At 38.6% G+C, this 121,896-nt stretch overlaps 7 protein-coding genes across 12 annotated transcripts; 4 read left to right on the forward strand and 3 right to left on the reverse strand.

Annotated features, from left to right (window-relative positions):
• Positions 1-67,981: 67,981 nt before the first annotated feature.
• On the reverse strand, positions 67,982-72,724 carry LOC131663563 (uncharacterized). Its single transcript, XM_058934033.1, has 4 exons — positions 72,671-72,724; positions 69,506-70,205; positions 69,064-69,424; positions 67,982-68,552 (listed from the first exon to the last, which is right to left on the reverse strand). The coding sequence occupies exons 1-4, from the start codon at positions 72,676-72,678 to the stop codon at positions 68,224-68,226; spliced, it is 1,398 nt and encodes a 465-aa protein (XP_058790016.1). The 5' UTR covers positions 72,679-72,724; the 3' UTR covers positions 67,982-68,223.
• A 726-nt stretch (positions 72,725-73,450) lies between these two features.
• LOC131663461 (G-patch domain and KOW motifs-containing protein) lies at positions 73,451-76,062 on the forward strand. 2 transcript variants are annotated; one of them, XM_058933887.1, is made up of 5 exons: positions 73,451-73,692; positions 73,900-74,299; positions 74,375-74,478; positions 74,586-74,896; positions 75,321-76,062. In XM_058933887.1, exons 1-5 carry the CDS (start codon positions 73,523-73,525, stop codon positions 75,800-75,802), a joined length of 1,467 nt encoding a protein of 488 aa, XP_058789870.1. In that variant the 5' UTR covers positions 73,451-73,522; the 3' UTR covers positions 75,803-76,062. The 2 variants fall into 2 exon arrangements, with proteins under 2 accessions (XP_058789870.1, XP_058789871.1); XM_058933888.1 differs by having other exon boundaries at positions 75,292-75,461.
• A 63-nt stretch (positions 76,063-76,125) lies between these two features.
• On the forward strand, positions 76,126-79,342 carry LOC131663462 (omega-amidase NIT2). Its single transcript, XM_058933889.1, has 5 exons — positions 76,126-76,307; positions 76,382-76,528; positions 76,677-76,861; positions 78,026-78,428; positions 78,511-79,342. Exons 1-5 carry the CDS (start codon positions 76,259-76,261, stop codon positions 78,603-78,605), a joined length of 879 nt encoding a protein of 292 aa, XP_058789872.1. The 5' UTR covers positions 76,126-76,258; the 3' UTR covers positions 78,606-79,342.
• Positions 79,343-79,558: 216 nt separating this feature from the next.
• Positions 79,559-94,645, reverse strand: LOC131663463 (uncharacterized). Its single transcript, XM_058933891.1, has 5 exons — positions 94,359-94,645; positions 92,306-92,591; positions 91,134-91,294; positions 83,470-83,707; positions 79,559-83,031 (listed from the first exon to the last, which is right to left on the reverse strand). The coding sequence occupies exons 2-4, from the start codon at positions 92,358-92,360 to the stop codon at positions 83,519-83,521; spliced, it is 405 nt and encodes a 134-aa protein (XP_058789874.1). The 5' UTR covers positions 92,361-92,591; positions 94,359-94,645; the 3' UTR covers positions 79,559-83,031; positions 83,470-83,518.
• Positions 94,646-96,396: 1,751 nt separating this feature from the next.
• LOC131663522 (katanin p60 ATPase-containing subunit A-like 2) lies at positions 96,397-98,894 on the forward strand. The gene is made up of 8 exons (XM_058933976.1): positions 96,397-96,563; positions 96,773-96,843; positions 97,048-97,224; positions 97,292-97,598; positions 97,683-97,851; positions 97,940-98,052; positions 98,121-98,329; positions 98,443-98,894. Exons 1-8 carry the CDS (start codon positions 96,453-96,455, stop codon positions 98,891-98,893), a joined length of 1,608 nt encoding a protein of 535 aa, XP_058789959.1. The 5' UTR covers positions 96,397-96,452; the 3' UTR covers position 98,894.
• A 152-nt stretch (positions 98,895-99,046) lies between these two features.
• Positions 99,047-101,259, reverse strand: LOC131663523 (survival motor neuron protein). 2 transcript variants are annotated; one of them, XM_058933978.1, is made up of 6 exons: positions 100,738-101,259; positions 100,387-100,568; positions 100,210-100,324; positions 99,714-99,993; positions 99,560-99,630; positions 99,047-99,182 (listed from the first exon to the last, which is right to left on the reverse strand). In XM_058933978.1, the coding sequence occupies exons 1-6, from the start codon at positions 100,784-100,786 to the stop codon at positions 99,127-99,129; spliced, it is 753 nt and encodes a 250-aa protein (XP_058789961.1). In that variant the 5' UTR covers positions 100,787-101,259; the 3' UTR covers positions 99,047-99,126. The 2 variants fall into 2 exon arrangements, with proteins under 2 accessions (XP_058789961.1, XP_058789960.1); XM_058933977.1 differs by having other exon boundaries at positions 100,387-100,586; positions 100,738-101,257.
• Positions 101,260-101,832: 573 nt separating this feature from the next.
• Positions 101,833-111,442, forward strand: LOC131663434 (uncharacterized). 4 transcript variants are annotated; one of them, XM_058933843.1, is made up of 8 exons: positions 101,833-102,350; positions 105,100-105,314; positions 105,397-105,540; positions 105,615-105,752; positions 105,837-106,061; positions 106,133-106,396; positions 106,496-106,568; positions 106,710-111,442. In XM_058933843.1, the coding sequence occupies exons 1-8, from the start codon at positions 102,314-102,316 to the stop codon at positions 110,546-110,548; spliced, it is 4,935 nt and encodes a 1,644-aa protein (XP_058789826.1). In that variant the 5' UTR covers positions 101,833-102,313; the 3' UTR covers positions 110,549-111,442. The 4 variants fall into 4 exon arrangements, with proteins under 4 accessions (XP_058789826.1, XP_058789823.1, XP_058789824.1 ...); XM_058933840.1 differs by having other exon boundaries at positions 106,496-111,442; XM_058933841.1 differs by having other exon boundaries at positions 106,136-106,396; positions 106,496-111,442.
• Positions 111,443-121,896: the final 10,454 nt, after the last annotated feature.

Here is a 121,896-nt window from a genome sequence, read left to right on the forward strand (position 1 = left end):
TCAATTTATTTTCAATATATACATGAAATAGTCAGAATGCCTGCTAGTTCTTAGTTATGTATGCGCACCACATCTTACGAAGCTTGTACCGTTGTTTTCGATATGACAACAAACCTACAGTATCGTAAATCTGTTAGGTTCTGTAATGCTTAAGGGCAGTCATAATAATTGTTTTTATTAGCGAGAGATGGTGAAGTAATTACGTTTTTACTTTCATATTTATATCATTATATTTGTGTGTTCAGCGCCGAAGCGGTTGAAACAATCATTTTCAATCATTCTACCAGTTGGAAAGAAAGTTAGCTTCTTAGATGCTCTCAAACGTTGATTCTCTGATAAATTAACATTTTATCACATATTCTTATGATTCTTACTTTTTCCAACATTATATTACCGAAGTCCAACTAAGACAATAATCTGTCACTGTTTTAATTTATCAATGAAGACTATATCAATCTAAATTTTGCTTGCACCCAATGCAAATGACCTACCTCCATAAAAACTGTTATCTGCCCCTAGTAAAAAAAAAACTAGCATGGCAGGGAAGCCAATCGAACTGTGTGACCCGCTTGGCATGTTGTAATAAAGTATAAAAGCTACTTTGGTTGTGCGACTGCGCGCGATCGAAAGGAGCATCAGATCGCGCGTATGGGTACATATGTGTGTGTGTGTGACGCAACGTTATACGGCTACCAATATCTCCCGCGGCGCGCGCGTTACATGCATCTCGGCGCATGCTACTCAACTCTCTCGGTGCGGGGCGTGTGAACGCTGTGACACACGCGCCCGCGCTTTCTTCGATCGCTGCACACTCGCACACACATACACACACACATACACTGCCTTTCTACTATACATACGCGAGATAGAGTGAATGCTTATGAGCTTGCACTATACGTAATGTGTCGCGTTCTCGCTCGTCTCCATTGTTACTTCAGAGAGCGGGACAGGCTCATTACGAGCCGCGTGTGTGTGTGATGTGTGGGCGTCGGGCATGCGAGTAAAAATCTCGTTGCTGCCGATATCGTAGCAAAGTCTATGGGAATATGGGCGCTTGATCGATCGTTTTATGCTGATGAGGAGAAGCTGCCGCGCACTGCTATTATCCTACCTGCGCCTGATTGTTCGTCGATTGGTTCTATCGCATTTGCTTGCACTTGCGCGATCGTGGGCCACCATGCCGCGCAGTAAATAGACAAGGTCGTTTGATTCCACCGCATTCCTTTTGCACTTTGATTGTTACGTTAACGTCGCGGCCAACACTCGTCGCCCTGGGAAGCTTACATATTTGCATAAACGATTAAGTGATTGCCACTTTAATCCGACACCCGTGAAATAAATTAGCCGCGGCTCGGTGGCAACGTTCGTGCTGCACTGTAATTCTATTAAAATTGTTAACGATCGCCGCGCGATTCGAAGCAGAGGAGATTAAGAGAAAGAGAGACAGAGAAAAAAAATCGAGGTACGTTATTAGCCATTTTATTAGCTTCAACCCACCGCTTCGCCACTGCTTCCGCATATTAATGGCTAATATCATAGTCGAGTGCTATTACAGCATAATATCTGTTCTGCTAACAGCAGCGCGGAACCGGGTCAATTTAGAAAAGTTTGGAAAGAAGTAGCATCGAGCGAGCGACGGAAAGAATTATGAGAAGCTCGCAGTTACTAATGAATAAATAACTGACCGGCTTGAAGATCTCACTTGTGGTGAATGGCTAATTAATCAGGACGACTTATTCCGCCTGTGCGCGCGCGGCTTTTGGAAAGCTTCCTTCGGACGCGTGTTCTTTTCAACGCATTAATTGCTCCAAAAATTATAAGCCGTGCTCGCCTCCGTGTGCGTGACGACCGATCCCCTCGTAGCATTTCCGTAGCTTTCTTGTCCCGCTCACTATCTATACAGCTACGTCCTAGTGACACCGGCCCGTTAATCAGTCAATCCTTTCGAAGCACTCCCAGTGCAATACGATCGTTTAACGAGGATCGCGGAAAACGCGGAAGTTGTCCGAAGCCCGCCGCCGCCGCCGCCGCCGCTGCCGCCGCGTGTCGATCGACGGCTCTACTTAGCGCGAGCGAGAGACGCTCACTCCTCGCTCGCTCGCTCGCGCCCGTTGTGCGGATGGAAAGTTTAGGCGGCTTTTTAGCAACCGAATCGGTCGAACGCTTTGGAATTCAAATCGAGGGGGAAATTGGCTGCTCCTTTCATTCTGTTGTGCGACTCTGATCTTTCATGTAGATTATTTTCGTTGATGCGAAAACCGGCATGGCAAATATTGTTCCATTCTTTTTGTTATTCAACGTTGGTTCATCGAAGACGGCATTCCTTTATTAATAATCGAAATACCTTAAAAAATTCGTTTGTTAGTTTTTTTCCGTTTCGCATCGAAACTCTACGGCGATTACAAATATCATCTGTTACGTAAATAACGAACTTAAAAAAATGATGATGTACCGAAGCGACGGATATCTCAGTCGTATATGCCGCATTCGCGTATAACTTTGGATAAACCGTGAGCGCAGCGTAGAGATGGGGCATACCGCGGGTACCGTTATAAGCGCGCGCGAAGAGTGCGCAGAGTCGATTCGCTTGCTCGTTCGCTTGCGCGTGCGGAGGTGAGAGGGCACCTGACGCTCCGTTCGAATTATGGTAATAGGCCGAGCGGCACTAATTATGCCGGAATAAAATTCGCCGGAGATGCGCTCGCTCTTGGCTTTTGTGCAGCGTGGTGAATTTTCCCTTGACGGTTATGAGCAGGTAAAAAGAGAGGCACGCGCACCGAGATTACGTTATTGGACCGTCGTTATCGACTTATAAAACTCAGACTTTCGAGCATTATACATTTGTTTACGCGTTTGTGAAATGAATGGATAAAAATTATTTTTATAAGTTAATTATTATTGGTCTGTATGTAATTCTATTTTAGTCGACTTTATTGTATCGGACTAAGAACATACGGTGTTTAGAAAAAGTGATATAGACACACTTTTCTACGACTGTTATGTACATGAATTGTTCACAAGTATTAGAAATGAAAACTCTTTCAAGCAGTTCGTTCAAGTTGTATTCAACTATCACGCAATATTAAAATTAATAAAAAATCAAACTAATATGATTTTTCTAGAAACGAAAAATTCATGTAAGTAATGCGTAAGTAACTGTTGATAACTGTTTCAACTCAATAATGCTTCTGTAGGTGATTTCAATGTGTTTCAACACACTATGCTTAACAATGAAAAATAATCGGCAAATGTCTTACTTCACTCGAGATCGCACCGGCAAATCATCGCCAGCCTCGTTGATGAACTACAAAAGGTTTTACGAAACATCGAATGAAAAAGTAAGGCGAAGGCATCGTCGCGCTTGCACTGAACTCGCTGGGGCAAGAGCGCACGTACTAATGAGAGCGATTCCATTGAAAAAACCTCGGCAAGCAGTAATTAAGTGTCATTTTTGTCGTCTCACGATTATAAATTAGAATTAAGCACACCAAATAAATCGCGCTAAGTACACACTGGCACTTAAAATTACAGCCATTATTAACGAGCACTCGCAATCTCTCAAGCGCAAGCAAAAATCCCATAATTCTTCGCAAACTCACTCTCCAACTCCATACTCGCGCGAGCGCTCGCAGCAAGTGAAATTATTATGACAATTTCGATTCGCGCGCGATTGAAAAGCGTTTAAGAGACAACATTTGAATTCTGAGCGACGCGGCACGTGATTTATACTCCCCGACGTCAATTCCTTAATGGCAAGAGAGAGAGAGAGAGAGAGAGAGAGAGACTCGTCGTCGTCGGCGAAAGTGTCGTAACGTATAGATACTTTGCGCCGCGGCGAAAATGTGCTCTTTCTCCGTAGGCGTGTGTTGGCCGCGTTTGGGACTGCAACGTGTCGCAACGGAACCGCTTATAAACATCGTGTAAATCTAGCCATGAGCGGCTATCGGCCACGACGGCGCTATGTGGATTAATAACGCGATAAATTTCACACCGAGCTATGACAGTCGCGCCCTCGCCAAATGGTTTAGTAGGTGGGCACGTACTAAGTGGAGAAGAAGATTGGATAGTACGCGCTCTGTGGGAACTGCCCGCGATGCATGAGATTAGACGTCTATTTTTCGCCAACTTTGTGATTTTACATTCGCATTTGATTATGGGCTGTAAAGAGATTCGGCTCATTTTATCGACGCGTTAAGCTGAATTGACGACTGTTTGCAATTTCCGCCAGTGATTTGCTGCTATCTCGCTGTATATTCTCGCTTTCGTTCGAGAAAACTTGTGATACTTTCTGATATACCTTATATACTTTTATCGTAATTACTCGAAGCATTTTTTCTTTGTTTTTTCTTTTCCGTAAGACGATATCACCCGGAGATTTTAACGTGTTTCTTATATAAAATTATCAGTAATTGTACGAGGTAATGGTAAAACATTAAAATTTTGCAACAAGTTATACTACCCTGCGTAGGCGCGATGTTGTAAAGACGATGGAGCCCGATATATAATGCGCACACGTGTCAATAGCCTAAGCTGACATGTGCTTATGGTACAGTGTCATAACGAGGGGCCACTTATGGATAGTGAGAGGCAACACCGTTTCGAGTCTCGCTTTTGTCAAACAAAAAAAATGTCTTGCGCTTTTCCTGGACGTAAGTCTTTACATTTCTCAAAATAGCCATTTGTCAGAAGCTACAAGTGTAATATGCAAGAAAAACTGTTGCGATAAAATCCAAAGTATGTTTTGCTCGCATATTTTTTGTAATATCCATCAATGATTTGAATATTTATGTCTACCTATAGACTTCGATTGATTCACTTCTGTATTTTATCGCAGAATTTAGTTATACATCACACTAAATGAGGTACTTAGTATTCAGCGTCTTCATGAAGTTTCGATTAAATCTTTCAAAGACTTGATGCAAAAATAATTGAATAAAAGCAGCCCTCGCCAATCATTTGAATAACTAAACACTGAAGGAAAAAAAATTGTAATCGCGACGTCGATCGTCAAGAGGTTATAAAAAGATGCGGTGCTTAAATCGACTCAATGCACGCTCCTCTCGTTTCCTCGTCAAAATTCTTTTCACGGGGCGTCAGTGAGATTCACGAGAGCCGAGCGATCGAGCTGCTTGGTTTACTCGCGAGTTATGGGCCCTCGTATTATGTCAACTCGTTAGACGGACAACCGTTTATTATCGCGCGAAGCCCACGACTGAGGGCTTATGGTGACGATAAAAGTGCAGTTTGCATGATGCAAGCTAATCAAACAAAATAAGCTCCTTTTTCGACAGGTGCTGCGGTGGTAATATCGCATCACCGTTTACCACTATCAATTCTATACGCGTATTATCAGTTGAATTACGCTGAAGGTGCTATTTAAGCTTAGATTATAGTCGGTCCTCTAATCCAAGTCATTAAATGACCGCATAGTTTCATCAAGTTTAATGATTGCGTATTCGAAAATCGAATTTCATTTTGACAGCAGAATCAAGTGAAAATTGTCAGCGACGCAGCGAGAATACTTTAAAGCGAAACGGTTAAGCAATCTACCGAGGATCATCAATGAAAAGCTCAAAAGTAATAGATAACAGTAATTTATTTATTTATTTTTTCTAATTTAATTGTCCGAAATCAAATGCGATATTTGAACCGCGGTAGGCAGCGTCGAAACCAATCGATATGAGAGTTTCATCTCGCTGAAAAAAGAATAAAATATAAACAAAGTACGCAAGAACTTGAGCAAACGCAGACGGATCTGCGCGTTAAACGCTCATAGGCGACGTAACTCGATCGCTCGTGATCATTTCGCTGGCACTTGCGGCGCGCGGCCACCAAGCGCGCACGAACTCCTACATTGCAAGTCGCGCGCAGTAGCCGTTACACACATATAATGCGAAGTGTACAGGCGTTTGCGCAACTCTTTTGCCAGAAGGGAGAGAGGGAATTATCGTTTTCCCAATTGTTTTTCGTAATCGTAAGAGAGCCGTTTAATGCACAGGTGTCTCGGCGATAATTTAAACGAGTCGAGCTTGTCGACAGTATAAAGCTTGAGCAATTGGAACTGATTATTATTGATTTCGGATACGCAGACCAATTGAATGCTCTCTCGTCTCTTTCGCCGCTGTGCAACAACAACTATTATCGATCTTGATCACTCGGAGCTCGCTTTTAATGAAAGCTCGATGAGTTAAAAATAACGTTCTTGGCGATTTCATTAGTACACCAGTCGGAGCTGTGTATTTACACGGTTCGTTACACCGAGATTTTCATATCGAATTATAATTTTGTGAGGTTTACCTTTGGCGACGGTGGGAAAATTTTGGCACACATTTTCTCAGAAAGTAAAATTTGCGTCTCATAAGTGAACTCGTAAAGAGTCAACAAGGAAACTCGTAACGCATGCAAAGCTAAATTACCAACAAATTAGCCGGCAGAAGCAATCAATTAGAGAAAAGAAAAGTGTTATACCAGCATTTTTAAAAAAATCTACAACGTTGATTGATACTTGAACAGCTTGCTCTGAATATAGACAAATGACGCTTGGCGCTCGCAGACGTATGCAAGTTTCACCTCTCTCTCTCTCTCTCTCTCTCTCTCTCTCTCTCTCTCTCTCTGACTTATCAATTAAAGTTTTTGTGCCGCACGACGTCGAAGCTCTCTCTCTCTCTCTCTCTCTCGCTCGCTCGCTCGGTACTTTCGAGCGAGACGTAGAAATATGGCCACGGCTGGAACATAGGGCGCAGATATATATCTCAGCTTCCACGCGCGAGCAAAGCTTAAAAATAGTCTGATTGAAAGCTAACACGTTCGAGAGAGCCGCATGCCATACGAGTGTTCAGCTACAATTAGCAAATGAGGGGCTCCTTTCTCGCGTTCCCAGGATGATCAATGATAATGATTATGAGCCGCGTGCGGGGTGCTAACCCCCGCTTTCGATTTGCATGATGGAGCACGCGCACGCGACTCTTTGCGCAGTCTTCCTTTCCGGGTACGGGATATCATGCCGCAACAGACTTCAAATTATCCATCGGTCAAGCAGCGCGCGCGCGCGTACTCATCGCGCATCCACGCCGGATGCATGCGCGTGTGCACGGCGATTTGGAAACTGTCGGTGGCGTGATTGCACGCACGCGTAACCCCGTCCTGGCGTTTAAGACGATGAACCTGACGATCAAGCGTTTACAACTGCGCTGGCGGTTGCTAATAAGTGTAATTGCACTATTTTTTGGCCGATTGCGCGCTCCAAGTACGAATCGAGAGTGAAGAAAACTTAAGTAACTCCACAATTTTATTTTCAAATTACACTTTTGTGCGAGTTTGTTTCGTCCGGCTCTGACTCACATCAATATCATTTTTTTTTTTTTTTTTTTTCGTCAATTATTCCACAGCTCAGAAACAAGCAGATTCGTTCTGCAACTCGAAAACAGCATGAAAAAGGCAGCAGCCAGCAGCGCGGCCTTCTAATTAAAATAAATGAGCGTGTCGAGGAAGTATTTGTGCTGGAGAATTTAATAATCCTAACGAAATGAGAAAGTGCAAGCACATATACCACGGGAGCGCAAGAGGACGCACCTATAAGCGATGCATCGGCATATCGCGCTCGAAAATTCCCATGGAAATAATAACGACTGCGGGACCACAGTTTGATAAAACTCTTTTTTTCAGCCCTCCTCTTTTCACGCTCGCGAAATCTATTCCACGCGATGCGCGTGTCTGCGTGTAACGACACACATCGATCCTTTCTTTTCAGCGACGTATACAGCAGCTCTCATTACGCGCACGCACGCAGAGCCCGTTCTCACGCACGCGTACGGATTTTCCACAATGCGCGCGTCGGGTCTTTCCTCCTGACATCTCGCGCGCATTTATACGTCGATCCAACGCGCAGCGCGGCAAAACAAAGAGCAATAAACCTATCAGCGCTCGATATTTTCGCGATCGAGCTTTTCGATCGCAGCACCAAGATAACGCATTAGCTGCTGGCGTTCGTATATATAGCATCGGCGTTGCGTGTGTCCGTCTACCGCAGTGTGCTGTGATTATTCAAACGTTATTGAAGAGAGAGAGAGAGAGAGAGAGAGAGAGAGAGAGTCTTGATAAATTATGTGTATCGACTAATAAATTCGTTCTCGCCGAGTTATCGCGAGAGCCCATCGAACTGTCTATAATTATAACGAATCGAAGCATATATAGACTGTGTAAATATGTTCATTGTACGATATAAGCTTGCTCTCTCTCTCTCTCTCTCTCTCTCTCTCTCTCTCTCTCTCTCTCTGCCTTGACTAACGATTCGGAATTCCAGCTATAGGTGTTTGAAGATAATAATGCGTTCAGCGTAACACGTGTTGCTCAGGCGCCATCCGTTCAAGTTATGCCGTCGAGACTGCCACTGCAATGCCGACGGCTTGCTACTGACTTTGAGATAGTGCGGCATTTGTTTTATTGCTCACGATCGATTCGCGCGCTCGCGAACTGTAATTGATACTATTATGCGACGATTAGCCGATTAGGCTATTTCACTCTTGTTTTCCTACGGCTGAGATATCGATTGCACGTGGCTTATGAAAAAAAAAAAAAAAAGTTCTTGTAGCACCTTTCGATTTGACATTGTAGGTTTCTCTATACGCAGGTTAATGAACGTGTGAGAAAGTCGGCACATCTAAAAAATTTACTAAAATTGATTGGAGGTAATATACTTTAACGAGTTTTTATTCGCATCGTCATGTACGGTATATTTTTTCATTTCAATTAAATACATACATACACATACTTATTTTTCGTTTAAGCATGTATTTACATTTATGAACAATTAAGCTACGAGCGTAATTTACAATCATGTCGAAACTGGATTAACGGGCAAATTTCATAGCATTTACAATTTCGATCTGACTACTGAAGTACACAATACCTTACACTTGTTATTCTAAAAATTACCTGAAAATGAAAAAAAAGTACTGTCATACCCAATCGCAAGTTGTCAAAGTAATGTCATACGTAATCGCATACGGTTCCCCATCGAAATTACGTTTATTGGTTACCAAATAAATTAACATTCGTGGTACATACACGCCCACTCTCATTGCAAGCAGTGCTCTACATGCCTCTTGCGAAGTGCGGAAATTCTGATAACTCGGAGCGTGGATAGTTGATCGCGGAGCAAAAAAAATTTTTGAAACCGAAAAAGCATAATTAAAGATCGTTATCGCGAGGCAATGGCGGCGGCAAGAAATCGGCCTAATAAACGGGGAGTCGCAAGCAGCAGTAATTTTGCAAAACTCTTTGGCTCTCTCTCTCTCTCAATAAAAAAATAAGCGAAGCATAGAGACGAAGAAGGGGAACGAGATTATTGCTGGGACTAGGAGTGCCCGTGCCACCCAAGCTATGACTCATCGTTGCATTAGCCAGCGGAGCGCGAGCGCGCAGCGTTAATTTATGTGCGTGTGTATCTGCGGCAAATGTATTTGCAGCCGGAGAAAGTTGCCTCCTATAAAGCGTCCGTGCGCATTTTATTCTTCGGCGATTCGAATATTTTTTCAGCCGATAAATCACAATTAACATTTCTCTCGGGATCGTTGGCTGCCGTGGCCGCAGACTAGCGGCCAGTCGATCCGCTAACGGCCATCATATGCGCTGCTCTCGCATCCCATGAAATCGTTCGCAGGCTAATTGTCCGGTGAGCGCGCGCGCGCGCGCGTCTCGATACTTTTATTTTTTGAAAACGGTAACGGTATACAGGAGCGCGCTGATGGCGGTGATCGAAGCCCGAATCGCCGACGCGCAAGATTCGCGCCTACTTTGCCGAGCGCGGAGAACTGGCCAATGGTTTGGCTTTTAAATCACGGCCTGGTAGATTAGAGCTTCTTGCACAGCGAGGTGTGTGTTTAGAGGTCAACGAACGTCGTGCCTCCCAAGCGGATTATTACTTCGAGCGGCTTTTCTAAGAAATGCATACTCGATGAAATCTAACCATCTTCTGCCGCAGATACTCCGCGCTTTACAATCGTTCCCCCGATGACGTAACGTTCGTTCGTGCACGCCGCCGATCTAATCAAGCCAATGGGAACGCGCAAAACGAGCAGTCAATGGACCATTCGCAGAAAATTGAATAAGACATCATCACTCGCTACCAAAATGCAAACGTCTCCGCGCAACTCGCCGACGTGCAATACGCAAGTCTGTAATGGAAAATCCGAATCTTCGAAATTGCCAGCTGCGTTATCGAGGAAAGCAGCAGCAACAACGACGATCGCGAGCGGCAAACAAAAGCGCGGCATGGCGAAAGCGATCGATCAATAAAAGCAGCGCTAATCGAATATATATCGACGGTGCGGGGAGGAGGAGAAGCGAAAAAAAAGCAGCCGAACGGGATGACTTTCTCCTTTCGCAAGAGTTTTCCCATGCGCTGGCTGGCCGCTGCCGCGGCAGGGAGAACCAAAGAAAAGCAGATTATCGACTGGGCGCGTCTAAAACGGCACACGGCGCCGCCGGGCTCTCTGTACATATAGTATATCGCGCGTGCACCTGTGTAGCTATACAGACGCACCCACGCGCGTCTCTCTCAGCTGCACGCATTGGGTGCTGGTGTGTACGATGACCGATGCACATGTGCATGCACACAGCGTTTCGCCGAAACGCGTCTCTATGTCTGACCGTCGCTTTGTGCTGTGCGTTTATCTGCTATGGCGCCCCCAGGCTGACATCTCGCTCTCTGCTTCGCTGTGGTGTGGTGGGTTACATGCGCGGGGAACATAGTCGAAAAGTACCGGCGCAGCAGCTTGTCATGCCGCGTAGCAAGAGATATAGTCTGCGCTCGGCATTTTTTCCACGAAATTGAAAAACATCCGATACGTAGCGTTGAATGATTTATACAAGATTTGATTGATTTTAGTGCCATTGTATTAGCTTCTGAAAGCCTCTTCCGTAGAATAATTGTGAGAGTTGTGTCAAAGATTTAATTGCTAATAAGTGGAGATTAGAATCTTTAGTTATATATGGCTGTGGAAGTGCTGAGGGAAACGTTCATAAGGTTTGTAAATCTTTCGACGATCGATACAAAACTGCAAACAACATGAGAACTTAGTTACTGCTTATGTCGATCCTAGCGATACCATGACAAAAAACAAAGAAAATGCAAATTCAGTCGCATTTCTCCAAGACCGCTGAAAACAATATTTGGTCTACATTCTTGGTTGCAAAAAGAGATTTTGCCTATCGACTCACACATGCTCAATGCTACCTTAACAATGATTAAAATATGCGCGCGTCGTTGTGTACGATTTCTCCTCGCCTCGTGTGCTTCTATGTCGCTGTCTCTTTATCCGAGACTGGAGATGCATCGGAACGTGCTTGAATTAAACGGAAAAAAAAAGAAAATTGGCAGCGATGCCACCGTTACGACCAGATTCTTATATTTTAAATCTCACGCTTTCATTCGGTGTGAATTGCCCGGGGGATGAGATATTTCTTCTTAATACCTTTTATTGTTACGAAAATAATCGTTGCGTTTTGAACAACAATTGATTAGATAAAATGTATGCAATGATCGATTTTAATTGCAGCATTTACGAATATTTCGATTTTTATTCTTTTCGGAATGTGTTTTACAAAGTAAGCACGTATGAGTACATTATTAAAAAAACAAAGCCGTACGTGCGAACGTTCGTACAACACATCTCTCGCATTGTATTCTAGAAATAAATAGACCGGCCCGAGTGCGCGGCGCGGTTAATAATAGCGTACAATATATTTCAGCACCTTTTCAATTCCCCGATCGTATGTAAATCGGCGAGCGATTGAACTGACAGTCCATAAGTCAGAGAGCAGAGGTAACATGTATGCACTCTATGGCATATAACAACGGCGATGTTTCTAATCCGTCCAATCATTGTTATGACGAGCCGTTAGCGCGGCAAGAGAGAGCGAGAGAGAGAGAGAGAGAGAGAGAGAGAAAACCCGTTGTGCGTGGCTTCTAAATGCTTGGTCTCTACAATGCGATTTGTTCTATAATTGACACCGCGATATTGCCTCTATCATGACAATTATAAACTCCCCGAATGATTTCCAATGCGGGCGCGTAATTGGCCGGGAATGCGCTTATACGTGTACACGTATAGCCTACTTTTCAAAGCCCTTGCAGCGATTATAAACACACACCGACAAAGTGCACGCACGTATGTACAACTAGCCCTCGCAGAAGCTGAAAAAGACTTTGCCGACAATGGACCATCGCCCGCGTGCAAAACAAAAGAGGCATTGCATAATAAATTTTCTCAGCTTTGAGAAATGATATAGTTTTTCGTTGAGCTCCTTTCAGCAGCTCATAAATATCGACGTTTTGTTTAGACTTCTTGCAATACGCTTGTTTATCCTTCTCATTTATACTCTACCTTGTGAAACTTGTCGACCAAACAGACTTGTGAATTTTCATGTTGAAAATTCGTAACATAAATTAAAGTAAACCGAAGAAAAATGTTGCAGAGTATGATGACCTTGGTGCAATGTGTAATCTAGGATAATTGTCAGCTGACACCATAAATTCATCCGTCCTCATTGTCGTGAAAAAGAAAAAGAAAAATTAGAGCGTTCGCGTATAAAATCGACGACAGCGCCCGTTCAATGTCAAGAAAATTGAATCTCATCATCCGGTTTCCCTCGCACCGCTGCTGTGAAAATAATTACAATTTTAATTAGCCCCACTTGCCTCTTATTCGCGTGCGCTCGCCTGCAATTACTATGCTGCCAATATATATATATATACTCGTATATACACATCGTGGCCTTTGTTTTTCACCGTCGTTGACTTCGTCGCGGATGATTTACTTGAAAGAGCTAACAACATCACTCTCTCTCTCTCTCTCTCTTACGCGTTTATAATTTCATTCATATACGGGATGTGTGAGTTATTGAATCGCGTGACCGATGTATCAGCCTGTGTATAACGATAACAGTGAAAATAACGATTATAATGAAAGCGATAATGTGAACACGATGAATATGGATTCGCTTACTCGTGTGTATGTACGTTTTATAACGCCAGCATGTGTGTGCAGATTTGCAATTTATCCGATGTGTCCGCGTCGTCACCAGGTCTGCGAGAGACGACTGACGTGCGACCGTTAATTGCACCTCCGCGCCACGTGTCTCTCTTCCTTGACTAATTTATCGGCCTCCTACGTGCCTGAGACATTAAATGCCATTAATGACTTATTAATCGCACACTGTGGATTTGCATGCGAGATTTCCCATAAGGCTGCTGTGACCCAGAAACTGCACAACACTTTGTTAACAGTAGTATAATGTGCGCGCGCGCGATCGCCTTTGTCTCGCCAAATCTGAACGCGATATGTGCCTAATTAGAGGCAGTTCTGCGATCAGTTGATTTATGAGGTCACTTTGTCATGGCAGCTCTGCAACGCGGCTGTTTAGAAGGCTAATTACATGCGCGAGCGCGCGAGGGAGGGAAAATCGAGCGCGGTCTTTTTAATTAGTTCGCGCCTTGCGCGCCGCAGCCGTGATTTCTGTCGGGTGGCGGGGAATCAATCAACTTGCTCTATCGCGTAAGTGATTGCCCGGTATTCATACAAGTCTTACCGCGTTTAGTTGGCTTTAATTGCCATGAACTTTGAGAATGACTACGTTGGATGTGATTCGAGAGAAAATCGCGGCGATTTCTTCGACGACTTGCTAATCTCAATTCTTATCTATTTTCGCAGACACCGACATGAGCTCTGAATATTAATGTATCACGTCGTTCACCTGCTGTGATATAGGATCTGCAACCTGGTAAAAACCTCGAGACAAACGCACAGGTTGATTTATAACGTGTAGCCGACACTAACAGTCTAATAAAGCTGAAAAAAACGATATTCACACAACAGATCTCGCTGAAGCTTGCATCCAACAAATCCATAAGGATAGCGCGCGCTCGCGAGAGCCTTTCATTTCCATAAATTTTCACACGATCGACTCCTCTCTTGTGTGCACGTGTGGCGTCCGCGTCCACTTATATATACTCCGAAACGTGTTTACATTCGCATACCATATAACGATGCCTCGGAGCGTCTTACAATACTGCAAAAGAAGCTGGCGCCTCATCGCGCGTATAAGTTCGCTTCTTTTTCTTCTCTCGTAATAACGAGCCGCACCAATTTCAGTGTCTCCTGCGGCGGATTTTCACGCCTCCCTCCTCCTCTTTCCCTTGCAAGAAGCTTAACTTACCAACTTACGCGCCGAAAATAATTTACTGCTCGTAAAAGGGAAAGGGTAAATACAAATGTACACTGCTCGAGGAAATAATTTTCGTTGATCGAATATATAATGTGTATTGCCGTAATTTCTCGACGGCGGCGCGCGTCGAGTCGTATTATGTAATAATCCACGCTCGCGTGTAGCCCATAAACTTAGCACGAGCTGTCATTTATATCACTCAATTGAATATCATTGAGAGGACTGCACCCACGCTTAAACTTGACTTTTTCAATTGTTCGTGAGATAGTGAGCATTTTGCTTAAAATAACAAGTATTTATGTACTGTGATGTATACACAATGAGGTGATGCCAATTTTTCCACTTGAATTTTTCTCTCAAATGTACAAAACGATTTTCATTGACGAGGACGTGTAATGAGTCAACTTTAAACTCTTCTACAGCTATTGCACTAATGATATGGAAAATATTTCCAGTCTAATCTAGATAAAAACAGCAGTAGCTATTAAATCTTTGTAAATTCATTGGTAATGGATTAAACTCGTTAATACCCAGTGACTTTGCAATATTTACAACGTTGCTACATTGCGAAAAGTTGTATCTTTACAATCTTATTCGTGCAAGAAATTGTGGCACACATTGTGCAATTGGAAAACTCCAGAAATCTATTTTTTGATACGCAATTTAATAAAATTATGTGTCATTTTTAATATTTAAATTCCATGTGTAGAACTGTATGCTCGACTTTCATATTATATTGGAAAATAATAACGAATACAACTGATCACGTCCGAAAGACTAACCGCGAAGGTTAATTAAACTGAAAAGATATCATAAAGCGATATAACGATCACAAGTAAATGAAAAATAGAAAGTTTCAGTCTTTAGATATGGATAATTGAGACAAACTTTCTCGAAGGTAGTCAGTCCTACAAAGTCTTAATTAAAGCAAATCACAACGCGCCGATCAGCATTTGTATCGCAGCCTCGTTCCGTCCACTATGTCTTTTTAGTTGTCACGAGGCCTTAAACCTACCAGCTAGGAGAAAGACGACTGATGTCGACGTCCGTCATTGGCTACCTCGCGCAAGCATCTTCGTGACACTTTCTTGATAAACCGGTGGCGAACGAGTCACATATCAATACTAATTGGGCCTAAGATTTTCATTTATTACAACGTCGTCTTATTCTGTAAAATTCAAGAAATAAATTGGCTCTACAAATCAAAAGATATTTATGAGCAAAGAAAGAAAAATGCTGAATATAGGAATATGATCCATGACGCGACATCCTCTTTATTAAATGTCCTGCATCTGGCCAAGTACTTGGAACTCGACTGAACAGTAGATAAAATAAGTGCGTCAAGTGATTCACAGGTAAGGGCGGTTAATTGGCGCCAACTTCGGTAACTTGAAGTAAATTATTGTGCTGCAAGGTCCGCTTTTATAAAAGTCTTGTTTGTAGATTAACGTATAGCCTGTAAGTATATATCTATACATACGTGTGTCCCGCTGTGGTGTACGTCAGTGTCGCGCCGCTCGAGATTCCGCGTGACGAGCGACAAAGGAGGCCGCGATTTTATCGGCGAGTTAAGAGGGTCGAGCACCTGTACCGTTTCCTCGAGCTTTCTTTCTAAGCTTTAATTTATTATCTGCAGCGCGGATGATCAATTCTTTTATGTAAAAATCGATTATTTATGATCACATTCAAGCACAAAAAAATAAATAAATAAATAAAAATAACAACAGTAGTCAATCAACTTTATCCCGATCGAAAGCCTTCAGTCATGTTCAGTCTTGTACTTTTAACTTTCCATTAATGATGCTTTAACATTTTTCCGAAGCAGTCGCGCAAGTGTTTTAATAGTAATAAATCAATTAAACCTAATTAATCAAGCTATTGCTCCGTGTAGCATCAGACTACGATATGTATATATATATATATATTTTTTAGCTAATACATCATCGACGCATCTAATTAAAACTTAATGAAACAGCACAGACTGAGACGAGACACACAAACTGCAGCCAAGCTTTCAATCAAGCGCGGCGTTTGTGCCGCTATAAATAAATCGTCTGAAAATGCTAAATACACATTAGCATAACGGTAAATCGCGCTCTCTCTCTCTCTCTCTCTCTTTCGATATTGCGCAACACAACACACACGTCGATTCCCGTATTTCTCGCCAACGCGCGTCCACCAAGTGATTTTCGAATGCAAAATGAAGAAATCACTTTCCCGGGCGTACAAGGAAGTCGTTGTCGTCGTCACATGTCGAAGCCGAGAAGAGAGTGAACTGGGTCGTCGTCGTCGTTGCTGCTTTGCATGCTCCGCTCCGCGAGATAGACGTCAACCGCGACGCCACTTTATACTCGTACTATACGTGCCTCGAGTTGCCAAGTGGATGTATATATTTTAAGCACACTTTGCATCTTTGTAACATTTTGTTTGTTTACGGCGGTTTTGAAAGTAAAGTTTCGCTTATATGTTTGTAGGTATATTTACGTGCTCGTCGCAATAAGACTTTCTCCTTCGATTGATTCGATAATTTATTGACTTTTTAACCTAATAATCGAATGACATTTTAGGTTTCAGATCGACAAGGAATAAGATGTTACTTTGCGAGAGTGGTGCGCTCACTCTGTTCAAATTCAAATTCAAATTCTGGAAAACAACTTTATATTCACGCTTTAACGACAATTTTTAATTTTTAATCAGCTCAAATAATTTTCTTACGTGTTATGCTCATACCAATCTCTAATATTTATTACATAGTTTGAAAATGTCTAAAATACCGAGACCTTTTGGAAATGATAGTCCCGCTCGGAATCCGCATAATTGTGGGAAAATCCGATTGGTTTGCAAATAACCCAAAAGAAAATCTCACAGGCGTATCGCGTAAAATTAACATACTACATAGGTGGAACCGGGAAATCGTTGCAATCACATGAAAAGAAAACTTGGACAGGGAGCTTCGGACAAACTACTAATGCAAAATATCTTTCTCTCGTGTAAAAGACGATAGAGTTGAAATCGCACGAGATGGAAAAGGGAGAAAGTGCGAGAGCGAGCTCGGGCGCTCCCACACTAATTCAGCGCGGGCGCGTCGAGCTTCAACGCGGCTGTCTGTGTATGCACGTACGCCTACTGCAGCCGATCCCTCTCTCCTCTCACTTACGGGCCAAAACGTCGCGGGTGGCCAGTACTGCGTTTTTCGTGAAAAAAAAAAACACACGTGCGGCATTCGAGAATCGTGCGCAAATAAATATTGGCTCCGGGACGATTTTGATGATCGGTCTGTTCGCGCGAAATTTCGTCCTTTATTTTTTCTTGGCAGGTGTTTGGTGTGCGTTGTAATTATAACGAGGCAGACCGATTGTTCAAGTTGTGCACTTTTTGGCGATTGCGCGTACGCTTTCGCTAATTGCAGGGTACGATATAAGGATGATTGAGTGTAGATCGTTCTTTATACGAAAAAGGTGTTGATTTCACACGTTAACAGCTCAAAAGTCTTCTCGCGATTCTTCATTTTTAATAACATGTGCTTCATTTGAGCGGTTTGTTTGAGTGCTTGAGAGAAACGTTATAATCATATTGTCGGAGGCATGCGCTGATACTTGGTTTACCTACTTTACGTACAAAAAAATTTTAATTACAAAGAAAATTTAAATTTAAAATGTACAATTCAATAAATATCTTATTCTATCTTGAATAACTGATTGAAGATGTTTGCCGTCTACTGTCGAGAAAACGTAACGAATAAAATTCAATCCATCGGATAATTGCTAACTATGCACGCGTATCTTCGATTATACGCATGCTCGATCTCATACTTGCCAGCAGAATGCAACAACAATCAATGAAACTATAAAGAGAAATAAGCGATCGGCAATGGTACCGTTTTTACAATACAAGCGCATCGAAAGGTATACAAGCGCATGTTGCTATGCGTCGTATAGATACACAACAAGTGGAATCCGGAGACAAGATTCCTCGGATCCCTAGTGGCTTTTCAATAGCGATCAGAGGAGAGAACACAGAGAGTCGTATGCTAACATTATTTGTATTTAATTTTCCAGTACAACTTTGTCCTTTCTCTTTTTATTTGCGAATAAATTGATATAAGTTGATAGTCAATGAGTAATTAAAGTGATAAACCATCGGAAGAAGTGATTCTGACTGAGAAAATGACTGACGTAATAAGCATGAGATCTCGGCTAACAGCTCGCTCTCCATTCGCACTTGTACATTTCAGTGGCAGGAAGAACGAATGAAAGGGAAATAATCCAAGCCAGCAATAAGACATTGTACAGAGAGGAGAACTCCGCAAAAGAAATGCACAATGCACCTTGCCAGGAGTGAGAGAGGAAACAAGCTACGCGCATAAGAACAAGCGAAGAGAGCGAGAATGCGAAAAAGCGATAGAGCAAAAAAAGTAAGAAGAGGAGTTAGAGGCGCAAGACCGAGGACAGGCGCGAAAGATAAATGTGGGCGAAAGTAATGTCCGCCGCCAGTCTAAGCGGCGGGAAAGAGGAAGCGTCATATTTGTTTGCGCGCGCAGAAGAAGAAGAACAAGAGGCGACGTACTGATTTATAACAGCAGGACGTCTTTATTGCATTGTGTTTGTGCGATCGCTAGGAACGATGTATAAAAAAAAGAAGCGCATACGTACACCAATCAAGCACATACATTTTTTTATTATGCGCTTTGAAAGTGAGACTCGATGGAATGCCGTTTCCCACGCGGATTCACTTTTACCTGGCTGCATGAAAGTGAAAATGTAGGAATGAGCATTGGCCGCGAGATTGTTATCGAATTGTCTGAAAATTGGGAGTTGTTGTAAAGGGAAATGTGCGAATATGTTTTCGCGTTTTCGCGACCAATTTTTTATCCTTCAATGTCCGAGGATAAAGAATTGAGAAAAAAAGCTCGCACGAAATTTCAATGTGACGAGATGGAAAGGGCAGTTATTAAAAATGAGCGATACGTGCTTGCGCGGCAATCGCTTGGCAATGTTCAATTACCCGCAAAATCACTGTCGGGTGTCAGAGGATCGGTTCTCTCTCACGGCCTCTTCTCGAAAGGGCCAGAGCGCGACACTTTGCTGCCGCTGCTGCAGCCGCAGTCTTTTCCCTCCTGTCGCGCAATAACCATTAAAGGCCGGCGATCCTCGCAATTTCCCCCGATAATAACTTGATAAAAGCGAACGGGTCGAAGCGCCCAAGAAGATAGCATGAGTGTGTGTGTATGTAAACGGATCCCTTTGTGCAAGAGCCGAGGAACGCGCGTCGTACATGCACGCGTTTTTGCTTCCTTTTCCCATAGAACGCAAACGCGTGAGTGCAAGACGCTCGATAATTACCAACGACGGATACATGCGGATACATATAGTCGAGTGCACTTGCCGATCGGAGAGTAGTTTTACCACGGATAAGATGGCATTTTTTTTAGTGATCGAAAATTATTAGACAATCAATTTTTGGGTCCCGTGCGGTAGTGTGAAGATAAAAATGAATTTTGTTTTTTTGTTCTTTTTGATAATGGATGTTTTATCGTCAACTATACTTATATTTTCATTTATATTTCGTTTGAAACTCATTTTATGAAACTTAGTCAAGCTGAGTAATCGTCTGTTATTGTAATTGAATAAATATCAATATCATTGTGTAAACCTCGCTGTTTGTATATCTATAAGGTATGCGCGCGCGAAATGAGCTAATTATTTACAAGTAACAAATCGACCATCGATTAATATCATCACAATATACACCAATAAAGAAGTCAATGTAAAAGCAAATGAAAGAGCAAGCCGTGACGTCGAGCTGGGTGACTTATTAAATGCCATACATAAGTCAAGTACACACGATGCCGCACGCATCAATCTTAAGGAAAAATAGGAAAGCGATGTATACACTATTGCGTGAAATATATCGTAGACGCGCAGCTCTCACAACCTAAACAAGAGCAAAGTAATCTGGAATTAAAGCGTACGATTTAATATCCCCAGAGAGACCAGGTAATATATTGTAACTCATTACGAATATAATTATCATCGTGCACATATGTACTCGAGCATCATGCAGTGGCGGCAATGCGCCTTACCCGTTTGGACTTACATCCCCCCCCCCCCTCTCTCTCTCTCTCTGTCTCGTGTGAGAGCGATGGCACGCAGAGAACGATTATAATAAAGAAAAGTCGTATATCCGAAGACATCTCATTACAGCCGGCGGAGGTCGCGCGCTATTGCAGGTGCATATGCTCCTTACATGACTTATCCGCAATGTATCCGCTCTCGGGCTCCTGGCTATCGTTCCCGTGGCTATTTGCAATATTTTAGTCGCGCTTTTCAAAAAGCCGCTGCCGCTTCCTGCATAGCTCATCCGAATGGCTTTTCGATTCGGTGTCTCGTGTCCGTAATAGACCGGTTACGAGAGTATAAACTTCAAGTCGCGCCGTAAATTCGGAATGTATAGGAAGCTGTAAGCTCTTGTAATGAGACTGAGTAAATCAGATTTTTTGTTGACACATATTTCGTCCGCTGTCGATCCTCCTGTATAAATAGGCCTAGTACAAAATGAACGGTACACCGTTCTAAAAATTAAGTGCTAAGCTCGTGCCTGTAGATTAATGATTTAGAAAAAGCACGTAGAGCGAACTAACAGGCGCGTAAGCGTAAAACGATCTCGGCCGTACACCATTACCTCAAACGCGTAACCACTGTCGATCCACAGTCGCGCGAATTGTCAAGATCACTTCCCACACACGTGCGAGAATTTGCGAGAAAAGATACGCGAAAATAAAAGCGTGTGTTATTGGTGCAATCGTGTAGCGCAATGCAGAAATAAGGTTTTTAGCGATAAACATCATCACGGCGTCCGTCGACAAATCACCAAAGTAATCCATTCAAAGGAGAATCGAATCCCGCGGAAAATTGAATTGAGCGCATAGAGGGCTGCTGCATCGTGGGCTGCTATACTTATACGATAGACCAAGCAGATAACCCCGCCTCGATAGATCGGATTACCATTGCTTATAGTACAATAAAAAGCTCGTGCCGTAGGCGGAAGGCAAAAATTCTAATTACACCAACACACAGAAACAGAGAGAAGGAGTATTTTCAATAATTTCAAGAAAAGCAAGGAATTAAGTAGAAGTCTTACAGTGCACTGTGTGAGTGTGTGTGTGTGTGTGTGTGTGTGTGTGTGTGTGTGTGTGTGTGTGTGTGTGTGTGTGTGTATTGGTGGAGCCGATTGTCCGCAATCGAGTAGCGGTTCTATCGTGCAGTCGCTTCGTTAATAGCGATTTATCGGGCGTGCGCGCTCGCTCTCTCGGGGAGCCGATTTTCATTCGGGCTGTGCCGATTAACGAAGCGATGCACGAGAGGGAGAGAGAGAGACAGACAGACAGACAGACAGAGAACCGCACAACAAAGGCCGATTCCTATCGTCTAAATTATTCGGGCGAGAAATCGAAAACTCTTGGTTGCTACTGCTGCTGCTGCTGCTGCTGCTGCTGCTACGTGTGTAGACAGGTAGTCGCTTATAACTCTCCAAAGCTTTCTTTCTGCAAGTCTCTCTCTCTCTCTCTCTCTTTCTCCGTTCCTCGCTCTCTCAACTCCTTCTCTTGCGAGAACGTCACGACATGGACGAATAGACCACCCAGATAATTAGACTTTCGGCTCGTGATCAGTTGGGCTTCGGCCCCGCGCGCGCGACGATGACTGCACGAACTATAACCGAGAGAGCAGCTGTCTGCTTGATTGCTGTTCTGCAAACAATAATGATTTGTTTTCGATAACGCTGCTCCGAGAAATATACTTTGCGCAAGATGACTAATTGTGCAGCTCACTTCGAGATGTTGTTCTACTGTGCTATATTCATACTAACTGTAAATATCGGACGCGCAGTCTAATTCAACATAGATTTATTTCATTGTTTGACGATTAACAAATTTTTCAATATTCACATTTCCACATCACTATTTATGAATGATGTAACAGTGCAAGCACGACAACCACGCAAGGACGAGAAAAAGCAAATATAATCATCGCACTGGTATTTGAATTATAAAAACTGCAGCCTGCATATCTGCGCTTCTACAAAGCAACCAAAGTTAAGACAATTAAGCGAAACGCGCACCTTTATAGATTCGGCACGGCCGAGAGACATACAAGCTCGGACAGTAGTCGCTCGTGTACACGCACGATTTTTCTCTCTCTCTCTCACTCTCGTTTTTAATTAATAAAGCACGTACAATAGGTTATAATTCGAACTATATTTATTTCTGATTCCTAACCCTATTTTAAATATGGAACAACCACCAGCAATAACCCTCAACCCGTCACAAATTGGGTACTAAATTATCTCCAAGTCGCTTAAATCGCTTGCTTTTTTTGCAAAGTTATTTACATAAGGCCTTGCAATTAAAAATAACTAATTTTTCAGGTATTCATTCGCAATAAAAATGTTTTGCAAAACACGTAAAAAACATTTTAGGATGGTCAGCTGCAGATAGAAAATCGTACAATTATATTATATTAATTATATAATTTCCTGAACATAATCGTAAAAGCGAATGGAATTAAAAAGCTATAAAAATAAATAAATAAAAATGGACAAGGATGATTGCACGCAACTAGCGTCATTTTTTTCGAAATAACATCGCATCATACTTAAATCAAAGTACTACTGTAGACATATTTTTTAAGCATCGACTATCAACACAGCAGTGCACTAGCTAGCCGGTATGGGAAAATAGATTGTCGAGACGCAAGGATGGAAAAGCATACGAGACGAGAACCACTTTTCCGAACACGTGTTAGCTACGGTATTGTCCGATATGACGCGTGGAAAGCGTGCAGGGAAAATGCACTTTCCGCATGAAGTGTCGACAATGCAAAAGACCTTCAATTATCATGGTAAACCAACGTAGATGATCGAGAGAAGAAAGAGGGCATCCGATGAGTTGAGTCTCACAGAATATAACCTCATCGCCGGTCATCGCTCATTACCGGTTAATTGCCGGAGCAAGTCGATGCCAGTGCGTGACTCTCGGCACTATGTTCGAGAGCGCATATAGCTAACTGTACTGTGCACTGAACTGCAATGAGATGCCGTGGCGCAGCGCACCGGTTGACCATCAAACCTATACGCGCGGATACGCCTCGAAATTGAAAGATGCATCGTGAAAGAAAAAGCACACTTAAGTGGCTGTATTTTTCCTGCAAAATAATTTTATCGCATGTCGATAATTAATCCAGAATTTATGATGGAGGAAGGTTATGGATTTTTTTACGAGTCGCGCCTGGGCATGGAATAATAACATTAATAGAAAAAGAAATACTTTTGTTTACAACAATGATTTACAATCATATGGTAGCTGTGACTTGAAAAAATTCATTACTGCAAGTTATCGTATCTCTAAAGCAAAACTATCGATAATACCTTCCGTTAAATCATTTGGTAATTGTTTATTTTTAAAATAACGATAAATAAGACTTTGGGAAAGAAATTCGATAGTGAAATACAATGTACTCAATATGCCAACCGCTTTCCCAGAGCCGCGACGGCAAAAGCAATAACTCAATCGCAATCGCTTAATTTCCCTATAGCCGTTAAAAGTTAGTCTGATCTTTATCTGCAGCTCAATGAAACACTTAACGGTGACTCTCGCGGCAGTCCAGCCTCTCGGCGTATAGTGTGCAGTTTGTCCAAGTAATGCGCGCTCGCGCGATTGTCATGACAATTCACGGCCCTTGAAGGGAAGCTTAACCACGTATTTATAATTCCTGGAGCCATGCAGTTAGTCGACAGGGATATTGTCCGAACGATTCATGAGTTAATCAGGCCTCGTCCGCTGCTGTATATTAAGTGGATCTCGCCATTCCCAATATTACTTATTGTGCTGATGAGTAACTGTTAATTGACTGAAAAAAAAAGAATAAATCGAATCGGCAATTAACAATTATATATTTTAATCCTTCAATTAAAGCCAAACGGATTTTCATGTAAGTCACTCGTGATCACTTAACTAGCGTTTCTATTGCGGTAACATCGTCGCCTAACATCATTGGAAGGAATCGTTGACACGCGAATACAACTCGGTTATGTATGTATGTGTATATATATATATGTATATATATACACGGGAACATCACATATACATATACGTGATGTTCCTTTCTAACACAACGTAAGCCGTATAATAGTGGAAGGCTCGTTAAACTTGAGCATTGCGTGCTGCCGGTATATATAGTTAATGTAAATTGTATTTTCGCGAAATTTATTAAACATTTTGCAATATAGGTCGGGCAAAAAAAGGACTCGTGTACTAATTAACTACCGCATGTTTCGTTACGCACATGTATTTGTATTGCCTTATACTTTGCGCTTTCGTCAAGTACTAGCTCAATATTGTGATGGTAATGCTGGCATGGTGCAATAAATTAAGGTCAAATTACCCATGAATTAAACCTGGCTGCAAACTTCTGGCCATGTGTTTTTCCAATCGGAGATAAAAAAGAATTGACGAGTAAGAAAAGGCCAACAAATTGATATCTTAAAACATCACAGTCACACGGGCACGACTTAATTGATTATGCTAATTTGCGCGGATATCTTAATCAATCATTTCAACTGAAAAATGTATGCGGTAGAGATTTATACCGTGACACCATCGATAAAGTGAGCTACGAGCATAATTTAGCACGCCGCTCGTTCGCGAGAGCTCGAACACGCTATATAAACTGTTCGCACATATTATATACGTATAAATAAAAGCCTATGCTTTATACCAGCCGAGAAGAATCTGCCGATCGATCGGCACAATAAATTTATGCGAGCGTTCCGCGTGAGAGTCAGAGAGAGGAAAAAGGGGGATAAATTGTCGCTGGTGATTGAATACACTTTACAGCAGCATCGCGTTTACTCGGACGTGTCAACGGCTCGAAACGAGCGGCGCCCGGCGACGGCGGCGGCGGCTCATGAATATGCACAATGCGGGCGCTCACGCCTCGCTCCCAATTTGTCACACACCATGGCATTATCTCGTTTCATTAATAAAGCGCTGTTATGTATATTACAACGCCCTAACTGCGGGTACGTACGGCGCATGTAGTGCTTATATGGCGCGCGTGACGCCTTCTATTAACCTGTTGATTTTCCGGAACGACTTTATTAAGATGCTGCGGAGGGATCTCAAACGTAGAGGATTCTTCAAGTTTTGCCATTATTTGCTTATGCAAACCGGGTATACCGATGCACTTTTCTGCGGAAAGCCTGAGAATATATCATCGCTTTTCTTATTTAGAAGATATTTATATGCGTATACGCAAGAAATTAGTTACAAGAAAATAATCTGTAACATTTTTCTAAAACACAGCATAAGGATTATATGTTGACAAATGCTATTCAAGTAGCTTAAAATTTTCACGGCAAAAGAGTCATACTATATTTGATTCATATAATAAATATAGATAATGAAACTCCTGTGACTTGCATATGTATAAATTCCTTAAATTTAGTTGAATCTCAACAAATTCTTTGGTTTTGTAAAGCTCGCGGCTACGCCACCTATTAGCACGGGCCTGAGCTTCGCGGCGATTTATCGTTAATCGGGCGTGACACGCAATCGGCCCTTTTACCGGGCTAATGGCATGCGCGACGATGTCGTTGATAAACTGATAAGCGGGCAAATTTAAATGAAACTCTCCGCGGACTTTTTTTCCAGCGCGGTTGAAGACTTCAAAGCGCGAGCCTTACAACGCGTCGTCGATGAAAAGGCACGATAACTATCCTCTCTTGTAAGTCGATTTCTATTAAGTTTCATGTAAGCGTTTATTAAACCACTTGCGCACTTCTCGCGATCGTTCGTTCACGCCACTTCATGCGTTATTTTTTTTTTTTTTTGCATCATCTTTTTGCGCGCGCTCGTGTCTATTTTTTTATTCGCATGCCGCGCATTTGCGTATACATATAACTCATTGCTCTTTCGTGGAGTATATAATTTATGCGCACGGAAATCGGCGAGAACGCGGATTAATGAGATCATTTACATTTGAGTAATTTTTGTTGTCATCACGTACTTCGCTCATGATTAATTTGCGCTCGCGTGAACTTGCTCTCGCGGGACTTAATTGATCTCTTAGTTTGCACGATGTTTGCACGAACGTTCTTATGCATGTTAGACGCACGATCGTTCATATTTATAACTAGTTTGTATTGACTTACACAGAGTCGACAACTATATACGTAAGAAAGCAATGGTGACCGTTATAGAGGAAGTCGTATACGCTAGAGAGGGTTATCGCACGACTTATATACGAAGTATAATGAAAAAAAGGAGGAATCTGTTTAATATATAGATATATATATATATATATATATATATATATATATATATATATATATACGGCTTATACGAATGCATGTCGCGCGGCGGCGAGTCGTCGCGGACGCACCGATTTTACGGGAGATACATTAATACAACATGACGCGCATATAGCCACCGGATGTATTTTCTTTTTTTGCCCCTTGCTTTTGCGTCCCCTCGCGCACACACAGGTGCGTTCGTGCTCAAATGAACATATAGTGTAACATGCTCTTGCGAGCCTGTGCCAAGAGATTTAATCGATGATTAATTCATTTTCACGGCATTTTTCTTTTCATACGGTATACATACGCGTTCGCAGATGCGTGTCGCCCGTTCGGCTTTTAACACGCTTACATACAAAAACTAAGATGAGTCTATTAAGTATATTCAATATAATCTTTATGAACCGTTATGAACAAGTAAAATTATGTGAAATTATGATTGGATAATTTAAGCTAATCATAGGATTACATTTTGATTACCTACAGATGGCCTACGAATTCCATGTTTGGTACGTACCAAATCGAAGAAATTTCACTATAAAATATTTGGTTGATTGAATAGAAATGTTTGCTTAAAAATACATGCATTAAAAAATGTATGCAAAAAGAATGCAATAACTATTTAAATTAACATACAAGGTATCCCATTTTAACTTGCCCAGTAGCATATCTCAAAACTTGGCAAGGTAATCGAAAGATGTTTCAAACGAAAGTTGTATGGTTTGGAGAGGGTCAAGTTACGATAACCTTAAACTTGACCTTGAACTTGATTTTCAAGGTAATTTCAGGGTCAACTTTGTTTTTTTTTAATGGAAACCCTTATTTTTTATCCCGGATTCGGATAGAGCTGGAAATTATATGTTCAAATCATATAATATGTGTGGGGTCCAAATGACCCCCCATCCCACCATCAGTCATTTCAAGGTCATATATAATTATTGAATGGGAACCCCCATTTTTTGTCGCAAGTTTGAATTCATGACTTTGGGGGTGGGAGGTCATTCGGACTCCATAAATATTCCATCGTCTGAACGTATAATTTCACGTAGAATTCAAACCTACGACGAAAAATGAGGGCTCCCATTTAAAAAGTAAGATTGACTTCGAAATGACATTGGGAGTGGGATGGGGGTCATTTGGATCCAAATCCCGGATGAAAAATAGGGGTTTCCATTTAAAAAAACAAAGTTGACCTTGAAATGACCTTGAAAATCAAGTTCAAGGTCAAGTTTGAGGTTATCATAAGTTGACCTCCTCCAAACCATACAATTTTCGTTTGAAACATTTTTCGATTACCTTGCCAAGTTTTGAGATATGCTACTGGGCAAGTTAAAATGGGACACCCCGTATAGTAAGTTGTAATATATAATATTAAAAAAAACTCATATAATCGTGGGTTCCGGTTTTCATTTGGAACTTTACTTATATTCGGTTACTAGTATTTTTTAGTTTGTAACTACTTTGTATTCAATCTTGCATACGGATATTTAATTCTTCTCTACAGGTAACAGTAAGAATCTGGTTTCAACTTGATCTACTGTTATTGTATTTTGGATCCAAATAAATAAATAATAAAAATAGATATGAAGTGTAAACTAATAGTAGTGATTTGAATGAAGTGAAATTATATTCATACTTTTTAATACTTTGAACGCATCAAGATTACCATACATAATTCCCCTATATCTACATTCAATAATCAATAGCCCTTCCATTTACCGTATACTCAAGTGAATTGCGCATGTCCAGCGAAAGTGCAGAGATCCATGCGTTATCAAGGCCGGGATCTTTGGGTCCAGTTAAAAAATGCAACTCAGGGGGATTGACGACGTTTCGCACTTTTCCTCGGTACGCGGTCTGCGCGCTTGAAATCCTTTAATCTTATCAGCACTCGAACTTTTGTCAGAGAGAGAGAGAGAGAGAGGGGGGGGTGTTATCGACAGAGACGGAAGATTACTTGTTTTGCCTCTTGCATCTCAGCTTGCAGCATGTTTGTCATCTGCAGGGTTACACTGTAACTATATAATAAGTACTGTCATTCGACTCAAAAGTGTATCAGCTTTGCAAGCTCATGATAACTGCAGCAGTACATTTTATTGACAAGTGCAACATGCAACGATCATTCTTTGCGTAAAAAATTACATCCTAAAACATGGGCAGCTGATCGAAACAATGGTGAATTTTGCGCAGAAACGGCTTTGGAAAATCTACAATTTCTTTTACAATGTCAACCTGATTATCGAGTCTCTCGCGCGTAGCCCCCTGTCATTCGGTACGACAGAGTTACCGCGCGATTGGGTCAAGTTCATTGCGCCTTGCCTAGCGACGCGTAGGTTCCCGTGGAACGTGGAGGCCGAGTTGGAGAATCCAGGAAGCGGGCCGGTGAGAGAAAAAGCGAGGACAGAGCCACGACGGCGACGGCGGCTCGTCTCTTGCCATTGTAAGGGAGAAGAAGCAGGCCTCCGTATTCTTGAGTGTATAAGCGCTCAGCTCGGGGAAACGAGGCGCACAGAATCTAATCTGATGGAGCGCGCGGTCCACCTAATGGCCAAGCCGTGTCGTGACACGCACCTTGGACTCGCTTTTTCGCCAGGAGGATCGTGTGCTCAACTGTGTGTTACCGCGCAAGAGCCAAAGTCGTGTTTATCCCGTGAAACGCTCGCGCCGATCGCCTTTTGATTTGATCCTTCGAGAGCATCTTTGTTTACTTCTTTTCTTCTCTGCCTCGTCGCAGTACAGACCACAATCGATCCGGCAAGCTGTAGCACGTGGTGTAATTTCCGATTTTCACTGTTCTTCCCAGTGTTAAGGCCTCGTGAGCCTGATTTAAGCTTAGATCGATCGGAATTCGTCTTGAGAAATAAACAGTGCAGAATCGATCGGATTTTCATGACAAATTAAACGTACTATGAGTATGTTTGTATCTGATTAGTACAGTTTTCAGTGTCAGTATCTTACATTTGACTAACTAAATATGAATACATTTTTCACTAGTTTTTTCTTCATTCTTGTTCCCTTCTTCATTAGTTAATTTCATCTCAGACAGTAATCAGCGACACAGTCACGTAAAAGTAATAACTATAAAAAACAATTTCAAGTAAACATTTTTAAAATACTTAAACACTGCATCAGTCACAATTTCAAAGTTATCGTGCTATCAATTGCAGTGAAGAATAAATTCTAGTTTCGTTTATTTAACTGCGATGCTATGATTGTGCGCGTAAAGGAAGCACTATATCTGCAGTACGAACAGCATCCAAGAAGTGGCGCATGTATCGAAAAAGAAATATTACGTGCAAATTTATCGTCAAATCATACTTTCTAAAACTCAAAAACGACCAATATCGCATGTACACACATACACGTTGCAGATCGGTTCGCGAATAAAAATCGTCGCTGCGTCTCTGTCTTTGCTTGAGAATCCAGGCAAGTTCAGGCTCACACCTCGTTAGACGAATAAATTAAATTGGAAAGTGCCGTGCAGATTCTGCTTTTTAACGGCACTCGCACGCAATGCGTCTAAACTTTGTCTCTGCCTCTCTCTCTCTCTCTCTCTCTCTCTCTCTCTCTCTCTCTCTCTTGCGCGCGACACCTCTGAGAAGGCAGGCTGATGCATGTGTCGTGGCTTGCAGCTGTCAGCGCCCAGGTAGCCGTGGCGCAGAGCTATGCAGCAGCCAGCAATCGAGTCAACGAGAGAATCGAATCCTGTAATTGGAGACGCTGAACACGAGGCGAACGTTGAGATACGTCGTTACTTACACCAGCACGCTTGACACTTTGCTTGCGCGCGGAAAAAGAATTAAGATTTGCGCGCGCGCGCGTTCAACTCGTACGTGAATAACGAGCTGTGACTTAATAGTCAACCTCAATTTCTTGTTCGCTTAATAAGCCTCTTGTATGAGCAATTTTCGCGCCGACGCTCTAGCCAATGATTTGTCGTCAATTACCCAAGCGATTTAACTTGGATACAGCTTAAATTTATTAAACAAAACAAATAAAATGTTAATGCACTTTCCATCAATTCAATTTATTTCACCATCTATGAGATATTTTCGGTCATTTCGAGACTTACATCTTCGGCCCTCTTCAAGCTAAATTAATATAGATAACTGTACATACTTTTTCAATAGATATTAAAAACATTACGTACAATATTATTTACAAAGTCTCATAACTTACCGAAGAGATGGCAACGCGACGAGAGTCAAATTAAAACAAATATCTCAAAAACATATATATAAGAGACTATACGCCTATACGAGGCTACATTCGTCTGGTCACACGTATTACGTTCATGTTAATACGTGAGCACAATTAATATTTCAAAAAAAAAATTAATATTTTAGCCTGTAGAGGTCCGAAGATAGAAGTTTCAATAGAACAGAAATTGTACACAGATAGTGAAATAAATTGGATCGATGGAAAATCATTAATGTTATAGTCATTCTACTAAAAAAAAAATTCATTCCACCAATGGCATTTCGGAATTTATTTTTGTTTGAATTTAAGTAGCAAGGTCAAGCAAGGGATAAGAATTGAGAAAGCACGCGGAATAGTCCAGTTTTTGAAACAGAATTTCAAAGACGATCGATAGAATAGAACAAAAGTCTATAGAAAAGCACAAAACATTTAAAAACAACGAGGATCACGTGCAGCCACACGCTCAGAGTAATGGACAAAGGAGAGTCGAAGAGTCGCACGCGAAGCTGCGCGGCGGCCAATTGTCAGCTTGTGGCTATCTTTTCTGCTGCTTTTTTTCTTTTTTTTTTCTTTTTCAGCGTGGCTATCTGCTGCTGCGGCTCACTCGCAATACTGTATACATCCTCGCGAGTTTGCACGCGCACAGTGATGTATATCGACGAGGTACGCCGAAGCTTGGCGACAATCATCGGTATAGAAAGCCAATTACACGCAGGCGACGACGACCATGCGCGGGACCACCATCTGCGCGAAAAGAGATCGCGTAGCACACGCTCATTGAGATTTATTTGCTGCGCCTTGGAATCTCATCTTTTCTTCTCAAGTTCTTTTGCGCTTGCACGGCTGCTTTGCCCTTTCTTTACACTCGGCGATACGCGAACTTTGCACCGTGCGATACTCGAAGATTGAACCATCGTTATCGCAGAGTTCTTCTTTCTTTCTGTTACAAGCTGCTGTAAGTACTTGGTGTGATTCAAGCCTTGACGTCCATTACTTTCCGTTCTGATTTCTACTTCGACAACGGTATACACTGATTTACTTTAAATCAAAATTAATAAAAAATTCATTTACTTCTTTTATTTCTGACTGAATAATTTAGTTAATCAGAACTTGTTCACCTTCGCAAAATACTAATCCACGAGAGGCACTTTTCGATTAACCTTTTGTCCCCTTTTTTGTATTGGACGAGAAGGCCTGGTTTAATAAATATCGATGGGACTAAATTGATTTATTTTAGAATGGCAAAATCGAGATGTTCAAAGGCTAAGAATAGACTGGCTGTATTTTTGAAAAAGAAAAATGAACTACAACCTGCTAAGTATGGCCAGTCTTTTTCCTAGTTACAAAAAGAGAAAGTGAGACTCGAGTTTCCACACTTAAAGATATAACATTTGGTACCGTTCTATCAAGGGCACGGCCGATACATGCTTGAAATTTGACGATGCTGTGTTCCGATATGAATACGTTGCGACCTCATTGTGATACGATGATATAAGTATTTTATGAAATATAAAGTTAAATGAAAAATTACAAAAAGAAGACTTGTAAATAAATATCAACGTAGATCAGAAATAGCGCATAATTAGCATGCATCGTAGATAGTTCATTAAGCTGTAATCAGGTGTTGCTTAGTCGATGCAGCTAAGTTAGTTCCATTAAGGAGCTGTAAAGTAAATAATACGTAGCTTTCAATTTTGAAACAGTTGAAAAACTATTCCAAACTATAGCTTGAACTGAACATTTCGAAAATCAGATTTCGTATATTGATAGGAAGCTGCATAATCTTCAGCCAGTGGTTAATTATAGGAAAAGCGACCTTCTTAAAAAATCTCAGCATAAGTGTAGACGCGCTCGCGGAAGTGCGGTCTGCGAAAGCAGAGAACACAGCCCCTTGCGACCGTTCTCGTTGCGAAAACATTCCGCGCAGCTTGCGCTCCCCGTCTAACTATACACGTACCACGGCCGAGCGATGCTAGATCCCCGCTTGTTTCTGCGCGCGCGAGAGAGGGAGAGAGAGAGAGAGAGAGAGAGAGGGAAAGAGCCCAAAAGTCGAGCTAGGAGGTATTTGATATTGACTTCTCGAGAGCTTTGAACTGCCACTCGCGCGTGCAGTCAGATATATAGCAGAGGATGCGCGCCGGAAAAGGAGCCCAACGAAAGAGAGAAAAGAAAAGCTTGCGCAGACAGATTTCGAGCGTGCTGTATACAGAGCGAGACCGCGGAGCGGGGACTTTTAATTAAAAAGCTTTCGTACGTGGTGGTGAGAGAACCGCGCCTTGGATAGGTATGCAGAGGCACCTGCGTGACGGTACCTGATCTTTTCAGCCGTGCTGTTTGTGTTCAAGATAGAAGTGATCAATTTATGAAAATACTTGTGGATATATTTATATTGAATATTTCATTATCATACGTACTTTGAGTCGATTGTCTGTTGAAATGTTAAATTATTTTCCTGAAATTCTTCCCTTGCACATGCTTATTATTAAACTTAGCAAAGCTTTATCTTGTGCGGATAATTAGTACGAGTCTAACTTTTGTTATTAATAATTATCATTATTTTTAAATTGTCGTTATTTGTTGTTAACAGTGATGTATTATTAGATGAACTTTATTAATAATACAAATTGAAAGCAAATAAAAGAAAATAAAAGCAGCATGTAAAGCAATGCGCTATTATAAACTTGAATGTCTTTCGATAAATCTATAAATGTTTTTAATTAATTGAAACACTGTATAAAACATTTTATGTATAAACACTGATTATAACTTAATATGAACTCTGGAGTGCAACTGTCTATCGTGTCGGCTACTTCCGACCTGAAAGCGTGTCGCTTGTAAACTGCATCCTTCTGGACTCCCTTGGCGGAAGAAATAAAACAATAATAAAAATAATAAATAATAAATAATAATAAAATAATAATAATAAAATAATAATAATAATTTAGGCCTCTCGGAAAATCCATTGCCTGGCTCTTTCTTTCCTCACAGACGAGAAAAGACTATTTGTATTGAGATTATTAAGCAATAATAAAATCTATCGGATAGCAACAATAAAATTTTAGTATTTATTGAACACAAGAATAATCGTTACAAAGGTTAAGTTTCACATAGAAGAATTAAGATGCAAAGATACTTGAGAGTAAAGGCTGCTCTCGGTGGAGTGAGTTGAACTACGAAAACTAAGCAGCGCAGTCTCGAATATCTATAGTAGGACGCATATAGTTTCGTATGAAAAAATGGATAATTCCTTCCTTTTTTTTTATTGTCGGATCTGGGGACATCATGTCGGCGATGCGCTTCGAGCGGTCGGTGAACAAAAGGTTTTATAGTCCGACGTCGGCATTTTCTTAGGTAAACACTCAAAATACAACGGTAAACCTTGCTCATTCGTGTATTTCTCAACAATTTGTGTGCGTGCCATTGCCTTCGTACATAAAAATGGTTCAATTTTACCAAAAAATACCGCCTCTTGATTGCATCTTCGTAAGTGATAGATTCGATGTATGACATTTATATTATACATGTAAAACAATTATAAAGCTAAAGGTATACTAGATACTATGGACATACAGTATGTCGTGACACCATCTAGAGAATAATCTGCACACTAGATACTATATACTGATATATATATACTAAAATTTTTCCAATTTTCATGGACGAAATCCATAAAATAATTTTATCCAATCCTTTTTTATTTTCGTTTAAAAATAATCAGTTTGTAAGCCAACACGTAATTAAAAAACGGGGTTTGGTCCTAATTTTCCACATATGCTAGTTAATATGATTATCAGCAAGCGTGTAGGCAAATAAGCAAAAAGTTGTCCGAATTTTTCGCTAATGCGACGAAAGTTACACGAAACAACAGAATGCGCGCATTCGGCGTTAATGTATTTGCGCAAGCAGGTGTACACAGGCAAAGGCAGACTGGATGCAGAGAGCTACATCATTTGCAGTGAAAACACGACGCGCGCGCGGGCATTTTCCAAGTGACGGCTACAATTATCCACGAGAGACTTCATTACCCATTCGCCGTGAGCCATAGCCTCTCTCTCTCTCTCTCTCTCTCCTTTTCGCTTGTGCCGAGCGCTATTCTTTATTTATGGACAAGCTCATTATTTCTGTGCAGGTAAGCATATGAAAAATTCCCTCCCTCTATGTATATACATTCGCGCAAGCGCGCGCGGCGCAAGCCCCCGTGTCTACCTCAAAACCGCGCGTGCCTCTTTTTCTTCTCGTCCCCGCCGCGCCGCCCGCGCTCATCGTCCACGTCATTTTTTTTTCTTTTTGTCTCGCATTATGTTTACCTCCAGCCGAGCGCCAGGCTATATACATATATGATATGCCAAGCTTCCGCGCGCGCGCTTTTTTGTTAATTACAGATAAAAGAGAATTTTTTTTGTTGCTACATGCGCTTGAAAAGATTGAACTTATTACTAAAAAGTTCCCTGAATCATATAAGTATCGATTAATTGCAGAAACGCTCACTCAGTCACTAGAGTATTATGAAGTCAAAGCGATGGTCATAACCGTCAATATGTACAAATCCATGCTCAAAAATATAGTCAATATGCAGAAAAGAATAAAATCGAATTATCATATAAAAATTCAATAAAAACTTCTTTCAATCGCATAAACATGCGACACATCCTATCGAATGTGATACAAATCAATTAACAATACCTCTTAGTTAAAAACCGTATTTCAAGTAAATCTGCAAATATAAAGGTAAATTTTTAAACAAACTAATGTCAGTATGAAACCTTGTCACAGATTACTTATGCTAAATTCTAAAAAGAAAGTATACTTCGATGTTTTATGGTATTGTGACATGTGCAACCGAATAAAAAACGTATACGCACCCTGTCACGATGACACGCGAAATATAGCGCGTTGACACAAAGGGTTCAATAGTGCGCGAGAGCCAAAAAATTCTCGTGGCAACGGCCCTACGAACAAGCAGGCATGCATAAGTAGATAGAAAAAAAAAAAACAAAATTCATAGCAGTTCTCCTGGCATTCCCCAAGATCTATGAAAGCGATACGCAAAAGACGTGTCTTTGGTGGGCACCGCCAAATTGTCCTTCTATTTTTTTGTGATTTAGTTCCCGGAATCCGGCTGTAAGCTCGATTGATAATCGTACGCGGTAGCGCTCTTGTTTCGCGCGATTCTGCGAAAGCTAGAGGACATCTTTTACTGCTATAACGTCACACGGTAGCCACAGGAGCACTTTTATTTTTAAGTTCTCGTGATACCTGATATTATTTTCAGTTATTCGAGTTGCCGTGTCTCTTTTAGAACGTGTTCTGAATGCGTAATGATTTTAACCAAATTCTCACGTGTCTACCGATTGTCCACTAATAGATCGAGCGGAAAAATTTACATTTTCGCATGAGACTATTCGCATGACCAATGTTTTTGATAAAGTTTTGAAAATAAGAATTGTTTTTCAGAATACCTACCTATTAATTATTTATACTAGTATAATACCCAAAATTTGCATCAATATTTAGGTCAACCCAAAGTTCAAAATTAGTCCCCCCCCCCCCGTATCACAACCGTCTTTCTTATGACTTGTAGCCATAAGTTTCCCTTGATCTATTTCTTGGAGATGTCTATCCTACGCCAAGACTGTTCATAATCCGGTGCAAACAAAGTGAGCAAAGAAGCCGGGAGCTGCGACACACAGACTCAAATAAGATTATCAAGTGATTAAAAGAATAATTCGCTGCAGCAATTTCGTCTCAAGACGAGAGCAGTAAGAGAAGAGGAGAGCTCGCGCGCTTACAGAAGACAAGGAGGTAGAAGATGGGGAGCGCAGATTAGCCCCGGGAGGCTTCTTTGTGCTTCGCCTCAAAGAAACGGCAAAGGATACATTTTTAATTACTTCCAGTATCACTCGACGACCATCTCTTTAATTAAATGTCATATTCTGCCTGTCGGCGAATTCTTGCTATTTCTTCTGGGTGATTAACCAATATTTTGAGAATGAGGAAAGACTCGTTAATACCATAAAATCTCCCGATATAATTACCTCAGAAATATCTCGTTGGGTATGAAGGTGAAAATTTATTTTTCAAATCCATTTTCAAGATCTTTCCAGAGTACGTTCAATTTTCTTATAATAGAAGCACGATATACCTGGGATTATTTTTAAACTGTAAATTCGAGCTATACGTATTGCATAAGTTTTCGTCATTAACATAGATCGAGTACGGAAAAGTACCGTTCGCACCGAAACATTCACAACGTTCTTCAAATAGTAACCAAACGGCACAAAAATTATCTGCTCGACACAATGACGCGAAAGTCAACCACTTAATAACCTTAATAGAGATATCGCGAAAGGTTGGCTCTTTTCTCTGAAGTAAGGTCGGCAGAACAATCGGGGCAAAATATACTCGCAGGCGCGCGCGCACATACACACAGGTAAAACACGAATAGGCGACGCTTCTCGGCGGTTATTGCCTCTTATCCCCAATAGCGTTGCGCGCGAGAGCTGCTTGCATTGTGCTGTGCTCAGCCGCGGCTCGCAAGTGAGTCCCGGGCAAAAGTAAATCAATGAGCGCTCGCGCGGAGGGTGGAAAAGCCTATTAGAGCGTAGGCATGAATTTATCTCTCTATAACAGATAATGCAATCGTAAAGTTCGAAAGGGCTGCACATTGATAGCGCGCTATCGTTAACTGGCGTTCCACAATCCCGGAAGCTCCCTCACTCACCTGTACAAGCGTGCACACTGTGTGCACGTGCTTGTGTGGCTTGGTGTATTTGCAGTGTCGAGATTATCGATGATTTTGGTTTATGTAGACTTGAGAGTACCATCCACGAGGTGGCCAACGGTCGGAGAAGGACAAAACGAAATTTTCGTCATTTTTAAATTATATCTTATTGGTCCCTCGTCGTAACTTTATCTTAAAAATACATCACGAATAATCTTTATACCTCTAACTAAAAGAATAAATGGAAATTCGTAATGATTTTCTTTTTTGCTTGATGTCCTTTCAAAATTTATGAAAAAATCCAGTTATCAATTGCCAAAGTCGATCCCTGTAATTGAATTTCATAAGTACAGTATTCGATTTTCAGACATGTATATGATACATATATACCATATACTTATCTATAAATATACCTGTTAACGTAATTAACAGGAGGCATTAATCATTCACAATTGTCACTTAAAGCGCCCAAGCCAAATTTTTCCAAATTCAGTTTAACGTAGATTATATTTTATGAAGGTTTATTTTATATTTACATTTCAAATTGCTTGCTAAGATTCAAAGGATTTATTATGATAATAAAACAATAGCTGCAGCTATATACCTCAAAAAATCTAAAAGGCATATTAATAATTTTTTTTCGAATCCTCGATAATGCAAAGCTCGCCAGTTATATATCACTTTCTAGATATTCGACAATCTTTCTCGTGGTATCGATCAAATTTTGCAACTGCTAATGATAACTTTGATTTACAAATACAGCATCGATGTTTTATTAGTAGGTCATTAGTTGATATGACTAAGCATAAGTATGTTCTCTTGCATGTATTTTAGTATGCGTAACGGTAGATAACAATGAAGAGTTCTTTCAATCGCTGTCATTGTTTGGTTGGTGAACCACTGCAAGAAGAAGACATGAAGGAATGTTATTCGTTCAGAAATGGAGGATTGCACAAGCCAGAACTAATATTGCTATAATAAATATTTTTATAACAAATTGAACCTTCTTATATTGAATTTTTTTCAATGATACTTGTTTTTTAATTCGATGTTAATATAGAAATTTAATTACGTTTAGATGAGAAAAAGAATGAATTTTTCTTGATTTTAAACTGAGATTCGTTGAGTATTTTATGATATTTTTATAAAATATAAATACATATAATTTGCAAGTTTTAGTTTCAGTCGTAGACTAATGTTTGATATTATAATGTGATTATATAAAAAAAGATCTTTTTTATTCAAAATTATGTCGAGTAAATATGAAATATTTCAAAGTTTTTGAGATCGAATAACAGTTATCTGCCAACTTCCATAATTATCTCTGCTATAGTAATTTACTCTCTTTTAACATTCTGTAACCTGCAGCTATTTTGCTAATTTATTCAATGTATAAAACTCCGTAGTATAAAATTAGCAGATGACATTCCTGAAGAATATACATTTGAACAATGGTTGAATGACGAATAATATCTCATTGTAATTTACTCGAAGATACTGGTACACACAGACATTCAAATCTTTATCGTGCCTCGCATTATAATCCAATAGTTGTAGAACCATCTACTTGTACGACAAGATTGATACGTGGGCTCAATGCGGACAATTAGCAAAAATGCAATCTCCGGCACACCGACAGCCATTAATTAATGTCTTCCCGCGCAATTTTCAATGCTCGCAAACATTTGGAATGAAGCGTCTGTTTACGCGTAGGCGCGGTAGACTCTTATAAGCTTTAGCCGCGAGCGAGTTTTCCATCGCGTCAATCTGTCGTAACCGCGCCGCGTATACGCGAACACCGCGCGCAATGGGATACGGCGCGAGATATTAGAATATCGCCTACACGCATAGTCGCCCGGATTTGAATATAACATAGGGAATAAAGTTCAAAGATACATATCTCTAAGGAATTGAAGAATTCTCATGCTAAAATTCGTGCGACGTACCGAGTTAACGTCACGGTGCATTCCGAAATTCGCCATATTATCAGCCTATGCAGAGCCCTTACTGAATTATGCGTGACATCAGCAGTTCTCAAACATTGTCTAGTTTGTATAGTATTTTAGTGAAATTTCACAAGAACATTCACAACAATTCGAAAACTTGTATCATTTAAGTTGATAATTTGTTATTGTGGCAAATCGTTTACAACACGATTCGTCGTAATTAAGTAGACCACGGCGATTGACCTATAGAATTTGAGATTTTCTCAGATCCTTTTGATCGTGACAGGATAAAAGCTACTGAAGATAAGATAAATAGAATCTAGATCGTAAGAAAAATAATTACAATTTTTATGTTTTTTAGCACTTATTATAATTCCGATCCATCTGAATAAATTAGATAATAAATACCTTATAGAAGATATGAACGAATAAATAGCTCATTTTACGTATATGCACACATATGTATGTGGGTGTGTGTGTATTAATGTACATACATACATATGTATATATGTATGTATTAAAATAAATTGGCCTATAATAAGAATAATACAAGGTAAATTATTTTCAAACAGATGAAATCTGTACGTTGTTTCTTTATAATTACAATACTGTGTAATTTTATTACAACTCGATCAACACCTTCTCTAGATGCATGTATCATCACATTATGCTATATTAGTAATCTTGGATTTATTCAATGTAGGATATTTTCATTTAGAATTATATCAATTATTACGACGACATCTCTGAAAGAAGTAAATATCAGCCAAAATATTATCTACAGATAACATTAATTTATAAATACTGGATTAACCTTTCTAATTAACAATCATCGCTTTGTATAATTGAGCATAATCATGACGCGATTAGTTTTAGCAGCTTTAGTCTTTACCTACATTTCAGTTTGCATATCAACAGACAGCGATAACACTCGAAAAGCATTGTTTTTAACGTCCCTTATTGAAAATAGAAAGATTGGAAATGTGAGACAGAAGGCAGCGATTGAGCACCTCGGAATCAAGGGTATCCAAAGTTACGTTGAATATATAATCATTAATATGTAATATAAATCTAATATATTCTTCTAGTTCTTCCCTTCTCAGCATAAAGTAGTGCTCTACTTTATGCTTTCAATTGTTACAATTTTAAAGTAAAAAACAAAAGAAAAAACAAGAACTCTTTTCACTCACGTGTCAGTTTGACATCGTCATTTCTTTAAAAGGTTGGAATTTATGATAATATTAAAGACTGTTGTTTACTAAACGTTTAGGTCAAAGCATTGAGTGGTACTGATCTGTTCGAAAGAGGCTTCTTATATAATTAGAGAAGATATATATATAGATTTATCGAATGGGAAGCTCGGAAAGCTTTACACTTCGATAACTTGGAATTCAAATATTTGAATAAAATAGTTCAAGAGCACCTTAAAGGAGTTTCAATTCAATCAGTCGCTCATTATGTGGCCGACTCGCTAGAAACTCACAAAGTAATGATTTTCAATGGTTAATTGATATCTGTGTTCCATATACGACAACAGAAAAATACATTAGAAAATTAAATTGGTCTAGCGATGAAGATTATGCGACGGCTCGAAGAAAACAATGGAAAGTTGACAAGTGAAGGACATTGTTGGATATTCAACGTCAGTCGGAAATATTGATTTTGTACTTGTTAGATACGCTGGCCATTTTGTACTAACCAACCTGCGCGAGCTTGATTACTCGTTTTACTTGTACTAAAAGATTTTCCAGTGAATAGCTGTTTGCTTTATTTTATGGATAATCGTACATTCAAATTGATTAAAATTCAGAAAAGAGGAAATGTGAAAATGAAGTGAAATTTAATACAAGATTATATCTTACTAACCCAATTTGCATTCATTTATTATTTTCACTTACTAGCTTTTTTATATATGTACATTAAACTTTATTTAGGAAGTCATATAAAACAGTTTTAAAGTAAATAGATAAAGACTTGTACAATAAATACAAATATTATAGCGGCTTTGTCATATTACAGCCAATAATATAATTATACAACATAAAAACATACTCTGTAAAAAGTTGAAACAGTTTTTTGTTTTTACTTTGCATTACACGCTAAACGTAAGGCTATTCGAATAAGCAAAATTTATGACAATAACAAAAATAGAGTGTCTTATTAAAGTTGAGAAATTTTAATTAAATACTTATAATCTTTTACTTGCATAAGAGGCAAGCGATCTTTTAATCGTTTATCATTTCAAGTATTTTTTATTTATCAGTAAAACTTATCAGCTTCAATTTTCTTTCTTCCTGTAATATTCCGATTTTAATTTCAAAAAATTACAGAACAGCTGCCACATATTTTAACCATAAGACTTGCAAAGGTAGTTTTTAAAGTTTTAAAGTGAACACAATTTATAATGTTCACAAGCGCACTGTAAAGACTTCTGATGATTAAAAAAAAAAACAAATCACATCTATTTAAATCATGATAAAAAAATTCTTATAATAATAGTTCAATCGAATAGTTTTTCCATACGACGCATAAACGTTAAAATAAAAACGAAAAAATATAAACTACTTCGTGTTTGCCAAAGCCAACATTTGGCGCATAAAGTCCATACTCCATACGGCCTTACACGCTTGTTCTATATAAATCCGTCGTTCAAACAAAAGCGCTGCTTGCGCTGAACATGCAAGCAACCTATATGTATTCAAACCAACGCCGAAAATACGAGATATAGCCGTAAAGAGCTTGTGATGCAAATACAGTGTTAAAGGGGCACAAACGCTGCTGAACGCAAAGACAAGTGAAGTATGAAATATGAAAGCTCGTGATAATTATATAAAGGCAAGAGCGTCTGTAAACGCGCAGGTAAGGCAACACAGTTGCTTTGCGAGGCATGCTTGGACTCGAGCAAATTGTCGGCGAAGTCAATTTAACTCGAGTATATGCTGGTACATGAATTCCTATTGATATTTACATTTTCTGTAAACAAATAATACATTACTCGCCACAGCAAAAGTTATACTTGGAGAAAAGAAACGTTGCCAAAGAATATTTATGATACTCCGAAAGCTTATTTTACAGATTTCCATCTAACTACTGAACGGCAATCTATCGATACCTCAACAATCTAAATGCCAAGAATAAACAAGATTTAGCGCCAACCAGCAGCGAGCAGTAAAAGCTGAGTAAATTGAAAGTCCCGTGAGAGTCGCCTACTGTGACTTGAAGTTTATACGTTGAGAATGGGTAGCTCTTAATGCAGCTCTGCATCTTCAAAGGCGTGGCGCGCGTTTTTCCATGGTACACGCTCGACCGACGCGATGAATTAACCCGAGAGTCGTCCACTGCGGCATAAGTTATCCTCGCCAAGCATCTTAGACGATGCAAGCGGCTTCTTCTTCCTTGCTTGCTCGCATACCTCAAGCATACCTCAAGCTGTAATGTCCCGTAATGATTAACCCCTCGCGAGCCAGGTTTTAGATCGCGTTTCTTTTCTTCCCCTTTTCTTTTTTCATTTTCTTTTAGTTTCCATCGTTTATACGACTCGTTTTTCTGAGAGGCGCTTCCCGACACCCTTGTACGCTCCAAGAGACATATTCAATTGCTCAACGGCGAAGCTAAAATAATTATGGCCGAGCGGCGATTTCGCGCGCGAAAACTATGACGAAACTTGGCTCTCTTCTCGTTTTGCAATGGCTGCTTTTTTTACGAGCGTGCACTCAACGCGCGACGTCGCGTGCATTGTTGTGGCGCGTCACCGGAAAAAATTTTCACGTAACGAGCTCCGAGCTCGAGCTCAAGCTATTAAGCAGGCTAGATTGTGTGTGCACGTGATGTCGTTTGATGCTCTTTATCACGCTTCAATGCGAGCTTTTACTCTTTGGAGAAGTCATAAAAGTGGTTGTCGATGATATTTCTTATTCCTATGACAGGCTATGAGGTGCTGCATTGTGTAACCTAATTTTAATTCGATGCATTATTGTTTTGTGAAATTATGGTTGCATAAATCAATCTGTCGAAAATGATGAGTTGAAAAATAAAATCAAATTGTACATTTAGAATAAGTATTCGGCTGAAATTATACTGCAGCATACAAAAATGAAGTATCTGAGCCAGTTCATCTAGTTTGTAAAAATGGAAAAATGGAGCTTTTGAAGCACGATCATAACAATCGAAAAAATGGAAGTTGATCCAGCGATTACGAGGACTGCACAAAAAGTATATTTTAAAAATAGACATCCATGAAAAAATAGGCAATTTATCATAGTTGCTACTGAACGTGGCTAACTACCATCCAATTACTCAACGATCACCTATCGATATTTCGACCACATAATTCAAGAACTAATAAGCGTTTTATAAACAATTAATATTATGATCATTCGAGTCGACATTTGCAAAAGTTGAGGTATAATAATTTGCCCCGAAAAAGATTTTAATTTCGTCTGACCTCGTTTTCTACACTTGGAAAAAGACGGGCGAGCCCACAAAGCAAGACTCCGAAGCACGGCGCATAATATCCGTTTTTCGCAGGAATAGAGATTTTCATTCGCGCATTCGTGTTATTTGACATACGTCGCGGTGAGAAAACAATTCGCTCTTTGCATTCCCCCGGATTCCGCGGTCGCTTTGATTCATTTTGCAGTTGCACGCTCTCTCCAGGCGGCTTTAGCAGCATTTCAACTATTTACGGATTAGAGTCTCGTTGAATATTTTCCTGCTGTTCGTTACCGGCCGGCAAAAGTGCTCTCTCTCTCTCTCTCTCTCTCTCTCTCTCTCGCGCGCGCGTGTACGTATATATACCCCAAAGAATCCAGAATGTTCCATGTAATGTCATTTTGCTCAGCGCGCAGAGAGCGAATTTGCAATGCGCGTACTCGTGTCTATGTGTTTACGAGAGAGATCCTCTCCTCCTCTAGTTTGCAGCGAATTAATTAAAATTACTTTCTTGCTCTTCTCTTTTTACTCGATAAAATTTATTATAAAGTACATTGACGAGAGTGCCATAAAGCTAGAAGTATGCTTGAAATTGCTGAGAGATTTTTAACAGTGCTTTTGACCAAATTTCCTCTATTGCAAAACTTAATTTATCGCTGCTAATACACGTGAATTCAATCGCAATCAATTGCACCGAAACACTTTTTTCCGCTCGCAGCAATTGCGTCAACTCTCGCAGCGCAGAAGCAAATTGCACGAAACGGATATATATCTCTCGGTCCGCCTAACGACAAAATGCCTCGTCAATCTGAAAATATCATTTAGCAAAAGGGTAATAAACTCGTGCACAGTGCGATGTATAGCTAAGCGGCAGCAGCAGGCCGCAACACGTAGAGCAAAAACGGTAGTCACCATTAAGGAGAGCCGTGGCGAGCAGTTAATTGGCTCGTGTGTAGCGGGTGATTTCTAATTCCTTGATGGACACGTAAAAGTTTTATCGAACGTCGCGGTCGCGCGCGCCGCTGCGTGAACTCACGCGAGTGAGTGCGCACACGCGAGCAGCTAACTTTCCCACATTATGCAGCATTGCTCTATTGCTGTAGCAGCAGCAAGGACTTATAGTAATTATACACAACTCTCCTTCATATATATATATTGGACATCGCCCTTTCTCTTCGACATGACGCGCCAGCCAGTCACGGCGGACGCTAATTCATTAGAGAGTCCGCGATGGCGAAAATTCCACCGCGTTCTCCTCTTTTTTTTTTAACCAGCTCCGAGACTGATGGACGTGTCTGGACGTTACTGACTGCCTTATAAGATTAGGCAAATGGAGCTCCGATTCGTATACTATTGGTAGTGTACAGGAAATATCGTTTAACTTTTTGTCTGCATAATATTTTTACAAGTGAGGCTAACACTTATCAGTCGTCGTTCGGCGAATGTTATATCAGTGGTAAAGTTGTAACTTATTGGAAAACATTGAACTAATTCGATAAAAAACAGAAGAATATCCAAGTGTTAGACAAAAAAAATCTGTAGGACGATTAACTGTTGGAAAGCTCAATTATGCACAGTCTCACTGTTGGAAATGTTTCTTTTGAAGAATATAAATCTGGCGCGGTTGTGTTTACCGAGAGGGAGGCTTGCCGAGATTTCACAAGCAAGCACGAAATTTCCACCACTTCTTCCCGCAGTATACAGCGTCACTGGCAGTCTCACCCCGTCACTCTTTTCTGACCCTGGTGGAATGACATTCCACGCGCTCGCTTTACTCGGATTATAAATTATTTAATCAAGTTACCGGTATAAAACTCGTGGCTGCTGCTCCTGACGCCACCGGGGGAAAGGAAGATGAGAGACACGGAGAGAGTGAGAGAGAAGCAAAAAGAAAATATTTGCCCTATTATAAATGCGAAGATGCGCATCACCAAGTCTGGAAGGGAAATTGAAATGAGCTGGTTGATGAGGAAGACAGAATTGCTTTGCAAAATATTAAATAATCACAAAATCTTCTTGAAAGCCTTCCAAGTTAATGTTCCAAGTTATCTGTTGATTTGACAATTAAAGTACATATAAATTTCTTATCTTAACATTAAACAGTAAAAATCCATTTTCTAATAAAAGTTAAGAATGCATAAAATACAATAGTGATTATATAAGTAAGGTCAACCCTTTCGATGGTCGTATACAAGATACGCAATCGCTAAAAGTGACATAAGATCGAGCGAAAAGGATGCGTAAGTAAAGTGTAAAGCAAGAGCAGCAAAAGCGACGAGGTAAAAGAAAATAAAGAAAGTAGCAAGAAGTGCGTTGAAGTCGATGGAAGTCGGGGGGAGGGGGAGGGGAGTAAACCGGGCAAGTAGCGCCTGAGTGAGGGTGGCTCGAGGCAGTAATAAGAACGACGAGCATAGTTTTAACTTCTCTTTTATGCCGGCATTCTCTATCTCGGCGGTGCGTTCGTAGTCGGACCCGCTTTGTGCGAATGAAAGCACAAATTGCTGGAGCGCCGCCGGGGAGACATTCGAGACACGACGAGAGAGAGAAAGAGAGAGAGAGATCTTTTGCTCGCGTATACTACACACATACATTCATCCTCACTCTCCTGCCGCATCCAACTTTGTTTTGGTGATGCTTCTGCTACCTTTTTTCTTGGGATTATTGTACGTACTAGCATCCGGAACGTTGCTCTTCCTCTCCTTGCGCTTAATAGTTGGTCTTACTTTTGATGACTTGATTTTCTCTGTGCAGCGCTGCTCGCTTGCACGGATATAGGGAATATCTCGTGTACGAGTAAGTGGAAGCTTTAAATTTTCTGGCAACTTTGATTAACTTATTTTTTACATTGTTTATCAACCGTAGGCTTAATCATAACTTTTCGAAGGCGGAAAGAATTGTTTTTCATGTAGCCTATTTGAAAAGCACATCAGTGAAAAAATTCAGTAGAAAGAGTCAGTTTCATCAGGCATAAAAATAACGCTCACTGTATTACGCACGTCAAGTAGTATACGCTTACTAAGTTATGAAACTGGATATGCAAAAAAACAACACTCTCTAGTAAGAAGCAAAAAAGGTATACATTAGCCGCCAAGTAATGTAGGGCCAAGCGAGTAGTGTGCTAAACCGTCTAAAGTGTGTACAAGGTTTTTGCGTGACTATACGCGGGCTCTCTCTCTCTCTCTCTCTCTCTCTCTCTCTCTCTCTCCCCCGGACTCCGACTTTTGAGATGCGTTATCGAATGTTTTATTCATAAGCGCAGAACAAAGCCCTGGCTTGTTTATCCTGAGGACATCTCTTTGGTAGCCCAACGGGCACCAACCAAGTATCTCTACGCAACACGTCGCAACATTGCTTCTTATTTTTTTTGTTTAGCCTAACTATTCCGCATGGCTTGTTTGTACCTTATATACCTTGTCTCTATCGAAATGAAGCCCCCATGGAGTTTTCTTAAACGACAGCGTTATTTCACTTATGCATGTATCAAGTGCATTGTCCGCGATCGAAAAAAAGGACAAGGAATACGATTTGCTAAAAATCCGCTTCCCTATTATGTCCTTACTTGCGGTCGTCCGGTTTATACCGTAAAGTAATATCTACTGCATCTACTACTACCACGAGATTACGTTCTAAAAATAGTCTTGAATTCCGTGAAATGATCGTGAAGTTATCGATCTACTTCATTCATATTCACATTTATGTAAAAAAATGATTTACAAAAACTTAGCTAGCTGTACGGATTTATTATGTTGATATTTTTTACAACGACGCTCAAGAGCTATTCCAAAGAACGCACAAAGAATCATGTAAATAATTGTAAAGTGAGCACGCGCCACTTCAAAGCAAAAAAATGAGAGAAAGAGAGAGAGAGAGAGAGAGAGAGAAAGAGTGAGAGTGCGAGTTAAGGAAGGAGAGGGGGAGCGGACGATAGCAGAAACGAGCGCGTCTGCCAAAAAGACACGCGCCTCATTTCTTCCGCGCAATTTCCTGAAACGGACGACTCTTCCTCTTGTCGTAAGTACGCACCCACACGTGTGCATGCACGAGGCGGCGCTATTCAAAACCGCGCGCGCAACCACTTGTGGGTCCGCGGAATTGCCCGATAAAAATGTTAGAACTACACTACTCCCCCTCGATCTTTTTCCTTTCCGAGCGCGAAAGCATAGAAGAGAGAGGGAGGGGGACGTGCGTGCGCCTGTGTGCAAAAAAAAATATATATATATATAAGCGCAAAATAACGCAGAAGAGCAAGAAGAATCCGATGGCTCCCAACAGATAAAACAGAGTCTCGCGAAATACGGTAGCTGTGCGAGCGTCGTAGGGGTATATCTTCGTCATTTGTATCTCTCTCTGCGGGAGCGCCCCCTCGAATGACAATGAACGCGCGGGATCCTTCCTTCTCGTGGCATGTCTTTGCGCCGAAAAACTCTTTTGAAAGCGTGCCTATAGCCACGCACGCGCGCGTGTATATGTGCGTGGCCGTTTTCTTGTGTGTTCATCTGCATGAACGAGGCGCTATGGTATTACGGTAGGACGTGTTAGCGTCGTCTGCTTGATAAGTGAAATGCTATCTCATTTTCATCTTCATTGTTTTCTGTTACGTTTATTTTTTCAACTTTACATTTATTGGATAAATGTTAAGAGTGATATTTTTTTTAGGGATTTCAATGCAACTTTCACATGTAGTGCGTAGAAATAAGTAATTTTAGTCAGACATCAAAATAATATACGATTCTTGTAAACGATCCAAAGTGTACAAAGCTGAAAAACAAGATTTGGACAGATAAAATTACTCTTTATCACGAGTTCTCATGGTCACCCATTGTCATGGATAGGATAGTTATTTACATGCAATAAACTACATCACCTCTTTCGGATAAAACTTTCGCTTGTCTTCCGCTTCCTCTCTAGTACCGACTTTAAGGACCCCTCGTTGGGCGCTCATCTCATGCGAAGATCCACATTCGAAAATAAAGGCATTCATTTTTATTAATTTCTAAACGCATTAATTTGCATTACAATATATATTCAAAATCATTGTTCAGTAAGAAAGAAAGCTATATAAATTATCATTATCAGCATATACCCATCTAGCCATAGAACCTTGTATGAGTTTCAACAACATAAGATATTTTTCGCGACACACTCAACGTTACGACAAGTCTTGCGCCTATATCAGCAACAATCAAATAAGAAACACACACACATGCTTATAAAGGGCGCGCGAAGCGTCTCGGCAACCGTCAAGAAGTTCAAAATAAATATCAAGTCAGCTCTACGGCACGAAGCTGTTTCTCTAACGATATCGGCGAGTGCATTGGCAATTGAAGAGAAAAGAATGAAGTTTCGCGCGAACGAATATCGCAGCCGCGAATTGGCACGCCCCCTCAAATAAATATCAAGGGCCGGAGAATATAATTCGCAATAGGTTTTGCCTCTCTCGTAACGTAATAACTTTTGTCACAATCCCTTATTCAATCTCTGAACACTCACGCGAGCGCGTCGGCAAAACCAACAATTTCGCTTCGATCGCGATTTTTCCTCGAGGGGGCTCTCTCTCTCTCTCTCTCTCTCTCTCTCTCTCTCTCTCTCTCTCTCTCTTGCGCGCCCCCTTGACCCCGTTAATTGTCGTATCGCAAGCCTGGCGATATATACGTGGGTGGATCGACCAACATGATTTACGAGTGTCCGCGAGAGAGAAAGAGAGAGAACGGCCTGCTGCAGATAGCGTCAGAGCCACATAAGTCATCGTCGACGACTACCTATAGGTCTCCCTCTATCTTTCTACCTTTTCACGCGCCTCGACAACTACTACTACTGCTAGTACTACTACTACTATTACTACTACTACTACTACTACCACTACTACTACTACTACTAGTACTACTACTACTACTACTATCACTATACTACTTTACCAGCAGCTCCGCTATGCGATTTATTCTTGTCCCTTTTTCTTGCTTGACTCTTAATCTTCCGTAGCTTGTCTATTTTCTTAATCGGCTTTCGACCCCTATTATATCGTGAGCTTCGTCTAATTATAAGAGATGTTTGGGGCGAATTATAATTGCCTCCAATAAACAACCGTCGATTTTCTTCTTTTTGCAATTTTAATTTGTCGACGCTGCTAACAATTCATTATTGCCGATTGCTCATTCATAAACAACTTTGCCACCTGCGGTAGCGGCGTTTATAGCTACACGGTTATATTTCAAAATCGTATATTTCTCAGCTGTCACATTTCTAACAGCTGTACTCGATATACGCCTAGAATACAAACGCTTCACTGGTTGTATAATGTAGGATGTATTTAAATTTCGCGTAACTTGTCAGACAACGCCGAAGCATAACTAGACATTTCATTATTCAGGTGAGGAATGCTTCACAGCCAACGCATTTGACTTCGATCCAATTAATTCAACCAGGCAATACATTGCATCAACCGGTAATTTGAAAAAAGTATATATATATATATATATATATATATGTATCCATGCCTCGTCACCTTTCTAACGTTTCGCCAGCGCGAGCGTCCTAATAGGCATCGCAATTCACATAAGGAAGTCACGCGAGACTCGACGAAGTAAGAAAAAAAAAAAAGAAAAAGAAGTGGCCGCACTAATTCGCGTATTTTTCCATGGAAGGAAAATCGCAAAGAGGTGTGCAAGTGTGTGCGCGCGCGTATTAATAATAGGCAGCGCCGCGCACAATAAATCGCGCATTGTTATAAACCTTTTTGGGTGCAAGCGAGCAACAATGCATGTATTATGCATCTTCTACAGTCTGTCCACTACTCTCTACATCACGTGAGCGCGCGCGCTCGCGTATTCGGAACACACTCGAGCTGCTACTACTGCTGACAATTATCTTTCCGCTATGGCGAGCTAAGAGCCATGTAATATTCATGCGTACGTACGCGCGCGCGCGTTTGTGTGTGTGTGTAAGTGCGCGGGGAAGCTTCGAGGGAGGACTCTACAATAACAGAGATTCCGAGATTGCGCGCTCACCGTGACACTAATATCGGGAAGGAAACGGAGAAAATCAGCCTTAATTGGGACACTGCCTCTTTCTTTCTTCGTTCTAACTTAATTTATTCCCTTTTCTTTTGCGCGCGCGCTTTTTTTTTCTTCGAGCGCGATTGACTGCCACCGGCAAGACTGCAACGCGTCCACGACCAACGATAACAGCGACTCTTTACTGCGCAACGCCAACCGAATTGCTGAAGCGTGGCGATGTATACGCGCGTGAGCTACGGCAATTTGCCAGACACATACACGAGGATTACGTATATTGGACGCTCGTGTAAGAAAGGGATCGCAACTCTCTCTCATCATACTATATGTTCACTTGTGAAAATACTGTTTTAGGAAGGATGACCGTATACAATGTGTGCAAATCTTTCGGTAGAAGAATCGATATTTTACACAAAAGATATATATATATATATATATATATATATATATATATATATTTGTGTATAAATTTTAATTTTTGTATTCTATAACGTTATTATTAATACGAAGTTATCGGGTTGGGCTTAAATAACGTTTAACTCATATCTATTTTACAATTTTAGTATACCATTTATATTTGCCGGAAAAAAATAAAGAGCACGCATAAATAAGCGCGCACGCTGCAAAGTTTTACTGCTTATTACGCAGGCTTTTTGGTGACGCCGACGTCGGTAATATTATGGGCTCTAATAGGTCGAAGGCCGTTTTCTAAAAAGCCACTCAAAGAGAGCCCGAAGGCACTTAATGTATGAGAGACCCATTTCCCGAGCATAAATCAGACTGATGTTCGCCACACCAGCGAAGGTGGGCATTATCGAGAAACCTGCTGTAATTAAGACCCAACGAGACAATCAGCTTGTTGATGATGAGAGAGAATGTGAAATTCAATTCGTGGCCGATTATCGCGCAGATAATGCGAGTCGAATAAAAATCGACAGGATGTATGGGAACGATCATCTTTTGATCCATAAATTTATCGATAGATCTTTCTCGACAGAGATGCTTTTAGCAGTTCTTAAACGCTTCTGCATTTTTACATGGGTATTATATCGTTATTATTATTATATACGTCACGGAGAATTTTTTTGAAAGCATTGAATTTTTGACTCTCTATTTCGGTTTTTGTTTGCAGCCACAGGAAGTGTAAGCTGAGAATGGTAATAAGCCCTCTACCGGTCGCCCAGGATCTACACTTGAGATTTCCGTCATTTGTACGAATACAATTATGAGACTTTTTTAAATATACACGATAAGATGAAAAAATTCGTGTAAACGTCAAATGAAGGAATCAAGTACATTTCCAACGTGGAATGGTAATTGACACGATCTGTTTTGTAGATAAGTCAACAGTTAATTATATACTTTACCGTTTTGAACTTCTTTTTTTTCTTACCTTCGTCAAGTTTACGTGTAGAGAACGTGTTTTACATGTGATCATCTTACAGCGCTACATGTATAAATTAAAATAAACGATGGAACTAATAATTAGCGTAAAGTTTGTAAAATAATCATAAACCATTTGGAAACTGTTATTGCAAACTGTCGAAGAGATTTGGAAAATCTAATAGAAACTTGTATTTTTGACGGCTTTGGGCTATATTTTCAAACTCGTCAAGTCTGCGTAGAAGAATCAATTTCCCCTAAGGGCAAGCGACTTCCACGGCAGAATCTTACGAGCGTGCGACGTTAAAAGGGCGAACGACGTGGAAGAATAACACGAAGAAGAAGCCATAGCGCCTGGACGAGCGCGCGTTCGGCATCGAAAGTCGTTTTAGCCCCGACCATAACGTGCTTTATTTTGCGTTAAAGCGACAAGTTTAATATCGAAGGGTGTGAGCGGACGCAAAACGATGCCTCGTCGCCCTACGTCTTACGGGGCCAAGTGAAAGTTTAATACAATTTCATTTGGCTGCGCGCGGGCACTGACAAACTCTCTCTTTCTCTCGCTCTCCCCGAGGTTTTTCGCGGACGCGGGCGCATCCCCCTCTTGTTGTTCCACTCTTTACTGGCGTCGAACAAGGACTATTTATAATCATAAGACTCCGCGCGCGAGCGAGGAAATTTTCGCTTTCCTTCCAACAACCCTCGTCTCTCTCTCTCTCTCTCTCTCTCTCTCTCTCTCTCTCTCTCTCTCTCTCTCTCTCTCTCTCTCTCTCTGGCATTATTAACTGTAGCTTCGCGTGAGATTTCGAGACGTTCGCGCCCGCGCGCAAGCTGCTATGGCGCTGCCTTGTCGTGTAATTATTTATCGAAGATAAACGAGCTTACGCGAATTTATGTTCTTAATAAAAATGGAGGCTATATGCCGAGCTTTTTATTATCTGCGCTAACTTCATCAACTTGCGTTGAAACCAATATCTTCGACGGCGTATATACTTTATATACATACTTTCGGAAGCAGAAAACATTGTGAAGAAAGTATTGCAAGCTCGCACGAACCGAATGTTCACAAGACGCCCTGGATTTTAAGTGCTGACGTTGGCAGATTTTCTTTTTTTCTTTCGGGCGTCGAGACAAACGGCCCTTGAAGAAACGTAACGTCGCTGTCGAGTTGCGAGAGGAGAAAAATGACTCGGCCGCGTGTTTCGGTGTGCCACCACCGTGATTGTTACGCGAAAGTAGCTGTCGAGCTTTTCTGCTTATTACCGCGCACCCAGCTGGAATTAAGATCGATCCTTTTGGCTCATGAGAAAACTTTTCGAAGTTGCGATTCTTCTTGGTTCGGGGAATTGTGTATTGTTAGAGGTTGCATTGTTTTGTTAAAAATGACGGAGAACTTCGAGGGTATGGTAGATTAATTCTTTCTAAAAGTAAAACTAGTAAGTAAATGGACAACTTTCAAGCTTCAATTACATTCGCCATTGTTTCCATATAGTGCGAAATCTAATTGTCAAATTGACATTTTATTTATCAACGAATATATGTTTTCGCGTAAGATTCATTTGAAGTAAGAAGAATGAAGTAAATTCCGGGGCGAATAGGGGTGTCCTTGGAGAGGGAAAGATTCAATTTCTTTTTGTTTCAGCTGCGCTCCACCAATACAGCACAGCAGAACGTACAGAGCGTCGAGACAGTTGTGCGAGCACTTAGTGAATAATGCAGCGCGCAGCACATTGCAGTTTGCCCGAGCGACGTTGTACTCGGCTCTCTCGCGAGCGCGTTTCCCGAAGGAAATTAGGAAACACAGAGCAACCACCGAGTCGACTCCACCCATCCACCTCCTCCCACTCTATACTCTTTCTCTCTCTCTTTCTCTCTACTGTTGCTGCTACTGCACAACCGAGTCACAAGTGTAATATTCACGGAATAATACAGCCGTCGACGTTGGAACATGAGTAGCGTTTCGACGCTCTCCTCTCTTTCTCTCTCTTTCTCTCTTACACACACTGCTATGCTTTCGTTATACGTATACTTATTTTCTTTTTTACGCGATGTAGTAGACTACTGTAGTAGACTACCCTCGATTTCATAAACGAGCAGTCGCTGCAATAAACACTGTAACGATTGTCTATGTTTTTCATGCGGTAAATATCATATTAACAATACTTTACTTTAATACTTTCCCAGCAAACTCTTTCTTGCTGTAATATAATTTTACCTATTGAAATACCGTACCAGAGAGATTTATGCAAACACGTTGAAAGTTTGTTGCACAAGAAACATTCTTCGTTTCATATTGATAATGATCGTGAAAACCAATAGCATTTATAAAATGGAGTGTTTCTAGAAAAAACAAAAGAGATGATTTACAAAGGAGCGCTCGATTCGACAATAATCGCGCGCTAATCCTTTGACAACGGGGCCAAGAGCAATTATTCTAGGACTCAAGTGCCATTAATTAAGCCTCCGCGAATGATAAATGGCGAAGGAGCCCGCTCTCGTCAGCAAAAGAGAAAAAGAAGAGCAAGGGACGAGTCGGACAGAGTATATTCACGCACGCGCGCGCGCACATAAAAACAGCCAAAATCCTTGTGTTGACGTTGTGCGGGTAGTTGAGTTGAAAAAAAAAAATTCGGATTCTTGCATGACTTGTCTTAATCCCATGTACGTTGCCGTGCGGTTGGTTCCTCGAACCGATTTGTCGTCGCGCAACGGCAGAGACGTATACGTGCGGGCCATTCAAAACGTGGCGCTACGTAGGATACGAGCGCGCGCGGCTCTGATTACGCTCGCGAACGGCCGACATGTAAAACCTGATACACTGGCGCTGCAGCCCTTGCTATACAGCGACGTCTCAATTTTTCAGCCGTAAAAGTAGATAAGATTGTACGTATATGCGGCGCGTCTTGTCAGGTCGATTCCGCGAAAGAGGGCAGCTACGCCGCGCATTAATAATCGGCGCGCACGGTAGGTACGAACTTCTCGCCTTCTTTCTCATTTGCAACGGCACACTGCCGTACAACGCGCGCGCGTAAGGGGAGACTCGCCGCGGTCCTCTTCATTGTTGTCGCTTCGCTGCCGCTACCCGAGTCGTGCGCGTACGAACAGCATATGCATCCTTCTGGACTGCCGATCTATGCGACTACACACTTGCCAAGGAGTGCCATTATGTGCACGCGCCCATGGGGTCGGCAGGACGTGCAGATTGGAGGGATTGTTCAGGCGCCCGTAAATCTCTTTCGCTAAGGGGAGCATCACCAAATTCTAGATGGAGCAGCGAGAAAAATATCGTGGCGCTTGCGAAACAGTAGTGGCTGTGAAAAATTTGGCACGTATTACATCCTTCTGCGAGTAGTCTTCTAACTATGTTACGCTATATCAACATGTTTTAGGTCGATATTATTTTGATTATTAAATCTTGATTATCAAAGAAAATCAATTGCAGCTATGGGCAGTAATGAAACGATTAAGTGCAAATAAGAAATGAAAAAGTAAGTATCGTATCTCACGCGATACGCAATGAAAATAGCCAAGATAGAATAATGAGAGGACAAATGTAGGTATCCAGTTTCAGAAAGTCATATCTAGGAGGCGAGGAGGAGGTAAGAAAAAGTAAGACAAAAGAAATGAGAGGTCGAGTGTGGCGTGTGCGCGAACCGAAACTGAGGAATGATCTACTGCGCGAAATACGGGGTTCCATGGTTTGCGCTGCTCTTCTGGCGCGATCTATGCCTGCTTGGCTCTCTCTCTCTCTCTCTCTCTCTTTCGTTTCTTTTGCTCGCAAATCATTCTGGCCATTAGCCCACGCGCGCGAGCGACCAAGGTAGAGAGAAAGAGAAGGCACAAGTGCTTGGCTGCTCGCGCGCGTAGGGTGATTCTCGCGGCTGATGTGTGTTACGAGGGACCCGCACACCCGCCCGCGCACTCATCATCGCCCAGATAATGGAGTGGGCGTTACACGCGAAAGATGCCACGGATATGCCCGCAACCAGTCCACCGTCTACGACTATACTCGCAAGAGAAAGAGACCAAGGCGCAAAACAGAGAGACAGAGCGGATCTTCCTTATAAGTCAAACTCTGCTGACTCTTGGACTTGTGAAGAGGAATGCCCGACATTGATAATTACAGTGCTCGATCTACTTTGCCTATTGTCCGTGGTGAATAGTACTCCCAGTAGTGACAACCTTGTGTATTCAGGCATACACATGCAAGTTTTATGACAGACGGCCGATGCAATATTCCAAGTACGTTGCTTGTAATTTGCATTGTAAGTTAAATAAGCAAAGAACAATTCTAAAATAAGAAAAATAACAATTGTAAAATAAGAACCCTCTCTTTTTTAACATTCGAGCTTAGCGACGAGAGAACTCCTCTCGCAGGGCCGAGCGCATTGCACTTCGGTTGGAAAATCGATTGACCCCAGGCGCACTCCGCTCGCGCATCGCGATGACAATATAGCAGCACGCGGTGCGCACTTGTCATCGCCAGACGGCGTGGGAGTGACTGAGGACAGAGAGGACGGGGAGGGTCGTGTCAACGCGCGCGACGACGTCGTCCCATTGGTTCGAAAATTTTAATAAGCTCGGCAGCGGATAGGTCGATCCAGTACGCATGTCCGTCGCGCTGTGGTGACATCGCGACGCGAACAACAGTGACAACTAGACGCAGCGACGACACGATTCGGCCGGACGACGCAGAGGCGGTGACTTGCCGCGAGAGCGCTTGAGGACATCCCTTGTTTGTTACGTTACTCGCACGCATGCGCCTTAGAGCAAGTCAAGCAACTGGCTTTTATTTAAGAAAGCTCTTTTTTGTTATCAATTGGATTCAAGTCAGGTCGTAATTGAAAGGCACGGTGCTCGCTATTTTTTTTCTTTATGGAAAGGAAATTGGAAGGATAACAAGTCGTTTTTAATTTTTAGCTGTGATATTAGTTTTTCATCGCTACAAACAGAAAAACACACTCTGTGCTCTAGACTGATTACATCGAGAGTCCGGATTCGTTATCTGCTATGCAAAAAATGTATAGAATCAATAATTTAATTAACGCGAACTGACAGCTTTCAATTTTAGTTTTGCTTTTAAATTTTAATGAGAATTAATCCAAAATGCTTGAAAAACAGCGTACGTAGAGATCCCAGTCTGTTTTTCTGTATCCTGAAAGAAAAACTAATCGGAAAAAAAGAAATAGAAAAATCGTTGGCGCGATCGTAACTTGGATTGCAATTGAGAGACGATGAAAAAAAAAGAAGAGGAGGAAAATCCCAGGGCAGCCTGTACGAAGGACCGGTCGGAGGATATAGAAAAATATAGGCGAAGAGGGTATATACGTAGAGCGATGGCGCTGGGTGACCCCGGGGATAGGTGCGCGACGAGAGAGTAGCTATGCGAATGGATCGATAACGCCGCGGTGGCGCCCAGCTTGCTACTCACCCCGTGTGTCCCCGTGCCGCCATTGGTCATAGCCCAAGAGGAGAGAGGAGGCTCGATATTCTCTTTTACTCCTCTCTCTCTCTCTTCTCTCTACCCCACCGTGGCAAGCGCGTTATCTCTCTCTCTCTTCGTCCTCGCGCGGTCATCCATCCCTCCAACGGAGGAGGGAAGTCCTCCTCACCATTTTCACCCTTCCTCTTTTTCCTCGCAACGTCTGCTGCTGCTGCTACTGCTGCTGGCTTGACCTTTCTGCGAGAGGTCGTTATACTCGATCCGGGCATTTCTTTTTCACTTTTTCGTGAAAACATTTTTATTCCACAGAGGAAAAAAATAAAACTAGGATACGTAATTGAGTAGCTGAATTAATTCAGCAGTTCATACTGTGACAACTTTACTTTCTTTTTTGGTAAAACTAACTTTTAGAGTAGACAAAAGTAGATTTTTCTGTTTTTTATCAGTATAGCGTATATCTCATTTTATACACGATTACAGTTTAGTGAAATAAAAAATCTTTTCTAATATTTCACACAAGACATTAGAAAAATCGTAAGCTACACGCGTAAACTCTATGGGATACCTTTACAGATCGAACTGAACACACACGCGCGCGCGCGCGCACGTACACACACGTTCGCACTATGGGATAGCGATGAAATTCATGAGAAAACGGTCGCTCATATTTGCCGGAGCGTCGCACTGCTTAAAGAGAGAGAAGGAAAAAGATGAGCGGCTACGATAAGCAACAAGCAGCAGCCGCAACGTCGTTGGCATTAATAAAAGCAAAGAGGAGAGGCACCTTACGTCGCCTCCATATTTCGCCACGGAAGAAAAAGCGGACAGTCCCACGCGATCCGCGCCTCGTATACTCGTTGTCAACGCTCTCCTTTCCCCCGCCGCCGTTGTATCGCATCACGAGGAAGTGCGGCTGCTTGAATATGGATGAGACGAACGACTCTCTCTCCTACTGGCGGAGCGCGCGGACACACTCTCATGCTCGCGCGCGACATAATTGCGTTCTACTTTAATTAACGCTAATATGTTAAAATCGCGACGCCCCTTTGTAACAGTCGCACATGCCGCCTCCTTTCTGCTGCTTCGCGCGTGAGAGGGGGAACAAAAGACATCGCGTCAGCAGTCGACGACTCCAAGAGAGAGAGAGAGAGAGAGAGAGAGAGAGAGAGAGAGAGAGAGAGAGAGAGAGAGAGAGAGAGAGAGAGAGAGAGAGAGAGAGAGAGAAGGTGGAGCACCTGCTCGCGCGACTTTGATTGCTTGCCTCGTGCGTGCAGCGTGGTATAGCGCTCGGTTGCGCGCACGAGGAAACCGTTGCTTTTGCTCTCCTAGATTTTCCAACATTTTCCTCGCTTCTGTCAAAATAGCGAGTCAAGCGGCGCTCGTGAAAAAAATAGCGTCCAATTAAAAGAGATTTATTTATTTAGCAGGCATTCGTAAGAGGCGACTTGTGCAGCCTATCAACACCGATTCCTCAACTGCGTACATGAAAAATTGCCGGGCAAAGGTAATTGATGCCCGCGCTCTCATAACGAATGAAAGCACACAGGCACGCGCGACGCACGAAGCTGTGAAGGAAAATTCGACTCGTGGCAAAGGAAGGAGAAAAAAGTAGTGCGCACTTACGGCACATTCTAGCGGATTTCCACGCGGGCTCTCGTTTGCGTCCTCCTTCGGACATGCAGGCACTGTCGACGTGCCGATTAATAATTATTGGTGGACGCGCGTCTATAGTTTTGGTCTGCGGCAAACGACTTATGTCTTAATCGACGATGCAATTAATCCGCTATTGATATTTTCTTCGAGTCAACTGTTAGTGAAAAGCTCGTTGCCACGACAGCGGCCAAGTCTAATGGACGACTAATAACATTCGACGTTTTACCGATTTCGCTTAAAAAAATGTTTAGTTCTCGATGTACTGTTAATCGTTCAATCCAGATTATGAAAGCACTTTGCTACGTCTGAATAAAGCAAATTTCATGATCAATTATTATAAATTCAGCTTCTAAAAGTAAAAAATTCATTGCTACGACGGCTGGGAAAGACGGCTAAACGTTCTCACGTACATCTTGCTCCAATTGAAAATAATGCAATCAAAGTCGAATCACCGAATAATATCATTGGAAAGCTCGAAAACCATTCAATTGAGAAAAACATTACGCGATTGATCAAAAGCTGAACGTTCGCGAGTTGTCTTATTAGCGCGGTCTAGGCAAACGCCAACAACCTTTGGGAGCAGCAGGTGACTGCATACACTGCAGTTGAGTCGAAGGGAGGTTGGACGCCACAGCCGACGTACGACGACGGCAGTACAACGACGCGCGCTCGCACTCGGGGCTCGCGGAGAATGCAGATACATAAATTCATGAGCGAGTAACAAGCAAGTGACGCCACGCTAGGTTCCGTGCGGCGGCAATCGTATTCATGAACCGACACGGTAATTAGGGACACATAGCTATAGCGGAAGTCGCTCCGCGAGAATCCTCCGCTCTGCTTTCGGCACCGCGGCCAGCAGCGAATATCGCCGGAAACACTTATGCATTCAGTCGCGCGCGCTCGCCGGCTTTCGTGTGTGAGTATAAAGGGAACGCCAAGACATTTTCGCGACGACGACGATGGGAGAATGCCATGCACTTGTCGCAGCGATTCGACTTCCGCAGGAAGAAGACGAGTGAGCATCTTATAAGGGGCTTTCAGTGCGACGATGGATCGGTTGGGAAGAGATTATCGTGCCAGATAGCGCCGTCGTTACGGAGGCGCTTTCGAGACGACCTGATATAAGGCTGCCCTATTGCTTATTCTTATAGTTTTTTAGTTAGAAAACATTCAGAAATTTCTTGTATTTAAATAAATTGCGAAAGAAGGTCGAAACGAAAAAGTGCGCTGATTTTCCAAGTTTCAGCAGACAAACCGTTGATCGATCGACGAGTGTTTATGTTCCTGCATGCGCATGAGTTTTCATCGATTGTACCGTTTGTTTGACCTTGTGGGCACACCAAACAAGTGCATAAAACGATACAAAGCTTTAGACAACGAGAGTGTAGCGTACCAAATCTGCCTTGTGAATATTCGAAAGAGCTTACACTGAAAATTGAGTTCTTGAGCGCGCGATTCGCGAAACGAAACAAACGTTCGCTGTGCATTTTGATAAGAATAATGTGACCCAGCAAACGCAGTAGTGGATAAAGCTTGGTAGTTTTGCAGCTCGAGTTTTGTAGCTACGCAGCGAGTGCAACGCCCCCCCCCCTCTGTTTACCGTATTTTCATTGGGCAACAAACAAAACGTGTACTCGTAGAAAGTTCGTCTGTGTGCATGTGAGTGCCATTGCGAACGCGCGAGTAGAGCAACGCGAGCGAGAGCGAAAGAGCAGTGAAAGGTCCATTAGTGGGTTCTCTGCGCGTATTTTCCAACGTTTTCTCTCTCTCTCTCTCTCTCTCTCTCTCTCTCTCTCTTTCGAGGTGCGCGCATGCACTTAATACACGCGAGCGTCCGATGAATATTACGGGGCCAAGCGGCGGCACTATACCAACGATCGTAACGTAAAGTTAGCCGTTGCGAGCGCGGTTTTCTTGTGTGCGTATCGTTGCACTTTTCGGTTTTTTTTTTCTCTTTCCACATCGACGCCGAGTTAATTGGAAGAGATGTGCATGTCTAGTAAAGACAACTTATTTCTTTCTTTAACCTGTATTTATATTTGATTTCTATCAGGTTAAAGAAAAAGCTGTACATTGATTAAAATGGATCGTCCACGTCTATAATTCATAAAATATTAGACAAAGTAAAAAAGGTCGTCATTTACATTACCATATCGCTCAATTGTCGAGAAATTGCAGCACTCTGCAATTTCTCGGCTAGATAATGCCTATTTAAAGTAGACACGGCGCATATACGTTTTTAAGCTCTACTTAATCGTGTACTTGGAGCTATTTAACGGCCGACAACGCGTTTTGCCACATGAGAGTTAATCTCGCACAAAGTTACGCGTATGCCAAAAGAAAAAAAACAAAAGGAAAAAAACCAGCACTCGTCGCGATTCTTTTATTTCGTGGAGCGTAACTCGCGATATGTCGCGCTTTGCTACAGTAGGGGGCGGAGATGCTTTAAAATGTATATGACGTTTTGCACGGCTGCGACCAATTATTTGCGAGCACCACAGGGCAATGATAACTCGAGGCGTCGCATAATTTTTGAAGGGCTCGCGCACAGCAGCAGTCAGTACGTAACTCTATCGAGGGGCCTTTATAATGAAGATATAACCCAAGCCCGAGACATCTTTACGTTGCAGCAAGCGACGCTCGTTATAATCTCCGAGGCGGAGAATCGGCGCGTCGCTGTTAATCAAAACGCGCGATTTGTGCGTAATCCCGCCCGCTGATATTTAACTCGAGAGATCGCACTTTGCTCGCCGGTTTTCCCCGTGCCTTTTCTTTTCGCCGTGGCTGCGGGATTGAAGGGACAAGGTCATAAAGATTCTACAATGTAATCATCGTGCCAAATGCTAGTAATATATATGTGGTTTTGTTATGTTTTTTTTTTGAAAATCGTACTTCAAGTTGGCGAAGAAGATTTTACGCTTTATAAGTTTCATGAGTTTTACAGCCAAGATTATATCATTCGACTATATTTATGACAAAAATAAGTGATTGGGTATGGATAGAAACCCGGATCTTATTTTATTGCGCAGACAGGTGAGCGATATACTTGATATTAAAAAGCGTATAGAGAAGAATTGCATTCCTTCGATCACGTTATTTATTTTTTATTGGAAATAATAGGTTCGGCAAGAATATACAGTAGTAGGTATATACGATGAAAGTTATTTGCAAGACTTAAGTTGTCCACAACAACAGCGGTAGAAAATCATTACGATGAAGTCGTTGAATTGCAAATAAACCAAACTGAGCTCAACAGTACTCAACGCAATCTAAATTTTACTTTGAATTTGCCGTCCTTTCAAAGTACACGATATAATCGAATGTGCAAAACGCATAGGCAACGCGCGTACACCGAGGTGAAATAAACTGAAGAGCGACAATTCGTCCAATGGCATTATTCATCGATTTTCTAAAGTGCACATACAAGAGCAAAAGAGATGGAGAGGTAGAGAGAGAGAGAGAGAGAGAGAGAGAGAGAGAGAGAGAGAGAGAGAGAGAGAATGCAGCCAGCAGAGAGCTCCACGTGCGCGAGCTCGTCGAATCGGATATTCACAGTTTTCTCTCTCGTGTATTTTCATTTGCGTTTTGTCTGCCACACAGCCATGGAGATTAAAACCGATGCGCGTCGACGTGTCATTCCACTAACGCACTGAACAATGTACGTATATTTCGATGTGGTTTTAATTGAACGTTACCCTCTCACTGGCCCGTTGTTTTAAGTTATTGTCCGCCCTTTTATTGATGAAATCGTTATAAAACTGATACGTATTCTGACGCAATATTTGTAGAAAAGTTATCATTTCTCCTAGAGCATAGTTTTCCGTTTCTACGATAGAATAAATGTTATTGTATTTCCGATTAGACATTGAAAATGTCTATATAGATTGGTGGCTAATGGAAGTAAATTTGATATTGCCGAAGGACTAAAAGGGAAATAACAAGAAGGTTTATGGATTTTACACTTTATAAAGATACCGATAGTAGGCTATACGCGCGTGCCGGGCGCGTATACATGTTAATTTATGCAAATGCTCTTGCTAAAATTTGTTTGATCGAGCGCTTAATTACAATTTCAAATTGAATCAATCTTAGCGCTCTTGTGCGATTCACTCTCTCTATCTCTCTCTCTCTCTCTTCGCTAAGGTGCACCCTGACTAATTTATTTTGATTAAAAAATTAATGGGCCGTCCCTCCTTATGTGCGATGAGAGTTTTTCAAATTATGCCAAGAGATATTTTGAAATTACAATCAATTTTTGCACCAAGGACGTCGTCTTCCTTTTTCAACCCGGCTTCGAATACTGTCATCATACTCCATTTCCTTGTTTTTTTTTATTTATTTTTTTTTTCGAGTTCATGCGCGCAAGAAAAGAGGAGAACGCATTAAATTGGACGCATTTTCTCATTAGGCTGTTGTTACACGCAGGCGTGCGCTCGCGCTAAAAATTACAGGGGTGCCCTTACTCATTGCCGGAGCACTTCTAAACGAGCGACTGTTCCATCAGCGTTTCTCACTTTCGAGAGATAACTCGCTTCGTCTTGTTTCTTTTTACCAGGCGATGTTTTGATATATTTTTACAAGACTAATTACGATCAAACGATATAATAAGAATTTCATTAATTCTAATTAGTTGACATATTTACAATATCTCTATGTTCTTGCTCGTCACATATTGGATAATCATCGAGTAATAAACATATTAAATCTTGTGTTGACGATTGATTATACCATTTACGAAGATGTCATATCTATATGACGAAATTGTAAGGTTTATTTGATAATTATTTTCAAATTGCATAATTATTATGTATATGACATATTAAAATTGACAATCTTGAACAAAAAATTCTATTTTATACAAAACTTTATGATGGATATTTTTTTTTGCATAAATAATTCGCTATTTTATATAATGTTTTGAAGCTTTACTTCATTTTGCCATATTTCATATTTGTAGATGCGTATGCCACGATATAGTCACATGAAGCTAATTAAAAATAATATGAAATTTTAACGTCGGCATATATTTGTAAGTCATATATTTGCGAACGAAGAGTAAAGTGAAAGCGCCAGCAGCCTATGTCTGCGAGTAAAGCAAATGGAAGTTTAATGTCACAAGCCCCCAAGAAGTATATCTCTGACATCCTAAAGACTCGCAGAAAGATATCCATAGCGGCGTGCAAACCGGATTAAAAGGTCTTATCCATTAGGCGTACGACGACGCCGACTCGTCGTTATGGGGGTTAAAGCGCCAAGGAATTAGCCTTTTTTAATATCGCACCATCGCCTTTGTCTCATTAGATTTTTTTGCCTTATACTCTCTCGCGTCGATGTATATGCGGTCGAGGCTTAAAAGGATTCGGCAATAAACAAGGCTAAGGTCTCGGAATTAGACGCCAAGGGCGCGCGCGAGCGTACTGGCCGAGAAGCGACACTGCACATAAAAATCCCCTGCGGCGTTATTCGCAATGCTACGAGGGTGGCCGTGGACATTAAATCAGATCCAAGGAGTGGAAATGCGACGACGTTTCTTTTTGTTCTCCATAAAAACGAAGCTACTATGAGAACAATCGAAGCGTGGAAAAAAATTGAAAGTTAAAGATCCGCAAGAAATTGGCTGCATGGTTAATAATTAGTAGGAACGTCTTTTGAGTAATTTGTGAACGTATAGAGTAAATCACCGGGGTCCCGTCTGTTCGCGGCATTAGTGAGCGACCGCTGTCATCTTTCAAGAGAAAAATTCTCTTTGGCGTGTATTCGAGCCCGGGGAATCATTCACATAGAGCTTCGTAAAACATCGTTGATGGCGGGCACGACCGCATACATCACTCAAACTTTATATATTGCCAGGAAAAATCGTGAACTCCAACTAATTTCCGCATAAGAGGCGAGCACGCGCGCGCGCATTATTCGCGACTCGCGAACATACCAACAATCGATCATCATTCGTAGATATACCTCGTCGTAAAGAGCGAGTCGATAGATCGATCGATCCATCGATCGATCTCTCCTCGAGAGAGGCATAAATCGAGCGTGACGCGGATATTGGCGTCTCTGAAAGTCTGTGCGCCTCGCCAAATTTTTTGTACGCCTATCCGCGCGGGGCAGAAGCGCGCGCTTGCCTTGCACGGGACTCACTCCCAAGAGCCACGGTGGGGTATAATGTAAGTGTATCTAATTACCGAGGCGTTTACGTCGACGTTTACCGTGATTTACGGCAAAATTGTGGCGCGCGACCTTTGCCGCCGCCGAGCTATAACATATACAGGGCAAGGCGAAAAAAGAAGCGCAGCGATGCTCCAAAGGATTCGCTCATTTATCATGGAGAGAGAGAGAGAGAGAGAGAGAGAGAGAGAGAGAGAGAGAGAGAGAGAGAGAGAGAGAGCAAGCGAGAGGTTCCCTCTGCCTTGGGGCCCGTGCTGCATGGGAATGAAAGTGGGAGAGGGCGAGGAATATAATCCCCTTGGACAGGCTAATCGTAAGCGCGGCGAGCCATTATAGGCTCTGAAAAACTGCGACGTGTGGGCTATTTGGGCCTAGAATCGCGCAAGGTTACGGGCTGTACTTTGGCCCTTTTTTCAGCCGTTGCCGTACGCTTGCACACGGATAACGTTTTGGGTAAACACTGGCGTATGCACGAGTCGTGCCGCGTTGATGATGCATGGCTTCGCGTCGCGAGCGCGCGCTCGCGGTGATTAATGCGCGCTATGCTCAAGGGACGCGGGGATATATGCTTAATATGCCATAATATGAAAATTGGAATCTGATTACAACACTCTCGAGCCCTTCAAATTAATAAAGATATTTATCTTCTTCGTTTTCTTCTTTTTTTTTATTCTATGCCTCGATTTACATCTAATGGCTAGCTTTTTACGTTATATTTCGCGCAATGCATCTGCAGGTTTTTCTTTGTTGTCCCACTCTTTTAACTACTGTAAGTATAAAAGAAATACTTCCGCAAGTTAGAACCCATTTAATTGCTGTAGTTATTTGTATACATATTTAGGCCTTAATTTTGCTGAAAATTTCAGGAGAACGAATATGTTCAATTGTTGGCCACATCCTGTACGAATGTTTAGTTAGTAGAAAGCACTTGGAAAAATAATTATGATGATAATCGTAGATCTTCCGACCGACGTAGGCCCTACAAACGAAAAGATGCAAGAAGTATAAAATCGATCGAAGATAGAGAGAACGTCAATCCGTACGAAGAACAACAGCAGCAGCCTCGGAGTCACGTCGTTTTGCGCGTGTTAGAGAGGTACACACATAACGCCTCTAAAATTACAGAGTGCCACAGGGGCCATCCATCACCACATGGAGCTTTCGCGTACAAGCACGTAAGCGAATATAAGAATGAGAGAGAGGACCCCGCGTGGCTCTCTGCGCTCAGTAACGCCCCAGCATTTAAGTCGTTAGCAATTTCCTGCGCGGGACTAGTTTCGCTGGGCCCCCAAATTCCATATGGTCTGATAATGCTCGATATTATGTGAGCGAGAAAGGGCCCCGGAGAACGATTCGCAAAATCGATCGGTCCGATCTTCATCACCGTAATTTCTCCGTTCGAATGTCTTTTTTTTTCGCCTTGATGCCGCGCGCGCATCCTCTTTGCAGCACGCGCACGCGTGCCTTACCTGCCTTTGCGCAGCCAAGCTTCTTCGCTTCTTGAGAGACAGGATGTTCGACTGATGGGAACGCCAAACTTTTTAGGATTTTAACGACGCACTGTGTACTTGCGCGAAGATTAATTGGACATAGTTTTCGCAAATTTTCAATTCTTCACTTGCGCAAAATAAACCTGTAATATAGGTAATTATTATTATACTTTATTTTTAAAACTGAAAGAAGCAGTGCCACTAGATATAGATATCAAAGTTGCCAAGGTTTTTGTCATATTATTGGCAGATTGAGTCCTTTTCATTTGTAGCAAACAATATTAACAATAGTGTTTCGCATCTAATTTTAAAGAAAATTAACAACTCGTATTAACTAACTCTAAATTCGTTAGTGCATAACGAGATTACTTAATATAAATTAAGAATATTCCTAAACAATTGTATGATGTTCTCCTCTCTGTAATATATGTATAATACGCTAGAAAGCAGCACTTTACGGTGAAGCGACTCGTTGCACGGGGTCTGCGTTATCTGACGTAGGTACTTGTATTAACTAATGCGACTTCGTATCTTTCCTATGGTAAATTGTTTCTCTTTGGATATATGATTTTACTAACAGACGGTTTGAAATTTTTAAAGTGCAAAAGTTGACATAAAATTTGATGCCTTAATACACTTGAACGAAGAGAAATGGATAATTTGAATATACAAAAGATTTTGTTAATACAGGTATAATTTCTTTAACAGATGTATATGATATGAAAAATATAGTTCCAATAATATCAAACATCATTTCAAATTATAAAAACTTCTTTATTTATAAATGCATATGGTACACTTGTACAAAAGCTAGTATGAGAACTTATATTTATATAATTAAATATATAACACAACATTATGAATAATTAATCACACATTGTTATACTGTACTGAATACCACTATTTTACAAATACAAAATGATTTAATAATTTAAAATGACATAAAAATTATCATGTAAACATAAACCTCAGTTCAAAATAAAATTAGTAACTGCGTGATCATTCCTTAAAATTTACCATGTATACTTTCAAACTATCTAAGATATATCTTGACTTATGTATTATAATATTAATTTTACCATTACTACTCAAATTGCAGAACAATGCAGCACGGTACATTGCCATACATATTTTTTTATAAATAACATGTTTGAATAACTTATTTTTAATTTAAAATCCTCGAAATATTGAATCCGCATTGTTCTTAATTACTATTGGCGTTGTTGCTACCAAGATTTTCATAATTATCATTTGCCTCATTGTTGGCTTCTTTCGCTTCAGCATTTCCTGAAGTCTTCTTGAGTCTTGAACTCTCAAACCTTTCGTAACCTTCTACTTGACCAAAAATTTTTCTTCCTGGAATTCTCTCATTCTCTTTGACATTCAATTCAGCGCCAATCTGAAGTGATCTGGGCGGTGGCCGTCGATCATCTGAGCGGCCGATCTGATTTTCGATTTTTCTATCATCACTTCGCATCTTGTCTCTGAAGTTTGCTCGATTTCTGTCATGATCTTTGAAACGGTCATCTGGAACTGTGAGTAACATAATTGAAATGGCAGATTCAGTTATATAAATGGTTTATTTGGATTTCAAAATGGTATCGCAAAATAAAAAGTTTATTTATGAAATACCTCGCCGAGTCATATTTTAATTCAAGAACTTTTGAAAATATCACAAATCAAATGTGCTTCTCAATCAAATGCAAATCGGTAAACATATTTCCAGAGAAAGATGAAGGCTCAATACCATAAAATACATATTTATTAATCGAAAAACGTATAAAAATAAAATTTTTTCATATTACATAACTCTTATTGTACAGAAAGTACTCAAATTGCATGAAAATCAATAAGAAGATTACCGAGCAACATCACAGCCATAGTCTTATAAAAAGAGATTAGTATTCAGGAAAGGCAGCAACATCCAAAGATATGCTTGAAATTGAAAATGAGTATGTCAGAGATGAGGAAAGACGTGAGAAAGAATTAAAGTTGTGCATCTTGTTAGTTAACAAACATTAATAAAATAAAATAGTCCGCTCACCTGCGAAATATGACGGCCGTCTGCGATCATAGTAACTAGACCTCTTGACGTAACTGTCATAATTGTCATAAGGATACGGTATCGGTCTTCTGCTCGGTTCGATTGTATTTGGTCCTACTCTGACTCTATCTGCTTCAATCTGAGCTTCTGGCCGTACAAGTGGAACATAGGGTGGAGTTGGATAACTTCTAACGTCATTTGGTTTTCTTACAATTTCTGGCAGTGTTGCATAGTAAATAATCCTTTTCGGTTTTGGTGTTGGTCGATACCTTGGATACATGTCATAATCGATAGTATCATCGTCGCGATATCGGTCGTAGTAAGTATCGTAGGGATGACCTCGGTATGGATAGTAATCCCGCTAAAATAATTACGATTGAATAATAAAAGCAATGATCATCAATGCCAATCAAATAATAGGTGTACCAATGTGTTTGCTCACCTGAGATCGATAACGATTTGGGTAGTAATAATTCCTTGGCAGTTGAACATCGAAATCATGTTCTCGAACGATATTCCTAAACACCGGCACGTCATAATCCTCGTAAGATCTAGATACAGGCATCTCCCTCGATTCACGACCTTCAGGAGGAAACGGTAAATGTCGTCCTTCCGAACCTCTACTCCTGCCACTTGTCACGAAATCTGTCTTGGGTGCGTAATGTGCTCTAATCAGCGGTGGTAGATTTGCCACCTCGCTGCTGTCATTTCTGTCATCGAAGTTATCACGCGCAGCCTCTTCTAAACTTTCCCTCTGACGAAACTGAACAGGTGAAGGTTGTTTCGACCAAGATTCTGACGAGCTCATCCTTGCCTCTCGAACGTTTTTCGCTGCGTTAAGTTGTTCCACATTACTGTCGGTGTCACGTCGTTGCCGTCTTATTGAGGGCTCGAGATTTACATCGTCATCATTGGCAGCAGCAGAATTCGAGACGCGGTGGCCCGTATCGCTGCTTTGCACGGTGCGTTTTACGAAGGCCGAGTTATCGAAGCGTGCAGGCCACGTAAGTGGTCCTGCTGGATAATGATCGATCCTGTCAGCCGCTGATTCGTCCCAGTCTGCATCCACCTCTATTGCATTTGATGGCCTGCTCCCAATGCTTAGTAATATCAACAGAATGGTAGTCAATACTATTGTCAGTCTGAAACAAATGAGTAAGTCTTATAAGGTAAATCTTGCTATTTTATTTATTTTACATGAGAGTAGTTTAACGAAGCGAAGGAAGCAATCTTGTACGTGACACAAATTTGTAATTAATCAGTTTGTTTTGTATGTTTTTATGGCCTCCAAACTGTATGAAGATAAGATTTTAATTACTTAACTATATTCAACATTTACATGATTTCCGAGCAATAAATTCAAACATGAAGCGTACGTAAAAGTTTAATTTTAAACGTAAATAAAGAAATGGTGTTTTGGCTTTCATTTCTGCAAGTGCAACATATAAAATTCACTGACTGATAAAATTAGATTCATTAAGGTAATACTATTGAGGTAATTTACACGCAATGTTCAGATTATGATCAGGAATTTCGAATTACCCTCTATAGCAAAAAATCACGTAATAAAGTCAAAAGCCCTCGCACAGATCGGTAACTTTCGCTCGTGTGCGTACGGCATGCAAATGCCTCTCGAAGCGTGAAAAAATTTTACAGGTTAACGACACACCGCGCGGTAACAATTTCACCGCCAAATCCCGGCAAACATGCTACCTACATGTAGTAGAGGACAATAGAAGCACAGACGCTCACATCTTCCTTCCGGCATGCTGTACTATCGACGGGGTCGACCGATTCTCCATGACAAATATAATTTCCCATAGGTGCTTCCGCACTATTATTTCAAAGTTCCGGCGGGGATCAGGCGTGATTGTCCGGTCAAACACCGCGTGCAGCAAAAAAGAGAGCAAGAGCAATTGACCTGTACGTAGACAGTACATACGTATATGTACTGAATTTTACCCCATTTCGACTATCAACGTGTGCAAACATGCACGTTGCCTTCATTTTATTCTCTCCTTGTTCCCTTTCCCTTTTATTACTTTTATAGGAAATCTATTTTCATAAGAGATTTCTATTCATTGTTATTATCTTTTATCTATATTCTTTTGTATACGTGCAATTTAATGCTTTGTCATGTCGAGATTCATAATTTTTTAATATATTTTCAAAAAGTAATTCTGTATAACAGATAATCACTATTGACCGCTCAAGTTCATGCATATACATGCTGATTCACAATTACACATTATATATTACTGCAATAATTAAAATAATTTACTTTGATCAATGAAAATTATACGATACTCATTTAGTGTTTAAATTACTTATCAGTACGCACGTCGAACACGTAAGTACGAGATTCAAACATTTTTACACAACTTTGTGTTACGCGAAATTTTTACAAGCGTACGTAGGCTAACGAGGTATCGAATTGATGAAGAAATCTCAAAGGAGGCAGGAAGGACGTGATTCGAATTTCCGTGATTTCACAACTTTTCATCATCTAACGTGAAAATACATTGCAATTAAGTACATTCTTAATTCGTATGTATAGTCTTTAATTAAAAAATAGAATTTCATTTTGATACTGAAGGTTGAAACAATTACTTTCAATTATCTATTATTCCGATTTGTTGATTTTCACAACATAAAATTGTAAATATTGTTGTAAATCTAAAAATTTCTTTGTCCCATTCCCTTCAAAATGACGCGTACGTAATTCATTTGAGTAAAGTATTCTAACTTGTTTCGCTAATACGAAGTACGCTTACCAGGCACGTACTTGAAAGGATTCAACGATCACCTGCAAAATCATAGACACAAGACAACAAAGACGGTTTTTACCGCGGTGACGAGTACCAAAAAGCGCAAAACAATTGAGATGATAAGCGCGTTCCGTCGTGAAATGCGCGTCAGACAATCTCTTCAAAATGTGATCGTTTAATCATTTGACCGTTATATGTCCCTAAAACTTCAACTGCAAGTTAAAAGTATACAGTTATAAGGTAGCAAGCTTTTGTTAATACAACGTTTCTTGGCTTTTCCCTATGCATTTACATGTTATTCAGGATAGATGAACTTATAATTTTTCGCACTGCTTACTCAAAATTTTGTCGGATTTAATATGGATAGATAAGAATATTTTTCAATAGCTAATCAAAAGTTTTGTTTATTATATATTATATTTATATTTAATTACTGCCTCGAGATCTTACTAATAAGCGCTTTTTAAGATAAACATTTTGAAAGAGGATTATTTATTCTATTTAGAATATATTTTTCGGTATTTATTGATCGATCTCCCCCTTTTATTTGGATGTTCAACTATCGATACTCCAATGAAAATTAATATGTAGAAAAATTTCCAGAATCCAAATTGTTCTTTTGACATTTGTTAAGTTCAATTATTTTAATTTTAATAGTATTTAGCATGTAATGGAACAAATGTATGCATGTGAAGTTTAAACTAATTGAACTCTATTCACGTGTTTGTCAGTGTGATTATAGAAATTTAATCTAGTAAAATATGACATGTGAATGCAAATAAGATTCTATAAACATTAATTACAAAAGACAATTGTTCTACTTTTTAATAAGCACATACCTTGCCATAATGTAGTTTTGTCATCCGTAACGTGTTGACTGTTCGAGGTGTCCGCGATGACTGAACTTGAAAGAGCTACACGCACGTTTGATACATGCTTTACGTACGGTGATGAATGCCTCATGCCTCTCATCCCCTCTACTTACCTACTCGATCACTTTTTACGAACTACCATGACTTGTTCAGAATATATAAATATTTGTAAAGTAATTTTATTCACAAAAATTTGTTGAATTACCATTTTACTTATATATATATATATATATATATATATATATATATATATATATATATATAGTAAATAATGTTGTATAAACATTATTTCTGTTTGTCTAGAGTAAGTTATTTATTGGTATATATTTCTGTATAGTTGAAATAATTTATATTTTATGAAACTATTTTAAAAAGCTATAATGCTGCAGTTCAATCAATGGATACGGAAAGCACATATTAATAACAGTTGCTGCTCTCTTCGATGAGTATTAGTTTTTTTTTAATTATATAATAGCGATATATGTAGGCCTTTAATGAACAATTATTTTAATAACTATATTCAAAGGCTTATTTTAACAAATTGTGCCCCCTCACAATTTTCCAGAAAAACCCATTTGATGCCATCAACGCACAATCGTTGAAAATAGTTCATATTTTGAATTTTGCGGGTTATGAATTAATGACCGACATCGGCTGAAGGTTGAAACAGAGGAATTGGAATACGGAACTAGTAAGTTTTATACACATATCAATGCATATATAGTCTTCGTGGTTCTGATGTAAACATCAGTAACTTCAATCAGTACATTAATTTTAACGTCCGTACCAGAGATTAGTAGGTTCGTACTTGACGTGACTATGTCCTGCGAGGACACTGAGCGTAGCGCGATGGCAGATGAGGGAAAAAAAATTTCTTTTGGTTTTTCTAAAACTGTTAAAAAACCACTCATCAAAAATGCAGCACCAGTGGAAGAGAAAGCTGTTGATTATATCGACTGTGTAGACGACAAAGCTATCAAAATTGTTGGGTACGTAATTCAATTTCAGCTAAAAGACGCCTGCCATACATAACCTCGTTTTCATTTTCTATTTTTATCCCCTAATTCATACTTTTATTGTTTATAGTTGATTTTCTGACTTTTATACTTTTTTAGTAAAATATGAATATGTACACATTTATATATATAGTGTATAAAGTAATATATTGTTTTATAAAAAAAATTATTGTTTTACAGAAAAGAAGACAAGAAAGATGAACCTTTGGTCATTCCTATGCTTGGCTCAAAAACTTGGCATGATAGAATAATCAATAAAGTAGATGCTGATATTTTTGAGCCTAAAAAGACTGATACTGAAATTAAAAAGGAACTAAATAAAGATATTAAAGTTAAAGAAGAAAAAAATGTGAATATGACCAATGGGAATGCTAAGAATGGAAATGTGCAGCTTATGGAAATTGATAGTGTAAAAATCAAAGAAGAACCAAAGGATCCAGAAGCAATTGAACCAATAACTTTGGAACAGCAAGCAGCTCAAGAAATTTTAGCAGACTTGAAAGAAGAAGAAAATAAGAGTAAAGAACAAACATCATTTACTGTGCCAATGGCTGATGATGACTTGAAAGGTAGAGAAGAGGTATGTATAATTTACTTAAAATTGAAATATTTATTTATTGAATATTCTAATAAAAATCAATTTTGGCAATGCTAGTCTACTTTAGAGGACTATGAAAAAATTCCCATTGAAGCATTTGGTATGGCTATGTTACGTGGAATGGGTTGGAAAGCAGAAGAAGGAGTTGGAAAAAATGCAAAGTGAGTTATTATTTCATTTACATTTACAAGAAACTGTTGTTTGATGAAAAATGTTTATTTGTTTATAATATTACAATAGTCGATCAATATTTGTTTTATTTTTAAAGAGTCGTTGCACCATCGATTCCAGAAGTGCGACCAAAAGGAATGGGTCTAGGAGCAGACAAATTAGCCATACAAAAAACTAAAGCAAAGCTCACAAAAGAAGAAGAAAATCTTAAAATAGTTCAAGGATGTTGTGTCAAAATCATAGCAGGCAAACAAAATGGCAATTATGGAAAAATAGAAGGACTTGATGAAGATACTGGCAGGATTCTTGTAAGACTTGCACTTGGAAATGAAGTAATTTCATTAGTGAATGAAATTCTGGTTCAGCCAGTTACTAATGAAGAGTATTCGAAAAATTCTAGAGTTTTAAGTGAGTATTTAATATGTATGAATTGAGGAACTTTTAAATACTTTTAAACAGATTATTTAACTTTTATACATACTTAGCTATAAAATTATAATTTCTAAATAATTTTAAATTAAAAATTCCAATAAATATTGCGATTGAATGTATAACAACTTCTAAAGCTGAATAACTATAAAAATATTTACTTAACAGCAATGCATAGGTTTTTTATATGTTGCTATTATTTATTAATATAAACAAGTCTATTCACTGATAAATTAAAATGGATATTTTTAATTTCACTTTATGTTTCTTATTATTAATGGTTATACAATTATAAAAAGTTTGCAATTCCAAGTGTCAATATATTTTAAAAGTTCCTTTTAAATGATTATTCACATACTTTATAGTTGGCTTAGCTTTTAATATTGTATTGAATTGATTTTAGATATGAAGACATACGAAGAACATAAAAATAAAAAAGAAAATAACGTTAAAAACGTAAAGCAAGAATGTGTATCTCCTAAAAGTGAAAAAGATAGTGATGATGATAGAGACAAAAAAAGTAAAAAATCCAAGAAAAAATCAAGGAGCAGAAGAAATGAATCTGAGAATGAAAGCAGTCTAGAAAGGCAATTTAAAAAAAAGAAAAGAGATTCGTCCAGCAGTAGCGATGATTATTCCAGGAGGAAAAGTTCAAAGAAATCTAAAAAACACAAGAGTCGAGATAGTTCTGCTGAAAGATCGAGTCGCAAGAATAAAAGGAAAGATAAAGAGCGAGAAAAATCAAGGCATAAGAAATCTGACTATTCTGATTCTTCAGAGAGAGCAAGAAACAAAGCTAGAGATCATAGACGATCTAGGTCAAAAAGTCATTCTCCAAAACACCGCCGGAGAAATCGTTCGCGTAGTCATTCGCCTAAACGGTGAAGGTGAATTTCAATTAAATCCTATGGATTTTTAAGATCATTATCATGATTAATATTTTGTATACATTTTTGTTGTTATTTAGAGCAAATTTTGTACAGTTAGCATATATTATGACTAGTGACTGTCAATCACGTGGTACATCTAAGCTATTTATATACTTTGTCTATTTGTTTTACAAATTTATGATGATTAATGATTTTTAATTTGATTTTAAAATTGATGCAAAATAAAGTTGTGAAAAAGATTTTGTTCATTTTCAGAAAAGTACATAATTGATAAATGAATATTTTATTACAAAAATTTTATTAGTATGCGTGATTATTTCCTACAACCTGTGTACATATCAAATAAATAAGTGTCTTAGTTCCAGTCATTGTCCTTGATAAGAATAGTAGGTCTCTTATCTTGCACTGATGAACAGGAAAATCTTAACACATAGACATACATAACCTTATAATGTTGCAAAGTAGCAACTTTGCTAGGCAGACAAATAGAGCCATGTCCAGTAAGTATTTTCGAAATTATGTATATTTTAAGAATTATTTCAGCTATCAAAACAATAATAATACTTCATTATAGCACTTAGATTAGCTTTGGCTCAAATTTCCATCGGGAGTGATAAACAAGAAAACATCAGTAAAGCAGTTTCCTTCATTGATAAAGCAAAGCAAGAAGGTGCCGATATTGTTACTTTGCCAGAATGTTTTAATTCACCTTACGGGACAAGTGAGTTTATTTTATTGTTAGGAATAACAATGCATTTTTACATATACAGACTGATAACCCTTAAAAGGTATACTTCATAAGAAGTAAAATAAGGAAAACAACGTGTAATCATTGCATCTATAGATAACAAGTTGTGATTTTTCTGCAGGTCATTTTCCAAATTATGCCGAAATGATTCCATCTGGAGAAACCTCCGCTGCTCTATCAGCTGCTGCTAAAAAATACAGTATCTACGTGATTGGTGGCACTTTTCCAGAAAAAGATGGGAATAAATATTTCAACACCTGCACTGTGTGGAATCCTCAAGGTGAACTGATTGCCAAGTACAGAAAGGTATTGTTGAACATTTTTATTTTTAAATTTTCTTGCGCATGTTATTAACTATACAGTAAAAAATATGTTTTCATGTAATTCATAAAATGAAGGTAAATAGTTTTTTATTTATAAAAATATTTTGTATAATATTATAAATAAGTCAGATTCCTTCCAATTTTCGACTTTAAATGGCTGTTTAATGTACAATATGAAAAAGAGCTATAGTTGCTGCTGATATTACATACATATAGTATAATAATTGATGTATATAAAGCAAAAAAATTGGAAGGATTATTAAATTTGCTGGGAAAAGATATAAACGGCGCCGTTAAAGTTACAAAAAGTAAAAGAGCTGTAAACGTGCTTTTTAAATATTTGGAAGAAAATTTTTAATAATTTACACAAAAATTAATATTTTGATATAAAATTATTATACGTTTGTTTTGAAAATTTATAAATAAAATTTATAAATAAATACTGTTGATGTATTTATAAATAAATACGTCAACTTCTTTCTGTATTCGAGAAAAACGATATTTTTATTTATTCATTTACTTACTATTATTTTCACACATAATTAATCAATGTTTTTGGAAATGCAAAATATTCCCAAGATATACTTTTAAATCTATATCAACTTTCATTGTGATTTTGTATGTTGTTTTCGTACTATTTTCGATTGAATAAGCGAAAAACGTATTCGTCCATCAGACTACATCTTAAATAAAAACATAAATAACTTATTTCTCGTGCATCTGAGGTCCACAAAATTTGAACTGATTTTTTTTATATAAATATTAATCTAATTTTTTTAATTTCATTTTATTCAAAAACTTGTAAGCCGTACGACAGTACTACTTTTAAATGATTTTTCACAGTATTATATTTATTCAAATTAAAAATGAACTAATAAATATTCCGTTAATTAGAATTTATTATTTAAAATAATTTCATTTTTAGTAATTAGTTAAATTGATATCGATAATTGAAAACTATAGTTTCAATATAATGAAAATTTCCTTTTTGCACTTATTTAACCGAATTTCGATCAATAAGGAAAGAATAAATCAATACAATAAAGTTAAAAGGTATATTCCTTTTGACAATTAGCTTAAAGTGTCGTCATCAAATTAAACTCGTGTTCGCGCACTCATTTTCAATGCCTTTTCAAAACGCTTTCAGATGCATCTTTTCGACATTGATATCAAGGATAAAATCACTTTTCGTGAGAGTGACATCCTTAGTCCAGGTGATTCATTAACGACTTTCGAGGCAAAAGGATGTAAGATTGGCATTGGTATTTGTTACGATATCAGATTTGAGGAAATGGCCAAATTGTATAGAATTACGGGCTGCCAGATGCTCATCTACCCAGCAGCGTTTAATATGACTACTGGCCCTCTTCATTGGTCGTTACTGCAGAGGTCGAGAGCTAACGATAATCAGCTCTATGTGGCTTGTGTTTCACCTGCAAGGGCTTCGGGTCCTGGCTACATTGCGTGGGGTCACACGCAGCTAACGAGTCCCTGGGGCGAGATACTTGCTGAGCTTGATGCTATTGAGGATATGATTGTTAAAGATATAGGTTTGTATAAATACTTCAACAAAAACTTTAACATTTTTTAAATTATAAGTCAGTTATGCAAGCACATTTTTAATTGTTTTAGATTTAAAGGTTGTTGATGAAGTTCGAACTCAAATTCCTGTGTGGAGCCAGCGTCGCACTGACCTGTACGATACAGTGTGGAAGAACAAGTTGTAGATAATCGCTAAAGCATTATAAAAAGGTGACAGTTAAGCGAACTTTCTTTAGTAATTTAGAGATAAGAAAAGAATAACAAATATTTTTCCGTATTATTATCGCTCTGTATATTCTACAAAAAATGTAGATTATCATTATTTTATATGAAATAAGTTTGATGATTTAATAAGCGTTCGACACGTTTTTATGAGAACCAATTGTTTAGAATTATAAAAAATGTCCTACTTCTGCCGCCAATGAATTTTAGAAATTTATTTGTGATCTATCTAACTATAGCAAAATGATGAAAATATCTGTATAACTTAGGTGTGAAATATTTATAAGTATAAGTTTTGTACATACGGTTTGTATACAATTTTAATTTAAAAAAGTGGTTGTCATAACTTGCATGGATGGCTTATCTTTATAGCAAATCCTGCTGCACAAATAATTATCTCAATTAAAAACAAAGTTTTCACAATAAATATAAAATTACTAAATGCATCAACAACAGTTACAGAAACATATGTGATATCACTTTTTCTAGTGATCGTTATAGACTATTTCAAAACTTGTAACTTATAAGTTTCTATTGCACTTAATTTTACATTATTTTTTCAGATTTTTAGATTATCCAAATATGAAAATAAAAGTAACTTTCATTAAAACAAAATTTAGCATGGATTCAATTTATAAAAAATACAGTATTGTTATCTTTTCGAAATGCTATTGAAATTAATTTCTACTAGCAAATGGTTATTAATGGTGTTCGACATTTATTAGTCGTTATTGTATAGATTTGTATAATCCTTAATAAAGAAATAAGTTTGTAAAATTATTATAAGAAAGTAATATCTCTTATTCATACATTCTCTGATGAAATATAATTCATGTAACTATTGATATAAGAAAGGGATACAAAATATATTTACACATTTAGCGTTAATAAATCGATATGTATATTCTACAGTAAATGTACAATGTTATTATTTGACATAAAAGGCCACTTGACGATTAATCTGCATGTGTTTGAAGATTCTCTTATGACACAATACATTGTTATGGGTCATAAAAATTTTCACAGGTACTTTTAACGCTTATGGGTATCTGACGCAGACTTCCCAATTAGAGAAAAATTTTTAATGTTTAATCTATCATGATTTCCATTATATGTAGAAACAGAAACACTATAGTGAGACGTTTATTTGGAAGGATTATATTGGGCAAACAGTACTATGGTAAATAATACTTCGCTTTACATTCGCTTAAAAAATGAATTATTTATCAAAGTACTAAACTCAAAATTAAGACAATTTTGACGTGATTTAAACATCGGTGAGTAGAAAAAAATTACATTGCTGTAATAGCTCATGTGTTCAGTAACAGAGTCCTAAATTCCTAAAGTGATATATAGCTATATTGATTTTTATCAAGACTTTTCTGCAGAAAAATTAGATTATGAATTATATATGTGAATCAAAATACTGTATATTTAGAAGATATAAATTATCATGGTATGTATTTTCATTGGATTGAAAAATTGATTGCAAATTCGCCCAAGTACAAATTGCCTGTTATAAATAAACTGTTTTAGTAGAAATCAATTTTACTTATTCTCGGCATCAAAATGTAAATCTAACTATGCGTAAGCTTGGTTACCTTTGAGTAAGCTATTCTTTTTTTTTTATGATTATTGAGTCCACTTTAACCCCTCAGTTAATGGTAATGCATTTTTGCAGTGCCGTAAAGCTGCTTCTTTTACTGTTTTTATACATTACATACTATACACAGCTTTGGAGACATCAATTGAATATAATCAATTTATGTTATAAAGTGTAAAACTTCGAAATATATGTAAAATGATTTAACAGAATATAACTTTACTACTCGTAGTAGAAGGCATTAAAAATATTTGTTAAAAGCGCTTGAAGATAAAATTACGAAAAAAAAAAAATTAAAATATACAGTTGGTCAAATTCAACTGGTGCTGAAGTTTTTATCATAAATTAAGAATCATTGAAATTTTTATATTCTTTCTACTTATAAAGAGATTATGTTTAAATGGCAATATTGGAGTGACATGTAATTTGAGCTTTACACAGAATATAATACATTTCAATATATTACAAGAGTTATGCATAAAGTCACGTATGTATGTAAAGTGATACGCTACTGTTGTAATATCATATTTATCATACTCCATTCTCGTTGTTTAAAATTTCTGCAAAACATGAAATATATTCAGCATTACTGTTTAATAATCCATTAATTAACGTTGATGTTTACTATAACAAATACAACATTTCTATTAATTCCATAAAAAATATATGATTTCATATTAATTTTAACACGTTGAAACGTCTAACAATTTCTTGAGAAAACCAGATTATTAAATAATCAAATGTAACATTGAACATTCTTGGATTGATTGTAGCCACTGTTTTTATATAAAATAAATATTTTTTTTATAACTTGTCTTATATTTAGATAAGACTTAAAAAACATGCAGATTATCTTTATGTAGCTCATGCAAGTTTATAGTAAAGTGATAATTTTTCAACCTGTAGGATTCTTATGTGTAGATATGATCATATCCTTCAAGAAGATATGTATTTCTTTTTCGCACTATAGTTTATATCTAAATCATGTTCGTATTTCTAAAAATATAAACTATATTTATTTAATACGAAAGACACATACCTATACCTAAATTATAAAATTAGTTTGTAATTGTATTTGAAAAGAATAGATATACCAAAAGGAGATAGAATTCAATATAGAAAGTTTTATATTAGTGTATTTATTTCTTATAGATTATCTGTCGTTCTTTTTGAATTTATAACTTAAAATTAATCAATAAACTTTCAGTTACACTGTAATATAAATGTATAAAAATTGAAATATTTATTTTTAAGTAATTAAAAATTACTCAGGAAAATATAGTCATAGCATTTCCCATATATTTATTCATATATTTACCATTTATTATTATAGTCTATTGGACGTACTGTATGTTTTCTGTGCAGATTAATTTCATTCAGAAATAACGCCAATCCACTTGTTGACATTTTGCAATTTCTGTACATAAAAATTATTTTGCGGCTTTACTTGCCTTCAAGATAAGTACGCAGGAATATATTTAAAATCTGGCGAAGAGTTGTAACAACGTATCTTATATCTAGCCGAAAAATTTCCATTTTCAAAATTGTAAAAATTATAAACTTCTAACGCTTAGGTAAAAAATATCAATTGCATAATAAAGAAATTTGCAAAACATTTAGAAATGAAAAAAAAAAACGTGCACTATTTTAAAAGTGGTATAATCACGATAACTTTCATTATTCAAATGCTCATTGAATTGTCTAAAATAGCATTCATATTCGAGATTCATTAAAAAAATTGCCAACAGTACAGTTCTCACATTTGTAAGCGTACAACAGACAAACTTGAACAATATTCATATAACAAAAGTTTACAAGGAATACGCGTAGGCAATACGAGTATTAAGTGAAATTAACTATAGTATATTTTTGTAAAACTTAACAGGCTTTTACGTCTTACATTTTTAAATGCGCTACATCAAGAATTAGTTGATAATCTTTCAACAGCAATTCCTCCTCGTATTTTTGGCTACGTGTTCTAAAAGGCTTGCCTTCGATATACAACTGGCTGCAAAAGCTATACAATATGATGCGCGCGCGCGAAAACCGATAAAAAATCTATACATCACAAATCTCGCATACACATTCGTATTGTGCTTGAAAAATCACTCGACGTACACATCTCTCGTTTCAGATAAATATATCTACGTATCTGTATTCAACTTGGCATCTCGTTGCTCGTGGTACATATACAATATAAAGTTTGAAAGTAGCCGTGGGTCTTGCATTTGCTTGTATCTGCAGCTAGTACGGTGCTATGTATAACGTCACACATATCTATATGTTAAAATCAGCTAGATAGTTTTTTTGGACGCTCCGTGCGCGCGAGGACTCGTCGATTGACGCAGACTCGGGGAAGCAAGCGTGCTTCGAATCCCGCCTCGCGCACGTCGTGTCGAAAAATCAAACGCGCGACACGTGCGCGCGCCAAAGTGATCTGAGCCTGGCGCGCGACCTCCCCGCTCACTCTTCGCTCGGGCGCAGGCGTCCACGCGAGCCTCGGATCACTCTCTCGGACTATGGTTTCCGAAATGTTAAATGTCGCACGGCCGTTTCCCGAGCCGCTGTACGAGTGTCGCGGTGCTCACTTTCCTTACTGAATGTGCATAGCCATACCTCGACGACACACGAGCGCGGACTTTTTTAATAATCTGCCGTGTTGACGCTGATTTCCCCAAGGACTTTCTCTTTCACATTGCGTACATCTCTTCCGCGGGAGATGGATCGGGCTCGAGAGCTTCTCTCGGGCTGGCTTTCTTTCTTCTTTCAGCGTGTTTTTATCGGAACTGCAAAATTTATCAAAGGACCACCGTATAGAATGCTCGAGCCTTTTTAATGCTTAATTCTATTTCTTCGGTATTTTTTTTCTCAAGATATAACTACGCGGCCTTTTCGAATGTTTCTTGAAGCAAAAACTCGATTTCTTTTTGAAAGCGACACTGTACGCTGTTGCACTTTAAGATTTGCACTTTATTTCATTAAGTTAGATTGTTAGCTCGTTATTAAAGACAAACTGATTTTCAGTATCTCATTTTAACTAGTGAAAAATCGAGTTTCGACATAAGCAAATTTAATCTCAATTCGTACCCTAGACCGTTGAACAAATTATCGCAATATTTGTACTTCAAAATAAAGGTAATTCCAAAGTTAGCAAAGCGACATTTTAATGACAACAATCAGGCAAGAAGTCTCGTGGAGAGATGGACGAGAATATTTTAACGTACCTGTGTGCTTAAAGAAGCCAGTTGTAGAAATCCTCGGGTTTGTCTCGAGTTAGGAGGCCGCTAGTCTCAGCAGCATCGTTGGCAAGAACAACAAAGCTGCGAATTCTCTCGGACGATGAATCGAGATGGAGGATGCAGCTATGATAAGGTCAGGATCATTCCAGTCATTTGCCGCGTCCGTACCGTCGAGACATTGAAATTCGCAGCATCGCTCGCCCACTCGGAACTTCTTGCATTTCTGTAAATACAGTAGTATATTCGTAAGAGTTCAATAGTTGTGTTATCTGTTAATTGGCCTTTGAGGGCTACAAACAATATACACCCATGAAGCGTAGCCAATGTCTTTGTGGAGGATTACGGCGTACGTGCACCGAATTCTCGACGAGATTTGGTATGTGTGTGTGTTTCTCCGATAGTGTGTATGTACACGAGTATATATACATATGTTCATTGGGACACGATTGAGTTCTGTGATCCGACGGGTGGAAAATTTGCGCGGATTCGGTGACTGTCTTTGCCGAGTGTGTGTACAAACTGGGTGAAATGGAACTTCGAAAGTAGATCGATGGGCGAACAATTTGTCAATTGTAACACGCTAAAAAGTGGATTCACCGTCTCGTTAGCTTAATTAGTGCTCGAGCTCTGGAAAGTTCGGCAATGTTATTCCCCGAAATTGAATACTTCTGTTCGGTAAACGAAATGATTATTATTTCTTTCAAACGAAAATTCTTGTTATATTTTCAAATGAAATGAATGTTCAAAATTGATGAAAGTCAATCTCTCGAGCTTATATATTATGAAATTTTGCAATGTATTTTATCTATCCAAACCCGAAGTATTCAAATTGAATTTGTCAGTTTTCCAATTCCAGATTGAATATAATCGAATTTCAAAGGTAAATACATAGTGGAACAGGTAAAATAAAAAACTTACTTTCTTGAATACAATTTAAATAAAATTAACATGAAAGCAATTTGTACGTTGTACAGGCTTGGTTAGGAAGGAAAGAAAATGAGAATTCGCTAAAATGTCAATTTGCTTATCCTGATCCTGTATCTTTCAAGCGTAAATCGAGCGATTTTTACTTTCAAACGAGTCGACGGTATTCATCTACATATGCTTTCGAGGGAGAAAAGTGCTACAGCATATTGATAAGGAATTTTAAGGCTGCTAGAAAGATAGTAGTTGTCAAAAGAACATTGTACAGAAGAGCTTTTGTGATGTTCGCAGCCGTTTGACGAAATACAAAGAAAACTTCTGACGAGAGTAGCAACATTTTTGGAGAAAATTCACAAAGACAAGTAAAATCGAGTAGAATAAACGGATAGATTTATTACTTTACAAGTGATAATAAAATTTTTATCATAGCATTATTGCAACCGTATATGAAAAACTTTGTTATATAGTGAAGTTATTATCATCTTTTAATTATTAATTCTTAATTTGTATTAAGTATTGAAATAGTTACGAGATACTTTCAATGAGATAATAGAGCAAATAGCTACCAAGTAAATCTTTTGTGCCGTGTTATTTGCCCGGCAGACGTATTTGCTTTGCATATTTTCATTTTAAATGGAAAGTGAAAAAAATTCTATAAAAAATCTTCAAAACCGTAATTTCATTTAAAATAAATGATAGATTTATGTGGCAGTATCACGTTAATAACACGGAAACCAAATCGTCTGGTATTATATTCCGCTTATATCAAAAAGATTCTCATCTCAAAATAGTGCCCAATGGAATTCCTCTTGTTACACGAAAACATCTTATTGTTACTAGATGTTTGTGTAATACAAGAAGATTTGCTCAAAATTACTTAACCCTCGTTACAAAAATATAATATTTTTCAGTTTCTTACGCACACAAATAATATTTTGAATATTCTGCAAAATAGAACGTAGCTCGAGTGTAATTTAGAGAAGGAAATTTAGGGTAGTACTGTACATAAAATTTTCATCTCAATAATCACTTGTTTTTTGGAGAGTTTTTGTTTCAAAAGTCATTAAGCTTCGTATAGTCTCCAAAATCTAAAATAGAATCACTAATCACGACAACTATGTTGGTACTTCGTGACCATTGTCGATTCTTAATGAATCGCATACACACTAAGAAAGAGCCAGTACGTGCACGAGACGTCGAGTGTCCAATGTGACCTGATTCCCAGTGCACATTCAAATTTTCCCTTTAGCGACTTCTGTCAATACACACACACGCGCGCGCGCACACATACATACAAATTTCTTGAGTTCGCGTCCTCGCTCTCTTTGATTTTTTGCTTGTTATTTCCTTAGAGGTATAAAAAAATGATAGAAAGCACATATACGAGTTTTGGCACATACGTTAAGCGTAAATCAGGCTAAAGATTAACTGATGCAGTAATTATCAGCGACATAAGTGACTGAAATATTGATTTATTTCGCTAAAACTTTTATCAATCGATCTGCTGTTCACGTCTTATATATAGAGATAAGCAAAAGTTCGAGACCAGTATTAATGTCTCACAAGCGCACTCGAGGGCGTAATGAAGATGAAATGAAAACGTACGGTCGAGTGGCGTTAAGACTGATTGATCCTTTTAGCGTGTTGAAGTGGCGATTACGAAAAATTAGGAAATACCGTATGTACCGTAAGATGATTCTTTGGGGCTATATTTTTATTGTTATTCTAATCCATATAAACTAAATTTAATTTTTCAGTGTATTTATTTCCTCACTGATTTATTTATTTTGCACTTCCGAAAATGGTTTACGATCTCCATTGCGCATTATTTTACAGGATCATGATAACAGTTTCGGAAACATTAACAAGCGCTGCCATTTATTTGTTTTTTCATATAAAACAAAGAAAAATACGCTTTGACAACAAACAATTTTCTAGTGTCTCATTATTTTTTAATAAAGTATCGGTTTAAACGGTATACAGTGTAATTTCACCACTCGAGTCACGTGAGGTTTTTCTGTTTTCCCCCTTTATTCTGCATTAAACTCATAAAGTTTAAGTATGTACATCATACTATATCTCGCTGAACATACTTACTGACAAGTACTCGACGAGCAATGCGGAAACTTTCGCTCGCTCGTCTAATTATCAAGTGGATCTTTGTAGCTATATCAATCTATACAATGATTCGCTGCTTGTGTATGCAAGTAAGCGTTATCGACGTAAACTGTTTCAACACTTAAAGTTGCTTGCTGATCGAAATTGATACGCGATGACGCACTACAGGTAATAGGGTATTTTGGGATATTCTAATTCAAGACTCGAGCTAGAAGATTGAATGTGATAAGCCGTGCATAATATGAAGCTTGCTGGGAAAGAAGCTGTCATCGATATAATTCTCACGTGTTAATCGATTCAATGTTGAAAAGTAAAAGAATCAGTTTCTATTTATAAATTCGAAAAATATATATATATTGAAATTAATGAACTGCGCTTTCAATCTTTCTTCTGGAAAAAGTCAACACACATAACAAATGGTTGTCCTTGAGACTAACGTTCGATAGATTTATAAATAAAAGTGAAAACCGAAGTAATTTTTCATGGTAACGTCAATTTGACCGTGCATCCATATATTTTCGAGACCTTCGATACATGACGACCCATTAAAGTTTAAAGTACCTTGGCAAGGCACAGAATTGCGAGAAAATATACATTATGCACTTGTCAGAAATGTGTATATCACTGCAAGATGTCTTTCAGGGCTCTTCATTTTCCGACGGCAACGTAATATTCGAGCACGATACGTATGACGCAGACGAATAGATAAATAAATAAATGAAGCGATTCTCTTTACCGCTTCGAAATCGCTTTTCTTATCGCTTGTTCTTTATCTATGCATTTTTCAAATTTTCAACCATACTTAGATTTGAATTGCGAGAGTGAATTTATCAAGTACTTCTTGAATTTCGAGACAGTGTCATGTTCATGCTGTAGAATTCAATTTAATTCCAGAAAATGTCTTTTGAAATGTATGAAAATTTAAATTTGACGTTTTAACGCGCCCTACGGCGGCTTCATTAGAAAGTAAAATCCAAAACCTGCTTCCGAGAATCAACAATACTGTCATCTTGAATTTCCATGTATAATAGAGGAAACTCTTGGCTTTCGCGGCTCTCAGTAAGACGAGTAAGTAGTTATGGTATAGATTCGGTTAGGCATTAGTCACCTGATGTCCTGCTTGATTTGATATTGAGTTTGCTTTGAATAGTTCAACGTTTTGAACAAATATACCTTATATAACATAACAAAATATTGTATGTAGTATTGCTATTTAAATAATACAATTGGATTAAGAAATACTTGTAAAAAGAATATGAATGTATATTTTAGAAAAACAGAATTTTAGAATTTATTTTACGCGTATGAATAAAAATGGGAACAGTTGTATATTTGTCAAATGCAAGAACACATGAAATTTGCACAAACAATTACTTTGTTTTTCATAATTGAGCTGTACGCGAGAGACGTAATATAATTAAATAAGTGACGAAAGTTAGAACTTGAAGCTCTAACTCGTACTTATGAATAATGTTATTTCTAAAACTTGCACGAAAGTACAATGTTCCTTGTAGTCGATAAATATAGTGGATTTATTTCTCAGCCATTTTTTATTAATTCCACTAGAGACAGATATTTTCCATTTTTTTAAATTTAGATGAAAGTTTTTTTTATTGATCGAAACTTCAATGTTAATTGAATACATTGAATGCAAGAAATCTATTTTACATTCTAAAATGTGACGTACGTAATACTGTTGTACTAATATGAAATATTATTCCACGATTGGGATAGTTGAAAATAACTATAAATACTACGTTTTAATCGACCAAAAATATATTTTTGTACAAATTTTGATGTTGTTCGGTATAATTTGCCACCGTAAGCAGAAATATCTTATAAAGTTTTTAACAACATTTTTGAAAGTCCATTACTCGAAATGATAACTTGATGCATATGCATATTTTATGCAATTATTGGCATATTATATTCTTAATAAACACAAGTAAAATATTCATGAAGTAAGTTAATCAAAAAAAATTATGCATTCCTATATAAAATTTGAATTTGACATAATGGTAAGAAATCATGATTATATAAAAAAAAATTTTATCAAAAGCTTTATAACTTTTTTCTATGTATACATTTATCAAGTATTTCGTCTTTTATCCTTCTTGTATAACGTTAACAGCTATAAACGTCCCCTTGGAAAGGTCATCAAGATACTACCCTTTCTTCTTGAAGATGATAGAGAAATTAGTACTCAACCATATAATCTAAAATTATATGAATAGCAATACGATTTGATTCCTCACTTGCACGATGCAAATCGATTAATGAGCTATAATAAATAGCAGGTTTCGCATGCAAAAAAGATTATATCGAGAGGGAGATCCATTCGATACCATGTCTGACTAAACATAAAACTGACTACTTAACTACACGCAACCTCACTGTTAACGATTAAAAACTTTTATCATTTATTTAAAAATATCTGTTAGTGTTTATTGACACGACAATGACGACGGAATATTCAATAAGCACCGCACGTTCAAACTTTTTTGCGACGAGAGTAAACACGGTTACACTCGTAACTGGTGACCGCGCACAGCTACAGCAACTTTACATAATACACGGATTGACTTGAGAGACCACGCGTAACGCGCGACACTATAAAAATAGCTCCCTCAGGACCTTTTATCAAAACGCGCGAGAACTCGAGTCACTCGCGTGTTGATGAAAAATTAATCCGCGAGAGAAGGCTCACCACGCTCGCTATTGTAAATCAGCCTGTGTGCCTGGCTCAATCTAATGTCGAGCACGACATATGCATTACACACGGAAGTGCGAAAAAAAACAAAAAATGCGACTATTGGGCTTGAATTTTCCATGTAAAAGTCATTCACGTGCCCACCGCGTCAATAGTCTAGCTTGAGCTTTTTTATTGTCATGTATGTATTATTAAAATTTGCGTTTGGATGAAATATTCGTAAAAGTGGCCTGTTTCAAATGTAAAAAGAACACGACTACCGTTATTATTGTTACACTAACGTTATAATTTGAAAAATCTCAAATAGTAGACAAATTTTTGATGCTATCTCCATCTGTGTAGGTATTTACATAAAAATTTACGAGCTTTGCAGTATTACTTTGTTTGCAGTGGTAATCGGGAAAACTGTCATCGTTAATTTTCTAACTTTAAAAATTGATGAACGTGGAATGGAGAGATGTTTTACTCTTATAAAATATTTCTAAAAGATCGCAGTGTATCAATATTGTTCAAAAATTTTTTTAATACCATAATAAATGAATGAATATATTTTACATGCAAGCTTATTATACCCAAATTAATTTCAAGTATATTAAAATTAAGTTCATAACTTTTCTTTCAAGCAGTTGCACCGAAAATTGCAAACAGATGTTTCAGTTGTGAGAAGTTGGTAGTCAAGAAAGTGTAATTCGAAAGTTTTCTGAAAAATTTTGTGAATATAGCTGGGCACGGGTAGCGAGGCAAAGTTTTGCTCGGATCCCAAAAATAAGTGAACGTGATCGATTATTGCCCGATAAATGGAAGAGTATAGTGCTCTAAATACGTGGCAGTGTTGCGCAAAAGACGCTCGCGGCATTTACTGTTGAGCGCGATAACAAGTTCAGGAACAAGTACCTCAACCACTTTATCAACCTCGGAATCTAATTGACGCAATGAAGGAGAGAACTGCGCTGCACAGGGTGAAACGGGAATTTCTGGCGACGCTGGCCTTCAAATAAAAATGGAAAAACCGTTGAGAGCCGAGCGCGCGGACTCTACCATCTTCTTTCACACGCCTCGACACGAGGAAACGGAACTTCAGATTAAATGGATTTCCACCACTTCGGGCAAAGTGCTGCAAGTGCAAATCTAGAGTCGAATTGCGTTCCTCCTAGCTCTCTATACTCGTCACTCTCTCTCTCTCTCTCTCTCTCTCTCTCTCTCTCTTTCTCTTTCGTATTTTCAAGACCAGATTGCAATGTGTGTGAAGTATCACAGCGTAAGTTTTTTCGAATTGAAACGGAACTTGCATCGATAGTTCTGTGTGATTTCATTACTTGATGTGAATATTATTGTTTCATTTAGTGTTTTATTCTTAAAAAAATAACAATAAATATTTTAATGAAGCTAATGGTTTAAACAATTCGACTATTACATATGAACAAACAATTAAAAATATATAAAAATATATTAAAATTATAAAATTTAATATATTAAAATTATATAAAAACAATTAAATAATGAATAAAAAATCTAGTGTTTTCTTAAACTTAAAATCTCACACAAATCAAATCCTATGGTCAAGAAACTTCGAATTGTATTGGCACTTTCGTAAATATGTAATCTGATGAGCAGTTAATAAAAGTTACCATGTTAATAATGGACAAGATAAGAAAACGGCTTTTTGGGGAAAAGTCGCGATTGTAAATCAAACAAAAATAAATTAAAGATTTCATTCAAAAATCTAAGAACGTGGCCGTTGGTGAAAAGTTAAAGAGGACATTTGTCACGGCATGCACGGCGCCCCGATAACAAAGTAGAGAAGCACGCGTCGTTTTTGAAAGTAGCAGGGATAAGTCGCGCAATGCAGATTTTTTTTTACTTTTCGTTTTCTCTTTGTACGACATGCGGCACTTACGTAGGGTGGCGTGCAGTAAATGGCCTGACACCACATAGGTTCCGAATGGTAACAAACGCAAAGACTGCAGACCGCAGGTCCCGGCACGTAGAGTAGCCCATGTCTAACCTGGTAGCCTTGGAAGTCCGTGCAGTTCTCCTCGAGGGCATGTGTGTAACTGCCTGCAAGACAGGAATTCCACGTGAGCTTGTCGTCTGTCCGTCCCTACCCTACTCGTTCGATCTTTCATGCTCGCAACCAATAACCCTTAAACTGTTAGATTCTTTGCGACGCGGCCTGACCTATATCCGTCTCTTTCTGTTCCCTTTAGAGCCTGTTAACGAATATAAAAATGCTTTGCAGTGGTCAAAGTGCGGTTATACTTCTTTCTCATTGTGCACGTTTTTTTCGTTGAATTTTATAGTTTTTAAGTGAGGTAACTCTGCAAATTTTTAATAAAAGTTTGACTTGAACTTCCGCGGAGGTGTATTTCTATATGCTGTCCACCGACCTTCGGAAAAATTATTTCGAATCAATTAAGACGGCCAATTTATTCGCTAAAGTTAAGAGACTTCAATAATACTTGATATTGAGAAAAATAATCAATGTGGAAAGCAACGTTCCACGTTAAATTTTCTACTCGTGGCAATTTCAAGGAACGTTCTTTAAAAAGGAGATTTATTTACGTCAGACAATTGATATTGCTAAGGATATTTCGATTAAAATTATTCAGGATGAAGTCGGAAGTTGACAAATTTAAATTGAAATGTTCACCGTAAAAGGAAGTTTCATCAGGTAAAGTACTAATTCGGCTAGATGTGTGTAAGTCTGCCAGTATATTTGTGGAGTTAGCGGTTATATACTGTCTACGCCAATTTTAGTCTTCGATCTAGGTCAATTACAATGGCAGCGAAAAGTGCGGTTTTACTTCAATTAGCCAATTATAAAAAGTACTGTTTAAAATAGCAGCCTCGTCGTCTTAGGTTTTAAAATAAGCCTCGGGCAATTACTCGCTCGAAAATTGTTCAGTTGCATCACGTTGTTTCACGCAACCGCGGGCAAAACGAAAGAGTGAAGTTTAATGAAATTTTAAAAACCGCCGATGGTGCCCTTGGCATATGCGAAAGCACGGAAGAAGAAAACCAATTAAAATAATCTCGCGCCAGATAATCACAAGTGAAAAAGGAAATCACCTGTCTCCAGGAGAAATATCAGCAGGGTAGCGAGACAAAAAGTAGTAGCAGCCATGGCCAAACTCGGCTGAGAGAGCGCAAGAGAGTGGGAAAAAAGTTCGAAGAGTTGGAACAGGAAGCGGCTGTCCAATTGTTCAACAGTAGATATCCGAGGCGCTGGAGAATCGACGTGCAAGCTCGCGTGGTGTGGCAGCAGCAGCAACGGCCAACCGATCCTCGAGCTCAGTTATATTGCCAGCGATTTTCTTGATCGCCACTGGCGCTCCGCACAATTCCAGACGAATACCTACATATACGTATGCATGTGTGTTATTGCTGTTGGTGCAAGTTCAACTTGTCTGGGTGAGGAATGCCTTTGCCATTGAAGGGAATTCCTGGTATAGTGCAATTTGCATAGCATACGACCAAGGCAAGGAAATAGCGGGTCAGGTATGTGTGCAGGGTCAGGTGCATCGTAGCCAAGGATAAATTGCCCAAAAACAATTAAGCCGACTATATATTTTGGGCTAGCACGCGCTCCTACGGCCATATAAAAGTCGAATGTCACTTGGGTCGGATTACTTTAATCATTGGATGACCATGAATCGGATATTCATCTTCTCCGATTTCCTTTTTCGCGTTCATTGCGAATTCGCTGGATTTAGTTCAACTTGTTTAGTCGCTAATATATTTAAATATCAATTTGTAATCGATTAATTCAAACTCATGTCTTTCAATTGTAGAGCAACTCATTTCAAACATATCTTTATAAGTATTTAAATTGCTTATACATTGATTGAATTATACGAAACAACCGACCATAATAAATCTGATAGTATAACAATGAAAATATTTAATGCCGTACATTCTATAAAAAATCAAGTTTCTAATTCATGTGTTTGACCATCATATTCACTTTTGAGTTAGAAGAAGACTACAGGACTAGATAGTAATTCAATATATTCTATTTCAAAGTATAACTTCTCTAAACTCCCTTTTTTCAAAGTTCAAACTTTTTTAAAATGAAATCTGTACAATCCAATAATATTACTAAAGATTATAAATATAGAATTATGATTGAGCTAGAACTATGCACTTTTGTTTTATTTTGAGTATTTACTAAATGACATTGTACATTTTAAATGAATAGCTAAATTGTAACACATAATTAATTGTATAAGGTAAGATTCACAGTAAGATAATATTAAAAAATCCTTTATTTGGTAAATAAAAATTTCTTTGTATATAAATTTACATTTATAAATTCTGTAAATAGTTCATGCTAAAATTTCTATATAATATTCGAAGTACGAAGTATTAGAAATTATTTTGAATGATCAGAGCTTGTTTTCTCGTAATATTACATAATATCCATAGGCCACCTACAGCGCAACAATTTAAATTTTAGATTGCCCGAATAATGGGAAATACTATGCATCGAACGAATAATTCATCATTTATTTGTCTCCGTCAGAAATATGGGTAAGGAATTCTTTAAAATACAATGAAAAAAATATCGATGAGGATCCACGTAATACTTCTTTTTACACTGATATCAGCATGGAAATATTATTCTCGTACGTATATATATAAAAACAAAGGTACAAAAAATAGAGTTGTAACTGATATCGGGAGCAACGGTTTTCTCGCCGGAGAACGCGAATCCAATATTGGCAAATGCAGAAAAGTGAAAGACGTGCTCGCTGAAAATTAAAGCTCCACGTAAAAAAGGTGAGGGATGAAAAAGTTTTGGAGAGCGACATACGCAGAGAAAGAAATGAAAAAGTAGAAAGATCGGGCAGCCTGGCAGTGAAATTTTCCACGCAGCATCGTGCGTCGAGGCTATAAATCACGCGAAGTAGAGTTGGTATGTAGTATAGTAGAATACTGCTGTTCTTCCGATATATTTCTCACTCTCTCTCTCTCTCGCTCTATCTCTCTCTTCCATGCAGCGTAATCGCAGCCCACGCAAGCTCTCGTGCATAATATCGTGCGTAGATCTGATTAATTTGTCCAAAGCTATGCGACACAATGAAGAGAAGTGTGCATGTGCGAGAAGCATGAATGATTGTACCTTCGAACAATAACATAATCCATGCTGTGTGCCTCTTTATTTTGCCTCCCTTACATTTGGTTGCACGCAAAGCCGTATATCTATACAGATACCATTCACGCACTGCAGCAGTTGCCGCTGATATCTTGGGCGAAATCCACAAATACTCAGTGGTGATGCATTAGTGGACGGTCTGTTGTGACAGTGGTTCAGTCGGCAACAGCAGTGGCAGCAAACATGACGACGAGGAAAGAGCGGCGCGTGCTGGTCTAGACGACGGCTCGCGCGCGACTGTGTGTTGTCGCAGAGCAGCGCGATCCGAGCAGCACTACTGCTTTGCTCTCGCGCGGGTCGATCGAACTCTACACCAACGCCACATGCCCTTCTCTCCTTCTCTCTCTCTCTCTCTCTCTCTCTCTCTCTCTCTCTCTCTCTCTCTCTCTTGCTTGCAAGCTGCAAAGCTGGGTGGGTGGAGATCGCTGTACTCACTACTGCTGCTGAAAGCTACACTTTGATGTACATGCACTGATGATGGGATATATGCTCGTTGAGGAATTCCGAATTTGACTGACAAGCCGTTATTGATAGAGAATATGTGAAGTTTTTGAGATTGATTTCGAGAGTGAACAGCTTGACTAAGAGTTAACTGTAGTAGGAAGATTGTTAATCGTGATGTAATGATGGTACTTTGTTGATGAACATCAAAGCTGTACTGTACAAGTAAAGAGAACCTTGATACTGTCACTTAGTAGCTATCCGATGAATTCAAGACGAACGAAACTGTGAGCTGTAACACAAATTTTGTACGGATAGTTCTATCAAAAGTACTTTAGCGTTAACATTGTTTAACAGAGCACGTTAAATATATCGAAAACCTCTCGTGATTAAAACGCGTCTTCGAAAAATAGCTCGATTAAAACATCAGAGATATCGCCGAGGTCAAGGAAATGGCAATGACAATTTTTGAAGATTGATCTTCCGCATTGAATAGTTCTGTAGTGTGATCATTCTTCAGATGTTCCATTCTATACATATTCAGCAATGCATACACAACAATCAAATATCAAATCAGTGAAATATTTTCCACTCCTTTCCAAATTTAATCGTAACAACAACAAAAATGAACAAAATAAAAAAAAATGTAAATTGACGATCTAAATTGGCACGGATATGAACTGTTGCCTCCTGTCATGAAGCGGTGAAACATCGTTGACATTTACTTCGGAGGCATCAGTGTTCGTCTAACATATTTCGTTCTCCACGGAAATTGTGAATAGTTCGGCTGTTTCGAATCACGTATAAGAACTCAATTTCAAGTTTGATTACTTTTCGTCGCAACTTTTTCTTAACTCTTGATTGATTTAAAGCCGCTCGTGAGAGTTCCAGTAATTGAAAAAATATCGAAATCATTTCAGCGATATGGGGTTCCGTTGAGAAAACTTGTGACGCTTTTTTAAAAATACAAGCGTTCTATGAGTAAATGAAAAGTCACGATGGGATAAACTACAGGCAAACTATTGTAGTAGTTTCATGTCAATCAAGTAAAATTTTCTAGATACGATAAGTGCTTGTTATATATCACTTCTCAACTCAACAAGCTGGCATTTACAGACTGTCGTATAGACTCCGCTTTAGTGACGCATGCACTATCCTATACGTATTTCTACGTAAATGCAGTGGATCTCATACATCAAAATATCAAATATCTACTCTCTTGAATAAAAAAAATATCAAAAGTTTCGAGGAATCCAAATGTTTTCAAGAAATGTATGTGCACGATTTTATAAACGGAATGTCTCATGTAGTTCAAATTTATCGATGTATGACACGAAATTATGTTTCAAGCACATCGGGCTTAACAAACAATACGATTATTTAAGTAAATAAAAATATATGAAGATATCTTTTTTATTGATGATTACAGGCTGAAAATACTGAATGGAGAAAAAATTAGAGGCTTACAATTAGTTCAAGAAAGGTAGGTACCGGTGTAGGTTTCTATGGTAACCAAATAAGTCGATTTTTAAAGTGTACCGTGTGAAATGTAGCTCGACTGGCCAGGTTCAAGTATGTTTGCATAGGTGACAAAACAAACTAAATTTAGTGTTATATTTGATGCAAGATAACATTTCCACATTAAGTAAATTAAGTTGCATTTCGTTCAGAATGGAAGGGCTTTCAATCAATGCCAGCAGCAATCGTATGACGTGCCTTGCAAGAGAAAAGGTAAGATTATCCGAACATATACTCTACATTCTAAAAGCTTCTTATCAAATAAATCCTTTCGATCAAACAAATAATAATTTAAGTAAACTATTTACAAGTTAGTTAGAGGCAAATGCCAAGCTTCCCGTGGAAGCATAGCGCAACATAAAGCGTTTATCTAGCAAGGTTAAGTCTGAGCTTGCAATATAATTCATTAATATGATAATCAGGAAGAGAAGCGTGCTCAAGAGCGGAGAAGAAATTTGCTGTATCTTGTGGCAGATTTCCTACAAGAGCAAGGGTAAATATTATCAAAACCTACTTCGTCGCGAGCGAATTCTTCATTTATATACGCTTATACTTGCCTGCCGACACTTTGCCAGAGTATAGCTACGCAGCAGACAAGTATTTATTTCAAACGGAATTTCTACTTTTTTTCTTTTACTCAAAACGTTTTCGTTCTCTCCCCCCCCCCCTCTCTCGCTCGCTCGCTCTCTTTTATTAGATACACGGATGCATGTGAAGTGTTTGCTAACGAAGCGCATCTTTCGACTGATATTGAGATCTGCGATAATATTGACCTCGAAACTATTTTGTTGGAATATTCAGACTACTACTTTGCAAAATTTAATAAATATCCCAAGATATGCAAAAGAGGAGAATCGAACTTTACCAACGCCACGTAAGTGATGTCTTATTTGTTTTGTCATGCAGAACATGATGAAAAGAAAATGGTTCATCTTTTAAAGAAATAAGAAAGAGAAGAACAAAAGCGCCAATAAAAGTCACCGGAAAACGGACGAGGAATCAATAAAACACGCGAATGATAATTCTAACAATGCGGCAGAAAAAGTAAAAAATAATTCTTTGAAAACAGAGCCCAACTTTAACATTACTGTAAAACCATTGTTTCCGACAACCAATTTCGAGAACGATCAAGATAAAACTAATAATGACGTAGATATCGATTTCGACTGCAACAACTCTTTGAAACCACTTGGTAAACTTTACCCCACGGGAACAGAGTGGCGTGAAATAGCCGAGATGATTGCAAAGGTAACGCATTTAAAAATTTTCAACACGATACAATTGTTCACTTCATAAAATTTTGTTGAGTTTCTTTCATATCGTGACTTTTAGGAGATAGTTCTAACTAACTTAAATGTACGTTGGAATGATGTCAAGGGACTTGAGGAATGTAAAGATCTGTTAAAGGAAGCAGCTGTTTATCCTTTCAAATACCCATATATGTTTAACAATAGATTAACACCCTGGAAAGGTGTACTACTGTACGGGCCACCTGGTACAGGTAGTCAATCATGCAAGAATAAATCGAACTTTACAAAACTTTCGTAAATGTCATGATTCCCAGTAAATAATAAACTTTTCGTTTCTAGGAAAGACAATGTTAGCAAAAGCAGTTGCGACTGAGTGCAAAGCAACTTTTTTCAATATCACTTCCAGCTCTCTCATTAGTAAGTGGCGAGGCGAAAGTGAAAAGTACGTCCGGGTGAGTGTTAAACAGTTTTCTCCCAACCGTTTGTCATAATTTTATTCCAAAATGTATACTTTTCGAAGGTACTGTTAGACTTAGCTAAATACTACGCTCCTGCGATAATATTCATTGATGAAGTTGATTGGACCGTGAGCGGAGGAGGTAGTGACACAGGAAATAATAAGTCTGAACCGAGCCGAAGATTCCGAGCGGAACTGTTGGCTCGCCTTGATGGTCTCTTATCGATGGAAAATGCTAACGTACTTTTATTAGCGGCTACGAATGTTCCATGGTAAATAAAAAAATATATCTTATTGTCAGAAAATAAACGTATTAAAATTAATTTAATATCTTAGAAATGTATTTCTTTTGAAATTATGTTAATTTACGCAATTTAATTTATAGGGAATTGGATACGGCTTTACTACGACGACTTGAAAAACGTATTTACGTAGGTTTACCGGATGAACAAGCAAGACATCAAATTTTTAAAGTTTACCTGAAACCTGATCTGATGGACAAATTGGAGTATAAAACTGTATTAAACAAGACTAATGGTTATTCGTGCGCAGATTTAAAACTGTTATGTAAAGAAGCATGGATGATGCAGCTTCGTCCAATATGGGCTTACTTAGAAAATAAGAGTTTATCTTTAAAGGATTATAAAAATGATGAAGGTGTAAATGATTTGACTTACATAACAAAAGCCATGAGTTCTATCAAACCGATTGCTCAAATTACACAATTAAGATATTCTAAATGGGATAAAAGTTTTAATCAACAAGATGATGTAATGATGAATGAATGTAGAACAGATAGAACAACTGAATGTAGATACGTAGAATATGATAAATGAATGTTCGGCAATATCTATTAATAATAAACGATATTATTCAAATAAAAATATAATATAATGTAAAAAAGCTGCAGTCTACATTATAAACCGTATTGTTTAAATATATTAAATATGTTTAATAAATTTTAGGATACATAGAAAAAAAACTGGCTATGATTTTGTAGAAAGTAATATTTTATACAAATTTAACTTATAATACTTTACAATTTAAAAAGTCTTCAATTTCATGCTTGTTATTTTTTTCTGTGTCCTTGATTACTCTGTACTTGTTTCATTCCATGATAGTATCCTGCAATTAATATTCATACATAAGATATAATACAGAACTAGCTTCAATGATATTTGTGTAATATAAAAGATCGCGGCTATGTTACTCATATACCCATTGTATAACCATCTAATTAGTTAATTAACAAATATTTAGAAATGCAACAATAACATTTTAATATAAATTATTTTTTAAGTCAAGAAAAAGTATAATATGAAACTCTTCACATATTTGTTTTATAATTTATTACAATTTTTAATAATTTATTCTAGTCAAAATTTTGTAACAAGTTCTGATATATTCAATCAATGAGCAACACAGTGGCTCCACATTTATTCTATTGAAATCTGTGTTTGTTTCAAACATGCTCATTAGTTAATTATGAAACTATAACTCACCAGTATGAAATCCACTAATGTACCATGACATTAGCATACTTGACAAAGCATCTGCATCATTTTCAGGTAACCTGCAATGAATTAATTCAATACATATGCAGATAATATATTTATACTTATATTTATATTTATATATAATAAAATAGAAATTAACCTAGCCATAAACTGTGGTGGTAGTGGTGGTGCTGGAGGTATTGCTCCAAAGTTAGGGTTAAATGAAGAACTTGGATTGTAAAAATTTTTAAATGATTTAATTTCATTTGTTTCATAGTCCATATTTTCTTGATATCCATTTGCTATATGAGATTCATCATCTTCTAAATTAGCAGAATTTTTTTCTGCTTCTGCAGCTTCTTTTTGTTGAGCAATTTGACTTTGTAAACCCTCAGACTCTGTGAGTGAATCCAATTTAACTTTTTCTATATTCTCATAACCTGTAAAATCATGCAATTATATTTCTATAAAAACTTCAACAATCATTGTTCAAATGTTATGTTAATATTTAGACAGTTAACAATGATAGTCAATTTAAGAAAATGCAATATATAATTTTGCAGTTATTTAAAAAAAAAATCAAGGGTTATGGCAGTGACCTATGGCTGAATGCTAGAATTATAATAGACTTATCAATTGATTCACAATATTATTACCAATAAATTTAACTATGCATGTCTTGGAGTCGTCAAAGATTTTTACAATCACAGCTTCATAAACTATACCATCTTCTGAATAGACAGCTCGGCATGGAGATCCGACACACCATCTCTTAAAAAAAAATAAAAAATTATAAATGAACATGTAAAAGATATTGACTTTGGAAGATTTACCCTTTGATTTTTTTGTGATGTAGCCTTGTGTTTACTTTTGGTACCCGTGGAATTTGTACTTGACATTGCAGCTGACTGTGGATTCTCCAAACCCAAACGTTTGGATACTTCTTCTTTTGCTTTGTTGATTGCCTTATCGTAGGCTTTGATCAAAGCAGTATCATCCCAGAGTTCATCTTGTTCTTGAACCCAATGTTCAGCTTAAAGTAAATAAATTTGTAGACGACAATACGCTATATCATAAATCATAAATTATTTAAAAAGCTCTGTTTTAATCTATACGGTATTGTTATTAAGCAGTGAGAAAGATAGCAAAACATAACCTAAATTTCACGAAAACGTGATACTTACTTGTATTATTGCTAGATCTACAGAATAATAGATTATCGTCCTCTGCCATCCTGTCTTTTCTTCCTATTACTTCTGGAATAACTTTCAAATATTGTTAAGAACTTGCAATAATTAATATTTATGATAAAAAACTAATAAAACCATCGCTCAGGACTCTTTTCAAAGTCCTTAGGGCTCATGGCTCAGATCAAACTGCAGTGCTGTTGTGCTGGGCTCAGCAGACTTGACTTGAGAGCAGACTGCAGAGGCCATTAGCCAAAATAAGATAATATGTTAATTTTTGAGTTCAGGAGCGCTCTCTGTCGGCTAAGAATAATTGGAATGATCGTCTGCTATAGTAGTACTGTATCCCCTAGTCTAGTCCAGGCGCGGGATTGGATAACATTCGTCAACCGAACACAAAAACACAAATTTCGATGTAACTAATTTGATAAAATTACAAATGTTTCTTATCATTCAATATTTTCAGATATTTTCTCATTTTTTAATGGCATTCATTTTTGTATGTTGATTTTACATTTACTTATCATTACATTTGGTTATTGCAATAGAACTAAGTTTCCAGGGCTGTGTAAGCTCGATAATCAAACTAAGCTTACTGGGTCACTCTTTTTAATGCTCCATAGATTTCTATTAAGGAATTGTTCTAAATGTCAATTCTTATTTTAGACAAGCTCTGATAAAAAATATATAATTTATGCAACAGAGCTACCAAAAAAATTTTAAAATAATCTGAATATAGTGATTTAAAAATGTTTCAGTGACGTAGCATGAACAGCGAGAAAAGATAATGAGAAAATGATTTTTCGAAATGAACGCCTGGAGCCTTCATGAGAATCGTAGCGCTAATTCGATTGCGAGAGTAGTAGAAGGTATCTCGGACAGAGAGTGTGAGGTACGCAATAGATGCCAGAATATAAGTAAAGTCGTGCGCGTGCCGAGACTGAAAGGAGCCTCGGGCGCGCGTGCGAAGCGACGCCGCGCGTCGCCCACCGCGAGTTGTATTATTGATCAATAAGAGAGCTCGCGCCAGCTAGTAGCGAGAGCGAAAGAGAACGACGACCGACCGCTGCTGGCCTGGCATGGACGATTCGTGCCCCCCGTGCAACTGAGTTCTGCAGCTATCATACAACGCGTTTCGACGACAAAAAACAAACGTCCGTTCGGAGTTCTTTCGCTCGGCGCTGCTAAACGCCACAGACCGATACGCAACATTTAGTCCAATTGCAAATCGCAAAATCGTTAAAAGCTTAAAGTTAGCCGAGCGGCGGAGCTCAAGAATCAACGAAAACGGTGTCAGAGAGAAGAGAGAGGGGGTGCACACTACTATACGAAGGGTGAAAGCAGCGCGACGATCATGCGACGACGGCCACTTTGAGCAAGTGAGAGAGAGAGAGAGAGAGAGAGAGAGAGAGATAGAGAGAGAGAGAGAGACAGACAGAGACAGAGAGAGCGCGCGCGCGAACGACTGACCGACAAAAAAAAATAATAAAGGAGTACCATCGTCGGCCAGCCGAGTGATACGGGTGCATTTTCTCCGTTCTAAATTTAAGGCGCCGGACAAGTGGAGTTTCTCATGCAGACGCTACGCAAGAAAAATAGCCCATGCAAGCGTGAGTATATTGCCTTTAAACACATTATTGCATCCACTACACAGTTTACCCTGCTCTTTTGCTTTTCATTGCTTGTTTTTATTCAGCTCGCGTAGCTTGGCGATGACGTCCCGCTTCAACTGGATGTTTATCCATTCAATTTTTTTTTGGCATATGAGTAATTACTGGGCTTGCCAATGTTTGAAATCCCGAGAAGAATCTTATTTTGTACACGTGAATTAGGTTGCAATGCTCGTAAAACTTTTTTATTATCGATTGTTTTACTTTTCAACTATTCTGTTCAACTGGGCTGTTTCTTTTTTCTTTCTATTCAATACATAACGCCACTCGAATGGAAAGCATTAAATTGAATGGAGCATAATAGCGGAAAAGATTTCTTAAAATTGGTGAATATGCATGTAGACGGTTATTTTCAGCTGATTTTGCATGAGCTTTCGTGTTGTTTAGACCAAGTCTGCTTTACCCTCTCGTTAGGGGTTGATTCACGCGGGATATGTCGGTTAGATGGCGCCACCGGTACTTCGAAAATAAGCTCATTCTTTGTATCATGGCAATGTATTTCCGGATAAGCCAAGAAAAACTGACTAATACTACCACTAAGCACATTCTCGAGATTGGTGATACCTTTGTAACAAAAGAAAATTATGCATCGATGTATTATTCTCCATCGCTAGGAACTAAGATAAAATGAAGAATATCGCGATGCGATCAAGTATAATATTTGTCTTAGCTTAACGAACAGAAAAATGGAACAGAAATTAGAAACATCGATTGCTTATTGAAATTGTGCATCTATATTTATATAAAATATTCCATCTATGTCGACATTTTTCTGGTAGCTAGAAAATTACAACTAATGTTATCGAATAGTTTTTTGTAAAAACCTTAATTTTTTTAAATGAATTTGCCGATTTTAATCTTATATCTACACCCCAGCATTCAAACTACATTCAAATTGAAATGCATTCTAGCATAGGCAAATCGATTATTCACTCAGAAACTTTGAACGTTAGCTGTCTAATTAGCGGAGATTTATTTAATCGAGTTATCGAAAGTTTCCTCATATAGCTTTCAACAATTGCGTAAGAGGCATATTAGCTCCAACTTTTGTGAGGCGCTAATGAGAAAGAGACAGTAAAAACGTACTGATAACAATTTATCTCGTCGTCTGCGCCGACAGCATATAATTCATATCGCATGATGATGATTATTTGCGTCATAATCAAATGAAGGAACACAGAACCCGTATGAAAATAAAAAAGGAAATAACAAGCCGACAGGGATAATCCGCCAATGTATATACGTGCAATTGTGCTTTTCAGGCATCGATACTACACCTTCAATTACACTGAAGAGCGCAACATTATCGTAATGATTGAATCGGATAACCGAGGGAGGTCTGATCTACCCGCTCGTATGCATATATATATATTGGCCGTCTATCAGACGCATCTGGCTTAAGAGAGGCTCAAGTGGCTCTAGAACGACGCGTAAAGATTGCGACCTGGCGAGGAGGGCCGAAAAAAAAGAATATACATATATCAGTATAACTACTCCCCCCGTAGATCATCAAGTGTCGACAGTTGGCGTTCTCCACTCGAGCGCCAAGGCACAATCGTGCAAATCATACAAATGCACCTCTTTGGTCGGTGCGCTTAGAAAAAGTTTTTGCAGAGAAAGCTTAGTCAAGTGTCTTCGTGCCTTTGTCGTCTATCGGATGATTGTTATTTGATGAACAAATGTATGTCTGTGTGCCTTTCATCGCTCGTCAGTCGGCGTTTTAAATCAATCAAAATAATTGAAAATCATATTATTGATTCAGCTTGTGATTTAATTTTGCCAGCGAATAAAATACAATCAATGTATCGACAGCTAAGAAAGAGTGCACATTGAACATTAGGCTTCAAAATTAGTGAGAAAAAGGCCACAAAGGATTTTCCAGGTGATTAGTTACAAGCCACGAACAAGTTAAAAAGCTCAAGGCAACAACGACGCGGGGCTTCCAATAGATCTATTGGCGTTTCTTCGAGCAGACGTAAATCGATCTAGCTCTTTTCCTCTCTCTCTCTCTCTCTCTCTCTCTCTCTCTCTCTCTCTTTCTCTCTTTCTCTCTCTCTCTCTCGTTGACGACTTAATTCGTTTGTGCCTATATCCCTGGTATACATCGGGGCGTCCCACCCCCCGCAAGGCAAAACTCAATTTGATCCCCCGCGTTCTTGCGCGCGCGAGTGAGCGAGCTTGGTACTGTGATTGCATTGGCCGACACAGAGACAGCAGCAGTAGCTCGTAGGGCTGACGCCGTACACTAGCTAACTGACAATAAGTTGCCAGCGAATAGCTTCGTGCCACGGGACAAAAACCAATGGGGACGCGACGACTCGATAGATATATAACGGGATATTCAGCCACAAAGTAACTTCAAGTGATACCGTCTGCTGCCATCGCACCAACGCCACGCTCGATACTCGTCCAACTCCATTAATAATTCAAATTCGCTCTTCGGAGATGTACGCCCTAGTGTCAATTTCAATCAAGTAACCATTCGGAAAATTTTTCACCGGATATCGCATGCATTTTCAATGAATAAACGTCTATCAAACCTTATCCAATATAGCAGCCTACAACCGCTGTGTAACATCTGTATCAGTTTCGCTTGATATTTGCTATGTTCTTTCATATAATTTTCAATTTTTTTACTCGTTATTTTCGATTAATGAGATGAGTTTCTCAAAAATTCACTTTGTTTCAGTGAAAAACGAACCCGGCCGCTTTATGGGGGAAGGCGTGTCTTTCAAAGCAAAGCTCATCGGTATCTTAGAGGTATCAGAGGCTCGAGGAGATCGAATGTGTCAAGCCGCGCTTGCCGATTTAAAAATGGCGATAAGAGCTGCTGGTGAGCACAAACAACGAATCACTGTTCAGATTAGTATCGATGGACTTCGCTTGAGGGACGAAAAAGCTGGAGTACGTAATATTTTGTTAATAAAATAATCGGTCACGGTATATTATTGTTCATTTGTTAAAAAAACATTCATTTTATTTTCAGGACTGTTTATATCACCACCCTGTTCATAAAATATCATTTATAGCACAAGATATGAGCGACAGTCGAGCATTTGGTTATATTTTTGGTTCACCTGATACTGGTCATAGATTTTTTGGAATTAAGACTGATAAAGCTGCGAGCCAAGTAAAGATATATATATTTTTTACTATTGACATTAAGTTAATTGTATTATGAAATATATTTTGATATGATTTCAGGTTGTCATTGCCATGCGTGACCTTTTTCAAGTTGTATTCGAACTGAAGAAAAAAGAAATTGAATTGGCAAAGCAACATATTGAACACAGTGCTATTCGATGTGGAATATATTCATCTGGAAGATCGCCCGATTCAAAAGTAACTTTAAGATTTTTCGTAATTTGAATTAAGCATTATTTCAGCCATTTATATTATTTTTCTTTATAATAAATAATGAAAAAGGGAGCAGCTGGAAGCGAAACTTCACTTCATAGAACTGATAGCGAAAGGTCTAGAAAACATGATGCACAAGGGGGAGTCGTTGCTGATTTATTGGGCTTACAATTTGAATTGAATTCACTCCAACAAGGTATTCACCAAATGGATAAGATAACTCCTGATAATCCTGGACCAGTCGAAGATCCATTTGAATCAGATCCTTTTGGAGATTCTTTTGCAAACATGAAGGTAAATAATACTAGTATTATTTTTTATAAAAATCAATTTTAGATCACATTAATAGTAAAAGACAATTCAAGCAGATTCAAGAGCAAGTTCAACCAAAATTACCGCCACCGCCTTCATCAGCCAAACGTGGACACATGGAAAGACAGCAGACTTTAACACAAACACCAGCTTCGGGTACATCTAGTCCAGCTAATGTAACTAATAGTAGTAATAAAACCCCGCCTCCATCTGGTTCAACTCATTGGTTTGATAAAGAAACTGAAGACTTATTCAACGAAGGAGAATCATCTAATTTACCACGAAAAAATTCATCGAGCGATGAAGATAAAGAACCAGTAAGATTACAACGTGATATTAGAATTTCGGATGATATAGATTTTTGATATTAGAAATATGTAATCAAATTACTAACAAAATTGTATTTCTCTTTTTAGCCTTCGACAACAACAACACAGGATCGTTATAAACAATTGGATTTATTCTCCGAACTAGATCCTCTAGGTACAGGTATTAAAAAACCTTATGTAGATAAAAGAGACTTTTTCCAGCACTTAAAAAATCCACCGAAAAAGATCTTGAAAGACTTAGCCTCAACCAATTCTGAAGATACATTCCCCACTAATTTTAATATTACATCTGATTCAATAGAGTCTAGTAATGCCAATACAACTGAGCAAGAGACGAGTCAATTTGAAGATAGAGAGTTTGCTGAGTTTGATAAGTTTAAGGATAAAGATGGAAAAACTTCGACAGAAAAAGTTTCACCAAAGCCTCGCCATAACGATTATAATAAGAGAACGATTCAACACCAATCCTTATCCGTTTCATTGCCACCTGAAGAAACTTCTAAAAATGCTTCACATAATTATTCTATGTCAACTTCCATAACTTCTAGCCGTTGTGATAGCAAAGATTCCAGTGAGACTACCCAGTGTTTAGTAAAATTACCTAGTCCAAAAAAGTATATGCATTCTTCACGTAAAGATTATACCTCTGAATATGCTAGTAGTAAGTCTCAGTCAGTAGACAAGTCATTTCCCATTGATTTTTCTTCTACAAGTGATTCGCCAGCTTCTCCAATGAGGTCCTGTTCATCTGGTGCTAATTCTAGATTATCAAGTTCAAGTGCAGAAATGGAGAATGTTCCTGAACCTCCTCCGAGAGGTGCTGGCAGTATTTTGATCAATCCTCCGCCATTACCTCCAAAAAAATATAGTTCACGTAGCGGAATCAAACCACCCCCGAGGCCACCCCATGGAGATGGATACTTTCATTACGACTTTTTGGAAAGAGAAGAAACATCGCCTTCACCTACTAGAAAAATGCGTGGTAGTGAATCTCCTAAAAATTCAAGAAGTCGATTCGATGATAATTTCAGTCCACCACTTCCACAACTACCTAAAAGATCTGATACTAGCTCATTTTCAAATTCTAGTTTTGAAGATTCATTTAATTCTATAATCCAATCACCAAAAATCATAAATACATCAGCATCAAATAAGTCAGACAAAAATTTGGAAAATTTAACAAAAGATATAACATTGAGTCAGCTTACATCAACTTTCTTAACAGATTTAGCAGAAAATCTTGGAATGTCAGTTGCGGAAGTAACGAGCTTAACCTTACAACAGTTAACAGAATGTATAGAATTACTCGCTAAAAAAGATAAATCTGATAATAATAAGACTTCATTCTCAGAATCAATCTTAACTTCATCAAAAAATGTCATTAATGATGCAAATGCAAACAATCAAAAATCAAAAGATAAAGAGACTTCGTATGTATCAAAAGAACCACTTTTCAAAGCTGCATTTGATTCAGTACCAAAAGTAGAAAATTCAAATAATTATGATAAATATGCTGTTTTTCGAGAATTGATTGAAATGGAGAAAGCCGACAAGGATCTCGATACTCCAACGTCGCACGAAGATGAAGAAACTATTACGCCAGAAAATCAAGAGGAACCTGGGGAGCTTGAAGATGACGCTCAAAGCGATGAAATAGATGAAACAATCGCTTCCCTAGTAAATTTAACTGTTAAATTGCCCCCTGTCGCTGAAAATCAATCGAAAGAAATCTCGACATATTATGAAATGAAGTCAAGTGAGGAACGTAGCGATTCTCCTAAGGAAAGCGAAGGAGGTGCTCCAGAAGAAATTGAATCTGAAGATCAATACCAAAGTAAAGATAATTTAAAGAATGATGAATTATCTTCCGATTCAACAAAAGATGTAAAAATAGGAAATGATGATATAAAAGAAAAGCTTGAGGACAAGAAGACATACGACGAGTTGCAAGAGTCATCTGACACATTCGTAATCACGGCTGAAGAAGTTAATGAGTTATCTAGGATTATTCATAAAAAATTAGAAAGAAAATCATCAATTACTTCGTCTAACGATAGATATGCAGCATTACGTGAAATAATTGAGGAAACCGAACAAGTGCCATTGAAGGATGCTAATATATTAACTTCACCAAATAAAATGGTATTGAAATCTTCAGCTGAGGTAGATTTACAAGGTTTGTTTTCAGATAATTTTGCTCAACAGACAATATCGATATCAGCGAAAGTAACAACGAAAAAAGATGAAGATATAAAATCTAATGTTATGGATATATTTGAAGAAATAAAAATGTTAAATTCAGATGCGCATCGCACCAAAGATAATAAGCCACTACCATCTTCTAATATAGATGCAATGTTTGCTGCATTTTCAGACCCGAAAGCAGAAAAAGAAATCGCCGTAGATGATGATAACTGGGCTCAATTCGAAACAAATACCTTTCAGTCTGATAAATCTGTAGTTGAAGGTCCAGGATCCTTTGGAGGTACGTCTCCTTGGTCTCCTGATGGTAAAGAATTTATTCGTGAAACACCTCTTAGAAGAAGTATCCATCGGCATTCGGGTGAAAGTGATTTTGATTGGAAAGATGACGAAAGCGAAGAAAGCAATGGAAGAATTAAAGGAGAAGGACCTCGATATTCAAGACACCCACGATATGACTTACCTCCTTTTGAAGAAGGTCCGTTTTATGAAGAACCTGTAGATGAAGAAAAAGATCGAATTTTCCGAGAGCGGATAAGTCGTAAAACAAGAGGAGCACCTTGGATAAAGGGTGGACACAGGCCACGAGAACCAATGAGTTGGCATGATGAAGCGAGATGGGAAGAAGAGCGCAGACGACATATACTTAGAAAAGGTCCGTACAAAAATGATGAAGAGTATAGGACTTACTGGGCAAGTAGGCAAAATCAGAGACCTTGGAATGGTGATCGAGAGGGTTTTTGGGAAACTGACCATCCGTTCTATGAGGAAGATGGTAAACGAAGAATTGGTATGTGGACTGATGAAGAACGAGAAAGTAGAGAAAGATTTAGTAGTCAGGAAAGTATGGGCTACGATGAAGATGATAGATATTATAGAAGGGAATATGATAGACGAAGGTACGAAGATGATAGATATAGGAAAAATCGTGGACTTGAAGGCCCAGAATATCCTCCAAGAGAAGCCTACAAAAAACATGATCCTCACTATGTGCGGGAAGGACGAGATAGACATTACGATTATCCACCTAATTGGGAAGAAGAATACGTATCCAAACGCCCGGAAGATTCACCTAGATATCTTTCAAGAAAAAAACATTGGCCGAAACGACCAAATAGTGCAAATGAAGGACGAGAAATGATATATATGGACGCTAGACCAAAATATGCAATGTCACGGTCCGAATGTAGCGAAAGCGATTCCGATCCTTATCACCGACCTTACAGATCAAGAAGTCGAGATAGTTATTGGGGCAGCGATCAAGAATTTGAAAGTTGGGGAGAAAGATCTTATTGGTCAGAGAATCCAGATGCTAGAGGTGAAAGCTTACATAGAAAACGAATGAGCAGACACAGAGGACGACCTCAGCCAAAACTTCAAAGTTCTCAATTCGAAGATGACTTTACTCAAAGCGTTGATCGCAATGAACCGCCGATAGATCCAATAAGCGCAGAACCACGTATTCGTTCTGATATCGAAATGAAACAACCGACAAGTCCACGAAGTCCACGAGGAGTGAAAGATCAAGGAAGAAAAGATCCAAAAGCTTATAAAGCTTCTAGTTATTTTGACGATGACCTTACGCCCACTGCAAGTGCTTCTAGTGATGCCTCTGATAGACAAAGAATAGGCTCTGATTTGAAAGAAACACCAGAAGAACTACCTTCTGAAGTAAAAGATCCTGTTGGAGATGGTTTTGCTTCCGGTGATAGTGGACGCGATTCCTTTTTCAACGGCGATCCAAGATTCGATGATGATGCTTTTGTATTTCGTTCAGAACTAGAAGACCAAGTACCCGACCAACCCTTAAAAAATTCTAGGCATTTAAAATATTCAAATAGCAAAGGAAAAGGAGATCAGTATATTAAAAAGTCTGAGTCTGTAAACATATTTAGCCGAGAAAATGATCCATTTGACGATGATGAGTTTTTCAATTGATCAAAACAAACGACTGATTTCTTTCGTGCTACAAGACATCGAAAAGGGATCAGTTCATCTTTATCGCGTTCATCTTTGCATAACATGTACGAAATGCAACGCTCTTATCCTTTTGGATACAAGTGAAGTGCATTTTGTATTTGAGGCTGCGCAGGAGAATAATATTTTTGTACCAAACGAAAACAATCGTTCTTTTGCATTTTCTTTCTGTATTTATTTTTTCTTTTTCGTTTTTTTTTTATAATGTAAATAATTTTGATTTAAACTACATTTTTAACTATTAAATATGATTTTAAAAGAAATAACATCATTATCAATTATTCATGAGCAATATAACGAATGATGTATTTTCAGAGAAAGAATGTCATGTGCAATTTAGGGAATTTTTGAAAAAGATTTGTTGCGTGTGCATATGATGCTAATATTGTTTATCGTGTTTTTCAACTTTCAAAAATTTTATGTACTATACTGTTAGTTAGATGTTCAGCCAGCAGAGTTTTTAATATATGAATAATATAAAAGTGAATTTCACAATGAGAGTGGCTAATATTGTAGAATAAATAAGTTTTTTAGGCAAATGAAATTGTTTTCATCCTGCAGTCGATCTATGATATCTCAAATATGTATCGACTACGGTGATAAAAAAGCCACACGTGACTGGAGTAATAATATATAAACTGAGTAAAAAGAGTGACTTACGTAATATGTACATAGTTACAGATATTTGTAATTCCAATAATATTGTTAATGTAGCATTATTGAAGCAGCCATTGTATAAAATGTACATTTCTTTATTTATTTTGATATGTATTTAAAATTTTTTATTTATGTATGTATTTATTTGAAATTATAGTTATTTATTTATTGTATAAATAGACTGTTAATATCTTCTTCAGATACAATTATTGTGCTACAAAATTGTTATATTTGTTATTTTATTGACCTTTTCCAAGTAAATTCCTAAATATATCCCCTACCAACTAAATTAATAAAGATTATCTTTAATTTCAAACAATTAATCTATGGTTTGTTATATCAAAAATACTATCTAATAAATTCGATTTTAGTAGATAGAAATAAACTATTAACGACATATATTTTCTACATGATAAATAGTTTGATTAAGTATTTTGCTGATATATTCACTGACGAAAGCCTATGTACTTTAGCACCTTTTTTCTTTAGCCAGCAAATTTTCTGAATTTCGGGGTCAAAATCGACCCAACGGCTTGACTTGACGGTCATGTATATTAAAATGTTCTTACTGCTCAACTATATTAATAATTTCATTTCATCTCGATCCCGAGTAACACTCAACTGAAGCGTCCCTCCTATTTTGAAATTCAATCGCATGTAAATTTGTTGTATGGCTGAACGATGCGCGCACAGACAGAAAATGCGATGGCACGAACGAGATTGAAAAGAGATCTATCGTATTGCTCAGAAAGAGTTATTGATTTTACTATGCCTTTGAAATTTTAACAAATCAGAGCTTCTCTACTTATATCAAACTGTTTCTATATCTGTATTCAACACCTCGAAAGTTCTTGTGTAACTTGAAATACACGGAGAAAATTTACTCGTTAAAATTAAAATATTACAATAAAATTTACGATAACGTACCGTAATTCTAAGATGACAGCAATGTATCTGTGGAAAGTAAATGTATGCTAGGTCAGTTTTTACGGTATTTACGACACCGTAAAAATTAGTATCGTTCACTTTTCTCACGTACCCACGGTAAATGATTTTTGGTATATCACATGCCTTTAAGCATCCGTTCATCTTTTTCGACTTATCGTCGGCCTACTGAGTTGATATTATGTCCAAAACAGGACTGAACTAGCCTCTAAATTTTTTTAAATGAATTATTGAAATTTTTCCAATGATAACATCAAATTCTACGTAAATCATATTTTTTATTTAACTAATTTAAACATATAAGATGCTGGATACATTGATAGAGGTATATTCATTGGTTTTATAAGTACATTGTGAGGTTGATGAACGACAGGTAGGTGCATACGCGCGGAGTAGTTAAACATGCCCTCAGTAATTAATCCGCGCACCAGGTGCTGTGTGACTGTTACCACAATTTTATCAGTAAACAGTTTCTTCGGATTTGCGACGATTTGCAATAAATGTAATAATCTCACATTTTTTATTTCTATATTATATGTCTTACGTATTTCTTAAAAATGTTTTCATATACATGTCAAAGAAGTAACTTAAGGGCTTATGGTACGGTTGTTCGTGCACTCCCACTCAATCATCCATATAAGAATCGCGAGCAAACGGTAGATATATTCGTTAGTGTGTACGAAGCAAAGACTCCTCTTGGCTAGAAAAAAATCCAAAGCTTTAAAGCAACGGGTCGACAATCCCAATTATAAACATTTCTCGTGGCCTTTTGGAGTTGCATTTGGTAAGAGTGTGCCCTACCGCCGCGTTCTAGCAGTACATTTTGCCAACCACCCCGCGCATCGTGTACCATAGAGGCGCTTAGCTCCCTCGCGTTCTCTTTTATAACAAAAGTACTTTTCGAGACTCGAGTGCACGTTCGCTTGTGCTTGTATGTAAGTAAAGCGGAACCTACAATTGTGTAAGTAACAAGAAATCTTGGGTATTGTTTTAACTGCTGCTATTGCAACGAAAAGTTTAAAAGAAAAATATTACATTTTTTTTATATTATCATTCCTTATTAATTAATTTTTTAATTTTAATTAGATACAATTTATAAATATAATAATTCCTTAATAGAAGATTATTCTGTAAACAGTTACTAGACGAGCTTATAAAGAAAATGAAATGCTCCTGCGGTATTTTAACGTAAAAGGTCTCTAATCTTAAATTTTAAATTTTCATCAAAGTATTACATTTATTGTACATTTGATATTAGATAAAATTGCAATTTCTGTTTCTTATAACTGATTATTTTTTTTAATTTAATATCTGGAACTCCTTTTTAGTGAAATCCCTTAAACAATATATCGCAATCGTAAAAACCATTACTGATTAAAATCAATCGTGATTATTGAAAATAATGAAACCTCGGTAAAGATTTTATTAATAATCTGTACATTGATTGAAAAATTAATTTATAAACCTTTCTTTGAACTTTTAAAAAATTCATTGGTAATTTACGCTTGAAAAACTTAAGCTCAAAATTGACACAGCTTTTTGCGATGCATATATGTTAAAATTAACATAATTTATGGCCAAATCGGTTGAAAATGGCTATCAGGGTACTCGTCAGCTCCTCTAGTTTATTAATCGTTGAATATGTAAAAACAGCTTGCAAGCATTAATCGTGTCTGTTATGCAACCATTGCAAATCGTGCATGCATTATAAGTTGGCTTGAAGCCACCGCCGCGTGTTGATCCACACTTGAGTTGCCCTGAATATTCATAAACGCATTTTCCATCATCACTGGTATGGTAATCCTTACAGCTCGCGACAAGGATACATGCATCGGCGGGCGAGGAATGAAACGCAAAGAGGAAAGAAAGGGCAAGCACAGGTTCGTGGCTCGCGGAAGGGAGTGATGATTTGTTAGCGAGGGTGCCCCAAATGCGCGAAATCCCAGAGAAGTACGCGTTCACTCGCTCGCTCTCTCTGTCGCATTGTTTTCTTGTTTGCCAGGTGTTTCGAGTGGCGCGCGTGGAGTGCGACTGCGCGCCATTGTCAAGTCGTCGTCGCCGTCGACATCGGTGGCGGATGGCGTGCAAACGTCGACAAAGCTCCCCACAGCCTGCCTAATGCTCTTTTATTGTGCATTGTACGCTCCAAACCAAGAAGTATAGCGAACGCTGCCCGAGTGGGACTTTGCACGCCGAGCCGCTGTATGTATACGAGGGGAAGGGGAGTTTGCTACTGCTGTGCCTCTGTGTACGTACAGATGCATTTACGCTAGGTGCCTCAACCTGCTCTCTGCTCGTGCACGATTTCCTTTTCCCGCAACACGGGGTCAGCCATCTTCGACGCAGACTTTCATTCGCGAACAATCACGAACAATTACAGATAAAACGATGGGGAGCTCCGAGTATGTTTGGTCATACTCTTCGCTTCTGTACACTCGAAAAACATTGAAGAAAAATCAATGCTGCACACAAAGCTCGACGTCAATTTCGACCTATATGAATCACGAGATCTTTTTTTTCGGTTTCTGTACAGCTGCTGAAATTTCAGTTTTGCATTCGGCGCCGTCGTACTCGCGATATTTTCTTGACAAACTTGATATGACAATACCTGTATCGTACAAACACGAGTTGTAAACGCCTATGGCATTTTATACGTTCAAACAATATAATATTAGCAATTGAAACGTTTATTCAAATATCGTAATATGTATGATAGTCCAAATGTATGTTATTATCTGTAAAAATATTGCCATAGTACAAATAAAATAAGCTTCTTTATCGTACAAAATAATGGCTTGTACGAAAAGTTCTAAATGCAACTACTGACCTAGCTACGTCAAGTGATATAAAAAATTCTTATTGACTAATGAATAGTTTACTTGGTAACATGCAATAGTTTTTAATACAACAGCGTTATCGATACATAGAAAAAGAAATCTTACTTATTTAACTAGAGCACAACGGTTTAGAAAAAATTCTCTTGTAACAAAAAAAAATTAACTTATAATAAGAAAATTGCTCAAGAAATCCTCTCGCCGAGAGAAAATTTGCCTTTCAGTGCCCATTTTGAAATGTCTTTTGGATATCTGACGACAATACTGATAAAACAGATACCAAAGTGACGAAAAAAACATTTTCGCAGTAAAAACTATTTAATTTGAAGATTGTGAAAGAAAAGTAAAAATAAAAAAAAAATTAGGTTCGCTTATTAAAGGCATTGTTAGCGAAGAAGGCAAAGAAAGACGATTAATCATAAACCAGGCCTGAAAGTTTGAAAGTTTATGGCATAAAGTGCAGGAGGGAGAAAAAGCGCGAGAATAAAGCAAGTGTAGGGCGAAACAAGGAGAATAATTTCTTCGGTGGAGGAGCTACATAGCGAAAAAAAGTGAGCGAGATAGAGAGAGAGAGAGAGAGAGAGACGAAAAGTTCTCCCTGGCGCGCCGGTTAGAGCAGCAGCACGAGAAAAGTGGCATCTTTGAAAAGATGCAAAGCCGACAGTATTCTTTGTGACGGGCAGAAAATGCCTCGGCGTAGGCCTCTTCACACTCTCTTTTTTTGCTCGCTGCACGTTATCGTCCTTCAAGACAGCCAAGTAAGAAAGCCAAGCCCCCGCGCCAGATAAAAGATAAGCCCGAGACAAGAAAGAAGCCTCTTTTCCTTTTCTGTGTGCACACGCGCGTGTGTGTGGGCGAAAGTCTGTGATCGCGCGCGGGCGAGTGTGTACTTCTCTCTTCACCGGCGTTTTACAAGCTTCCCTTTAGGGGCGGGATATTTACCAATATCCAAGATGGCGCCACGTAATCTTTCAAGCTCTCTTTATCTCTGTCGCTCTTCCGTGAGAAGAGAAAGAGAGAGAGAGAGAGAGAAAGTCGACCAGTCATCTCTTGCGTCGCCGTCGTCTTCGACTTTTGCTTAAAGTTCATCCGCAAGCGCAATCCTCAAGGAGGCGTATTGTCGCACAAAAGGCAGGCCCTAGTATTTACATACGATGATCAAGGCTCTGCTAAGCATGAAAATTACTCTGGGAAATAGATTTTCGTGTTACGCCCGCGTTACTTTACAAAGACGAACCTGGCGACATAGTTCGATTGAACTGGCAAGATTAAAGCTTTTCTCGTTATTTTATCACTTTTAGTGACAATAAAATTACGAGACAACAAACTTGAATAGCCGCTCTTATAGGTCTACGATAAGAAGCACGGGATTGAGTGCCACGGTATGCGGAATTCGCAATCCTTTGGAATCTGAATACCGAAGGTCTAAGCGTTTATCCTTGTCCCAACAATGTCTGACCAAGAAAGCTGCAATCGTTGCTGATCAAATTGATTTCATGTAAATGAGAGCAGTTAATGTAAAAAGTTTCTGAATTTTCAGGTTTTTCTGTATACTCTGCTAGGAATAAGGTTGATTAAAAAATTTTTTACTCTTTTTTGTCGAATAAAAATATTTTAGATTTAATAGCCAACTCAAATATCTTTTGATGAGCTCTTGATCAAAGAAGCTTTCGAGAATCGGATCAAAGGAACTCCTCTCAACCAAAAATTTACGATATTATAAATGCATTATAGATAATCAATGAAAACAGTTAATCAAAAATTATAAGTCTTCCGATATTGATTCAAGTAGAATATCCAATTTCAATAAAATATATTCTACGGATTGGCGATAGAATGCTTTCGTGAAATAAAGGCACTCGGGCGTCGTAAAAAATGATAAGGAGGAATGGACGGATTTGAAATTTTGAAATGCCAAAAGCCACTTTTTGTCGTTGAAAAGCGGAAATATTCCGAAGCGATTTATCGAACAGTGAAGTGTAATAGTGGAAAAGGGTGGAAAGCGACGCGAGAGAGAGAGACAGAGAGGGAGGGAGAGGCAGAAAGAGATAGAGCTGTATACGAGCGAACAGGCAGTAAGTGCAATAATACCAGATTATTTGCATCGCGAAGCCGTGTGTACGGGTAAACATAATATTCGCTCTCTCTCTCTCTCTCTCTCTCTCTCTCTCTCTCTCTGCGCCGAGTCTGCGAACCGATACGATTCTGCGCGCAGGTACGATATACGAATATGTACATCCTGCACAGTCTGTCTATCTCGCTCTTTCGTTGTACGCGTGTCTCCGTCACTCTTGCGCAGTTGTCCGCCAGAGCTATATATATGTGTATATATATATATATATATATATATATATATATATATATATATATATATATATATAATGTGTGTATGAGCGTGTATATATGTATGTATAGTCATCGGTGCGGCTTTGAATTGGCAAGCTGCCTGTCTCTCTCTTTCTCTCTCTCTCTCTCTCTCTCTTGCTTTCTCTCTGTCCCTCATTCGCTCCACTATATATCTGCTGTGTACCACTACCACGTAATGCAGATTCTATTTGAGCTGCCTCGGGGATGTTAATTTGTCATGCGTGCAGCTCCTCTCTTGTTCGCGCGACCGGACTCTCATCGCCAATCGCGCCCGCTCGGCAAGCTCTGTGTAGCAGTATGTGTATCAACCGCCAGGAAGGAAACTCGCTCTGCCGAACCGAGCTTTGGCAAACTTAATAAGCCTCTCTGCGCCAGTTAGTTGATTTTTTTCCTATTTTACTGCTTTCTCTCTTTCCTCGCGTCCTCTCTCTCTCTCTCTCTCTCCTATTTTTCGCGTTTGTAAATACGGCCGAGCCTCACTTAATTGGATACATTTTCCTCCAAATAACAGTCACGATACGATCTCATTTGTTTTTCTGTCGTATTTTCCTTCTTTTTTGCTGGTAAATTTTGCTTTATCGTTACGCGCGATTTGCTGTGTGCCGTTAATGCCCGTAATGGTAATATTTCACGAATGCATGCACGTATATTTTATGAGGATCCACGAAAGCTGAGATCTGGTATTTTTTATTAAGTTCTTTTTGCTCCATTTTTTCCAATTACCGAGCGATATATATTAATAAACTGTAATGTACTTAAAAAATAAATGTAAGACTCGAAATAGCGTAATGTTTACAATCGTAACTTTCACTGCACCATACATGTAAAATAATAGTTTCGAAAGCATTGAACATTTTAAAAATCATTAATTTTGATCTCTGAATGTTTTAAGAGTTAAAAAAGTGCTATAATACATACAGTCATTTTTAGGTTCGTGCAAATTTTATTCGACTTTCAATATATACTAGTAAACCTATAACCTACTACAAGAATAACAAATAATCAATTTATTTAGTTATTACAGAGGTAATAAAGTTCTTTTCATTGGAACTATTTTCCATTCAAAACGTGGAAGTATGTTGTTGAATAATTTTAACAACATTCTTGTTTAATGGACTTACAAGATTTTGGGAAATTGTGAATAGTTTACAAATATTCATGGTTGCCATAAATATATTCGAGACTCTATATTAAATTTCACTTTGGAAAAAAAGTTTTTTAATTAAGCCCTAAAACGTTCTTGCATTGCAAGTATTGAAAAAATAGCGTAGAATTTAACATACATGCGGACCGATCGATCTTTTTAATCGTGTTTTAATTATCACTGACACCTAAGCTTTCAAATCACAAACAAATTTCAGATATATGAATTAAATATCAAACGTCAGTAAGAAATCAGTTAACTTTTCATCAATTTAAGAATCCGTTTGATTATCCGACAAAGATCCAACAAAATTATTTAACGTATTAACATTTCTGACTTACAGCTTTGCCTACGCAGGCGCACTATTTACGCTTATTCGCGTTTAGAGTGGCAGGGGAGGGGTGGTATAAGACACTTGAGTTGGTTTCGCTTTGGGAGGCGCCTCACCTCATCCAACCGAGACAATGACCAATATTATGATAATTCAAGCTTCTGTCTGTGGAGTTGAAAAGCGAGCGCGAGACGTAGATAGTAAGAGAGAGAGAGAGAGAGAGAGAGAGAGAGAGAGAGAGAGAGAGAGAGAGAGAGAGAGAGAGGGTGAGAGGATGGAAATATAGGAAGAGGGGAGGAAAATAGAGGGATGTGCGCTTGCGCTCGCGAAAAGTAGATCCGAGAGTGGGGAAGCTAGAAATGCTCGGGACACGGCCATGTTGGCGAAGGCGTGGTCTCGAGCCTAGCAGTTGCCCCGGCGACCGAAAGCTTTAGCACCGAGTTGGCGTAATATCGACCTGATGCCGCCGCTGCTGCCCGCCTGCCTGCCAGAGAGTACAGCGCCAGCATGAGGGAGGGCTGCTAGGCTTCTATTCCAGGAGGGAAAATATTATCACTGCTTTGTGGTGGCTAAGATAGCAACTGCTGCAAGCTCGTCCTCCTCTCTCACGCGCACACGTACACGACTACATAGGCGCAAGCCCGCTTGGTGGCTCGAGCTTGCGCCTGTGTACGTATGCGCGCAAACGTTATGCGATTCTCCAGGAGCGAATCTTTTGATGCATACACACGGGGCGATTGTATTGTGACTGCCTGGCCCATACCTACACACAACACGATGCCTCGGACTATGGAATTTCCAGAATGCGTGTGTACCAGAGATGATATTAGATTCTTGGACAAAGTTTTCGCATGGTCGAAAGAGAACAGAGACAGATATCCAGCCATATACGAAGCAGCTCTTCTTCTTCTATCTCTCGTGTACACACGCGTACCAAATGCCTTTTCAACCTCCCACCTCTGTATACCACTTTCTTTTTTCTTCTATCCATCTCTCTCTCTCTCTCTCTCTCTCTCTCTCTCTCTCAGTCTTTCTGTCTCGCGGCATACTTGTCTAAATTTTCTTCGTCGCCAGGATGTATTTAAGCACGAGGATGCGAGAAAGAGGCGGAAAAAGACGAGAAGCATTTTCGCTTGGAGCCCTGTGTCCCTGTACGCGTGCGCGTTTATGCACACCAATGGACGGGATAACTCGAGTCCCTCTCGCGCTTTTCATTCGCGCCGAGTGTGTCTATCTCTCCCGCCGCAGTCAGCATTGATTTTCTCTCATTGAAGAGGAGAGCTTGCACTAGGCCCTGCGCCACGTCGTTCTCTCCCACCCCGCGTAATAACAGGCGCCATGTTATTTTTAGTGCGCAGTTAATTCTCTCTCTCAAAGATCACTTTGTACTTCGTACATTTCTCTATATCTCTTTTTCTTTTTTGCCTAGCTTTTGATCTTCTTTTATTTCGTATATTGTTTTTCCGTGTCTAGTTATTTGATGTTTTTACAAGTTTATTTTTTCACAATTGTTATCTATAATAAAACAGTTACTTGTTTATAGCAGGAGGACCGATAAATAGTGATTAATCATTAAAGATTTTGTTCATGAAAACTGAAGTATACAATCGTTAATTTTATATCGAGTTCAGCGCCATTGCAAAATTTTTCTAATCTATTTAGACAATGCGTCTACCATGTTGAAGTCTGGAAATAGACAGCGTAAATCCTTTAAAGATGCAAAGCACATAAATTTATTTCAGTAACCTATCTTTGCATAAAAGGCCCATCTCCAATAGTGTAATTGTATTGTCCTGTATCCATTTTTTTATTAAATTTATTTGTCTGTCTTTATTTATTGTTCATGTATTTAAAATTTTTTTAAATATTTTAGAAACCACACGTCTGTAACTTCCCAAAGTAATAGTTTAGTTAACTCTTGATATAATGATTCTGTGTCTGGTTATGCTTTTGCATATACTATATGCCGTGTCTTGTTTGATAATTTCATAACTTACTTTGTAAAATAAAGTGAGTTTAGAATATTTAAATTCTAATGATATATCATTTTTAACATCTTCTGATGAAAAGTGAATGTAAACGTAGTTTTTGCATTACTAAATTATTTGCCTGCTAAACTGTAGTAGCAGGTTTTTAGAAAACGTAGCCAAGTAAACATTTGATTTCAGCAGCGATGAATCCAATTGCGGTTTTCTCATACCAACAACGAATTCAGCCGCCATATCGATAGAGCATTTTGCTGCTTCCCTTTTCATAGCGACGATCGTCAATCAAGCTAAGCGCTTCATCGTTGATTCTTTTCGGTTTTCACACCAAAGTTTTGCGAGGCCAACGAAGTTCAGAGCCCACTGATCAAGTTCAACTTCACTTATTCATGGCATTTTCAGGATTTATATATTAACATTGAATGATATTTTTCAAGTATAGGCCTTAACTGGGAATTGTGCTTGTTGATTAATTTTAATTAATTAACACTCGTTGTGTTTAAGGAATTGATTTATTTTTTAAGAAAAACAAGGAGTGAAAATGTCGTTAAATTAGGCTTGTATGTTTTTCTGGAGAGTACTAAATTTTTCTAAACGAAATGAACTATCTACATTTTTTCAGGATGCATTGAAATAATTAGTTCTGTTAATTATATATTATGAATTCTAAAGTGCAGTAAATGAGTTAATTGCTACTTACAGTATTCACTAGAAATTCATTAATGGTAAGATACTACTTGAAAGAGTTCTGTGAGAATATATTCCAAGTCATATTATTTAATACGTAAAAGCACTGCTGAAGAAAGTATCAAGAGCAAGGTCTTGCCGAAGGGCGGAAAATTAGTTGAAAATAAGTAAATAAATAATCGAAGGCGTTCGACGTGTAATTTGTCGCCAATGCACACTACAGTTAGCCCTTCAATCGGTTGTCAAGTGTGTGTGCACACGGAATGTAATATATCCCGGTAGTCGCGTGGCCGGCACGTGCCGGTAAGTGTTTGTTTCGGTTTGTATTGTCACCACGGATATGAGCCCGCTGGGTATCT

This window comes from Phymastichus coffea, unplaced genomic scaffold (assembly GCF_024137745.1).
Source record: "Phymastichus coffea isolate CEN01 unplaced genomic scaffold, Cenicafe_Pcof_1.1 PCOF00036, whole genome shotgun sequence".
NCBI classification, from domain to species: Eukaryota; Metazoa; Arthropoda; class Insecta; order Hymenoptera; family Eulophidae; genus Phymastichus; species Phymastichus coffea.

Excerpts from the sequence above, each read along its gene's own strand:
- LOC131663563 (XM_058934033.1), bottom strand. Across the intron at positions 69,425-69,505 it reads CAAATCGTTATCGATCTCAG|CGGGATTACTATCCATACCG; the intron begins GTGAGCAAACAC and ends TAATTATTTTAG. Across the intron at positions 68,553-69,063 it reads ACGGCCGTCATATTTCGCAG|TTCCAGATGACCGTTTCAAA; the intron begins GTGAGCGGACTA and ends TGTTACTCACAG.
- LOC131663461 (XM_058933887.1), top strand. The coding sequence starts at position 73,523 with ATGTCCTGCGAGGACACTGAGCGTAGCGCGATGGCAGATGAGGGAAAA. Across the intron at positions 74,479-74,585 it reads GGAGTTGGAAAAAATGCAAA|AGTCGTTGCACCATCGATTC; the intron begins GTGAGTTATTAT and ends TTATTTTTAAAG. Across the intron at positions 74,897-75,320 it reads GAAAAATTCTAGAGTTTTAA|ATATGAAGACATACGAAGAA; the intron begins GTGAGTATTTAA and ends AATTGATTTTAG.
- LOC131663462 (XM_058933889.1), top strand. The coding sequence starts at position 76,259 with ATGTTGCAAAGTAGCAACTTTGCTAGGCAGACAAATAGAGCCATGTCC. Across the intron at positions 76,529-76,676 it reads TAATTCACCTTACGGGACAA|GTCATTTTCCAAATTATGCC; the intron begins GTGAGTTTATTT and ends ATTTTTCTGCAG. Across the intron at positions 78,429-78,510 it reads TATGATTGTTAAAGATATAG|ATTTAAAGGTTGTTGATGAA; the intron begins GTTTGTATAAAT and ends TAATTGTTTTAG.
- LOC131663463 (XM_058933891.1), bottom strand. The coding sequence starts at position 92,360 with ATGGCTGCTACTACTTTTTGTCTCGCTACCCTGCTGATATTTCTCCTG. Across the intron at positions 91,295-92,305 it reads GATATTTCTCCTGGAGACAG|GCAGTTACACACATGCCCTC; the intron begins GTGATTTCCTTT and ends CCTGTCTTGCAG. Across the intron at positions 83,708-91,133 it reads TTTACTGCACGCCACCCTAC|AAATGCAAGAAGTTCCGAGT; the intron begins GTAAGTGCCGCA and ends CTGTATTTACAG.
- LOC131663522 (XM_058933976.1), top strand. The coding sequence starts at position 96,453 with ATGCAAGATAACATTTCCACATTAAGTAAATTAAGTTGCATTTCGTTC. Across the intron at positions 96,564-96,772 it reads CGTGCCTTGCAAGAGAAAAG|GAAGAGAAGCGTGCTCAAGA; the intron begins GTAAGATTATCC and ends TATGATAATCAG. Across the intron at positions 97,225-97,291 it reads TCGAACTTTACCAACGCCAC|AAATAAGAAAGAGAAGAACA; the intron begins GTAAGTGATGTC and ends CATCTTTTAAAG.
- LOC131663523 (XM_058933977.1), bottom strand. The coding sequence starts at position 100,786 with ATGGCAGAGGACGATAATCTATTATTCTGTAGATCTAGCAATAATACA. Across the intron at positions 99,631-99,713 it reads CCACCACAGTTTATGGCTAG|GTTACCTGAAAATGATGCAG; the intron begins GTTAATTTCTAT and ends AATTCATTGCAG. Across the intron at positions 99,183-99,559 it reads CATTAGTGGATTTCATACTG|GATACTATCATGGAATGAAA; the intron begins GTGAGTTATAGT and ends TATTAATTGCAG.
- LOC131663434 (XM_058933840.1), top strand. The coding sequence starts at position 102,314 with ATGCAGACGCTACGCAAGAAAAATAGCCCATGCAAGC. Across the intron at positions 106,062-106,132 it reads ATTCTTTTGCAAACATGAAG|CAGATTCAAGAGCAAGTTCA; the intron begins GTAAATAATACT and ends AGACAATTCAAG. Across the intron at positions 106,397-106,495 it reads GCGATGAAGATAAAGAACCA|CCTTCGACAACAACAACACA; the intron begins GTAAGATTACAA and ends TTCTCTTTTTAG.